Source organism: Bos indicus, chromosome X, assembly GCF_029378745.1.
Source record: "Bos indicus isolate NIAB-ARS_2022 breed Sahiwal x Tharparkar chromosome X, NIAB-ARS_B.indTharparkar_mat_pri_1.0, whole genome shotgun sequence".
NCBI classification, from domain to species: Eukaryota; Metazoa; Chordata; class Mammalia; order Artiodactyla; family Bovidae; genus Bos; species Bos indicus.
Window position 1 is genome coordinate 14022305 of NC_091789.1, and position 120373 is coordinate 14142677.

Here is a 120373-nt window from a genome sequence, read left to right on the forward strand (position 1 = left end):
GACTGGGCTGTTTTACCAGAGAGACAAGGCCTGTGATTGCAGAACAAAGCAGAGAATTGAAGCAATTATCCTATGAATTTAGCCAGAGGTTTGGTTTGGGGCCTAAATTACCCTGGGACACCACCTCCCAATGCCCTGTTTTGTCTGGTCAGTTCACAAAGACAGGGCTCAGGCCAGTGTCACCCCTAAATCTCTGTGCCACATCTAAGGGGGCTGGTGGTGCCAACGCTAATAATAAAAACTCTTGTATGAGCCTAGTAGTTGACAGTGTACAAAATTCTTTCCCATCCATTATTTCATTTGATGCTCAGGTGTGTGCCTGTGAGGGAGGTATGATAGGTGCATTGATTTCTATATTTTAGAGCATGGGGAAGACCCAAAACACATTACCTGGCACAAGGCTGGCACTGCTTAAATGCTAGGGCTTGCCTGAGGTCCCACTGCTAGCTATCGACAAGACAGAACTGGGATGGGATTCTTAGAACTCTCCAAACAATCCTCTTTCCATTACAACAAGCTGCCTCTCTGAGTCCAGCTGTTATTGATGGGAGAAACAACTAGAAAAACAAATCTGCCTGAAAGGGAATATTTTTGACATGAAATGGAGGCCCCATACCATATTAAAAGGAGCTCCGTATGTGGAAACAGGATTACTGAGGTTGAATCCTGGTTCAGGAACTCACTAGCCATGTGACCTTCAGCTAGCCGCTCATAGCCGCTCCTGGCCTCAGTTTCCTCAATTACAAAATTAAGAGCTGTAGTGAGAAACAAATGAAATAACACAACCGAAAGGGCTTTGTAAACACTCTGATGTTGTACAAAGGTAAGGTATTATGATGATGATATCGTGGTTCTAGCCTCAAATAAAACAATCATTTAAATCTACATTCTTTACAAGGTTTCCCACAGCTCTCCCTACCCTGCTCCTTGGTTTCCCATCATCTCCTGTAGGGCAGGAAGTGTGGCCCCCAACAGGAAAGGGCTCAGAAAAGCTAGAGCTTTAGCCAGGAAATAACCATCTTGCCCCAACCTTCATTTCGCCAGATAAATGATGCAGCCAAATGGTGAGACACAAACGAGAGGGAATGGAGATGTCCAAAATCCATCTCAGCCTCAAACCAAGGAGCAAAGTAGCCCTAAGGCCTTAAGACACGTGGAGATGCAGTAATTACCAGGTTAATTAAAATCACTGAAGACGGCCAATGTGAATCAAAGCAGAATTGGTGGGGTCTGCGTTATCAGGCCTGATAGAGGCAATTTCCCCCCTTTAAGAATGCATTCTGAGTTCATATATTGATTAGCTTAAACAAATCATTTCCAAATCTTCACTTTCCCTTGGTGCAACTAAGGCCAAGCACTTTTTAATGTATGTGCATGGGGTGCATGGCAGGATGGGAGTGGTCAAGTAAAACAGCTAGTGAAGAGGGTCCCCAAGCAAAGTAAAATGGCAAGCAGTCTGTCCTCACTGCTGGCAATAGATTTTGAGGTTGGTGAGGACAAGCAAGAGGGGTCGCAGAAGGCCAGGCCTCAAAAGCAAAACCACTGCAGCCTTCATGGCTTGCCCTCCTTCACAGTACTCACGGGCATCCTTCAAACCAGGTGAGGCAGACATACCAGGCAAGTCTCAACTGCCATCTCTAAAGTCCTTCCAAAGGAGAGAAGACACCCCATAGCTTAGGGATGGAACCTCTGGGCCTAGGACAAAGGCAGGGGTTGGGGGGGGGCGGGGAGAAGGAGGAGGAAGACATTAATCCTGCTGGGCTTCCTTTTAGTCCAAATCACCCTCTGGCTTCCTTAGTATAGATAAATATGTAATAAATAATATCAATATATCTGCACATAAAGATTTTTTTCAAATTCCTGCTATTCATTTCACATTCCATTGACAATAATGCCCTGAACCCTCCAGGAACTGCTGGGCACCTCCCCTAATACCCTCTAGGTTGAGGCCATGCCTTTGAAGTCCCCACCAGGGACTCAGGGCTGGAACTGCTAAGAAACACCCAAAGACTGAAAGCAAGAAGGCCAGCAGCTTGAGATCCATCGCAAGCTGCTCTCCTCCTCAGAGTTAATCTAAAGTCATCAGAGTTCCAGTGCGGACCGCAGGCTTCTCAGCCCTTCAGTCCCACGGATAGCCTGGGATGTAAACACGTCGGAGGATTTATTCCTTTAGCTAGGAAAGGAGTCGTTAGGGTAAAGGGTAAGGGTCAAGGGGTTCAGTTTGGTGTCTGAGGAGCCCAGAGAAAGCGGGCAGAAGCTGAATCCTCTTCGAGCCAGGTTTTTGGCCCGAGTCGTGCAGGCTTCCCCCTTTACAGACCTTTCGCCCCCTCCTCCTTCCTCCCTCGGGCCTCTCACTCCCGCCCCCCACCCCAATGTCTCCACGCCCAGGCCGGGGGCTGCCCTTTGAGGTCTGCCTAGGGAGGTTTGCAGCCGGGGCGGTTGCCACGATGGGTGGGACGCCCCGGAGACGCGAAGCGAGGCAGCGAGCCCCGGCATTTTCCCTTCCCCAGCACCTGTCCCACTTCGGCGCCGGGGCTGGGGCTGCACCCGCGGGCGGCCTCGGTGCCCAAGCGTCGGAGCCACGCACCGAGGTCGCCCGGGTTAGGGAAGTGGGGGACCGGGGGAGGGGCGGGGCGTCCGGCGAGGGCGCCCCCCACCCCGCGCACGCAAGACCCTAACCACCACCCGCTTACACAGAGGCTAAACCGAGAGAGAGAGTCACACAGAAAGCTCGAGCGAAAACGCTTGCTCTCCGACCCCGAGCGGCGTTGCTCGCCCCCCCTCCTTCCTGGAGCCAAGGGCTGGCCGGGGAAGGTGGCTCCGTTCTTCCCCCGTGGCCAGTGCGGGGTCTGCGGCTGCCTGGCGAGGTTCCGGCTTCCCCGGGGCTGGCAGGGGGAGCCCCGAGAACTGCAGGCCCGCCCCCCCTTCCTCCTCCTCCTTCCCCTCCTCCCCCACGTGTCCTCCCGGAGCCCAGCGGCCTGATCCAGCACCCCCCGCCACCTCCCTCCTCCTCGCGCTTCGCCCGCTTCCCCGGCAGCGTGGAGAAGAGCAAAGTTGCGACAGCCGGCGAGGGGCTCTGCCCAGGTGAAGGGGGCGCCGTGGGAGGGGGGGGACGGCGCGGCCCTGCGGCGGGGGCGGAGGGGAGATAAAGAAACTTGCTTTCCGCCGCCCCCACCCCGCGCGGGTTCGGATCTTGCGTGGACCCAGCCCTCGTGGCGAGACGCGGCAACGCCGCCGGGACCGAGGCCGGCACCGGGACCAGGACCCGGACCGCGCGCCTGAGTCGGCTCGGCGGGCGCAGGCAGCGGGCCAGGCCAGCACCCAGGCAAGGGCGGGGTGGGTGGCCGTACACCGGACCGAACCGGGGACTCCAGTGGCCTGGGCGCGGGCCGAACCCGGACCGGGCCGAGTTGGGTGGCGAAGTAGGACGTGGATTCGGGGGCGGGGCGCGGCGGGAGGGGGAAACCAGGCCCGGCCGGACTGGCCTGGGCGTGGGGGCGGGGGGCGAGTTCGGGGCACTTGCTGGGCTCGGGACCGAGCGGTAGGGCGGGGCGGTGCTAGGGGCTGGGCCCGACTCGCGGGGAGAGGGCGAGGGGAGGGGGGGCTGGGGGTGGAGTAGGGGCGTGGAGTTGGAAGCGGGGTCTGGCCTCGGCCGGGGGCGAAGGTAGATCGGCGGGGCCGCCAGCAAAGGGAGGGAGGCCCGTGGTAGCGCGGCGGCGGCGAAGGCCAGCTTCCGCGGAGTTTGTGCCCGGGCTTCCCGGGCTCCGGCCGCCTCACGCGCACAAATGGGGCTAGGGGATTGACTGGTAAGCAACTACGAGTGTTAGACGGTGTTCGGCGGCGATTCCGGGAAAAGCTCGGAGAGACAGTGTCTGCAATTATGCCGCACACCCACCCCCCCAACCTCTTTAGCATCTGGATTCTGCTCTCAGGGGGCCGCGGACCCTCCCCGCCACAACCTTTTTACTCTCCAGCACTCCCACCGCCTCCCCCGCCTTACTCGGCCATCTGACTCTTCTAGGGGTGTGTGTTTGGGGGTGGACGACGGCGGGGGGTGGGTATACTTTTCCTCTCGCGGCGGCAGCCTAGTTCCTATCTTTATTCCTACATGTAGCGTCGCTTCGAGTCGCATGGACATTGGGGTTTAGCTAATTTACCCCAACTAACGCCCCCCCTCCCCAAGCGATTTGATGGTTTTTAAGGAAGAGGACGAATCTCTGGATTTCCACGCGTGGGATGAGGTTTGAGGATTGGGATTCACCCCCAGCTCACTTCCACTACCAACCCCTCTTTCCTTGTGAGCCATTTCCACGGGCATCCGAACTCGAGGGGAGGAACGGCAGTATTAATGTGCTTCTCTGTCTTTACACAGGGTCGGCGTGGCCAAGGACGGCTGGTCTCGGAGGAAAAGTAGCCACCAGTCCAACTCAGGTCGCCCCCACTATTACTTAGGTGAGGGGGGGCAACACTAAAGAAGGGGATACTGGTGGGTAAGGGCCCAGTATAAGGGAGGGGGCTGGGTAGTCGCCCCCGAGGGACTCCCTTTCTTGGCGGGGAGGGAGACGCGAGCCCCGGCTTCAAGGGAGGGGTTCCGGGGAGGGAGATGAGGGGTGGCGACGAGGGGGGGCGGGAAGAAGGGGGGAGTCACGCCCTGCCAGCAAGGGGAGCCTCCCTCAGGCCCCTGGGAGAAGGGGACTGAATGCGTCTGTTCCGTGCTGCTGGGCAAGGGAGATCGGGGGTCTCCGGATTTGCACATTGGATCCAGCACCGGTGGCCTGAGAAAGTCAGGTCGGGGCATAAGGTGGAGAGCGTTGGAAGAAAGAGAGAAACCCCTGACCGTGGTGCACTGATCTTTTCCCTTCCTCAACCTCCCCCTTGGTGGAGCGTACGGTGGGGGGGCGTGGGGCTCCTGCAGCCCCTCGAATTGAGCACCTTCGCCTCTCCTGGGAGTCTAGCTTTTTGGCCGGCTTGCTGCAGCCACCGCTGCCTCCCTCTCCGGAATCCGCTCGGTCCTCGCAGCGATCCCCTCCTCCTCCCCTCCCCTCCCAGTGTCACCGGGGCTGCTTGGCTCTGCCCCCTTCGCCGCCGCTTGCTCCCTGCTTTCGTCCCTCCCTCTCTTGCTTGCTCCCTCCCTTCGCCTCCTCCTCCCTATTCCTCCCCCCGAGCAGGCAGCATTCTGGGAGTTGTAGTCCCGCAGAGCGGGGGCCGGCGCCACCCGCGAACCCGACCGGACTCCACTTCCCGTCGAGCCCTGCGACCGGCACCCACTCCACCAGGCTTCGCTCGCACACACAGACACACACACACACCGCTCTCCCCCTCACTCTTTCGCTCGCCGCGGCTGCTGCCAGTGTGTGGCTCTGTCTCTCCTCCGCTTTGCTGAGCCCTCCCTTCTTCCTCTCAGTTCCTAGAGTCCGACCGCCGCCGCCGCCGCCGAGAGAGAGGAGAAGGAGGTCGGTGGCAATAAGGGGCGGAGGGGGCATCAGATCGGGGCAGTATTAGGCGGGTGGTGGCTCTGAAGGGGTTAGAGGGAGTCCGGGTGGCGGCCTGAGCCTCCCCGCGGAGCCGAGTCGGGAACAGGTGCGTCTTTTTTTTCTCTCCCCCAACCCTTCCACCCCTTTTGACTCCCCAGCTTTCTCATATCCCCCACCCGCTCCTTTCTACCTAAAGCCTTTCCCCAACCCTGTCCCTTCTTCGCCCCGCGGCCGCTCTGCATGTCCCCCGGGGGCGCCGTCCTCTTCGTGTCCCCGGACGTAGCGCTCCCTGGAGCTCAATCTGCCCTCGCCCCTCCCTTTGGGACAGCTCCCCTCCACTTCCCACCTTCGTACCCCATCCGTGCCCTACCCTACCCCCTCCTCACCCCTTCTTCCCTTAGCCAGGTGAGACTTGTTCACCACGATCCGAGAGTCTTCTTCCTGGCTGGGCGGGGGTCTCCATGGAAACGGGGGTCGGGTTGATCCTGGGGGGGAAACCATTGGAATTACCCCACTCCTCGGAAAGGGAGGTGGAGGAATCGGTCTTGTTAACTACCTGGCCCCAACCCCCTGCTCCGAGGATCCGACGATCCGAAGGGAGGCTGGCCAGCAGGGCAGGGCGAGAAAGGGCTTGTTTTTTTTTTTTTTTTTTTTGGGGGGGGGGGCTGTCCGTGATGAAGTCCTGAAGAGAGCAGGAGAAAATACCCTCCAACCTCAGAGGGGAGGTGCGACGGGTGCTCTGAAGGGCTGCTTTCTCCCTGGTGTCGGGGTGCAGGAACCGTAGGGTAAGGGGTACCCCTAGGTGGCGGCGGGGCCTGGGTTCGGGAGTGGGAGTGCTGTGATGGGGGCAGGGGCAATTATCCGAGTCCCTGGAAAAAAGGCGGGGGATGACTTCGGAGCGCCCTGGCTCCGCTGCCCTCGCTCTAGGGGCGGGGGCCGCCGGGCCGGGCGCGGCGTGGAAGGGGCTTAAATTGAAGGAGGATGAGATGGGGGTAATTCATACTAGCCCTGGCAAGCCAGGGGGGAGATCCCGGCGTGCAAGCTCTCCACCCGCTTCGCGCCAGGCCTGAAGGCGAGGGGTCTGAGAGCAAAGCCGAGGGCTGCAAGGAGGGAGGCTCCGGTTACTGGGCCGGGTTTCGGGATCAGGGGCAATCCCTCAGCCCTTGGGGAAGGAGGGAGAGGTATGGCCACGAACCCCAGGGCTCCCCCACCCCGGGTCCTGAGGGGCGTGAGGAACGGACAGCAGGCCCGGCTGAGCTGGATTCGAACAGATCGCGGCTGGGGAGTGCGGGGGGGCTTAGTGGTGGGCTTCGGGGGGAGCAGTCCCGCGGCGGGGCGGGCGGGCGGGGCGTGGGGCTCCGGCGGGCGGCGGGGCGGGGCCGGGGCGGCGCTGCTGCCGCCGCCGCCGCTGCCGCCGCCGCTGCTGCTCCTGCTGGGGCCGCCGCCGCCGTAGCCGCCGCCGCCGCCGCTTCTGGGCGGGGAACGGAGGCCAAAGGGAGTCCCGTGCCGGGGCAGAGGGCGCCGGCGGCGCGCGGTGGGGAGGGGGCCGGCCTGGGGGCGGGGGCAGGCGGGGGGTGGAGCCCCCGACGGGGGGCGGTACGAGCCCGGACGAGGACGACGGAGAGCCCCGGGGGCCGGGTGCATGGAGGACGAGGTGCTGGGAGAAGGAAGCGGGGGGTGGGTCCCGCGACGGGCCTCGTGGGCTTGGCTCGTCGAGGTTCTGCTTCGGGACAGAGCCCTGCGGGGGTGCCCAGGGGCCCGGGAAGGGACCGGGAGGTGAACTGGACGATGGAGGGGGCCCTGCTCGCCGGGGTCCCGCCGAGAGGAAGGCTGGGCCAGAGGGACGTACGGGGCAAGGCTGGGAGGAGCCGGCCGCACCTCAGCTGGGGATTTCGAGTTATGGAGGTGGGGGAGATCGTTGTAGGGAAAGACGTGGTCAAGGGGAAGGAACAAGGCAAGCAGACTGCAAACCCCGGAGGCCGGTGTGGGGGGTGGGGGCTTCTGTTCCACCCTCCCACCCCACCCGCGGTGGAAGCACTGTTTTTGTTTTATTGTTTTGAAAATTTTAGACGTTGCTTGAATGAAGCTGTTGATGCGGTGATACTTACTCATTCTTGGTGTCTCCTGGAGTAGACAGTAAGGACAAGCGTATCTTGGTGAGGACGAGGCTAGCCCAGGAGTCTAGCCCAGTTTAGGGGCTCTTTATGCTAGCGTGGGAAGGGAGCCTGGTAACTTCTGTGACAGCCGAATGAATACTCTCCAGGCGATTGGGCACATAGGTGGAGTACAATTGCAAAAATGTTTGGTGACACTTCTTGGGTGCATTGGTAGGTTTGTGCTACCCTGGTTAGCCCGTGGGTCTTTCAGCTTAGAAGGCTATTTCTCAAAGTCACTCCGCTGAAATGTATTTCAGGGGAAATGAATGCAGGATGCGTTTGGGGTTGGGAGTGGATTAGGTTGATGATAAAATTACAGCATTGGAAGGGACTTTAAAGGCCACTTAATTTTCTGTTTACCTGTCCTGTCCTTGAATGTTGGGAGAGGGGAAGCTTTATTTTGGGAGAGACGGTAGGTAGCACAATGGAGCAGAGTTTAGGGGTACTTAAATTGGATGGTGATGTCACCATGTAGTACTGAAGAGGACAGTTATGTAGGAAAGAAATTTGGAGGATTCCACTGGGGATTAAATGGGGGTAACCTAATCCTATAAATCATCCAGGGACTCCAAATAGAAGCAAAATGTAGAGTGAGGAACCTGTTAAATATTGATGGAGTAGCAAAGTTAGTAGGAGAGACTGGGGGAGCTAGGAGAAGCAGGAGGCTTGGTTATGGAAGTTAAGACAATCTGAAGGCTGATGGAGTTGAGGAGGGACATGGCCATCTTGACTAAGCTGTGTGGACATTGCTAGGCAGACTTATCTTTTGACACGGCAAGTGAGGCAGCTGCCCTGGGGGTGGATGTAAGGGACAAGAGGCACAGGCCATGGGGCACAGAGCCTTACTCACATTGGCGTCATTAATAAGAGGGCTGACCCTATCGCTAGGTTTGCAGCAAAGGTAGGTCGGTTTCTTTATGTTCTGGCCCTGAGAAGTCGCTGATGGAGGAAGTGGGGTGGACTTTGATGTCTGGGTTAAGGAGGGCTCGTTCTTTAGGTCACAAGGAGGAGATGGCAGATTGTTGGGCTAGGGCAGAGGAAAGCTGAGTCCCTGTCAAGCCCCGCAGTTGGAGTCTGGATTGGGCAGAGTGGAAGGCAGTTCCACAGGAAATGGTGGCTGTACCAAGGGCACTTGTAGATCTGGCTGTGTTGATTTACCAGGAGAGGATAGGGAGGGAAGGAGGATCCCTTTCTTTCTCAGGAGTGTAAACTTTCTTGGGAAGCAAAAGGGGTTCCTCCAGACATCTCTTTGCCTTATTCGTGCTATAGTTCACTACATGGGAGTGGGGAGGGAAGGTTCTCAACATGATGAGTCTGGATTATGGGTTTTAGAGAGCATATTCTTTTAGAGGAACAGAATTATAGGAGGAAAGGATTTGAATATTAGAAAGAAGGAAGGCAGAAAGAGAAGTCAGAAGTGGGTTGGATAGGCAGTGAAGAGGGAAGAGAGGTGGTTATCACTGGTCCCATTTTAGGGCCAACTAGGAAAAAGTGGAACCTTAAAATCTCCAGGATAATGTTTCCAAAGTAAAGTTTGAAGACCCTTTAAGACTCTTAACTTTCATGCTAGAATAAGTAAGGTTTGGGCAAGAGAGAAGGATATTGTTGTCATTCAGTTGCTAAGTCATGTCTGAGTCTTTGTGACCCCATAAGAGAAGGATGATCTTGGGTAAAAGTAGGGCTAGGGAGAAAAACTGATATATGGGAAGAAACAAATATATTTACACATAAGGAAATAGGAAGTTTAGAGATACTATACAGACTGAAAAATGCAGAATAGAGAAAGAGAGTGGGATAATGAGCCAGAGTTTATTCAAATGTCATCTGGAGTTGGTGTGAGAAACATAAAAACTTGCTTTGATGGCCACTGCCCTGGGAGGGCCCAGGAAGCAGAGGTTAGCTGGGATCCAGGGCTTACAAGTCTGAGCGTTGATTATAAAATCTCAACTAAGGTAAGTATACAGAATGGGGGTAGGAATTCACCATTGTTAGTAGAATGGCCTTGAAAGAAGGAGAAAGAGGGAATACACCAGTTTTTCCAGTCTGCAAGTGGGAGGAATACTAGATATAGGGAGGTGAATGATGGAAATTCCAGAATGAAACAGGATAAAGCACAGTGGCCTGAGAGCCTTGGGCCAGAATGGGAGGGTGGGGTGGGAGCAGGGAGAAGAGGCGTTAATCTGGGGTTGGACAGCTGGAGCGGTTCATTGCTTCTAGGCTGAGCTAAGTTTGAGATGGACTAGAACGGCCTCAGACGATAGAGAGCTGTTTTCCAGCATCAACCAGCATTCCAGGATAGAGAGAGAAGTTCATGGTTGAGTTTGGTGGGAAAGTGAACACTAGAGTGGAATGGAAAGAGTGCTGAGGAAAGTGGAAATTGTCAGGGTAAAATAGACAGTGAAAGGGAGAAGCCACTGATGACTACATTAAGGGCGGAAGGAAGACCCTACACCTTTCAGTTTTCAAAAGGAAAAGAAATTTCTTTTTAAAATATTTATTTATTTATTTGGCTGTGCCAGATTTTAGCTGGGGTTTTAACTGTGGCATGTGGGATTTTTAGTTGCAGAATATGAACTCTTAGTTGCAACATCTAGTTACCTTACCAGGCATTGAACCTGGGCCCTCTGCATTGGCAGGGCAGAGTCTTAGCCACTGGACCACCAGGGAAGTCCCAGAGAGGACATTTCTTAATGCTGACATTCCAGTTGGATGTGAGTCTCTGCTTGCCAGAAGGTTTAGCGTCTGACTGGCCAAAGAGGGAGGTAATAAGAAGTAATCTACCTTTTGGCCAGTAGGATGCTGCTGCTGCTGCTAAGTTGCTTCAGTCATGTCCGACTCTGTGCGACCCCAGAGACGGCAGCCCACCAGGCTCCCCCGTCCCTGGGATTCTCCAGGCAAGAACACTGGAGTGGGTTGCCATTTCCTTCTCCAATGCATGAAAGTGAAAAGTGAAAGGGAAGTCGCTCAGTGTGTCTGACTCTTGTCGAGCCCATGGACTGCAGCCCACCAGGCTCCTCCGTCCATGGGATTTTCCAGGCAAGAGTACTGGAGTGGGATGCCCTTGCAGTAGGATGCTGTACAGTATTTTATGTAATCTCACATACAAACTAGGCTTTATTAACGCCAGTTTTTGAATGATCATCCTTAAAATAACGTAGAACCTGTTCTCTTTCTAAATCATACGCTTTCCTACTGTTCATAACTTAAAAGCACTCTTTTATGATGAAAACTTTCTTTGGTGAACTGAAGTTGAATTCTGGTCAAGAGTAAAATTTAACTTTGTTTCTATCCCCATAATTCAAATATGCTGTTCTGGTTCCCTCTTTTTTTTTTTTTTAAAGCAGAAGCCACCCTTTCCCCATAAAATGTTAAAAAGTGGATCATTGTTTAAAAAGTGGCTGCAAGCTCCATGTCAAGGTCATATTCTCCCTGGTCAATGAATTGTGATGAATTTGAAGAGAGATGATTTATTGTTTGTAAAATAGGGTGATTTTCAGCTTATTCGTGAGAGTATGTGTCACAGGATACATCTTCATTTGGATTTTAAGAAGACCTTAGGCTAAGTATCCGTGAAGAATCGAGAGTACTGAGGGGCAGGCAAAGCTTTGTGTTTCAGGCTTCTTTGACTGTCTGCTAAGAAACAAAAATTGGTTACCTCATTGCTAAGGTATGCCTAGAAATCTTAGTGTTAGTGCCATTTAAGGGTACAGTTAAGTTTTGTTATAATGCTGGTGTCCAGGGACAAGGAGAACAAGCAGGTTTTCATTTTTCCAAGTTCTCTAGAGAAGTGCTCTACATGCAACCCTGAACCCCGCATGAGCAGATGCACCCTGTACCTGACCTGAGAGGTGATTAGGTATCTTACCGTGACGAAGCTTTACTCAGCAGGACTTGGTGGTACGACACAGAGGTTAGTGTGGTTCGGTGGTTCTCAGACGTTAGCCTTCATCAGAATTACCTGGAGGCCTTGGGAGACATACAGCCTTATGTTAGAGTCCTCATGCTTCTCTTTCCTAGTTGTGTGGAACTTTCTTGAGCCTCAGTTTTCTCATCTATAAAATGGAGATGATGGTCCCAATCTCACAGGGCTGTGAGGATTACACAAGATGATGTGTCTCTAGTGCCTGGTCCATAGCAAGTGTCCAATAATGGCATTTAGTATTATGGTATAATCTAGTAGTATAATCTCATATTATAGTATAACTAGTTTTTCTTATTCAATTGTGTCCTATCACATTATCTTTTTTATTATGCCATGGTAAATGTGGTGGCAGAAAGAAAACTGTCAATAGCTCCTGAGTGCTCCTCTTATATCTTGATGCTCTGTGTTCTTTCTCCATATTCCTGTTGTATTAGTACATATTTAGCATTTACAATGTGGTAGGAAGAAATAGCTTGGCTCATTACTGCATTGTTGCATCCACCTTTGAGGTGGAAGTGGCAGCTTCTTTAACAGCTGTGCTGTAACATGGCTCAGTGTTTCAGGGCAGGAACTGAAGGGTGTATATCCAGTCGAAACTTCAGGGCACATTTTGGGCCATGGTTTAAAAATGACCCAAAAGTAGTTTACCAGGGTGACATTTTAAAAATCCATTGCTTTCTGAAAAGGGCTTCCGTGTTTAATTATGACTCGTTGGGCTTTCCAGCTGTCTCTGACATCTGGAATTTCTACAAGAGCTGATGGATAGAGCCCGGGTTTGGGATGGCTCTATGACAAGGATGTTCATCAGCATTGAATGGGAGAGATTAGCGTCTCAAATAGCTCAGGTATCCCCAAACCAAAGTTCTGGGTAGGGAAAATGATGGGCTGTAAACTATAGTCCCTCTCTGCAGCCAAAGTGGATTTTGATGCCAACAATCAACTATGCCTATATAGGGAGAGTGTGATATCAGGCCAATTTAAAACAGTAGATCAGTGAACAAATTAATGATTTCTGTTTGACTTTGGAAATGCATTATTATTCTCTGCCTATCCCCCTCCCCAGCAGATTTACGTTCCTGTTTATATTCTGCTTAGGCAAATATTAAAATGAGTTGTTCCCTGAGCACACACATACTATAAGTGGCAGAAGGCAGTCCATAAGTTGGCTGGCTTTAAAAATTAGCTGTGGCTAAGCCACCCTCAGATAATTGGAAGTTGACTTTATTATTTTGCTCCAGTCCAATTTTATTTTATTTCTGTGATTTCTTTATCATGGAAGTAAGGAGAAGAAAGAAGAGAAAGTTTATGAGAGAAGCACAGGAAGTAAAAGAATTCATAGGCCCAATGCTTTTTACATGGGGTTGTTCTTGGTTTCTGTATGGGGTAGTGGGTAGTGGGGATTTCCATTTTTACCCATAGTTTAGCAAGTATTTAATTATCAAGTGCATGTTGCATGCCTTGTATCATGCTAGGCACTATTGGGAGGAGCTATTGAAAGAGGTAGAAAATCTTCCTAGCCTTGAAAACTCTATAGATGGATAGCAGATTGAGCCAATATTGAGAGTTTGAAATTCTGTGAGCTAAATGTATGTATGTATGTGTATACCTTTGGATGAGTAATGTCTATAAAATGAGTTAAGCCCATAGTCTGGTGTGAGAGAATAGGGAAAAAAAAGTAGGCTGACATGGCCTTTCCAAATATTTGTGTAAGAGGTCCAGGAGACTTTTTTTTTAAGAAAGGCTAAAGCTTGGTGAGGAGGAATCCTTGAAGTGAAAATTCCGTATCTTGAATGCTGTATACTGAAATGAGGAGCCTGAGAGCCGCTGTCACAGTTTATTGCAGGGAGGACCCAAAAGCATCACAAAAGGGATCCAAGTCTCAGGTTACATTGACTCAGCTTTGGAGTGTGAAAAACACCTGCAATATTCACATGGTCCTGCTGAAGACCAAATTGAGGAAAGCCAGCTCTTATTTTTTTTGATCTAGTAGAAACGAGAGGTGCTTAAAGGATGACCCTAGTTACTTAGGGTGACATTTAAGGTGGTTTGCATTTGGAAAAGGATTGATTAATTTCCTGATATTTAGGTTTTTTGGATATCTGTGACATCTAGAAGTTGTATAAAATCTTGTTCCTAGAGCCTAGGTCCAGTTTAAAGCTATGATGAGGTGAGGAATTTTCTTTAAATGGAGTAAAATAATGTCCTTACAGTAAGAAATAAAAGTGAGTACTATTTGAATAATAGGGAAAAAAATGTCTTGGCAGTGGGTGGAAAACTAAAATGATCTGGTGATATGAAAATGTACGTGATTGATTAAAATATTTTACTTTTGTCTACTTCACCGCTGGAATTGATTACCTTTGGTCCATTCAAGTGCTTTTGTGTTATTCTCAACTTTTGCAGATGACATTGTAACTGGACAAGAGTAAGATGTCTCAGATGGTTGAGAAGTAGGCGCTGAAAATGCCCTCCAAGTTTGTTCCCCCACAGTTGAGGCTTTGGGTAGTGGAGTATAGTCATCCCTTGGTATCTGCAGGTGAGTGGTTCCAGGAACCTCCTCGGATGTCAAAATGGCTATCAGATCCTGCAATTCTCAAGTCGCTGATGCAAAATGGCAGAGTAGGAAGAAATTTCCACAGCCACACAAGTTTCGCATCCCTGGATTCAACTGGCTGTGAATGTCAAAGGACATCAAGATCCAGACCTCAAGCCCTGGTCACTCCTTTGGGATCAATGTCTAGCTTCCCAAGGTGATTACTTTGGAAGTAATGACATTCATTTGAGTGAGTAAGCTCTTATGCATTTAGCAGATAGTTAACATTCCTTTGTATCCAAGTCTCATAAATGTTTATAAGGTGAAGTTTTCAAACATAGAGGTACCTAAAGGAGTCTATGAAGGTGTCTCTGCTAGAGCTGTCTGCAGGCAACGCCTCAGCTTTCTCAGTAAACACAGGAATGAATGTATCTGAGAACAGGATGCCATGTCCCTTATAGGACTGATGCCTTGGAGTAGAACTGGTGGAACTTTTTGGATAGAAAAAACCAAAAACCTCAGGGTAACTAGGAAATGCGAGAATACAAGATGGGGATGAATAGGGCAAAGGACCCCTTTCTCATTCCAGTTGCCCAGCAGATTATTTTCGGTTGATTTCATCTGTGTGTATGTTTGTGTGTGGTGGTATATGGTGGTAGAGGAACCTGTTTTGCATGAAGGGAAGCAAAGTGATTGGGGCGTGTTTATGGAACCCTTTGAGTTCCAAGGAGTGTATTTGGTTAATGGTAGGGAAAGATGAGGGGATATAGATTTTGAGGGAAAAGCTGGAGGAGAATATTAGAATATCCTTATATGGAGAATCATTAAATTAGAAGAATGTAAGTTGGAAGAACTTCCTCATTGGGGGTGAGGTTTCAGATATTAAGTGAGGGAAATAGGAATGTTAGTCCTACACATGAAAGAAGGCAGAGGGCCAAGGAGGGTAAGACCCATGGTAGGGGTTCCATATCTAAAGCCAGGTGAAGTTATCCTTGTTGGGTGTGTGTTAACTTTCCTATTGAAAGCAATGATTTTGAGATATTTTGACATCTCTCTAAAGGCACCCCAGTGACTGGGTGGAAGTCATGGCCTTTTCATGTTCCCTGGGATCTCAATGCCAGTGAGCTCTTGGATCTCCTTGGGGTGGGGGTGGGGGCGGGTATCTTAGATGTCGCTTTTCCCAAAGTGCAGAGTGGGGTGGCCATGCCTTTGCTTCAGTGAAATCAGAATGTGAATACCTCTCTCTCTGTCTATGGGCACTTTCCCCAGAGTTCTGAATTTCTATTGGAGCAGTAGGTCCCAAAGTTGATTTTCTTTACTTATTAGTCATCACTGACCCAACCCTCCTTCTTTAACTGTCTGCTGACCACGCCTATCCTCTTGAGGACAGATTCAGGGCCAGGCTTAAAGATGAATATTTTCTGGCGCTTTCATTTTTTTTAAGGTTGTAATTGCTTCCAGGTCACAAGGCAGTGTGAACCAAGAGTCCTGGGGGAGTACTACCAGATTTAGTTTAACTGAGGCCTTCTTAATCTTGAGTTTCTAATTTACTGTCTTGATGGTAGAGTCCAAGCAGGAGTAAGTGGGCAAGTTTCATGCTATGTGTAAGGGCCCTGGATGTGTCACATGCGTTGCCAGCAGCAGTTGTTCTTCATGTAAGGGGTCTTTGACCACAGAAGGAGCCACATGATTCTGGGGAACTTGTCCACTAGCCTCACAAACACCCTGTCTGGTCATTTTCAAGGGTGGAAACTAAAAGTTTTTAACAATGTCTACTTTCATTTAAAACAATGTCAGACAGATGCTCTGTTACCTCCTGTCATGTTCTCCTCTTCCTCCTATGCAGGGTGACCATGCTTTGGCTTGTAGTTGTGAAATCTCCTTGTTTTGGCATCTTCCTTTCAAAACCGAACCAAAAAAGTCTACCCAATCTGTAGGCTCTTGGAGATTTTAGTGCTGACTGTCCCCTATTACCAACTCCCCCAGCCCTAATTTGGGCTACAATTTGATGTTCTTCCCCTTTTGAGAAGACATGCTCTCTAAACTTTTCTAATGTGTCTGTCTTCAGTGCTTCCCCACAGTGTTACAGTTTGGCCCACGATGGTGAAATATTTCAGGTTCCCCTATTTCATTTTTTTCCTTTTTGGTTGTTATTTTCTATGGGCTTCTCTTTTATGCCATTTATACCTGCACTTGTCTTCGAGGGTTTTGTTTTTCTTTCTTCCTTTTGGATTTTTTTGGGGGAAAGTGTTCTGCTTCATTACGGTTTTTCTTCTACTCCCTGCTCGCCCTAAGCTTAGCTGCTATTCTCACCATGTTAAGGTCATTGCTCTCCCATTATCCATTTTCTCTTTGATTTCCCCTGTTTCATAGTGTGGTGATCCTGACTGGCTACCTGCTTTCTGCTGCCCGCTTGTTGGATTCAGTCCCTTGGATTTTGGTCAGTCCTTCTACTGATACGTACATGTGCCTGCTAAATCTAGACGTTTTTCTTTATTTTTTCAGCACCGCTTAGCACTTCAGGTTGGTGGAACATGTGTTCTTTGTTCTCACCACAAGTTGGATGTGCCTTTTGAGTCCCCCCCCCAAAGTGGGGACGGCTTGCCGTGGTCCTGCTGCATTTGATTCTGCGGCCCTGCAGCTGTTCATTTCTTAACAATTACATGGTTGTGACATCTGGGAAAATCCTTTGAGGTATTTCGTATCCTTGTGCCTGTGCTTCCTGGGTCACTTGAGATTACCAGGTTTCTTCCAAGTTCCTTTCAGGAACTTCGCCTTTCACCTTTGATGTGATGGTTGCCATCAGAGAGGGAGTGAGAGACGATGGAGAATTGTACACACACATGAGTGCAGGCACTATGAGTGAAAGAAAGCTGGGCCCCAAGTGTGTACACCAGTGGGGCCTGCCAAGGGTGACATGTCTGTAAGATTTTCCCTTTGTGCTCACCTCTTCTGGGAAGTTGTGTACCGTTGAGTGGTTATTAACTTGATTGGACTTAGAACAGAACCCTCGGCCTCCCGGATCAGAATCTCCAGGGCTGGGACCTATGAATCTGTCTTTTGAGCCAGCACCTTGGTGATTCTGACTTGAAAAATATTGGTGTGCGTGGTCCATCTTGACTCCTCCTGTCCTGTGTGGGCATTGACGCCATGGGTACCTCTTTAGAAGTTACCTTTGCTTACTCTCTTAACTTCTTGTGTAGACCATTTAGTTTGATGTTCTCTTGACTGCGCTTTCCACCCTTCTCCTTCCCTCTCCACCCCTGCAAAGGCTACTATTAATTAGCAGCACAGGACTTCACACAGGAAGGGGCGCTGCTCTGACAAAATCATAATAGAGGAGTGGGAGGCCGAAATTTAAGCTGATGCTCTATCTTCAGGATCTTGTGCAAGTGGAGGTCTTTAGGATCAGATTTGCCCTCTAGGTAGTCATAAAATATATATTTTATGCTAATTATTTTGGTTTTTACTTGGTTTTCTTGTTGTTATTTGGGGACTTGGGGCCATCTAAAAACTCCCTTATCTAGGTAATGATATTCTATACCTTGTTCTGTTTCCAAATGCTAGGATTCTCTCCTTTGATTTCTGTCCCAAATCCTACAAACTACTAATCCCCTCTAAACAGAAGGAAAATTAACCTAAGGGTGAAAAAGCCATGGTGACTGACATATCCGCTGCCTACAATATTCAGGTAGCCACTAAAACGTGCGTTAAAATTCGTGTTAAAAATTTGTCCTATGACAAAATGGCCCGTTACATTGCCTGAGTCTTCTAATGCCTCACAGAAAGAAAAGATGAAAAAAGATGATCAGCCAACAGACTGAGCTGTTATTCCTTAAAGTAGGATATTCCAAGATACTGCAAGAAACAGTCAAAACTTGATTAACCAGGTTGTTTAGGAAGTGGGATCCTAGTGAACTGAGGTATCTTACCCCTTGCTGAAATCTCTCTGAAGTTATGTGTGAATCCATGTAACTGTTTTAGAAATGTTAAAGATAATTCTCACAGAAAGGTAAAATCATGAGTCTCTTACAGATTTAAGAATGAGCACACGTTAAAGATTTTATTTTACTCATTAGTTAACAAGGGAACCAGACAGATGTTTATAGTCGGTTCAAAGAAAAAGTCCCAAAAGCACAAATTTATATGGAGTAAAGGAATTGAATTGCAAATGGAGGCAAAACTGGTTTTTCCACAGTGGGGAGAGAAGTCAATCCAAACTGCATGGGACAAGACAGAGTTTGCATATCCATCAGTTACCTGCAATTTACAGAGGTGCAAAAGCGCTCAGAGGCAATGAACCGGGCTAGAATCAGGCAGCTTGGAAGGGTGTGCTGTCGATAAGGCAGAGCTCTTTTGTTAAAGTACAGTTTCTAAAAAATAGTAAGCATGGTGAGTACTTTTTTTTGGGGGGGGGGTTCTTTTGCCTTTTATAATTTCTCAGGGTCACCACCTCAATTCTCACCCAAGATTCACTTCTGCATAACATGAATTTACTAAGTACTTACTATGTATAAGACATTGCAGAAGAACCAGAGACAGAAAAGAAGGTATTTCTTACCTTAAGTAGCTGATTGTTTGGGAGTGGGGGAAAGACATCTGTGCCATATGCCCAGTTAATCACACAGCAGAGGGACTAAGAATCTGTGCTGTAGTAGGTATGGGAATGAAATGTTTAGGGAGGACCAGACGGGGAGGAGTTAACTGACCAAGGACGGGGGCTGGGGAGATGACATGGTGACATTCAAGCTAGGCTTTGATGGGGGACACAGGGGAAGAGGGGACACAGGAGAGGCCATTTCAGGGTGAGGAACCAGCCTGGAACTGGATGGTCTGTTCAGGGAAGGGTCAGGAATTGAGTGGTGAAGGCGCAGGATGTGGCCAGACAGGAGGCTAAAGGCCAGGTCATGGAAGGCCCTGAAGGCTGTGCTAAGAAATGTAGTCTTGACTCTGAAGACAGAGGAAAGCTGTTGAAAGCTCTGGCAGACAGAGGGGGCGATGTGATAGAACTGGTGCTTTAGAAGATGAATTGATTGTAGAATCAAGATATTAGAGGCAGAGGGACCAGTTAAGAGGCTATTTGTAATATTCTGGGTGAGGGATGATGAGGGACCACATCAGGGCAGGGGCGAGAGGGCTAGAAGGAGAGGACAGAGATGGTGTTATTAAGGCTTGACTCCTGATTGGATGTGGGTAGTGTGGGAGAGGAGTTGAACGCTGAAATTTCCAGGCTGGGGGATAGTGGTGCTCTTAACTAAGATAGGAAACATGCTGGGCATGGGGGGTGGGGAGCAGGTTTTTGGTAACAGATAACGAGTTCAGTTTGAGACACACTGAGTTTGAGGGGCTTGGTGGACATCTAAGTAACAGCAAGTGGCTGGCAGCTGGAAATTCTGGTCTGGGTCTAAGGAGAGAGGTCAGGGCTAGAGATACAGATTTGGGAGTCATCAGTGCCCAAGGGGTGAACGGAAACTGGGAGGTCTTGAGCTAAGAGAGAAGGATTGGTGGGGTGCATGTGCACGCGCGTGCACACACGCACGCGTGCACACACACACATACACACAAGGAGGCAGGGTGGGGGGGTTGGGGAGAGCCAGTGAGAGCCAGACTTGAGCTGGAGAGGCAGGGAAGACAGGAGGACAGAGAGGGAGACTAAAGGCTGAGGCTGGAGGTCTAAGAATAGAGGGGAGGAGAGGCAATGGGGAGGGAGAAAGGGGAAATAAAGAAGGGGAGATAAAGGAGGGAAAGGACTGGGGCAGGAGATGCGGGGGAAGGGAAGAACACTGAAGGAGAGAGAAGGAGAAGAGAAGCGGAGGAGAGGGGAAGAGAGAGAGACAGTGGGGAGAATAGTGGGGAAAGGGGAATGATGAGGAGGAATAGAGAGAAATGGGAGAGTGGGATTGAGAGAGGAGGGGGAAGGGAGAGAGAGGAGGCGGGTAGGAAGAGAGGGAGGGAAGGGGAAGGGATGGAAGAACATGGCAGAGGTGAGGAGAGACTTAGTAAGATGAGGGCCAGGTTTCTGGGGTGGCAGGAGAGAAGCCCACAGGTGCAGGGTCTGTAAAGCCAGGTAAGGGGCAAGTATAAAGGAAGAGGCGAAGCAGGAGTGTCCTATGCTATCCTATGCAACAGGGGTAGGAGGAGGGGGAAGTCCAAGGAGAGGATGTGGCCCTGCTCTCCTCTCACTGACTCTTTCCCTTGTCTGCTCCCTCTGCGTCAGCTCTGCAGCCTCTGGGCTCTTTTCTGATCTTAGCAGGCACCCCCTGCCTTAAGGACCTGTGCAAGGTGGTTTCCTCTGTAGAATGCACTTCCCCAAATGTTCACATGGCTCGCATCTTTGCTTCCTTCAGGATGTTTAAATGTCTCCTCAGCAAGGCCTACTCTGATCACCCACTTATAAATTGTAGCCCATTCTGCTCCTTGCCCCCCACTATTGCCTTGCCCCTTAGCCTGTTATATCACCTTCTAACATCCTGTAACACAGTCATTTAACATGTTTATTGGCTATCTCGTCCCACTAGAATATAAACTCCATGAACACGGGGATTTCTTGTCTTTTTTCTTAATTGTTGCATCCTTGGTACCTTGGACAGTGGCGGCACATAGTAGGTGCTTGAAAAATAATTTTTGAATAAATAAGTGATATTGTGTTGAATATGGACAATCTCCAAAAGTTGTATAAAGGATGTGTTATTTCTGTGTTAGTTGCTCACTCATGTCTGACTCTGCGATCCCATGGACTGTAGCCTACCAGGCTCCTCTGTCCATGGAATTGTCCAGGCAAGAATACTGGAGTGGGTAGCCATTCCTTTCTGTGGGCTATCTTCCTGACCCAGGGTTCAAAACTGGATCTCCTGCATTGCAGGCAGGTTCTTTACCATTTGAGCCACTAGGGAAGCCCATATAAAGGATAAATGAAACAAATCCCCAAGGTAGCTGTATTTTACTATGATTTACTTCTTTGCACAGTGGAGAACAGCATAAAATTCTGATCACCATAGGGTTTTGTTCAGTTGAGCTTTGATGAATAAGGCTTTTAGCTAATAAGTTAACTCGAATTTGAGGATCTCAAGACAAGCTCATTGGATAAACATCTTTCTCTTGATGCCTCGATTTCTCTGGAAGGTGAATTGGCTTTGCATTGGTCGTCAGTAGTGAGAGCCCAACACCGGCTGGTGAAGGGGGTGGTAGCTCATAGGGATGACAGACTGATAGGAGAGACAAGGACAGACATGTGCAAGTCTTAATGGAGCATTGTCTTCCGTCTGCTTGTTTGTGGTCAGAGCACAAGGAGTATGTTATCTGATTTGAAGGGCGCTTTAAACCAGCTTAGGTATATGCATTATATCTATATGACTCCTAACTTGAAATTAGAATAGTTTGGAAGGGCTTATAAAGCAAGCATGTGCTTCCTCTGGAGAGCTTAAATTGGCAATGTCACTCAAATACTTCAGTACTCATGGATTAGAGAGCTGACGAGAAAAAGATTCCCCAGTAGTCTTTCAATGCACTATTCATATATGGGAATGACCCTCTAATTGTAGTTGGTTAGGCTAAATGTGTGTAGAAAAATATACTGTCATCTCACTTGTCTGAAATAGATTGAATTTCCTCAAATACTCATGCATATCTGTCTTTCAGATCATTTAAAAATCACTCTAGGTGATTAACAGCATCCTCATCTCCATCCTGAAACCTATGGATTCCTGGAAAGCTTGGTGCTCCCTCGTCCCCATTTGGACCTTAATTTCCCACAGCAGTCAGGCTTGCGAGAGAGATGGCTTTAATGTTTTGGCACTCTAATTACCTTTATTTGTTTCAGTGTTTCCGCCTAAAAGGTGGTTAAAGCACCGTCTGTGTTACAAGTTTTGATTTTTGGGAGTTCTTTTTCCCCAGGGGGAGTGGCCACAGCAGGTCCTAGCTGGTGGTGAGTGGCTGTCATGATCTCTACAGCACCGCTCTACAGCGGCGTGCACAACTGGACCAGTTCTGACCGGATTCGCATGTGTGGCATCAACGAGGAGAGGTGAGGAGGCTGGGAAGGTGGCTGTGGCCAGCTTCCAGTGAGCTGTCCCTGCTCCCCAGCAGGGTAGCTGTGAGAGGGCCAGAGGAAGAACCCTGGGAAGGAGACTGTTGGTTGTTTCTGATTTTCCTGAGGTGGGCTGGGGCTGGGCGGTGAGAGTGGCCTGTTCTGCCATGCCGTCCCTATTCAGGTGGAAGTGAGGAAGCCAAGAGATGACCTTGTGCCAACTAGTATTTGTCTACTCATTAAGAACTGTCAGACTGTGGAATACAGGGACGCTCAGGCAATTGCAGTTTTTGTTTGCTGCATCTATGTTCTGTGCTCAAGGATACATGTAAGATATTTTTGGTCCTTGATCTAAGCCTGGAAGAAAGACAGTTTTATTATTCAGCTTTATACTGGAAATGGTTAGTGGGTATTCTGGCGATCAGCACTTTCTGGCTAGTGATGATTTGCAGTGAGATACTTATAAAATATCAAAGGACGATCAGACTGCTTGACGTAGTTTTCGTAGGAAACTGAAAGTTGGTGATGCCTGCTGGATCTGTGTGCATTTTCAGTTTTCTGTTCACCAAATACTGGGTTGACCAAGCTGTGCCATTTCTGATCATACCCCATATGAAGAACACTCAAAATGGGCTTCAGATTCTACATTTGACTTTTCCTAACTCTTGGCAAAAGAGCTGTGTGTGTTGGTTGCAATGTCTCTCCCATTTTTAGAGAAGGTATGGCTCCCCCATGCTAGTCAATATATTGACTGCTGAAATCCAAATATGTCAAATCAATCACCTAGAACACAGAACAATATGACTTTTCATTGGATTCAAGATCTGGCATTTCCTTGGGGAAATCTTGGAGGTGTGTGCATGGAGGGGGTATGGGTAATTTTGAAAGGAAAAGGGATGGCTATCTTCCTTCTTCTGCTCTTAACTGGAGAAGTGTGTACTTGTCTGAGGTTCAGGTTAGAATAGACCTTTTTATTTTTTTTGAAGCCATTAGTGTTTGATGGTTTAATGCTCTCTACACAGAAGAATGAGTTAGAGATGGACTTAAAAGGAATTTAATTTTAGAATATAAAAGTCAAGTTCAAGGAAAATAAGACAAAATTCTTCTAGGATCTGTGCAAGAAAGATATTTTCCTTTGCATATGAGGTGTGTCCTTAGATAATAACTAAGAGATGATGTGGGGAAGGCAGAGTGGTGGTATTGATTTGTGTGAGTGTTCATTGGCAACTAGTTATAAGCAGATGAGACTTTGATGTAGAGATCTAGACTAGAGCCTTCAAAAAAATCAATGGACAAGTTACTTGGGTTTACTGTCTATTCTAAATCCCCACTGAAAAAGGACCATGAGTTGGAACCAAACTTGATTTTCACTTCTTATGGACCTTTCTTGGGATGTTCAAGTACCAAATATTCCACGTGGTTAAGATGACCTTTTAAGTGTTGTAACTTTTGACCTTGTCTACCCATTATTGTTGCCTTCCTGCTCCAGCCTAGGCCATGCTACAGCTAATTTCCAAAAGGTGATCTCACCTTATTTAAAACCATCTTCCTCATCAGCCCTTTACCACCTGTAGAATTTAGCTATTTGGAATATAAAGCTACATCTGGGGGTTAATTCTTAAAGTTAGGTTTGAGAAGCCCACCCAGCTCCTCAGATATAGTTGGGGACTGTAGAAACAGGGGACAGGGCTTTTTGCTGGCCAACTCTAGACCAGCCTCCAGCTAAATCCCTCTGTTTGCTTGCTTGCTTGCTTCCTTTCTTGTACCCATTCATGACTTCATTCACCAAACATTTTTTAAACTCAGTCAGAGCAAACCATTTGTCATGGGACATTGGTGCTAAGTGCTGTCGAGTGGCGTGTACAGTGGGAGTCTAGAGGCAAGAATCAAAAACTTCCTGGGGAAAGAAGGGAAGGCTTCCCAGAGGCAGTGACATTTGAGCCAGGGCTTGAAGGATGAGTAGGAGTTTCAGGTGAGGGCTGTTTGTCACACCGTGTGTTTGTGGGGAACTTTGGAATAAAGGCAGTCTTGGGGTGTGATGGGATTTGAGGCGGGGAAAGTCTGCAGGAGCTGGGATCCAAGGAGCAAGATATGTGCCATGTAGTTAAGGCCCAACAGGAACTGAAAAAGGTCTGGTTTGACACTGGTGCTAGCCCTTAATAATTAGGCAGACAGCCCTGAAAGGTTATGACAGGTTCTGGTTTAAGTTCAACAAAGCCTTGAGCATAACAGCCTAGGGTCATCTCTGTTGGGAAGAAACAGTGGGATCAATTTTCAGTCCTGATTGAAGCCTGCTTTGACTCCTGTTCTCTTCTCCCCGCTACCTGCACCCTCCTAATCTTGCTCGGTTGACCTGGCTCTTCCCCTGCACCCCCTCCCATGTCTCACATTCTTCTGTCAATGGAGCAGTTTAACATTTGCTTGGCTTTACACACTCCTCTCCTCAGAAGGCTTGAAACGTGGCCTCAGGACATTTTCCCAGAGCCTTGTTGGTCGGCAGGATCGCTGTTGCTGCGGCCACCTCGAGAGTCTCTGGGCCAGTGGCTCCACACTTCTCTGGTGGCTATCTTTGAAGGCAGAGTTTCTACTTTCAGGGTGACTTTATATAGGGTGAAAGCCGAGCAAGCAGGACCGAGTATGCAGCTTAGCTCCCCTCTGTATCATCAGCAGGGGGGATATGGAAACAGTGTGTCCTCTCTGCGATACCTTATGAGGGGTTGTCCAAGCGTGGGTCCCTGCCGCTCCTTTTCCCTTACCACCATTGTCCCCGCAGAACCAGCCCTGGAACCCTGCTTCACCCCTGGCCTGAAGCTGGGGATTGGGCTTGCTTTCCTGGGCTCTCAGGGGTTGATGTCCAAGCATGTTTTCCCTTTCCCTCAGGCTCCCCCTTCCTCGCCTTCCTCGGGACCCCCAACTGTGTCTCCAGCCCTGTCTCTCCTTTTGATCCCTGCTATTTGTCACCAGCAGTCCATTGCCAGCAGTGAAACCCTCCCACTTCTGCCAGCCTGGCTGCCTTTTAAAGGGAACAAGCCTTTCCCCTCAGTTAGTCCCTTCTGCAGCCCTGAAAAGATGAGGAGAGGCCTGTGGCGACCCCCTTGCCTTTTTTGCTCCTCTTGCCCCAGGTACAGTTTGGGGGTGTGTCAGTGGTTCCCTGTTCCAGTGCAAGGGAAGGAGTTAGTTCTTATGGGGCTTGGGTTGGGGACACCCTGACTGCCCTTTGGTCAGGGTGGCTGGTGAGGCAGGCGCTGGCTTCTTCCCTGGCTGTGGCAGAGCTCAGGAAGAGGCTCTGAAATAGGAGGATGGCAAACCCCAAGGCAGTCTGGCTCCCCGGAGATGCACAGAGCATTCCTGTGTTTGCGCCCTGGGAACCGTATCGTAGTGCTTGTGCTAGAGCTCTGTTGTTGCACCTCAGCCTTCCACTCACCCACTCCACCCACCCCTGCCCCACCAGTGTCTTCCCTAGGGCAACAGAGGCACATTCTGTACTTCAGACACCAAGTTTCCTGTGGGCTTTATCCTCTCTCCAACGTCACCCTCCCAGGCTGACCTTTTTTCAGGGAGGGGGTCAGGATACACGATTTTCTATGAAATGGTTGGATGGCATCACTGACTCAATGGGCATGACTTTGAGCAAACTCCAGGAGATGGTGAAGGACAGGGAAGCCTGGCATGCTGCAGTCCATGGGGTTGCAGAGTCAGACATGTCTGAGCAACCGAATAATAACAAATCCCATTTTCTAAGATTCTTAACCCAAATTTTACAGAAGACTTTTTAGAAGGTGAAAGTACAGTGGAGTTTATCTCCTTTGGGAACCTGGCCTTTGGGAACCTCCTTTGCTTTGGCCTTGAGCATTTCCCCCTGCAATATACCAGCTTGAATTTAGGGTCTGTTGTCTTGAAGGCTTCCTTCCCTTTGGGATGCTGGGAGGCCAAGGGGAGAGGGGGAAGCTGGTGGGGAATGGGATGCAAGGAAGAGCAGAAAGGTAGGAAGGAGGGTGCTGGCCTGAGCTCACCGGTATCCTAGAGGGAAAGAAGTCATGCCCTTGAGATGCCCCTTGACACCCAGTGACCTGCCTCAAATCAGTGTCATTATGTGTGCTAATAAACGTGCATCTGCTGTAGGCAAGCCTGTCAGGTGGACAGGTGAGAGTTGGATTTAGAACCTGAAACACAATGGAGGTGGTTATTTGTTTTAGGAAAGGGTTACCCTTATGAAGCCTGCAGCCAGCTTTCCTTACAGACTTAAATAAGACTACATTTATGAGAAAAGCGGTTTGCGTGCCTTTTGAGATTTCCTGTGAGTTACATCTCTCCCCTCTTGGCACTGCTCAGTACTTTCTGCATGGTCACCTTGATGGATAAGCTCTAGGAACAAGGCGGAGGTGCTGGGGTCCTCCAAACCGCTGGTGAGAGCCCTAGAAAACTGGACACAGCCCAGAGAGGGGAGTCTGGTCAGATCGGGACTTTTCCTTTGTAGGAACTTGAAAAGTTGGGCATGGAGGCTCTGGTTTGCAGCCTGGACCCCCTCCCCCAAGTTTATTGTGGTCTCCCTCAAGCCAATAAGGGAAGTGAGACAAGAAGGATTTCTGTGAACCCAGGCAGGCAGGGGGTGTTCTGGGGCAGATGGTGGTGGCCTGAAGGCTTGGCCTCATGTCGTTTTTCTGCTTGTGTCTCCCATGCTAGAAGAGCACCTCTTTCTGATGAGGAGTCCACGACAGGTGACTGCCAGCGCTTTGGATCTCAGGAGTTTTGTGTCAGCAGTTTTTCCAAGGTAAGGGGCCATGCAGAGCCACATGCCACCTGCTGAAGGGTGGAGCTGAACCACCCAGGCATGGTGGCCAGCCTGCCTTCCCTGAACGGGGCCAGGCAGAACCGGGGTGCTTCCCAGGAGTTGGTGCATGTGAGACAAAAATCAGCCTGCTGCACTTTGCTTCTGCCAAGTTGCAAAGAGGACCAGCAGTCGCCCCTTCCAGGCCTCAGGAGCCTTTCACGACCTACAGAGAGCTAGTTAAGACAGGTTTTCTACTCTGTCATTGCAGGTGGAGCTCACGACAGTTGGAAGTGGCAGTAATGCCCGGGGGGCAGACCCAGATGGCAGTGCAACAGAAAAACTCGGGCCCAAGTCAGAAGACAGGCCTGATGACGCCCAGCCCCAGATGGACTATACTGGGAGTGTGGCTGAGACAGGGGGCCCCTTGGTGTCCCTGAGCAGCCCAGGAGACGGGCTCAAGCTTTCTGCTCCTGACGGCCCCGAGGCTGGCAACGACACTGCTGACTGCTCCTGGACTCCCCTTAGCAGCCAAATGAGCAAACAGGTGGACTGCTCGCCAGCTGGGGCCAAGGCTCTGGACTCGCGGCATGGCGTCGGGGAGAAGAATACTTTCATTCTGGCAACTCTGGGAACTGGCGTCCCCGTGGAGGGCACCCTGCCTCTGGTGACCACTAACTTCAGTCCATTGCCAGCCCCCATCTGCCCGCCGGCGCCCAGCTCGGCCTCCGTCCCCCCGTCTGTTCCAGACCCATTCCAGGTGCCCCTCTCGGTCCCCGCCCCGGTCCCCCACTCCGGGCTCGTTCCCGTCCAGGTTGCCGCTTCGGTCCCAGCTCCTTCCCCTCCCTTAGCGCCAGTCCCGGCTCTGGCCCCAGCACCACCCTCAGTGCCCACGCTTATTTCTGACTCGAACCCCCTTTCGGTCTCAGCCTCGGTCCTGGTGCCTGTGCCCGCTTCTGCCCCCCCGTCGGGCCCCGTCCCCATGTCGGCTCCAGCCCCAACCCCCCTCTCAGTCCCAGTTTCGGCTCCTCCCTTGGCTCTGATCCAAGCTCCTGTGCCCCCTTCGGCTCCAACCCTGGTCCTTGCACCTGTCCCCACTCCAGTTCTGGCCCCCATGCCAGCGTCCACCCCTCCGGCAGCTCCTGCCCCTCCAGCGGTGCCGATGCCCACACCTACCCCGTCCTCCGGCCCACCTTCTACCCCCACCCTCATCCCTGCCTTTGCTCCCACGCCAGTGCCCGCACCCACCCCTGCCCCGATCTTCACTCCAGCCCCCACGCCCATGCCGCCTGCCACACCTACTGCCATTCCCACCTCGGCCCCCATCCCAGCCTCCTTCAGTTTGAGTCGAGTATGTTTCCCTGCAGCTCAGGCACCAGCTATGCAAAAAGTCCCCCTGTCCTTTCAGCCGGGGACAGTGCTGACCCCAAGCCAGCCGCTGGTATACATCCCGCCTCCAAGCTGTGGGCAGCCACTCAGCGTGGCTACACTGCCAACCACCCTGGGAGTCTCCTCCACGCTCACGCTCCCCGTCCTGCCATCCTACCTGCAGGACAGGTGTCTTCCTGGGGTGCTGGCCTCCCCAGAGCTGCGGTCTTACCCGTATGCATTCTCTGTGGCCCGGCCCCTGACATCAGAGTCCAAGCTGGTGTCTCTGGAGGTGAACAGGCTCCCCTGCGCTTCCCCATCAGGCAGCACCAGCACCCAGCCTGCGCCCGATGGGGTCCCCGGGCCTTTGGCAGACACATCCCTGTCTACTGCTTCTGCCAAGGTGCTTCCACCACCGCAGCCTCTGCTGCCAGCCCCCAGCGGGAGCTCAGCCCCACCGCATCCCACCAAGATGCCAGGCAGCGTGGAGCAGCAAACAGAAGGGACTTCCGTCACCTTCTCTCCCCTCAAGTCACCTCCACAGCTGGAGCGAGAGATGGCCTCTCCACCTGAGTGCAGCGAGATGCCCCTCGACCTCTCCTCCAAGTCCAACCGACAGAAGCTCCCATTGCCGAACCAGCGCAAGACGCCGCCCATGCCCGTGTTGACCCCTGTGCACACCAGCAGCAAGGCCCTGCTCTCCACCGTCCTGTCTAGGTCCCAGCGCACGACCCAAGCTGCTGGCAGCAGTGTCACCTCATGCCTGGGCTCCACTTCCTCACCCTTTGTCATCTTCCCTGAGATTGTGAGGAACGGGGACCCCAGTACCTGGGTGAAGAACTCCACTGCACTCATCAGCACCATTCCGGGCACCTATGTGGGTGTGGCCAACCCGGTGCCCGCCTCCCTCCTGCTGAACAAAGACCCCAACCTGGGCCTCACCCGAGATCCCCGCCATCTCCCCAAGCAGGAACCCATCTCCATCATTGATCAGGGTGAGCCCAAGGGCACTGGTGCCCCCTGTGGCAAGAAGAGCAGCCAGGCTGGGACTGAGGGACCGCCAAGCACAGTCAAACGTTACACCCCTGCCCGCATCGCCCCTGGGCTGCCAGGGTGCCAAAGCAAGGAGCTCTCACTCTGGAAGCCCACAGGGCCGGCAAACATTTACCCACGGTGTTCAGTCAACGGGAAACCCACCAGCACCCAGGTCCTGCCTGTTGGCTGGTCACCGTACCACCAGGCGTCTCTGCTTTCCATTGGCATCTCCAGTGCTGGGCAGCTGACCCCCAGCCAGGGGGTGCCCATCAGGCCCACCAGCGTCGTTTCTGAGTTTTCTGGTGTGCCATCCCTTGGCCCCAGTGAGGCCATGCATGGGCTTCCTGAGGGGCAGCCGCCACGGCCCGGGGGCCCCTTTGCTCCCGAGCAGGATACGGGCACAAAGAACAAAACCTGCCGCATTGCTGCCAAGCCTTACGAGGAACAAGTGAACCCTGTCCTCCTGACTCTCAGCCCTCAGACAGGGACCCTGGCGCTGTCTGTGCAGCCTAGTAGTGGGGACCTGCGAGTGACTCAGGGGCCTGGGGAACCAGAGAGCCACCTCTGCCCCGACAGCACTCCTAAGCTGGAAGGCCCCCAGGGGGCTTGTGGCCTGAAGCTGGCCGGAGAGACAAAGCCTAAGAACCAAGTGCTGGCCACCTACATGTCCCACGAGCTGGTCCTGGCCACCCCCCAGAACCTGCACAAGATGCCCGAGCTGCCTTTGCTACCTCATGACAGCCGCCCCAAGGAGCTCATCCTGGACGTGGTTCCCAGCAGTGCCAGGGCCGCTAGCACAGAGCTTCCACAGCTCGGAAGCCAGGTGGACCTGGGCCGGGTGAAGATGGAGAAGGTGGATGGTGACGTGGTCTTCAACTTAGCCACCTGCTTCCGGGCCGATGGCCTCCCAGCAGCTACCCCGAGGGGCCAAGTGGAAGTGCGGAGTAAGGCAGGGCAGGCTCGAGTGAAACAGGAGAGTATAGGTGTCTTTGCTTGTAAGAACAAGTGGCAACCAGACTCTGTGGTGAGTGATGGTGCGTCCGAATCTCCGCCACCCAAGAAAATGAAATGTGGCAAAGAGAAGGATGGTGAGGAACAGCAGCCACAAGCCAAGGTCCTGGTCCGAAGTTCCCACGGACCCAAGGTGAGTGCTGGGCTGAGTTTGAGGGCAGGGCCGAGATACCAGTGGTCTGCTTTGTCCTGCAGATGTCAACCTCATGCAGTGTTCTTGAGTAGATCTGTGAAGCAAAGTGATTGCAAGGCTTGTGCAAAGTGAATCATGACACTTAACCAAGGTACATTCTCCATATAGAATGTTTTAGTGTGGTGGGGGTGGAGTTTGCATTTTATAGGCTGTGGGAAATGATCCCTGCAGCTGAGGAAACCATTGTCCCAGATGAGGATGGAAAGCGGAAGAGTATGATACGATACAGGGAGGGAAATTAATAACAGGCCCTTTGCTGCATAGCCATTCTTCCTTTTCCTTTTCTAAGATAACTGATGGCCTTGAGAATTTGGGACCCAGGGAGGGAAGGAGCCCTTGACAGGGTTGCTCCCTGCACCACTGGGTAAACCTGCTTAGGATTAGCTTGGAGTTTTGAGGGGCCAGAGCCAGTTCAGCTTCTGGGCTCATCCACCAGTTTCCTATCCCCCTAATGCTTGGGGTGGTAGCTTTGGGTTTCAGCCCGTTAGAGATTTGATGTCCAGAGCATCTGGATCTGGGTTCTTAATAGGTTAAGGAGGATGGCAGGGTTCTAGGCAGAAAGCGGGGCTAAGAGGACTTGACCTGAATCTGGTGTTCCTCCAAAAAGTATCTGAAGGCCACTAGTGATCAAGGAGATTCTAGAAGCAGTTGAGGATAGGGCTTATTCAAGATACAGAGCAATTTGAGGTTATGTTAACAAGCCTTCAAATTGAATGTTGAATAGATTTCTAGCTAGAGCACTGTGAATTTGTCTGTGCAGAAGTTCTTAGTTGGTTGTTGTTGTTGTTGGACCATAGAACACTTTGAGAAGCTAATGAGAGCTGCAGACCCTGTCCTCAGAAACATGACCTCATAATTTTGCTGATAATTTCAAGGGGCTCAAAGACCCAACCCATGCCCCAAAGCCCACCCATGGACTCCAGGTTAAGAACACTGGGGATAGAGTTTGGGTGGGTTTTTCTCACCCAGTGATGATGTATACTGGCCGGAATGGGCTAACTGATAGAGACAGGACATAGATGAGTGGTTGCCTAAGGCTGGAGAGAACAAGGAACTGGAGATGGCTTAATGAGTCCAGGGTTTCCATTTGGGGTGAGGAAAGAACTTTTGGAACTAGATAGTGATGATCCTTACACATGTTTGTGACTGTACTAAAAACAGTTGAATTACAAACATTACTAATATATGATATATCTCAATAAATTATGTCAACAAAGCTGTTGTTAAAAAATTATTAAATGAAGTGATATGTGTAGATGCTTAGAACAGTACCTGGCAGATAGTTAAGTGCTCAGGAAGTGTTGGTGGCTGCTATTGATATTGTTAATATTACAAATAGGATAGATGTGGTCCCCGCCCTCCTGGAGCTTATGTCTCACAGGTGACTCACTGGCAGACAGGCACCACCCCTTCCTATATAAAATGAAGAGTTCACAGGGTGCACTGACAGATGCAGAGAGCAGAGAATAAAGTTACAGGGTCAGGAGCCTCGAAGCAGCCCTTGGCAACTGCCTGTAATGATTTAGTAAATGTCCATTTTTCTGGAAAGCAAATATCTTGGCTCTTTCTTTTCTTACTTTCCATCTTCCTGAGGAAGAAACCATTGATTAGCAAAACTAAAATCAGGGGTCAGTTCAAAACAGCCCCTTTCAGGGTATGGCCAAGAATCAGAATAGTCTCTGGAGTATATACAGAAGTAGGAATATAATGTTAAGTGTGTGAAACTTATACAATGTTATAAACCAATGTGACCTAAAAAAAAGAAAGTTATTTTTTAAAAAGAAACAACACAGTCTCCTGTTTCCTACACCACCTCCCCCAAGGCCTGGAGACTCCTGAAGGACCTCTGAATCATCAGCAAAGAAAATTCTCCTTCAGTCTGGTGCTGGTGGTCTCCTTATCATTTGGAAAATTCTTTAGAAAACCTTTCAACACTCTGTTGACCAGAACATTCATTTTACATGGTCTCCTCACCATCCCAACTTATTGCCTAAGTTGAAGTGTGCCCTTGCAGAACATGCAGACAGGAATCCCGTCTAGATGTTCTGTTCTGCTTGTTTTTGTCTTATCTTAGGAAGTAAAGGTTAATGATCTGTACTTGAAAGAGCCAGCTAAAAATGATATACAGAAATAAATAGGACATGTTCAAATTGATGTGCATTGAACTTTATCCCCCATGACCTGAAGGAGTTGTTTTCTGACTATACCTGAAGGGCACACTTGAAGCAGCTGGTGCCCATCTTCTTTCCTCCCTATGTCTTTCTTTCTCCTAACACGTTGGTTTGTAGGAACTTGCAGCAAGTGAAGGGAGAAACTGAACTTGAATTTCCAGCTCAGCCCTCCACTAGGTAAGAAGCAGGAGGAGTTGATGGGATAGCAGGATTCCCTGGACTTTGACGGGGATTGGTGACTTTGTGGAGTCCCCCTGCCAACCACTGCTAGAAGATGCTCCATCAGTAAGATATCTGCCATCCCCTTAGCTGGAGCTGGATCGTGATAATCTTCTAGAAGGTGGTGTGCAGGTCTGCTTAAGGGGAAAACCACTCTGCCTTTCTTCCTTGTGTCATTGTTAAAATGGTTTGCTTATTCCACACTCCCTGGACACTGCAATTCTGCCCTATTTCTTGCTGGATGGCGTGGAGAGATCTCAGAGCTTGTGAGAATATGTGACTGCTAGGCTCAGAGTATCCTAACAGTGCATAAGCATGACCATGGTGACTGTCTCAGGCACCAGGCAGTAGGTATGCGTGGAGCCAAGCATAGTCAGTGGAGACACAAGCACAGAAGGAAGAAGAGAGGAATGAGAATGGAGGTGAAGGGGCCTGCCCTGGGTGCTAGGAGCCCTGGGTCTTGGTCCCAGCTTGGCCATTTTCTCACCACAGGCACACACCAGTTAACTTGCAGGCTGGCCTGGTTCCTGGTGGCCCCTGAGGCAAGTGGACACCTTGGGCTGTGTTGCCCTGGACAAATGATTTAACCTCTTACCCTGGAGGCTCAGTTTCCTCATCTCTTCACTAAGGGTGATTATTAGCTTTTCCTTGCAGAGTTGTTAAGAATAACAGATCGAATGGTAGAGAGAGTGTTTGGAAAAGGTGAAAGGGCCACAAAGTGTAAGGGGGCATTGTTGAAAATGCCTGAGGCTTTTCATTGTCTTTCCTAAGTACGGGGAGATTAGAATGGCTCCCGTGGCAGACTTTTCTTCTTGCCTTAGTGGAATCTTTTTTCTAGTATTAATTTATACATGAAAATAGATAATTTTTCTTGAATTGGCCCACGCAAGAATTATTTTCAGTTGTTGGTGTCGATACTATTCACAGTGAAGTTATTTGAACAATGTAGTCACCCAACTTGCAGAAGAGGCATTTTTGTTTTCTGTCGGTCTCTCTGTTGCTGTTCGGACAGAGTATGGGGCCTGACTTTGCACCTTTTCAAATTACTTTGGGCGTTTACTCGGCTTGTGAATGCGGACTCTGTGGACCTGTTTAAAATGGTGGGATATGGATGTCTATGGGGATTAGCTAGGGCACTGGATTGGGTCCAAAAAGCCTCTGTAGCCCACTGTAGAAGGCAGAGGGCTGCCCCTTCCCCCAGCCCATTCCTGGGCAGCTCATGTCTGTGTTTCAGAATCAGGGCACAGGGCTCAACATTAAGAGAACATTCTTAAGATGGGAAGCTGACCTTGGACCTGACACTATCTACCTCTCCGCAGTGCCGGAAGCCACCTAGTGACCCCCAGGAACCCACCAAGAAAAGCCCCAGGGGGGCTCCAGATTCAGGAAAAGAGCACAATGGAGTCAGGGTAAAGCACAAGCACCGGAAGCCAACAAAGCCAGAGTCCCAGTCTCCAGGAAAACGAGCTGACGGCCATGAGGAAGGTAGGCCTGGCGCGTGTCCTGGCCCTCTCTCTGGGCTGCAGGGGGATCCCTATGGCAGACTGGGGTGGGGAGGAGGGCCTCTGACACTGACCAGGAAAGTGGGGCTTGCTCACTCGAGGAGAGGGAGATCATTAACACCTCTGAAAGTGGAAGGAGAAGAGAGACAGGAGCAGGGCTGCTCACCCTGGTTGCTGGAGTAAGGCACACTCTGAAGTGGTGCTTTTCAGACACACAAGAGTCAGTCCAACCCCAGAGTAGCCAGCCTATTAGCCTGTGGTGGGTCTAGGCTCAGAGAAGAAACGGCTTTAATGAGGATTGAGGCCGAAGGGGGATTATTTACACTGTTTCTCTACCTTTGGTATATTTGGAAACTCCCATTATAAAGGTTAAAAAATTAACTAGCTAGCATGGCTAGAGAAATCGTAAACCCTTATTGTTTAGGGACATACAGGATGTTTGGGGCAGGGAGGTGTGTACGTAATGCATGTGCTATGCCAGTGATAGTTCCTTGGCATCCTCTGCAGAGAGAAGCCCGCGTAGTCCCGCCCATAGTAGCCTGTGTTCACAGCCTTCCTGTCTGAGATGGCCTGCCCCTTTATAGTCTCTTCTTATATAGCAGCTTTCTGCCATCTGCCACGTCCTGCTCCCATCTTCCTGCCTTGCTCAGTCCCCCAAGATCCCTTCTCTGGGACCTATTCCAGCTCAGTTAGAATTTTGGGGTGGTGCAGCAGCCTCACAGTCGTCCAGGCAGCCAGGCCTTCCACTCTGTGGTGTGCCAGGTCATTGATGCCATGCATTTCCTTTTTTGGTGTCAGCCAAAATGACCCAACTCCCAGTTTTCAAAAACTGCCAGGAAAAGCTCCTTTTCTAAAAGAGATACTTAAATGGTGGCAGCATGTAGGTGTGCTCAGTCATGTCCAACTCTGCAACCCCATGGACTATAGCCTACCAGGCTTCTCTGTCCATGGGATTCTTCAGGCAAGAATACTGAGTGGGTTGCCATTTCCTTCTCCAGGGGATCTTCCCGACCCAGGGATCAAACCCACATCTCCTCTATTGGCAGATGGATTCTTTACCACTGAGCCACCAGGGAAGCCCTGATAGCAGCATAGGGGGAGCTAATAAATGTAATGCAGGCAGAACACAAACCCTCCCTTGAGCTTTCCATCTGAGCCTTTCAGGGCAAGGGTGGGGGGCTTTCCTGTGCTGAGACTCTGATTGTGATATTTCTGCCTTCTGCCCTGAAACTGCACACCACTCCAGGTTCCTTAGAGAAGAAAGCAAAGAGCAGTTTCCGTGACTTCATCCCTGTGGTCCTCAGCACCCGGACGCGCAGTCAGTCTGGTGAGTGAGTCTGAGGCTGAGGCCCATCTTGGTACTTCTCCGCAGAGAGGTAGAAATCTGGTGGAGCCATTTTGCCATCGGCCTAAGTGGAGAGGTGGGAATTTCATTCATTGTGCCAAGATGCCCAGCTCTCTGCAGAGACAAGAGAGGCTAGGGTAGGAGCTGGGTCATTGCCCACAATTTTAGGACGATTTGCTTAGCTTTTGAGAACAGGGATTTGACACCTCTTATTGGCAGCCAGTGGTGGAAAGACGAAAAGCCTGTGCCACTCAGGAAAACTGGTTCTACTCCAGGCCTTGGCATCTCTTGATTATTGGGGCCAGTTACCAGCACAGACATTTTAATCTTTGGGCCTCTCTCCTCTTGCCCCATGTGACAAGCATCATCAAAATTGGAAACAGTCATTGAGTCGTCAGGGCTAGGAGAATCACACTTGGTCCCCTGAATTTGTACTAGTCAGCCCCCAGTGTCTAAGAAAGGATGGCTCTTGTCAGGCGCTCTTCTTGTCTGCTAGCCTCTAAGTTGGTACTTAGCGCTAGAAATGGTTGCCTGGGTTCACCCAGATATCCAGGCAAAGTGAATGGAATGGAGAAGCAGGCACAGTGTAAACTCAGTTATCTGACATTCTGTTAACGAGCACCTCCACACACAGAGAGCACGCTGGTAATTGGGGTCTGTAATGACAGCCTGGAGGCCTTGACAAATCCTGAAGTGTCCTCTGAATCATCAAAGAGCAATTACGTTACAGCCATTGCCATTTTAGTGTTAAACACAGCATAGTGTATTTGGTTCTTTAGAAATTGGTGATCCCTGGGTGATCTCTATGGTGATTTGTATTAACCAGAATATTAGATTAACTAGAACACTGCGTTCCCTGCCTGGTCTGTATAATGGAAAGTTTGCTGGACATTTGCTGTCTTTAAGTGGTCTGACTGAGGGACTTGAAGCTTTGGTCCAGTGCCACTCTGTTTGCCTCGAACCATTTCTTCTCTTTTTTTCTGGCTGCTCCGTGTGGTTCCGCAACCAGAGGTTGAACCAAGGCCCTCAGCAGTGAGAGCTTGGAGTCCTAACCACTGGACCACCCGGGAATTCCCTTGAACCATTTCTTTTCTGCTGACCTCACTTGGGTTTGGGGATTGCTGAGTTAATAGCTGGGTCTTAAGAGAAAACTGGTGGTGTCTCAGAGCCACGTCCAAGGACGATGTCAGATCTCCTGGACCGTTGAGCCGGGCCAGCTTAGGACTGCGCTTGTCAGCAGAGTTGAGGGTAGGAGTTGGGAGGAAAATGGCCTCTCGGCCAGTGGCAGAAGAGGGCAGGAAAGGTCCCATCGTCCTGGGGTGGTGGTGAGAGGAGAGGAAGTGCCTGCCCAGCGGTGAGGCACAGCTGCAGCGGGGTGGGGGTGGAGCTGAGCTGGGGAGAAAGCTCCACCCCTGGACTCGTGGCTGCTCAATAGAAGGTGGGGTCAATGTAAGGGAAGAGGGCCTGGCTCTGGAGCATTTGGGCGGGCCTAAGCCAGACTGTCACAGGAAAGGGGCTCCTTGCTTCACTTTTCCTGAGAGCCTTCAGAGATAACTCGACTTGCGCAGGGTGGATCTGTCAGCAAGTTTGGGGGTCACATAGTGAGCCGGGGTGGGGTGCCATGTCAGTCTGCCCTCCCTTACCCTCTACTAAACCCTGTGGCCCTCTCCTGCCCCTCACACAACTCTTGGCACCTCGTAAGCACTAAGTAAGAGTTGGTGGAATGAATGAAAGTGGCAGCACGGATGAGGAAGGGTGTGTGGTGTGGATACTCGACAGTTGTGTAACCATTGGACTGTGTAAAGCGCTTTGGAGTGAATTATCTCATTTGAGCCTCTGAACAGTCCTGTGAGGTCAGTAAGGCTCAGAACAGTATTCTCAATTTATAGACAAGGAGACAGAAGTGAAGGAACTTTCCCAGAGCATACAGCCAATAACTGGCAGAGCCTGAACTCGAACCCAGACCTGCTGGCTCCTAATCCAGGGCACTTGCTTCGACACCAAACTCTTAGTCCTTTGAAGAGATGCATGACCGTCCTCTGTACATCCCACCCGCAGGAAGCATCTGTAGCTCCTTTGCTGGTATGGCAGACAGTGACATGGGATGCCAGGAAGTCTTCCCCACAGAGGAGGAAGAGGAAGTGACTCCCACACCGGCCAAGCGTCGAAAGGTGAGAAAGACCCAGCGGGACACCCAGTATCGCAGCCACCATGCCCAAGATAAGACCCTGCTAAGCCAGGGCCGCAGGCACCTATGGCGAGCCCGGGAGATGCCCTGGAGAACAGAGGCTGCCCGGCAAATGTGGGACACCAATGAGGAGGAGGAGGAGGACGAGGAGGAGGGCCTGGTGAAGAGGAAGAAACGGAGACGGCAGAAGAGCCGAAAATACCAGACTGGGGAGTACCTGACGGAGCAGGAGGAAGAGCAGCGGCGGAAAGGGAGAGCAGGTAAGTCTGGCCAGGGGCTGCTGCCCCAGGCAGCTGCTGTCACCTGTCCCCAAGCCACAGTGACTCTGGCTTCTGGGGACCCTCAGGCATCATGGGTACTCCCACCCCTGCCTCCTCTCCACCTGCCAAAGGCCTCTGCACCCAGAGAAACCTGGTGCTATGAGTGCCAATTGCCAGAGGGGGTCACTCAACTGCAATCCCAAGGTCTTGGCTTGGGGTTGAGATTGAATAAGTTCCCACTGACCTGCAGGTGAGCTGAGGACGTGTATGCCCAAGCCCTCCAGTTTTATGTATATATATAGATATATAAATCTGAACATGTGGGCATGGCCACAGTGATGTCCTTGGTTACCAGGCAGTTCTCTGGTTGGCTTGAGGGAGTCGGGTCTCGTGGGAGGTTGGGTTTTCTCTCCTAGAATCCTAGGTCCGAGAAGAAAGAGGGCATTGGCTGCCTTTCCTGGGATGCCTCCAGCCCCTAAAGTTAAAAAGAAGTACAATGGTTTCCTCAGCCCAGCGTAAGAAGTTCAAGTAGAAGCAGGCACAACTTGGCTTTCTTGGTTAAAGCCACAAAGGTTAGTGAGGCAGAGTGAAGCTTTGACATGACCCGAGGTGGCATCATTTTTGTCGGACCTGAGCTGGAAAGGTGGGGAGCCCGAGGAGAACACCAGGCTCTCTTTGGCCACGTCAGATGCTATAATACGCAATCACGGAGGCACAGACTGTCACCAAGGCCGATACCAGTTTGTTCTGTTAAGTGCTCTTCAGGCCCATTCCTGTAGTGGATTTCTAGATGAGCGAAAAGCACATCTCTGGGTTCAGTGAAAACACTTCTGTCTTTCACTCTCTTTCTCTGACCTCTGCCCTTGAAGCAACAATTGATTGTCTCCTATAATGTATTCATCCTGAGCTGCTAGTAAATATCTGCAGTCTCATTATTAGTGAAAACTGAACAACCATGTTGGAGTGGGTAGTATATTCTGGGTTTGCTATAATGCCAAGAAGGCTAACCCTCATCTCTGGCCCTGTTTAAGTAGAGATGTATATTATATCTATCCTCATACTTAAGAGAGTAATTGAGCCAGTTTTTGTCAACCGTGTGAGAGTAGGGATGACTTTCCCATTTTTCTGCCAGAGCCATGATGGATTGATTGGTCAGGAGTGAGTTGTCAAGCAGTTGGCCTCAGCCACTTCTGTTAGGATAAAGAGGAGCTTTTGTATCACCACTTCCTTGGGGCTCAGACAGTAAAAGCATCTGCCTACAATGTGGGAGACCCAGGTTCAGTCCCTTGGTCGGCAAGATCCCCTGGAGAAGGAAATAGCAACCTACTCCAGTACTCTTGCCTGGAAAATGCCATGGACAGAGAAGCCTGGTAGGCTACAAAACATGGGGTCGCAAAGAGTTGGACATGACTGAGCAACTTCACTTCACTTTTGTATAACCACAGCACTCTTGACAGCTTCAACATAACCACCCCCAGAAGCATAGGAGCACTACTCACTCGGCAAGGCATCCTACTGGTTGTGGGGTCACCTCCAGTGTTTGGAAACCAGATCATTCTCCCTCCATGTGTGTATCTATGGGTTTTGAGTTGAGTCTGTTGGGTTTGGCCTATGATCTTCTCTATATGTGATGCTAACTCTTCTTGAAGGAATTGCCTGGCAAACATCTGTCTTCTCCAGAAGCTCCACTTCCTCCTATTACTCCCCTCTTTCAGGTTGACATCACAGAGTCAGGCAGAGACCAAACTAGACCAGACAACTCCCATGTGAGCCTCATGATCTTTCTTTTCATCCTGGGCTTGGGTCTCTCCTTGATTTGCAGAGGGGATAAGAAGAACCATTGCCACTCACATACCTGCTACCTTCACTCCCAGTTCCCTTCGGTGCTACCATGAGGGTGCTCCACCAGTGTCGAATAAACTCCAGAGCCTACCCTGCCCTGAGGACATGGGAAGGGGCTGCTGCTTTTCCTGCGGCATTGAATGCTGTAATATGGCTTCCCCATGTTTCCTGAGGTCCTCACAAGACTCGCTTCTGTTCCTTCCTCTTTTGCGTCAGCCCAAACTGGTTACATTAAAAGGCCTGGTTAATAGTGTGCTGGCTTGAAGTGCCATTAGAAGCCATCCAGTACAGCAGTTCTTTTTTTAAAAATTTATTTTGATTGGAGGCTCAGTATTTTACAATATTGTGGTGGTTTTTGCCATACATTCACATGAATTAGCCATGGGTGTACATATGTCCCCCATCCTGAACCCCCTTCCCACCTCCCTTCCCATCCCATCCTTCAGGGTCATCGCAGTGCACCAGCCCTGAGCACCCTGTCTCATGTATCAAACCTGGACTGGTGATCTGTTTCACATATGATAATATACATGTTTCAATGCTATTCTCTCAAATCATACCACCCTTGCCTTCTACCACAGAGTCCAAAAGACTGTTCTTTACATCTGTGTCTCTTTGGCTGTCTTGCATATAGGGTCATCATTACCATCTTTCTAAATTCCACATATATGCATTAATATACTGTATTGGTGTTTTTCTTTCTGACTTACTTCATTCTGTATAATAGGCTCCAGTTTCATCCACCTCATTAGAACTGATTCAAATGCATTCTTTTTAATAGCTAAGGAATATTCCATTATGTATATGTACCACAGCTTTCTTATCCATTTGTCTGCTGATGGACATCTAGGTTGCTTCCATGTCCTGGCTATTGTAAACAGCAGCACAGCAGTTCTTAGGCAGAGGTGGGGACCCACTGGTGGACTAGGGAAAGTTGGGAGAATGGGGGGCTGTGACAGCTGGCCTTTTGAGAGCTCTGTGTGACCTGTGGAGAATTCCTCATGCTGTGATGATGGCTCCTCCATCTAGGTCTGCCCTTGGCAATGTGACACATAAGAGAAGCCAAGGTCAAGGGAGGTGGGTTGAGAACTCTTGGATCTTGCACAACCCCCTCATTTCACAACTTGGAGAAACTGAGGCTGCAGTTCCTTCAGAGACATATTCATCTTTCACTGTTCACTAGGCATGGTGGCCAGTCCTGGCGGGGAGATAAAGACTACATGGGCATGGTCCTGCCTAAATGCTTACACTTAACTAACACAGTAATGATGCCTTACACTTTATAAAAGGGTGGTGTGGATTCTATCCTCCTCATTTTACAGACGTGGAAACTAGGCTCCTGGAGATTATGACCTGCCCTCAGCAACCACACAGCTAATGGCCATGCCATGTAACAGTCATGTTAAGAGATAAGGATCAACTCAATCTGTCCAGCCCCACCCCATGGGGCTTAGGACTGACCCTGCTTTATGAAGCTCTTCGTATGGAGTTCCCAGCAGGCCTTCTGGAAATTGGAATGTGCTCTCTTCAGCGAGCTATGACTAGAACTAGAGATGTTGCTCAGTATGCCCCAGTGACTTGATTTCCAGCTACAGAGGGCAGCAGGTTTCTGTGACTGCCCCTCAGTTAAGTTGGCCTGTGGCAGCTTCTGGTTTCAGGGAGTTTCTGTGCCACTTTCATCTTTGTGTGCCTGGAGAGAGACCAACAGGGCAGACAGGCGGGTAGAGCTAAGGCTGTGAGGGACGCCTTCTCCCATTTACTCGCCCCTAGTGTACTACATGCTTCACTTCAGGAGAGCTGCTAGCTTTGTTTCATATTGGAGTGGAGAAAGAGACAAAGGGGGGAAATGCTGGGAAAGTTCTGATTTCCTTTTAAATAGACCCTCATCTTTGGGACAGCCAGATGGGCCGCCCCCTGCTAGCAAGGCTGGGAGTTGTCTTCTGCTTGGAGGGGAGGGACATTGATGTGGAAGCACAGTGTCTGTTCGAGAAGCATCTAGTGGAATAGGCAGCCCCGCACCAGATACTGGTAGGGAATAGTTACACAACTTTGTCCTGAGATTCTAATCCCCAAAGTCCTCTGATTCAACTTAGAGGAAGGCGTTGCTTTTCTGTGTGCCATTTCCCTGACATCCATTCTTTCCTGCAGATTTAAAGGCCCGTAAGCAGAAGACTTCCTCCCAGAGCCCAGAGCACCGCCTCCGGAACAGGAACCTTCTCTTGCCCAACAAAGCCCAGGGGATCTCAGATTCACCAAATGGTTTCCTCCCAAACAACCTTGAGGAGCCAGCCTGCCTTGAAAATTCAGAAAAGCCATCAGGAAAACGAAAGTGCAAGACCAAGCACATGGTGACGGTCTCAGAAGATGCAAAGGTATGTTATCAGCCAGAGAAGTTGGGGGTGGAGACTGGGCTAGGGTGGCGTGTTTCCCATTTGAGGAACAGTCTTCTGAGCGAGTGAGTAAGTGCATGAACAGAAAAAGTGAAAGTGTAAGTCACTCAGTCATGTCCAACTCTTTGCGACCCCATGGACTATAGCCCACCAGGCTCCTCTGTCCATGGGATTCTCCAGACAAGAATACTGGAGTGGGTTGCCATGCCCTCCTTCAGGGGATCTTCCTGACCCAGAGATCGAACCCAGGTCTCCCACATTGCAGGCGGATTCTTTAATGTCTGAGCCACCAGGGAAGCCCGAGTGAGTGCATGGGGGGATTGAATTAACTCATATTTATTACAGTGTTTTAAACTAATTCTAGAAGGGTTGGGCTGTAGATTTGAAGAACGGGTACTGAAGTCAGAGCTAATAATAAGCATCTACAAACTGTAGGGTTTGGCCCAGGATGAATTTGCCTCAACAATCCTTGGATCTGCTTAGAGTAAGGGAACAGTTAAAGAATATGGCAGAATGTTAGCCTGAATAGCTTGTTAACGTCCAATCAAAAAGCTTTTGTCTGGGCTTAACTCACTGGAAACCAATTAGGAAGTTTTCTGAGTCAATCAAGGTAGAAAACAATTTGTAGAAGCAGGGATGTTGATATCCAGACAAAGGTTGCCTGAGGGTGGGGCTGAAGGAATTCCACTTGGACTGGTCATATCTGTACTTTCCCAACTCCACTCCTCAGTTTCTGTGCTTCTCATGAGTGCCTACCAATCCATAGCCAAGCAAGGGCACTAGAACCCCGTTCAAAACTGATGTCTCTTTGGGTTCTGATGTTCATGGCATTGGTGTTCAGTTCCACACCATGCAATTGAAAAAAAGAAACTCCCACGATCCTCTCATCCTGGAGGTGCGAGGATGTTTGAGAGATGCGAGGCTCAGGTTCAGATGTTTGCCTGTAATATGTGTTTGTCTTGATAACCAAAAATCAAAAGGTCGTATGAGCTGGTTTAGGTGGTTGTGACTCTAATGGCTCTTTCCAGCTCCAGAGCAGGGTCCCTGAGTGGCACTGGCAAAAGGTAGGAGACCCAGGTGCTCAAGTCCCCCATCCTTGTTTTGGAATCTGATTTCAGCGCAAACAAAGTGCTCAAGCCTATTTCTTCATCTTTAAAAAAAGGAGATGATACTTCCAGTCCTTTCCATCCCACAAGGGTGCTTAGGGGAGCAAAGGAGGCAATGGATGTGAAAGGCTTTGATAATGGTCAAGTGCTGTCTCTGAGGTTGGTGTAAACCCTTGAGCTTAGACCAAGGCAAAAATGAGGGGACAGAGACACAGGAAGGCCAGGTAGCAGGGCCAGCTCCTGGAGACTCCAGAGGGGCCAAGGCAGGAACCGGGGCGTCTGCTCTGGGCCAGGTGCTCTGCTCACACAAACACTCAGGTCCCACAGCAGCTGTCAGAGGTGGGCCCTCTTGTCGTCATTTTATAGTGAGGAAACCAAGGTTTGGGGAGGTTCAGGGACTTGCTCGAGGTTACTTGGTGGTCCGAGTGACAGACCTGGGGCATGAGGCAGGCCTGGCTGCCCCTGGGGCACCCCCAGCACCTACCCTTTCCATATGCCTCCACCCTGTGAATGGGTGGCTTCTGTCTGCATTCAGGTGATGCTGGGGTAGGGCGAGGCTAGGCAGGAAGACGGTGCCACCCGGAGCAGCTCTGGTGGAAGGTGGACGTCCTCATCCCCTGCTCTTCCCCACTCACATGACTCCATCCCACACAAAGGTGACGAGCCACCTGACACTCAGCAGCACATGCTGATGCTTCTGTCTGGTAATTCTGCCTGGCAGTGTGTCCACTGGAATGTTCTCCCAGAGAGATTTTGTGCCTTCCCAGGGTCTCCCTTTCTCCCTCCCGCCTTTCTTTCTTTCCCAGTCACCACCACCTGCTCCAGTTGCCCCATGGCACAGTGCTTTGTAGTGAGAAGCAAGGCAGGGGGGGCGGAGACGCGCCTGCAACAGTGAAGCTGGCACATCAGCCAAAGGCTTCTTCCCACAGGGGCTCCAAGCCAGGGGCAGGGCAGGGGGGTCTTGCTCCTCCCTCTCTCTGGGAGGCTCCCTTTTCTCTGCCAGCTCTGGCCCCTTGACAGGGAATCACCCTTTGGCTCCTCACTTGGCTTAGCAACAACCTGGGCATTTTACCCAGCATCCTCCAGTATTACCATTGTACACCTCTGTTCTCCTGGCAAAAAAGCCACACTCTACCCTCATAGCCAGGGCCTTCCTGCTAGCTGGTATACCTCTCTGCCCTTTTGGGACGTGGACAGAGAGCAGCTCTTTTCTTGCAGTTTACCAGAGGAAACAAATGCCCTGGGTCAATGTCTTTTCCCTGGTGCAATTTCTTTTCTGGCTTCGTGTCTTTCTAGGCAACTCTTTTGGCTGCCCAGGGCTCTATGTGTAGCTGGATCAAGTCAACAAATGTTTGCTGCAGTGACATGCCCAACCCCAAGTTAATTGCTGTAAGGAACAAAAGAGATGACTACAATATGAACCCTAACCCCAGGGAGCTTAAAATGTAGCAGGGGAGGCCAGACTTGCCCATGAAACAACAGAAGGAAGTTGACAGTTAGGCATAAGGCATGGGATTATGTGATTCAGACTAGGTGTTCTGGGTGTGTAGAGAAAGGGCAGTGGGGACCACAGTGTTGTAGACGACAGGATTTAAGGGAGCCCTTGATGTTCTCAGGGATTTAGGTAAGTAGGATGTATTCATTATCTGTTGTGCTCAGTTGCTCAGTCGTGTCCAACTCTTTGCCACCCTATGGACTGTAGTCCACCAGGCTCCTCTATACATGAGATTTTTCCAAGCAAGAATACTGGAGTGGGTAGCTAGGGGAGAACTCCAGGGGATCTTCCCGACCCAGGGATCAAATGTGGGTCTCATGCATTGGCAGGTAGATTCTTTACCAGTGACCCACCTGGGAAGCCCTCCTAGTTATCTATTGCACTGCACAACAAACTACCCTAAGCTTTGGCAGTTTAACCCAACAATAAGCATGTATTATTTCATAGTTTCTGGGGTCAGGAATTCAGGAGCAGCTTTGCTGTGTTTGACTTGGGGTCTCCCATGCATGAGATTGCAGTCATGGTGTCAGCCAGGGCTCCATTCATGCAAAGGCTCGACTGGGGCTGGAGGATCTGCTTCTTGAGTGGCTCCCTCACATAGGTGGCAAGTCAAGGCTTGCTGTTGGTGGGGGACCTCCTTTGCTTGCCCCTTGGCCCTCTTAAGGGATGCTTGACTATCCTCATGACCTGGCAGCTGGCTTCCTCCTGAATGAGTGATTCAAAAGAGGGCGAAGCAGAAGCCACATTATCTTTTAGGCCGTGGCCTTGGAGGTCACACACCATCATCTCTGCCTTCTCCTGTGCAGAAGGGGCTACACAAGAGCATGAATATCAGGAGGTGGGGATCATCACAGTCATCTTAGAGTCTGATGGGGGCATTCTTGTCCTCTGGCCCCCCGGTGATTCATGTTCCTTCCACGTGCAAGTCATACCCTCCTCTCCCATGGCTCCCCCAAAGTCTTGTCCACTTACGGCATTAACTACAAGTTTAGAATCTCATCATCAAACTTAGATCCAGGTGAACATGAAGCACCTTGGGTCTGGTTCCTTGAGTACAGCTCCTCAAACGCAGTTACTCTCTGTTTGAAGTCCCCTCCTCTCATCTGAAAGAGACAAGTAACCTGCCCCTATGGACTCAATAAACCATGGTGTGCCAGACATGAGAACCTGTTCTGGATATTCTAGTTCAAAATGGGAGAAGAAAGGAGACAAGCACGGGTCATTCATGAGGAAAGGACTGTAATGTTTCGTGAGCACCCACCGTGTGCATTGTTCTGTGCTGCTCTAGCTCATTATCTCAAAGACCCTGCTGGGGAGAAAGTGAGGCTCTGAGAAGTTGGGTCTTGCCCCAGGTCTTGCAGCTAGTGGCTGGCAGAGGCAGGATTCAAAAGCTGGTCTGTCTGATTTGAGAGCCTGAGCACTTTCCACCAGCCCAGGTGGGCACGAGTGTGAGCCAGGGGGACAGTGTGCTAGGAGGTGGGGAAAGCCTGGTGAGGGTTGGATGTTGGGGGAAGGTTTTTGCAACAGAGTGAAGGCTTCCACAGCTGTGCCTCTTTCATCACAGTGAGCTGTCTCCACCTCTCTTCACTCTGAGAATTTGCTTCTGCTTATTTATCGAGGTGACTAGTTAAAAACTTCAACAAATGGGGATCAAGGCAGGTAAAGAAGGCGTGCAGAGTGTGTGAGAGAAGCTGGCATATCCCCTCGAGCTGTGTGTGCAACCCCTTCGTTATTGCTTGGTTTTTGGGGTTGAGGACTTGAGCCATTCTGCATCTGCTCGCTGGGTAGAAATGCGGTGGTGAGTTGTGCTGATCTGTGTCTCCGCTTTCCAGAGCAAAGGGCGTTGGAGCCAGCAGAAGACACGCCCTCCCAAATCTCCCACCCCAGCGAAGCCCACAGAACCATGCACACCCTCTAAGTCCCGAAGTGCTGGCCCAGAGGAGGCCTCCGAGTCACCCACAGCCCGGCAGATTCCCCCAGAGGCTCGTCGTCTCATAGTGAACAAAAATGCTGGCGAGACCCTTCTACAGCGGGCGGCCCGCCTTGGGTATAAGGTAAGGAACACCTCCTCATATCCACAGGATATTGTTACCCCAGCATCTGTGGATAATCTTCTCCCCATTGGCTCTTCTGTGGCCTGGCCAGGCCTTTGTTTGGGGCTTAAGTCCAGGATGGCCCCCTCCTACTGTGTATATGGTCTATGGGGCTGCCTCATCGCGACGTGCTGTGTGGGCTTGCAAACCCGATTGGATGTCAATTTAGGATGAATAGCATTGAAATGGTAAGACAATATCATCCAGTACCTTCATAGGCCAGAAATGGGATTTGGGGGGTTTTATGTCATCTTGAATTTCCCTGTGCCATGGCTCCCCACTCAGAGAGGAATGGGGTGATCATCGCTCACTCTTTATATCTCCCTCCAGCTTCCCCTCCTTTTGGCCTCCAGTAGTGGAGGGGTCGAGTACATTGGAGGGGCAGAGTTGAGCTCACCCCCACCTTATGCTGCTTCCGTATGGACTGGAAAGGAAGCTGGTGTTTGTTGAGCACCTCTTTGGTCATGTTAAGAGCTCTCGTTACTTCATATCCTTTCATCTTCACTGTGAGCCTATGGAGGTGGGTTTTATTAAGCCTGTTTTACAGGTGAGAAAATCAGGGGTTAGCTGTGTTAAGTGATGTGGCCACAGTCGCTCAAGCACTATGTGTATATGAGTCTGAATTCACACCAGCGTCTTCTTGATCCCCAAAAGGTAGGGGCAGAAGCCAGATTCATTCAATGACATTGTTGGACATTTTTGTTGATATGAGCGTATTTTGTGGATATGAGCTCCTTGACCATGTGCCTTTGCCAGCCACACCAGTTATTTCCCCAGGATTTGCTCTGAAGTATGGAAATGCTGGGCTATAGAGTAGGTCCTCTTTTTTTTTTTTTCTTTTAAGGTTTCCAATACCCATAACTGACTCATTTAAAGACAGCTGGACTCCCAGCCAGGCGGGTTGGCATAAGAGAGCCACCTTGACACTGTCTCACTGGCAAGCCACCTATCTGTCTTGAGCACCTAGTGTGGGGGCCTGGATAGCTGGTAAGGGAGATCTAAAGAAAAAATGATGACCAACCCTTGCCCTTTAAGTGAGTTTCTTTTACCTGGGGCCAAAGCAGGCAGCAGGAGACCATAGGTGAACCGATCAGGACAGGGCAAGGGCAGGTTGGACAGCCTGTGACAGGAGGAAGGGAAGGAGGAGGTGTCTGAGGCTAGGACAAAGAGGCGATATCTGTAGTGGTGGGAAGGGTGGGGGCTTCGTGACCCCTTGCTTAGAGACAATGTGACAGTTCCGTGTCCAGAAGGCAGCATCCCGACGCAGGCACACAGGCTCTAGCCATCCAGCCGGTGTGCTAGCTGTCCAGTCAGGACGGCTGAGTCCCATCTCACAGGGGCCTGGGGGAGCTGACAAGAGGCCGCTGGTAGCTGCTGTCAGCCTCTTTCCCTCAGAAGAGGGACTGCCTCTCCCTTCTGCCTCAGCTTATCCACCATAGCTAGCTAGACTGCTTCTCAGCCTGGAGTCCCACTTATCGTCCTGTCATCTCAGCCCAGGAACACTGATTTATTACTATGGATGACTGCCCACCCTGGATGATACTCAGAACAGTCTTCATTTGAGGGGAGGGCTGGAACTGACTGCCCTGGGATACACATCCAGGGATGGTACTTACACCAGTTCGTTCTTCCTTGTTCTCAAATAACTGCCAGAGGCAGTGTTTGCCAGCACAAGTCTCATTTCTCTGGTCTGGGGCTGTCTCGCAAAGCCCCGGACGAGGGAACGGGCAGTCAGACCATGGAGGCCTGAGGGTGTGAGCTCTGGGTGGGCAGGTGAGCCTCTCTGAGGGGCTTACACCCACAGCCCACACCCTGATCAGTGTTGTCAGCCATTAGAAATGTCTCTGCTCTGCTGAGGACACTGCCCAAAGCTGGCACCTCAGGACTGATTTAGTTGACAATAGATTCTGAGATCTGCCCATCAGTCCCTGGACTAAAGAGCACGTTCTGAGACTCTTCGGACACGTGGAGAGCTTCAAGCCTAACCCAGGTGACTGCAAGAGTTTGGCCTCTCTTTGCTCACAGCACCCTCCCTGTCCCCACAGGACGTTGTCCTCTACTGCCTTCAAAAAGACAGTGAAGATGTGAACCACCGCGACAATGCCGGCTACACGGCCCTGCATGAGGCTTGCTCCCGGGGCTGGACTGACATCCTGAACATCCTGCTGGAGCACGGGGCCAACGTGAACTGTAGCGCACAGGATGGCACCAGGCAAGAAGGCTGCCCTCCCGTCTCCCCCACCCCTCTCCCCTGCTCAGCCCCTCCCTCAAGAGAATCCACCCCGCTTCAGGCCAGGCTGCGTGAATCCCTGGCTGGCCAGTCCATGTTGCCCACTGGTGGGAGGCCGGGGTTCTCTGGGGATCATCCCTGGCACCTGTCTTCAGGTAGAATCTCAGGCTTTAGGAATCAGAAGGCTGATCTTGACATACATCCCAGATTTGATTCTTGATTTGATCTCTATATACTTAAAAAAGGGACACCTGCCGTGTCTTAAAGAAACTGCACCCATTCTCCTGTGCTGTATCCGAGGGCCTGCTCCCTGGGCGAAACTGACCCCTGAACTGCATACCAAGTGGTGGGGGGGTGCTTGGGTCAGAGGCTGTGGGCTCTGCTGGGCCACCTGCTGGGTGTGCGGAGCAGCTCTGGGGCAGTCATCTGGGTTTTCCAGTCATATCCCCCAGAATTTTCTCTTAAGTTTAACTTCAGTTAGGGGCCTATTCTCCCCTGAGCTCCAGAACAACCAGCAGAGTGCCATTGGGGAACATAAGAGAGAGAACTGGAAGGGAGGAGAAAGAGGCAGGGAAATATGGAGGGCAGTGCAGGCCAGGCAGGCTCCGTGCCCTCTTCCCCATGTTACGCTGGGCTCGTCTTACTTTGCTTTCCCTGCCAAGGTGGCCTGAGGCCTAGACACCCAGGTTCCCACTTGGATCCTGCTGTTCTCACCCTGTGTCACCTTGCAGGCCAGTTCACGATGCAGTGGTCAACGACAACCTGGAGACCATCTGGCTTCTGCTGTCCTATGGGGCTGACCCCACGCTGGCCACCTACTCAGGACAGACAGCCATGAAGCTGGCCAGCAGTGACACCATGAAGCGCTTTCTCAGTGGTGAGTATGACCCAGACTCAAAACCTCATTACCGGGGCTCTGACCCTGAGCTCCCGAGATATCATCTCACTCATTTCAAGCAACTCCTATGAGGGGCATCGGCTCTCCTCACATGTTTCTTTCTGGCAACTCAGAGATCTCTCTGAACTTTAAAAAGTCAGCAGGCAGCTTCGTCTCGTCCCTGTGCTGTGAGTGTTCTCACTGCATGCATCCTCTTCAGGGCCCCGGTCGCCCTTGGGGCCCCCTCTTCCCGCTCCGTGTGTGAGGTAGGCCTCTCTGTGGGACAGTGGCCCCACTAGTAGTTTGAGTTTGGGGCAAAATGTGTGGACTTGTGCTTTGAATGGTCTGCCAGTTGCAGAGAGGTGGCACTTAACAGTTTGCTTTTGTTTTTGCACCTGCACTTTATCTCTGTTGGTGATCAAAGTTCAGCCCTTAGGACCATTCCACTTGCTTTATTCCTCACACCCTGTGGTAACTGTGATGTTCCCTGTGCATCCTCCTGTTCTTTGCTCTTCCTCCCTCACTTGCCCCCTCTGGAAAAGTAGTGTTAAGGCCCGTGGCAAGCACCACAAGCCAACTTGCATTTGTTTTCTCATTAGTGGATGACAGCTGTTTGTCTGCAGTTAGATAGCTCTACGGAGTTGGGCAGTGGGAGGAGGGAAGTCTGGCTTGGGCATGCTCAGTGGAAATCTCCTCAGACTTGACCTCTGAATAAAGGAACCCTACCTCCTGTGTGATATTACAGCTTGGCCCTTGCTCCAGCAGTGACTTCTTCAGCCTGCCTAAGCACAGTTGGGTGGATGGAGCAGCTGGAGGTTGTGTCACTGATCCTCTTCGGAGGCTTCGATGGTGGTAGAGCTCCTCTTACCCTGGAGGCTGGCAGGACCAAGGGTTTGCCCAAGGCTGTTTCCTGTCTCCCAGGCTGTGGCCTCAGTTAGTACGCCCACCCCCACCCCACCATCAGGTACAGTCCTAGGCTCCCAAGCAGGAGCTCATTTGTTTATGGAATACAGGTTAACCAGGCAGCTGATGATGGAGGAGGAAACGAAGTAGTAGCCTGAGCCAAAGGTCCCCGTGGAAGGAGGACTAGGTACTGAAGGAAGGGCCTTCTAGGTACTGAAGGAAGGGGAATGATGGGTCAGGGAGGCCCTGACCCCTGCATGGGTGCCCCCATCCAGTCCACAGCCAGGCTTCTGCCCCACAGCCAGACCCAGCCTCTCCGGCTGGGGCAGGAGGACTGCCTCCTTCCTCCACCAGCTCTGGGGCCCAGGCCTGTCTGTGAGGGCAGAGCCATGTGGGGACACTCCTTCAGGCATTTGCTCTGGGCTAGTGAGGACTCTTGTTCAGTTTAACTGGGCTGCGTGCGGCTCGGGGCAGGCCACCCTCTGTGGCTTCTTCCCACATACCACTCTGCACTCTCCTCCACACAAATGTGTGTTGTTGTCTGCACTCCACTCAATTCCCAGGGGAAGCTGGCACACAGGAACACCCAGAGCATCTCAACATGATAAAAGCGCCTCATGAAGCACTCCTCTGACCGGAAGGTCTCATCCAGAGGCCTCTTTGGGCTGGAGACCACCCTCCTGAGGGCTTGGGGCCCTCTGGATGCAAATAAAGCTGTCTCGAACCTCCGTGGTCACAAAGTCTTTTCTTCGTGGACCCCTTCTCCAAAATCCCCAAGGAGTTTGAATGTTGAAACCATTTGAAGTAGTTACTTCTCATTTGAAAAATGAGAAGTAAACAGTTTTCTCTTTTCTCATGTCTGTTACCTAATCCCAACTACTGGAAAGCCTTCGATGCCTCCTTAAACTAACTCGAGTTTAGTCTGTGCTGTGGACACAAGAGAAGACTTTCCTGAATTCTGGCACTTCCTAGCCTCTCCAGGCTGAACACCTTCATTCAATTCTTGACATTGTTTCTCAACTTTATGGGCATGGAGCTATAACTTCATAATGGGGGCCAGGAGCTGAAAGGAGTGTTAAAACTGGGCCACCTCTTTTCCATGCAAATACTGAGTGCCAATTAAAGGCAGAGCTCTGACTGGCCATTAGGGAAAGTGCTCAAGCTGGTTAGGACCTTGGCAGCCGGGGAAGTAGGCACTGGCAGCAGTGAGTAGGCTCCGGGAGGGGGGACTTGAGCTCAAAGGCTGTTGGAGGTGATAAGAGGTTAACACTAAAGGTTTTTAAGGTTGAGGAAAACTCACCTAACAGAACGATTTTGAAGTGAACAATTCAGTGGCATCTCCTACATTCACAATGTTGAGTAACCATCACCAGGAGCTTTTTCGATTCCTCCAATGGAGTGTCTCTCTTGTTTCGTATCAGCTCCCTACGTCTCCTCTGCCCCGAATCTCAAGAAATGACTGGGTAGAGTGGCTGCTGGAAGCGCCATGAGGTTGAAGATTGGGGAGGCAGTTCCCTCCTCTGCCCCACCTCCCCAACCACTACACCTCAACACACCAGTGTGGACTTCTGGATTTCTTTTTACCTTGCCTGTCTGGCTGAGGTAGTTAAAAAGCTCTTTACTGTTCATCCCCAAGCATTTGCCTGACCAAATTCCCCACAGATTCATTGTCTTCTTCCTCCCCTAGTGGGGATCCCACTGGGCAGCAGATGAAGGTGAGTCCCTGTAGGGTGTCAAGGGCGGAAATGGTGAGCCAGTATCAGGGTTGTGCCTCGTGTAGAGCATCCCTCATTTTGTGCAAGTCTCCTCTCCTGGAAAACGCGAGGAATCAAATCCTCATTTAAATACACAGCAGAGTGGTATCCTGTAGTGAATTATTTTGTAAAGCAGAAGATGCTGGTGATTCATGTGGGTTGACAATGTGGATATTCCTCCATTGCCTTTGCTTAGCACGAGGCCCACGTCTCCTGAGACCCTGGAGAGTATAGTGCTGCTTCTTCATGTGTTCATTCACCCATGTGTTTATAGAGCACCTGTTAAGTTTCAGGTACAGTTCTGGGTACTGGAGGTCAGACAGTGAACCCTTTGTCTCTCATCCATGTCCTTGGAGAACCAAGCCATCCAAACCTTCCAAGAGGCCTTTGGAAGAGCTCCTTCTTGGGCCAGATTACAGGCAGGCATGTGACTGATTTCCCTTTGACCCTTTGAGGAAAAGAATAATATGCAGCCTAGCCAAGCGAAAACAGACTGGTTTTTCGTCCTCTGTCGCAAAGAATGTGGGAGCTGGGGGTAGTTGTTGCAGTTTGGGTTGGGGCATTGGAGGAACTCTCAGGACTGCTTTTCCTTCCCCCAATGAAAGGGTTAGTAGTTTACCACTTGAGGTCACTGAATCACAGGTTTTTGTTTTTCCTGCCAGAGACCTCGGCCATATGACCCCCTGTCGATGAGTGTTTGTTTTTTGTTTTCTCCCCTTTCATGTCCCTCAGCTGGTGACTTGGTTGTAGGAGATGGGCAGGGGTACAATGGGACCCTAGGAAATAGAGAAACTTCTATTTCCAGGGCCACCACTCACATTGAATACTTAAAAATATTTTTTTTTAATCAAGGCAAGATTCATGTAAGATAAAATTAAAAGTGAACAGTTCAGTGGCATTTAGTGTGTTCACAATGTTGGACAACTACTACCTCTATCTAGCTTCAAAACATTTTCATCCCCCCCAGATGAAACCCCATACCCAGTGAGCGGTTGTTCTCCACCCCTAACCCCAGCCCCTGGCAACCGCCTGTCTGCTTTGTCTCTATGGATTTGCTGATTCTGGACATTTCGTATAAAAGGGAATCATACAATATGAGGCCTTTTGAGGCTCACTTCCTCCATGTAGCATCATATTTTCAAGGTCTGTCCACTTAGTGGCATCTTTTTAATGGTGAATACTATCCCCTCATCTGGATAGATCACATTTTCTTTTATCCATTCATCAGTCAAGTGACATTTGGGTTGTGTCCACCTTTTGGCAACTGTACCTAGTGCTGCAGTGAACACACATGAACAAATATTTGAATACAAGTTTTCAATTCTTTGGGGTATATACCTAGAAGCAGGATTGCTGGGCTGAGGGTACTTTTTGAAGGCAAGGGTAAGAGAAAAGAACTCAAAGTTACAGGGAGGACAAGGGAAAATTAAGGAAAAGGACTCACTCTTCCTCCTGACTGTACATGAAGACACGTGTGGAAATGCGCCTCGAAGCTGCCCTGTCAAGCAGACTTCGACAGTTCCTTTTGTGCACCACTCGTGGGCCAGTTCTGACTTTGGCATCTTTGTCTGTGCCAGTTGACTTCGGACTATCTCAGAAGGCACATTCACCTGCAAGTGAGAGAGATCTGTTGTCAGTGAGGAGAATTAGATGAGTGCCTGGCAGCCTCTGAAGGCAGGTCCGAGAGAGGAGCCCCAGGAGTATGGTGAGCGAGGGCTGCTCTGCTGGAGGCCTCTGGTGACCACAGTCACTTGAATGCTTATGTGCCAGCACACGGGCTAAACAAGCCCTTGACTTTATAGTCTCGCCTTGTAGTAGTTTCCCCACGCTCTTACTTCCCCCATGGTGTTTATTATGCTCTTACTGTGCCAGGCACCTGGGCTTTGGAACTGGGGAGACAGTGATGAACAGGACAGATGTAGTCCCTGACTTTGGGGAACTTACAATCTCATTCCTTTATCTCCCAGGACACCTAGCGCAGGGCGAGGCACCAAATATACTCACCTACCTGACAGATGCCTTTGGAAGAAATTACTTCCAACTCCCAAATGGCATAGGGTACAGAAGAGGAGATAAGCTGGCATCTGGGACCTCATGAGTTTTTCATGGAATACTCAAAAGATCTAATATATGTGATGAAGGATTTTCCACTCTGGCTCCTCCACCATTACTTTGAAAGCTTCTCTCTGACTGTCTTTTCCTCTCAGAAGAAACTCCTCATCTCCTAGGGGGTTGCCAAAAAACAAACTACTTTCAGTAGCTCACAACAGCTGATGGGCACTTTTGCTGATAGAATGTGTGACCCAAAGGGAAGGTATCCTGGAATGTGGTGGTGCCTTCCATCCAGGGACTTAGCTCTGCTCCTTTAAGAGTAGCTACCAGCTTCCTCCTGGGATTTGCTTTTCAGGGGGCACCCTCACCCAACCTGTGCCCTTTGGACTCTCTCCTGTCCTGTTACCCAGGTGTCACTTGAGGGCAGGTGGCAGCCATACACAGCTAAATCAGCTTGCCACCTGTACTACGTGGCACATTGGCAACCACTGGGCCATGTGCCCACAGATGATACAGTTGAATTTGTCATGGAATCCTGCTTTTTGTCCACATGGAGCCAAGAGGTGAAACAATTCATCTAGATGATGCTTAACTAGGAAACAGGGAGGCTAAGAGGTGGCCTGATGTCAGTTCTCAGATTGTGTAAGCAAAAGGTTGTTTGAAATGGTTTTTTAGGGAGAGGGAATTCGGCAGTCCAGTGGTTAGAACTTGGAGCTTAACCCAACTTAAGCCAGGGCCTGGGTTCAATTCCTGGTTGGGGAACTAAGATCCTGTAAGCCACGAACCCAAAAAAAGAAAAAGCGCTAAATCCTAACCCCTTAGCCTCCTTGTTTCTTAGTTTCATCCGTGTTGTAGGTAACATGTCTCAGCATTCAGTTCTCCTAATGGCCGATTACTATCCCATTGTGTTAACCTTCATTTTGTTTCTCACTTCATCAGTTGAATGACATTTGAGTTGTTTCCACTTTTTGGAGATTGTGAATAGATCTGCTCTGGAACATTCATGTACAAGTTTTTGTTTCAATACCTGTTCTTAATTCTTTTGGGTATTGCTGTGGAAGCAATAGGTTTTCATGAGGATAAACTTGGTCATCCCCCCCCCCCCCACCATTCCATGTTTTCAAAGACGAGACAGAAGGAATTATGCTTCCTTTATCTTCCTTTGAATTGGCAAGATCACGATTGGATATATGAACATTGTGACCAGCAGGGGACTGAAATCTTGGGATGGATCTAGGATTCTGCTTGCAGAGTAATGCCCTACATCATTTGAAGAAGGGGTCCCAGGCCTAAATGCTTTCAGGCTGATCATGTTAGAGAGCAGGCAGGCTGGGCGGGGCCTGCTGAGCTGGAGAACGCACATGTCGCCTCTCCCTCCAGCCAGCTGACGACACGCAGTAATGTGGGTACAGTGTTGCCAGATCTCTTGATTTTTTTTTTCAAGAAAACTTGGAAATCTGAATTTTTAAGTGAAATCTCCCAACTTTAAAATGTTAGAAGGTAATTAAATTGTGGAGGTTTAAAACACTGGGCCAAAACCCAGGTGGTCAGTGGGCTAGATTTGGCTCTTGGCACTGGTTTGTAGCCTCTGATGGATAGCAGATCTCTCTGGGGTCGCTCCTGGCCCTTCTTGTGGTCCTTCCTTCCCATCGCCCATTCTCCTAATGCCAGATGAATATACTTTGCTTCTAGATTCCTCTTTTCGTCTACCCCCTATTCTCACTGCCCTTTCTTCTTTCATCAGATCACCTCTCAGATCTCCAGGGCCGAGCAGAGGGTGATCCTGGCGTCTCCTGGGACTTCTACAGCAGTTCTGTGTTGGGTAAGCTTTAAGCGGATGCTTCCCGCCCTGGTCTATGTCTCAGATGTATGGGATCTGCTTTGGGGATCACTGATTCTTCTTAAAGACAGGAGTGACCCAATGGAGCCCTTCTTCACCTGCTAGTAGCTTACAGACCCTTTCACCCCCCACTCCAGCCCGTGCTTCTCCCAGACTCAGAACTTGGTGGCCGAAATCAAGAGATGCCATTGATTTGGACAAAGCCATCCGTCATTAGCCCTCTACCACTCCCCACCCTGGGTACTTTGTAAATTCTCTCTTTCCCAAGCTCCCTTTCTTCTCTGTTGCTTTGTCCTAACCCTGCTGGAGGCCCCCATGTGCACTGTTGCCTCTTCTGGTATTGCTCACACTCAAAAGGGACCCAGTCCCCCATCTGGTAGCTACCATCCCTCCCTACCCTCTCCCCAGGATGCACACAGAGTTTCTGAGAGAGCTGCCGGCTCCCGAGTCCTTAGCTCTGCCTGAGCCTTCCTCTGTCAAAAGAGTAGTGAGCCTTTCTCTGAGGCTGTCATCCAGCGCTCTCCCAGATTGAGGAAGGTGCCCACTCCTAAGTTTGGGGGAAGCTGGAGCAGGAGAACAGGCCACACATGAATGTGCAGCTAGAAAAGGTCAGAGGCCTAGTCCCTGCCACTGGGTTTCTGGGGACCCATGCAGGCAGGCAGGCAGCTTTCAAAGCTGCGGTTTGAAGGGCAAGTATTTTCCTTTGCCTCTGACTGCTGATGGTGTCTTCAGGCTTCTGTCTCAAGCAGTTGGGCAGCACATCCTTCACACCTCCTTGCTTTTTTCTCAGTTGAAAGGTGGAGGAGTATAATGAATCTGTGGCCACTAAGCACTACCTCCCGGGTCTAGAACGTTCACATGCCCTCCCAAGGATGAGAGACATTTGACCCCAACCAGTGATCTGTATCTTGTTGGAGCATTTCTTTTCTGTGGTATCATGTATGTAGCTAAGTACTAATTCCCTATATGATGTCTTTCCAGAGGAAAAAGATGGGTTTGCCTGTGACCTCCTCCATAATCCTCCTGGGAGCTCTGATCAAGAAGGAGATGATGTGGAAGAGGATAATTTTATGTTTGAGCTCTCAGATAAGCCTCTTCTCCCTTGCTACAACCTCCAAGTGTCAGTGTCCCGCGGGTAAGTGTTTGAGTGGTCTATGGGGACCGAGTGCTAGGATCCTGGGACGGATGGAGTTCTCCTGCAGGAAGCTGAGACCTGGAGAACAAATGTTAGAGCACAGGAAGGAGAAAATATGACCAGCCCAGCCTGACTCTCCAGCCCAGATTAGATATGTTCAGAGTAGCTCTAGATGCATTGACTATGTGTGTTTTCCAAAACCAAAATCTCGATTCACTCTGAAGAATTTTTGTGCTGTTTCTGGGTGTAACAGATAATCTGGGAGATATTTGGGCTGGTGAACTATTAGAATCTCTGAAATATTTTTGTGGTTTCTGGGGACAGCCAGACAGAATATTTGAAATTGAGATTCTTGGAAAAGCCAGGACATATGTTTGCCATAGCTGTGGGGCCACTGGAGTCCTTACGTAATCCACAGGCTGGTTGCTCATTGCCTTAATGTTGGTGAGGTGATGGCATTGCTGCTGTCCTCTCAGATTACCACACATATTATAATGAGAATCACCCATTTTCAAAGACTAGAATATATGTGGTACTTAGCATTAGCGTGGACCCAATGTCACCTTTTTTTGATGATTCAGAAGAAAGCTCAGCAGTCTGCAGGGCCATGGCCATGCTGGTTAGGAGGATACAGAATACACTGTCCTTTTGTTCCTGTGCTAGTGCTAAGTCGCTTCGGTTGTGTCTGACTCCGTGGAACCCTATGGACTGTAGCCCACCAGGCTCCTCTGTCCATGGAATTCTCCAGGCAAGAATACTGGAGTGGGTTGTCCATGCCCTCCTCCAAGGATCTTGGCCTCCATCATTAAGTGTCCTCTTCTTGGTGTCTTCACATATTTCAAAACCTTTGCAAACACTTTTAAGTATACTTTTTCTTTGAGATCTGTTTTTGAAATATCAGACCCTGTGTTTTTTTAAGTGAAAGCACATGAAGTGCACATAATGGGGGGCGGTGGACAATGAATTAGGAACCCTTTGAGGGAGCCCCTCACTTGGCGACTATAACCACTAGACCACAGTTTCTTTGCATCCCTTCCCCCCTGGCCTGATAAGAATAAAAATAGCCTCTATGATGACACTAGTAGGGATCAAGTTTCAGGGGCTTTTGGTCCTTATTCTTCTGGGCATAAGCTGATCCCCGAGGGCGGGGCTGGGCCTCTGGGATATAGTATTGCACAGTTAATTAATTCCTCCAACATATTCAGCACCTCCTTCTCTGAAATAGGATCTTGGGCCCCAGGCGGTAAAAGGACCAGGGTAGTGTGCTTTAGGTGCAGACAGAACAGGGGCAACCAGGGGCTGAGCGTCAGTAAGCAAACTGGGTGGCAGGTGGGTATTTGGTTGAGAGCTTGGTCCCGGCAGAGCTGGTTTTCTTGATGCTACATTCTCGAGCACTGCTTCTGAATCTGCCCTTCCACACAAATGTGACATCGTGTAAGAATTTGTGGTCTTAAAAGGTGGGTAGGGTGTTATATACTGATGACTCTGAGGCCCTGTGGGCTTCAGAAGTGCCTACTGACTCATCAAAGCAAGACTGAATTCTGATCAGCACTGTCAGTGTTCTGAGGGGGTTTTCCTCCATTCTTTGAAAGCGATGTCCAAGGATCTGGCATCTGAACCCCCTTTCTCTTAACCCAGAACACCCCATTCCCTGCTTGTGTGAGATGATAGAGGTCACTGTCATTCGGAAGAAATGCTGCCTTTTAAGATTAGGACTGTGGGTCTGGGGAGAATTTTTAGGTGTGTACAGAACATTCAATTCCAGAATCATGTCTTAAGCAGTTGCACCAGGTCAAACCCAGAGTGCTGGAATATAGCTCTGGCCTTCAAAGACTCTCCAGTCTGGTATAGGGCACAGACAAGTATACCATGAACTCTAATAAAAGATGACATTCCTAAGCAGATTTATTATTGTTAATCATACAATAGTTCAGAAAGGTGTCAAAGGAAAAATATAAGTTCCAGTCCACCCCCAAGTTCCCCTTCCTGGACAACAGTTTGCATTTCTTTTATATTCTTTCCAAAATGGGCTCTGTTACCGGGTTATAATAGGGGTACAAACCAAGTGCCAGGAGACTGTGGAAGATGGGACAAGTAACTGGTTACATCAGCGAAAGACTTCACGGGTGACAGGGTGTCTGCACTGGGCTGCCGAGGAGACAAGGAGGGAGGGTATGGCATGAGCAAAGGCACTGAGACTTTCAAGTTCAGAAAACAGGGCTGTCCTGCATTAAATGGCTGGTACTTGGTGGGGTGGGGGTATACAGCCTGTGTGTGTGTGTCTGTGTGTGAGTAAGAGAGAGAGATTGGGTGGAGATAAGGCCAAAGGGATTGAGTGAGGTTTGTTTGGAAGGTCTTGCATAATAATCATGCTAAAGAGTTTGAAGGGTTTTTTGCTGGAGATACTAGGGATCTATTAAAAGTGGTTTAGTGACCGAGTGAAAAGGTCTGATGTTCTTTTTAGAAAACGAAGAGTAACTGAGGATCCAGTGAGGGTGGGTGGGGGTGTGGAAGAGTGACTCTTGGCAGAGGGAAACCAGTTAGAAGGCTGATGCAATATAGTCCAGGCTAAAAGTGGCAAAGGCTGGAAGTGGGACAGTGGAATGGCGGATGGCGAGGAAAGACAGCCTTGGAAACAGGGGCCACTAACATGGGGACGCAGCATTTCTTCCTGGTTTAGTCAAAGCTAGCGTTTGGCCCTGGGCGGCCTCGCAGCCCCCCTCCCAGCTGTCCCCAGGCTGCCGCCCAGTCGGGTGTGCTCAGCAAAGTCAGACTAGCTGTAGCTGTAACGTGAGCTGCAGCCCTGCAGAAACGATGGTGCTGCCGCTGGAGAAAAAACTTGTCTAATGCATTCCAGAGCCAAAGAGAAATGCCTTTTGGATTACCCGCAGTTTAGGCCTTTCTCCACGGCTCCCCCTCTGCTGGGGAAGATCTTGGAGAAGAAGGAGGCAGGGGAAGCAGGGGTGAGACAAGCAAAGGGAAACCAGACAGGCTGGCAGGGCTTTCTGGGGGGCAGAACTGGTCCCCACAGAGGGTAAATTCCAGGTCACCTGGGCTGCAAAGGCTGGGACGCCTGCTCAGGGTTTATGGTTCTGGAAGGACCAGTTCCCCCCTATTCCCACTTTTTGGAAGGGGTCAGTCATGGGTTGAGGGCTTGCCATTGAGCTAAAAGCCCGGGGCCTGCCAGCGTAGGGGACAGGAGAAAATTGTCACCTCTGCGACACCCAAGCAGTCAGGGGCTTAGCGGAGGGGTAGCCAGGCCAGCGCCCAGTGCCCGCCCCCCACCCTGTCTCTTCTGCCCCCTCCCTTAACTCTCATTCTTGCCTTTTCCAGGCCCTGCAACTGGTTTCTCTTTACCGACGTCCTGAAGAGGCTGAAGCTTTCCTCAAGGATCTTTCAGGCTCGGTTCCCGCACTTTGAAATCGCCACCTTGCCCAAGGCTGAGTTCTACCGGCAAGTGGCCTCCAGTCAGCTGCTGACCCCCGCCGAGAGGCCTGGAGGCGTGGATGGCACCTCTGCCCCGGGCTCCTCTGAGACTGTGGAGCTGGTGCGGTACGAGGTGGAGCTGCTTCGGCTCCTAGGGTCCGAGGTAGAGTTCCAGCCTTGGAACAGTTGACCGGGAAAACAGCCCCTCCCTTTTCTTCTTTCTCCTCCCAAGTTCACCCCTCCCCCACCTCCCATGTTTTTCCCCCACCGAGCACCAGACTGCAGAAAGAGGCAATAATATGGACCAACAAGAAGCCGCCTTATCGATGCCAGCATTAGTGACTGGATTTTTTTTTTTTTGGTTACAGTTAGTTCTCATCTCCCTGTCATCGTCATTGTTGTTGTGGTTGGTGATGGGGGTGGAAAGTTGAACTCCACGTCTGAGGACAAGAGGTCCCAGGGGTGGTGGGAGGTGGCGCCAGGGTCCCTTGGACTGGCCTCCTTGTGTGTGACCAAGACCAAACCCGGGGCCCTGGGTGGCCACGGCCTGTCCGGAAGAGAAATGAGAAAAGCCCGAATCTCTGAGCGCCCCCTCCGTTCCCCTGTGTTCTTTTGTCTTCCATAGTATTTATTTTATTAGTATTTAATTTGTATTGTTTCATTGGTTTCTGATAAGTCTGTATCACTGTGACGATTTGAGACAACTTGTTGTATTGAGGGACTTTCTTCACCTCCTTTCTTTGTCTTTCTTGATCAAGCTCTGAAGCTGTTTCCTCCCTCTGAAAAAGTTACTCCCAGGATTTTTTCCACCACTGGGGAGGAGGCAGGGAAGGGTGGGGGCCATTGACTTGTAAAAGTAATGAAGGTGGTTGGTGCTGGCCCAGGCCTGGGGGGTTGGGGGTGAATCCTGAGGCTTCGGTGCTCACCCCTCCCCCAATCCCACCCCCGACCCCCGTTCACCCCCCTGCCCTTTGCAGCAGCCCTGCTGTTTGGAGATGCTTGTTTACTGAGGGAGGGGAGGATTGTGGGAGTAAGGGGTTATTAATAAGTTACTCTAATGGAGAGTTGAGAATGGGTCTTGAAGGATAAGGTCACCTCCTCCTCACCGTCCTCACTGCCCTCAGAGTGCACAATATAGGTTTGTTCCCACAGTTTCTTCCCCTGCACCCCTGGCCACCCTACCCCACCCGGGCCTTGCCCTCCCTGGATACTGAGCCTCTCAGCTCCCTCTTACCCTTGTCCCCATCTCTCCTCCTTGCCTTTGAAGCATCCCTTTCTCTTCTCTCTGTCCTCAGCTCCTTCTCCCTCTGCTCCCCCCCCCCCCCCCGCCCAGTTCTCCTTTGGAATTTCCAGAGGGCTCTGGGATTTGCTGCCAGATGTTGAACCCAGGCCTCAGCTGTTTCCTAGGTGAGGGCAGGAGACTGGTCTCCTGCGGCCCGGCCCTACCAGGTCTCCCTCTCAGCGCTGGGTTTGTTGGTGGAGAGAGAGAAGGAGGGGTTTGGGCTGCTTCCTTGCCCCAGCCCCCTCTGTGGCATTGTCTTTCCCACTCTTGTTCTTATTTTTCTACCAATTGCTATTTTTCCGAACAATCCTTGTAGAGAGTATGTACCATCCAAAAGCAGGAGGGCCTCCCTACGGCCGGCTCTGGTTGGAGATGGTACAGTTTTATTGTACAGGTGCTAAAACAACAACAACAAAAGAAGAAAATGGAAAAAAAAAAAAGACAAAAAAAAGGCAAAAAAAAAAAAAAAGCCAGTTTGAGGATGGGACAATCTGTTCTCCGGAGACTCCTGACCCTCGCAGGAGGATTGTTGGTTATTTTCTTTGTATTGTGTTTGTTCTTTGTTCCCAGGGGGAAGTTCTAGGCCCCCTTCTGTAGGACTGCTACCCACCTCCACCATACTGCCCAGTTGGTTTTGAACAGTTGTTCTCCCTTTTAAAAAAAAAAAAAAATATATATATATATATATATATATAAAGTTGAGGGGTTTTTTGGGTTTAATTTTCTGGTTTTGTTGGGGTTCATGGTATTGTGTGGTTTATTTTATGTTTGCCTTTACTTTTTTGCATTTGGGTGTGTATTTTGGCTGCCCTTTATGTTTCATTTTAAGCAACTGGCTGTGGAGTCAAAAACACTTGCATACTGAAAAACCTGTGTCAGGGCTTCTGTCTCCTGTCTCTTTTCTCTGCTCCCCGAATTGGCTTTTCTGTAGTTAAAAAAAGATGGGTATCCTTATGAAGTCAGTGAGGGAAGCCCTCACCCTGCTTTGCAGTTTGGGGTCCTTATCAGCACAGCAACTGAGAGCAGGTAGAGTGACCAGTGAGGATTTGGGTCACCTTGGCAAGATTTGGAAAGGAAAGGCAGGTACAAATCCTGGGGAGAAGTGAGTACCTGCGTCAGTTTGGTAGGCTGCGTAGGGGTGCCCCTGCACATGTGCACACATCGCTCAATCCCCAGAGGAGTGTGGTCAGAGGGAGGGGCCCTCTTTGAGGTGGCTGTGAGGGATGATCCTCTTTAACTCAAGGAAATCACCTGCCTGCCAGCACTGTTTCCTGCCCTGTGTGAGCAGCAGACTTCATGGTCTTGTTACTCACTGCCCTCACTGTCTTGCCGGTGTCCCCTCTGCCCCCCTACATAGTGCAGACCTTCCATGGTTCTGCTTTCCTAAGACCCACCAGCTTTGGAGGCAAGATGCCCATCCTAGACTTTACAACTTTTCTCCCTTCTTCTGAAAACCAGCAGTAGAAAGTATGATTGTGACTTGTGACTGCTGGCTCCAGAATGAGCCTGTTACTGTTTGAAGGGAAGGGGATGTCTGTAGGTCTGGGATGAGGCCCTTGTAAGCTATGCTCTTGGGATCTCTCACTGTGGCTGCCGTGTCTGGAGAGCCATGTCATGTACCAGCCAGGGGGTCTGTCTGTCTGGCCAACAGGAATCCAGCCATCCTGCCCCAGGAGTGACCCCTGAGTTGCTCAGATGGAGGAGCAGCATTAATCCTCCCAATTGGCTTTCATTCCCCACCTCCTGATCCTGAGGCCTCGAGGCTTCCCAAACAACACCTGAGGCCACGTGGTGAATGCGAGGATCCAGCTAAGCCCAGGATGCTTTGGGAGCTCAGCTGGATGGGCTAGGGCACAGAGGTGGTCAGAAGTAATGCCTAATTGACAAGTAGCAAAATGGGAATTGGGGTGGCAGGGAGGAACCCTTGAACTAAGGGGACATCTGAGCACAGGCTTGGAGACAAAGAAGAAGGGTAGTATGTGCAGGAAACTACAACTCCAGTCTCACTGCAGCTGGAAGGTACAGGTGGGGAAGGAGAGTGTAGGAGCCCTGCCAGCCATGCCAAGGAGTATGGCTTTGACTTTTGCCTGAGGTGATGGGGAACCATGAGAACTCTAAACCAGGTAGTGACAGAGGTTTTTCCTTTTTCTTTTAATACATTGGTAAAATATGTTGGAGGTAGGACAGGCAGAGGGAGGGGAAAAGGTGATTGCCTGATTCAGAACAAAGGATGAAGGGAGAGCTTTAGGGGTATAAGGATTTCCATTTAGAGCAGGATGGAGATGCAGTGGGCAAAGTCAGAGTGATTGCAAAGGAATAGGTGATGGTCCTTTGCGACTCCTGGACAGCCCTGGGCGTTTGAGTGTGTGGGCTTGCACACACCCCTTTATTTCTCTGGAGAAAGGAAGTGAGTTGAAAGCCACACCAAACAGCAGTTTCTTATTTCCTTGCTTTTGGGCTCCCTTCTCCACACCTTTCCTGGAGCCTTCTCACTGCTCTTCTGCCAGAGTGGGAAGACCAAAAATGGAGGAATGGGGGGTGAATCCCATAAAGCAGGAGATGAGTTTGCATTCCCGGGTTCGGACTGGGGAGAGGACGATCACCTCTTATTAAATGATCTAATCCTTTTCAGTGCGGTCTCAGGGAAAGAGCTAGCCCACCACTTCCCACCTAGGCTTATAGCGGGTGAGAGAGAACCTAGTATTTCGAGCCTTCATTATTCCATCTGCCAAATGGGGCCCAATTTACCGCCAATGGAAGAGAAACATACTGAGTAACCATGGCTGTTTAGCTGAAGTTAGTTCCTCCGACATGCTGAGGTCGCAAGCCTACAGTTGATGGTCTTACCAGAGTGCTTCTCTTTGAGGTGCTGGGTTCAGAGGGAGGCTCTCGGAGTCTCCATACTCCGAGAAAGGACGATCCGCTTTCACTGCAGCCCTATTTGGGTTGCGGGAGGGCGGCGAATTGGGCGGCAAACTCCTGCCCCTTGCATACTTTAACCCACGACGGGGAAGACTGCTGGGCATTTTATTGTGTCCCATTCCTGCTCTGGTGGCTCAGACGGTAAAGCGTCTGCCTACAATGCGGGAGACCCGGGTTCAATCCCTGCGTCGGGAAGATCTGGAGAAGGAAATGGCAACCCACTCCAGTATTCTTGCCTGGAAAATCCCATGGGCGGAGGAGCCTGGTAGGCTACAGTCCATGGGGTCACAAAGAGTCGGACACGACTGAGCGACTTCACGTTCACGTTCCCTGCTAAGACAAGTGCGTGTATGTGTTTAGGGAGGACGGAGTCCGCCCCAAGGGCAGTCTGCTTAGCAGCCAGCGGGAGGCGCCAAGTGCTCGGGCCTTCTGGACCCCGCCATGGGGCGGGGCGGGGCGGGTTCCACGTGTTCCCCTGGACCACGGGTTTCCCCGGTGAGGCGGACTGGCAAGCCGCAGCGTTGGGCAACCGGGCTCGGATGCCTCCCGGGCCGCGCGCTGGTCCCCCGTAGCTCAGGGTCTCGCCACGGGCGGTTGGGGCCCTCCGCGGGCAGAAGGCTGTCGCGGGCGCCTCAATTGCTCTCCGATTTCAAGGTTGAAAGCGGCGCTGCGTGTATCTGTAGCTAAAGGCAGGCTGCGGTGGGAGGTGGGCCAGGCCGGGAGCCCTGCGGCTGGTGGCTGCGGCCCGGGCTCACTCCCGCCACCCGGGAGAGAGTGCAGGCCGGCAACCGAGGCCAGGCCCGCCGCGTGCTCACCTGCTGGTCCTGGAGGCTACGGGTAGGGGGCGACGGGGGCGGGGCCAGGGCGCGACCGGCCAATGGGGAGAGGCTATTCGACTGTTAAATTCCCCCTGGAACGTGGAGGGGGAGGGGGCTGAGGGGAAAGTTCCAAGTTCCCGAGAAATGGAAGGCCTGCTTGGGAACCAGAGCCGCCCAGGGACAGTTTGGGGCACAGAGTCAGGATAGAGGGACAGGAAGATGCCGGCTGCGGCCGCATCAGCCGGGAGCGGCAGGCCCCGCCCTGACCGCCTCTCCCTTCCCGGGCTCCGCTGGGCCACACGCCCGCCTGCGCTGGCTCCATAGCGCCACCTGCTGGACTCCGGCCGCGCGCCTGGCGTGCCGAGGCCGAGGCTCTCAAAGGACCGACCGCGTTGGCCTCCCTGGCCTGGGATGGCTGGGGAATGAGTTCACTCACTTCGGATCCAGCGGCTTTGGAGCCGGAGGCAACCGCCTCTTTAAAAATACATGATGGGGTCAGAGGAACGACGATCGTGAGAATCACTTCTTGTTCTGTCCCTCCTACCGGGGCTGACATTTCCACCACTCAAGTGACATTTCCACCCAGGTATGAGGAAATAGCGATGAGTCTGTCCCAGGAAGAAGGCAGCAGCGAAGGGCAGTTCAGAGCCGCCCCGGGCACCTAGTGACAGCAAGGCACTGCTGGAAGCAGCCTTGGGCTCCTGTTGTCCTGGGGTGGCCGCAGACATGGGCAAGGGAGGCAGCTGCCTGCCATGCTCTATGAGGGGTCGAAAGCCGTGGGAGGCCCCGTGTGGGTGTCCTTTCCCGGCCTCTCTGGCCTGCCTTAGTATAGCGCTGGAATCTCATGATTAGAAACAGGACCCATTCATTCTTTTAATAAACATTTATTGAGCACCTACTGTGTGCCAGGCACTGTGCTAGGCGCTGGGGATACATCAGTGACTAACACACAGTCCCTGTCCTTGAGGAGCTCACAGTCTATTGGAGGGGAAACATACATAAACACATAGCTAAGGCGCTACCATGTGCTAAGTGCTACAATAAGAGGTATATACAAAGTGCTGTGGGAGCTCAGAGGAGGGAGTAATGCATCAGCTGTTGGGGGTGAGGAGCCAGTCTCTTGACTCCATCAGACTATTGCAAAGGCAGGGGTGCTGTTGCTACACGACCCTGGTTGAAATGAACCTTTCTCCTGAGGCTCTCCTCTAGCCCTCTCCCATAACTACATCAGCACAGGTTAGTTTATCAGCTTAGCTAATTTAACACTTTGAATAGGAAAGAAACTGGACAGGGAAGTTTCTTGAGAGGCAGGGGATGTTCAAAGTAGTAACAACTCTTGGGTGCTAAGGCCAGGGGTGGGGTGGGGGTACCATGAGGGCACTGAGCCAGGGAGGGCCGGCCCTGGGCAGTGGAGCACCCGGGGTGAGTGTCTGTGCAGAGGGGAGGTCGGAGGTCACCTACCTCACTTTGGTCCCCCTCTCTCCCCAGCTCAATCAGTAACCGTCCGTTGACGCTCACTAGATGCTTCGTAGTGTGCCCTGCTACGGGCGACAGTCCCACTCCCCTCAGAAGGTAACACACTAACTGGGGAGACTACATAAGTCCAGGCCATTGAAGATTTAAGTAACAGTTTGTCATTATTATAGAGGCGATGTCACAGGCTGCTCACAGTCAGTTACCAAAGAATGGCACTTGCAACATATTTCGAATGAACTCACTTAAGGGTAGGCTGGTCTGGGGAGGCAGTGTCTATGAACTGAGCCTTGAAGGATGGGTATAATTTGATGAGTACTAGCGGGGTGGGACGGAGAAGGCAATGGCACCCCACTCCAGTACTCTTGCCTGGAAAATCCCATGGATGGAGGAGCCTGGTAGGCTGCAGTCCATGGGGTCGCATAAGCTTAACTGGACATGACTGAAGTGACTTAGCAGCAGCAGCAGCAGCGGGGTAGGAAGAGCATTGTGGTTGAGCAGAAGCAAGAAAAGTAAAAGTACAGAGGGAGGCAACTCCAACAGAAGCAGGTGCAAAGGTTAGTGAATCCATCCGTTTGACTGGAGCAATACAAGGGGTCAGGGGAGCAGTGGGAGGTGAATGGGGAAGTAGGCTAGGACGTGATGGTAAAGTGCAAAATACTCCTGGAACAACTGCCCTGAGCCATCAAGTGCTCCCAAATCCCTCCTCCAGGACCCCTGGATTGCCTTGTGAGTCAGACAATAAAGGGTTAATGCCCAGCCACTAAGAACAGATTGGAAGTTAAGGATTTTGAGTATTACCCCCATTTGTAGGCAGTGAGAAGCCCCAGGAGACTTTTTGGCAGAGGAAGAATAGAGCTGGTGCCCTGGCAGGTTGGAGGGGGTGACTCAGATCACACTGGGGGACTGCTGATATGTCCAGGGAAAGGGATAAGCTCTGGGGGAGGCTGAACAAGGCTGGAGGCTCTCTTCAACTGTGGAAGAATGGCTGGATTGGAGAGACGTGGCAAACCACACCGGACTTGAGGCAACGAGTAAGGGTCAGGGTCAAGTGAATGTGGCCAGCAGATGGCTCTGAAATGTCAAGCTTAGAAGGTCAGGACAATAACAGAAATAGGCAAGTCATGACAGCCTTTTTGTCTGGAATGGTTTTGTGTGTTGGAAGACTTCCAAAAATCCATTTTTGATAGAGGGACAATCTTTGAGGGTCTGACAATCATCTAGGTAGAACTATCCAGGAGAAATGTGAGCCAGAAGCTGAGAAGAGTAGGGGCTGGGCCTCTAGATTCCATACCCAACCTGAAGAGCCTCACTGGAGCCAGGAGGATGGCTGAGGCTCGTGGGGTGCCCACAGTGAATGTAGATGTGGATCTAGAAAGGGCACAGAGAGGGTGACAGAGGAAGGGGAAGTAGTGTCATGTGCTGTGAGGACTTACAAGGGGCCAAGAACTATGAAGAAGAAATTTGACATCATCTCCAGGGTATCAGTGACTTCAGATGAAGAGTTCTATGGGGTTCAGGTGAGGAGGCAGGGCCACTCCTAACCCATGTGGCACCTTTGTGTAAAGTTGTTTTCAAAGGTGACCCTTTCTCAAGATGTTTTGCTCTCCACCACCAGGAAGCTGTCATCATAAGCTGATTTTATTAGAAAAAGGGACATTAATGCCAAGTGCTGGAGACATGTAAGAAATATACCCGCACAACCATACATGGTTCCCTCCCAGGGTGGAGAAGGGGGAGAACAAGAGGTGACAGAGCATGATAATGGGCTTGGCAGTGACCAGAAGGAGAGAGAGAGAAGGGCAACCAGGGGAGGTAGTGAGATCAAGTGGCTGGTTTTGTGTCAAGGACACAGCAAGGGTCCTGAGGCACCAATTCACAGTAACCACATTTACCAGATCCTATCGCTGTTTCTGAGGCTGACATAGTAGAGCTCTCAGCCTTGCTCCCAAACCTGGCAGGAGAGACAAAGGCAAATTCACAGAAGAGAGAGGGGAGGGGATCAAGGCCCCCTGCCGAGGGGTGGACTTTAAGAGATAACTGGCTGACCCCCTTCTCAGAAAGAGGAAAGGTGGAAGGAAGGCATGCGGAAGGACAGAAAGGACAGGAGCTCACAGGTTCAGGCCCCATCTTCGTGGAGGAGGAGTCAGGGTGAAGTGAGAAGGCTGGCCGTCAAGGACCTCGGCCCACTGGAGGAGGTCTACTGCAGCCATAGAGGGAGTGGGTACGTGGGCAGATCTGTGAGGGGAATAGAAAGCAGGCTGACCAGCAAGGAGGCACGAGCAGGGACGGAGGCAGACCCCGAGCATGTGGTTACCCGACGTCCCCTGCACCGCCTGCCAGCAATGGATGGCAGGGGCGAAATTAACCAAGACGGAAGCCAGGATTTGGGATGCAGAGCAGGGTGGCCGTGAAGGCTAGAATTACAGCCCAAGCCCTGGGTGCAAACATCCATTATTTAGCCCCCTTCCCCTGGGGACCTTGTGGCTGAGTCTAACCCTGGAGGGGCACAAAACACTCTGGGGAGATTAAGGATTTGGCCTGCTAGCAAATGACTGGTGGGCAATGAGGCTGAGCCCAAGAAGACCTCGGTCTAGCCTGTGGGGCTGCTCCACAGGGCTGAATTCCTTCCCTCTCTTCAGGGTTTTATCCCACATGGCTTTCTCCTTGTCCCCTACAATTCCGTCTTCCCCAACAAACACACCCATCAAAGCTCTCCTCCCCAGACCTACCCCAGCTCTGTGACATCTCTCCAGATTTGGGGGCTCAAACCTGTACCCCATAGTCTCAGAACAAATCTTGGCTTGTACAAAGGGAACTGGAGAATGCTTTCCCTCCAAACAAAAAACTCCCCATCTCTGTGGCTGACCTCCAGAGAGACACACACCCTTGAAGACCTCACAGCTACACCCCCATCCTCACCAAAGAAGACGCACAAGTACACACAAATACATACAGAGATATTCACATATGGCATAGTAAATACTCTGCGGAGGGAACGAAGATGGTGGAATACAGCCAGGTAAAAAGACTCTTCTCATGAAGCCCCTACCCCAGCCCTGGTTACAAACATCTCAGGTTTGCCTCCATCAGGAAGTCAGCCCATTACCCCGACAAGAGCATATCCCCTAGTACTCTTAAAAGCCATGGTCTGACACCAGGGATGCTCCAACTGGGCCTGTCTTGGCCATGGTGACACCAAGCAGGGGTGGCATGGGGGTCTGGTGTATTGACACCCTGCTGAAATGTAAGGGCTGGTGTACTACTTCAGTCAGTCTCTCTTAGAGGAAGTCCGTGTACAAATGCTGCTCAACTTTGCCTGGCAGTCACATTTCCCCCTGACCCCCTTCATTTACATGTCATGAGGCTCCATCTTAATGAGGGAAGTGGGGTTGAATGGGGAGATGGAGGCTGGGGTTGGGGATCTAGTCAGCAGGCTCCCAGGTGTGCTTACATTAGGCTCAGCCGTAAACAGGGACCCTGAGCTCGAGGAGAGCTCAAGTTCAGCCACTGGGGTCAGCCCAACAGTGGGGCGGCTGGGAGGAGACAAAGTCTGGTTTCCCAGAAGGCTCGGATTGTGGGAAGCCCTTGAAACTACCTGGCTTGGAAGTGGCTGAAGGTGAGCCTGCTCCCTCAGGAGTTCCCTGAGGGTCTCTTCAGAAACCAGCAGGCCCTCCATGGGGGCCCCAGTCATCATGCCCTGCACATAGGACGAGGGCCTCAGTGGCCCCTCCTTGACCCCAGGGGCTGTGGTGGCACCGGAAGTTCTGATGAAGGCCGCAATGACAGTCCCAGGGGCCTGAGAGCTGGGCCCCGCTGGGCCAGCTCCCATGACTGAGGGTGGTGCCGGATTGGTCGGACGGTTGGCCCCAGCCAGAAGCTGGGGGAGGCCGCTGAGAATCAGCGGAGCCCCTGGTGCTGCCACCTGGTTCTCTTGGAAACTGGTGTTCAGGGGGAAGGAGGTCTGCAGAGTGAAGGTGTCCTTGAAGGTGGAAGCAGGTGGAACACTCTGGAGAACAAGCTGGGTTGAAGCAGTAGTACTGGCAGGAGGCCCGTTGGTCAGCACTGTGGTCAGCGGGATGGTCTGCAGGGTCAGGGCCGAGCCCGACCTGACGGGGGCCACTCCTAGGTGGATGCTGCTGGGCACGGCAGAAGTACTGAGGAGAAGCAGAAAGCACATTTGGTTCAGGGAGGAGGTGTGGAAGGAGGGCACTGGGGGAATGGGGCAGAAGGTGTTTCAGCCACTGTTTGTTGGGCCCTTAGCTTGGGTCAGGGATCATTTAAATGGTTCGCATGTGGGATCTCACTCCATCTTCTGATCAGCCCATGAGTTGAATAAGATTAACAATCTGATTTTCCTGCATGAGGAAAGAGGCACAGAGAGGTTATGTAACTTGCCCTAGACCACACAGCCAGCAACAGGGACACACCTAGGCTTTCTGCCTCCAGAGACTGTGTTCATCACCACTGCAGTGCACTGACATCCCTCTTCAGAAGAGCATCCCCGTGGCCCACATCAGCATAGTAACAGGTACACACGTATAACCCAGACAAAGGCCAAACTTTTCAGGGAAAATTGGAGGGACCTTAGTGTGGACAATTAGTAACAAGAGCTTTCCTGGTGGGCTTGGTAGGGCCTGAGGAAGGCAGAATGGCACGTTCTCTGTTACCCCTTTTCTGGAGTAGAGGAGACTTGTGGGGATGTGCCCAGGAGAGGAGGTTCTTGAGGAGCACCCTGGGGTAACAGGAGTAGCCCCAGCTGGCAACAGAAGATGCCCCAGGTCAAGGACTGGCTTGGCCATTTGTTATTTTGGTGTGTGACCTCAGTCAAGTCACCTTTCCCTCTTTTAAGCCACGAGTGTCCCACTGGATTCCCAGGGATGCTGTGAGGGTCCCAGGAGTCAGAGACAGAGCACAACTTTGCAAGAAGCTGAAAATGTCCCCATCCCTAGGGGAAGACTTAGAACGACCTGGGCGCCCTTACCTCACAGCTTTGGTGACTTTGGCCTGGCTCTCTGGTGGAGAGACAAGCATGGCGGAGGTAGTGGGGATCTCTTCGTCTATAGACAGTCCCAATTCCAGACTCGCAGATGGCTGGAGACCAACGTGCTGCACCTTCGGCTTTTCCCAGGAAGTGTCACCCTTGCCCTGCGGGGCAGCTCTAGACGAGACCCGGGAACTGGCTCTCCGGGAGCTGCCACCAGAGGAGGTGGAGGGAGCAGAGGCCTGAGGGGATGTGGCTGTGACCTCGCTTCTCTCATCCTCGTCTTCGATCACCACCAGGTCCTTGGGCATCTCCTTAAACTGGTACACCAGCCTCTGCCCTTCCACTTTGGCCAGGATGCCTCGTTGGTAGTAATATCTGGGTGAAGAGCAGGGAGTGTCAGGGACATAGTGCCCTCCAGGACCGGTGGGGGGATGCAGATGGGCGCCCTGAGCAAGGGAAGGGACACTTTGGACTTAGAAGGCTTTTATGAAGTTTCTGAGATCTCCCTCTGACGACTCAAAGGGTCCATGAAAGGGGATTTCCAATGCTGACCCTCATGCTGCTTTGGGGCAGAGGATGGGGTGAGTGAAGGATGGGAGGGGGTGGAGGATGGGGGTTCAGCCATCCCCCAGCCTGAGAGACCGACTGTGGGTAAGTCAGACCCATCTTCCTTGGTCCCTGGCTTGCAGAATGTGAAGGAAGCCCTTCTTGGGGATGGGGAGGCCCTGAAATTCTCTTTCCACTCTAAAAAGAGAAAAGGCTAGGACAGAAACACAAGAAGAGGACTGTCCCTCCCAGATAGGACCTGGGAAACGGGCTGGGGGGTAAGCAAACGGGAGAGTCACAGGAGACTTGTGGGGATGGGCCCAGGAATTTGCGCCTCAGAAGAGTGTCTAGGTGACCCATGCAGGAGGAGCAAGGTACTTACTCATCACCCACAAAGAGCCTGATCTTTCCAGGGAAAGTTGGAGGCCCCTTAGCGAGGGGCTCCTGGGACAGAGGAAGAAGCTTGGGGACCCCTCCGGGCAGGGGCTCCTACCTGAGTGCCCGGCCCATCGTCTCATAGTTCATGTCAGGCTTGTTCTTCTGCTTCCCCCACAGCTTGGACACTGCCTTAGAATCCACCAGCTTGAAGATGCCTTTCTCTCGCTGGGTCCACTTGATGTACTTGGGGCAGGTGTTCCGGTCTTGCAGAAGTGCGAGGAGGAATTCCCACAGGTAGATGGTGCTGCCTGCAGAGCAGCAGGGTGGTGATGGGGTGCCCAGACCCCACCCACCCCTGCCGGCTCCCTTCCCACCTCACCCGCCTCCCTGCTGTACCTTTGCCATCCTTCGATTTCTTCCGAATAGGGATGCTGAGGTCAGTGACAGGTGAGGTACTGCGGTTGCCCTTGGTCTTCCGGACTGAGGGTGGGGGGAAGGTGGGAGTGAGCTGAGGCTACAGGGCAGGGCTCCCGAGACAGAGGGCCCAGGCGCTTACCAACTGAGGGGCACCCGGCGACAAGGAAGAGGCATCGCACTCAGGTAGCTCCACCCCCCAAGGGCCCTCCTGCATTTCAGGCCCCAAACAATGAGGGGCCACGGAGTGCTTGCCAATGAGTCACCTTTAGAAGCACAGAATCTGCCTTGCCTAATTTTTGAAACAAAATGGCATCTGAAGGTGTGCCTGTTGTGCAGATAAGTGTGGCACCAGGCTTTGGTTGCCACACTGACACGGCAGTATCGACCAGCCATCATCTGAGTAAATCAATAACATGGGGCTTGGGAAAGCCCAAAGTCCTCTACCATATACGGTCTCGGCTCCGTAAGCTCTAAGAAGGAAGCTAAGAGCAGAGGCAGAGGCCCCCAGAGGGCAGGAACTGGCCAGGGGGCCAAGGCTGGTGTCTGAACACTCAGTGCAGGATTTAATCCACTGAGGTCATGGGCTTGCTAATAAGCATTTACATATCTGCTGGGCAGACAGGAGTAGCCTGGAAAATGTCAGGCTTTAGGCAAGCTACCTGATGAGGCCCGGCTTTCCAGAAGGGAGGACTTTCCATCTGTCTCTGCCACACCAGAGAGCTATGCTCTGAACATGTCTGTAAAGCATGGGACTCACCTCTAGCCGTGGTCTCCCTGAGCCCTCTCCTACTGCCCAGCCCCTTGAGGAAACACACACACACTCTCTCCCCCCCTATCTTACTTCTCTTCTTGGATTTTCCAGTCTTCTTAGCGCTCTCTTCTCTGGGGACCTTCTCCTCCAGACAGTTCTCCTCCTGGTCACCAGTGTTACCAGCCCTGTTCAGGGCGTCGGGCTCAGAGACAGGAAACAGGTAGTTGGGCAGTGTCATGGCTGGAGCAGGGTCTGGCTCTGGAAGCATTTCGGAGGTGCTGACTGCAAGAAGAAAGGCCTGAGGTGGCATGGGTCCAGGGCACGGTAGGAGTGTGGTCTCCCCGTGCTCAAGAGAACAGTGGGTTCCTGGGGGGTGGGGGTGGGGGCGAAGCGTCATTCCCCACAGCCCCAGACACAGGACACACCTGAAAATGCCTCCTGTGTCTCACGGCACGAGGAGAGGAAACATCTGCAGAGCTGTGGGCACAAGCTGGCCCCAATCACAGCATGCACATGTGCAGCCCGCCGCTGGTGGTGGGAAGTTCCAGGTGACACCCGGGGAAAGGGCCACCTTCATTTAGTCGTCTACTCATTTTACAAGCAGAAGGGCCCTTAGACTTCGTTTAGCCCTGATGAGGAGACTGAGACCCAGAGATGGCAGGGCATGTGCCCAGGGTCACACAGCAACTTGGTCACACATGCCTGGTATGTGAGGGTCCTCAGTAAATATCTGTTGAATCCTGAGTGAAAATTAGTGCCAGAGGTGGGATGAGGAATTGGAACCTGCAGCTTCATGGCTTTTTTGCCACCCTGTATCCCAGCACCTCCTTCGAAGGTCAGTTGGAGCCAGGAATCTTCCTGTAGAGTCATGGCAGATGCCTGGATGGGGGTATTTGCTGGGGGAAGAGCCTGCCTCAGGGGCCATCGCAGGAGGTAGGGGCCAACCTCCTAGAACAGGGAAGGGATGAGGAGGCTCCAGCCCGGTACATTTCTAACTAAGCCGCATCTGGCACAGTCATCCTGGGAGCTCAGCGAGACAGCAGAGCGGCCTGACGTTACCCTGGCCAATAGCATTCTGCCTTAAACAAGGAAGTTCTGACACATGCTACACGTGGACGGACCAATAAGCCAGTCCCCGCAAAAAACAAATACTGTATACTTCAGCTCATCTGAGGCCCCAAGAGGAGTCAAATTCATTGAGATATAAAGTAGAGTGGTGGTGGCCAGGGGCTGAGGGGAAGGGGGAATAAGGAGTTAGTGTTTCATGGGAACAGACTTCAGGTTTTGCAAAATGCAGAGTTCTGGAGAGGATGATGGTGGCTGCACAACATAACAAATGTACTTAATACCACAGACCCGAACACTGAAAGATGGTTAAGGTGGTTCATTTTATGTTATGTGTAGTTTGTTGTTCAGTCGCTCAGCCATGTCTGACTCTTTGTGACCCTATGGACTATATAGCTCACCAGGCTCCTCTGTCCATGGGATTCTCCAAGCAAGAATACTGGAGTGGGTTGCCATTTCCTCCTCCAGGGGATCTTCCTGACCCAGGGGTCAAAACCTGTGTCTCCTGCATTAGGAGGCAGATTCTTTACCACCAAGCCACCAGGGAAGCCCTATGCGTATTTTACTGTAATTTAAAAATTGGAAAAAATAACCAGTCAACCTGGTTATTTTTATAAAGAGTTACAAAAAGTCACTCCATCTTCTTCCTCATCCGCAGGGGCCATTCTGCCCCATCCCACTCCACTCACAGCTCAAGAGCATGTTAACAGGTATAGGGTGGTGTGGGTGCATTAGCCGGCACACACAGGCCCCTGAGAGTCCAATACACAGATGTGATACTTTAAAATGGAATTTTGTGTTGCCGCGAGTTGAGGCGCCACAGTTCAAACTCACAGATCTGCTTGTCATCCAGGATGTTGTTAGGAGACTCGACGTTGAGCAAGACTTCAGGGGTTGACACGGTTTGTGAGGTGGTTTCATTGTCATCTGGTGCCAGGTTCCATGGTTGGGAGAGAAGAAAATTCCCTCAGGACATAGGGCAGTGGGTGCCGCCAGAACGAGGCTAAGGAGCCCAGGGGCAGCCGGGAAGGTAGCAGCGTGCCTCCCACCCTGATTCTCCACCTTTCTCTACACCCATCCCAGCAGAGGTGGTCTCCCCTCACTCTTCCACTGCATCTCAGGAGATCATGGATCCATTTAGGTGGCTTTCTCCTCTCTACAGTGGTACTACCTTCTGCTTATCCTAGTCACCCCGTCTAATTTCCAACTACTGGGGGCCTTGCTCCTGGCTGCATGGGGTCACGAGAAGCCTCTGTGGGCTACTGTTACCTGAAGACAGAACCCCTCCCTCCTCCACACCTTCCCTGCCCAGGAAGGAAACAGACCTGCCAGCAAAAAACTGCCCTCCAAGATCTGATCCTGTGTCATGCATAATGTCCCATCTGTTATGATGCCATTGTGAACGTCATCCAGCTCCAGGCCTGAGTACAGATGCAGTAATTCGGGGTAGGGAACTTGCTCCACAATCACAGCTGGAAACACGGAGGGATCTTCTAGCTACGGAGAAGACAGCGATCCGGTTCAAGGCCCACCCGCCTCTCCCAGGAAGCCCTCCATACCAGAATCTGGCCCTTCTTGCAATTCCTAACTCTTGGATCCCTCAGGGGCTGTCCTTTGTAGGGCATGACATTGCTCTGGGTCCAAACTCACTAGTGGGGTCTTTATTGGTAGAAATGGGTTAGCTCTGTACCACCTTCACTCAACCAAGGGCAGGCAGTTTTAACTGGTTACAGCTATGGGTTAAGCTGTGGCCAGGGTTAGTTAGGCTCATTCTGAAACCAGTGGGAAAGGATTTGTCAATGTCAAGGGCAAGGGGCTCAATCTACAGCCAGCTGAGGGACTCAACCTACGCTCAGGGTTGGGTACCAGGGTGAAGGGCTCAGATCATGAACATCTTAGGGCTCAGTTTGTGATGAGAGTAGGAATGAAGATGGAAGAACAGAGGAATTAGAGACATAGAAAGTTAAGGGCTGGGAATTCCCTGGTGCTCCAGTGATTAAGGATCCACCCTAGTCGGGCAACTAAGCCCTCGAGCTTTAGAGCCCATGCACCACAACTAAGGCCTGATGCAGCCAAATAAATAAAACAAAATTAATCTTTTTTTTTTTTTTTTTAAAGGTAAGGGCCTGGATGGGGGAGAGGGTTCCGATTTCTGGCTTGATTTGGTGGGCGCATGGGGGTACTGTTCTTGTTAAGGGGGAAGCCAGAAGGAAGAGGAGCAGGTTTTTGGAGAAAGATAAGGGAGCAAGTGTCTGAATATGGTCAGTTGGAGGTACCACTGAGATATTTAAAATGGAGATACCTATGAAGGAGTCAAAAATATGTATCCATGAGCTCATCACTGAGAGTGGGTAAAATCATCAGGATGAGAATTTGACCCCCAGAGGACATAGTTATTCTAAAATCAAACAAAGGTAAATTTTAAAAATAAGTGTGATTCCAACTGTTGTTTAAAAATTATAGAAGGAAATGTACTGGAATGTTCATAAGAATTATATTTTGGTTGTGGGACTGCAGGTGATTTTTTTTTCCCTTTCTACTTTTCTGAATTTTCTTTCATGGGGCTATTAATTCTTTCTTCATGAAAAAGGAATGAGAATGCTCAGTTTTACCTAATGTTCCTGAAGGATCCAGAAGAATAAAAAATGATGAAACTGCCTTTGTGTTTGGCTGCTGGCCAGTCACCTGGCTAGAGCAGTTTCAGGGGAGTGCTGGGGTCTCAGAGAGGACGGATGGACGGAGACAGGCAGGTGGGTATAGTGATTAAGGCCAGAGTTTAGAGCTGTCTGTGGGCTTCCCTGGTGGCTCAGAGGGTAAAGTGTCTGCCTGCAATGCAGGACACCTGGGTTCGATCCCTGGGTCAGGAAGATCCCCTGGAGAAGGAAATGGCAACCCACTCCAGTACTCTTGCCTGGAAAATCCCATGGACAGAGAAGCCTGGTAGACTATAGTCTATGGGATCCCAAAGAGTGGGACACAACTGAGCGACTCCACAACTTCACTTCACTTTAGAGCTGTCTGTCCAACACAGTAGCCGCTAGCCACTGGTGACTATTTAAATGTAAATATAAAGTTTTTCAAGATTAAAATTCAGTCCTTCAGTTGCATCAGCCATAGTTCAAGTGCTCCATAGCCACATGGCCCCATACTGGACAGGACAAATCTAGTGAAATTGCTCAGTCATGTCCAACTCTTTGTGATCCCATGGACTGTAGCCCACCAGACTCCTCCGTCCATGGAATTTTCCAGGCAAGAGTACTGAAGTGGGTTGCCATTTCCTTCTCCAGGGGATCTTCCCGACCAAGGGATTGAACCCAATTCTCTCATATTGCAGGCAGACGCTTTACCGTCTGAGCCACCAGGGAAACTAAGAGCACTTCTAGAATATCAGAAAACTCTACTGGACCATGCTGATCTAGAGCCAGACTGCCTGGGTCTGAGACCAAATTCTGCCATTTATGAGCAGTGTGATCTTGGGCAATATACCTTTCTGTGCATCTGTTTCCTCCTTTATAAAACTGGGGTGATCATATTATTGACCACATATGGTTGTTTAAATGGATCAATGTACATAAAGCACTTAGAACAGAGTCTGACATACAGTAGGTTCTGATTATGTGCTTTAGGCATCAGGGACTCCGAGGAGACTATTGTAGTGTTAGTCGTTCAGTCATGGCTGACTCTTTGTGACCCCATGGACTGTAGCCCACCAGGTTCCTCTGTCCATGGAATTCGCCAGGCAAGAATACTGGAGTGGGTTGTCATGCACTTCTCCAAGGGATCTTCCCAACCCAGGGATCAAACCCAGGTCCTGCTTTAAAGGTGGATTCTTTACCATCTGAACCACCAGGGAAGCCCCCTAGGAGACTGGTAACATTTAATTTCTTAACCTGGGTGGTGAGTTAATGAGTGTTAATTTTATAGTTATTCTTAAAAAATATATATTTTCAGATTCTTTTCAATTACAGGTTATCTGTTTTATATTCATACTGTATTTTGCAACAAAAAGTGTATCCTAAAAACAGTGAGAGAAGGGAGGTGAGAACGTAAACCCAGATGATGGAGGTCACACTGGGGAGAAGAACAGCGCTAAGGAGGCGGTATGTTAAAGAGGTGGGCAGAAGGGAGGGAGGGTTTCTCTTAGGGTTAGGGGGACATGAAGATGTTCTAGGTTGAGGAGAGGTCTGCGAGGTGTGAAAGACACAAGAGAGAGAGGAGGTGAAGGATGGTGTGAGGTCTGGAAGGCAGCAGGAGAGAAGAGATTAAGCCCCAGGGTAGGTGTTGTCCTTGGAAGGAAGAGGGCCACTTCTTTCTCCCAGGCCAGCAGAAAGGAAATAAGAACAGGTGATGTTGTTGCTAAGAGGGAGGGAGGAGGGAAAGTGAGGGCATCCTTGGCTTTGAGCTCCTCTGTGGATTGGAGAAGAGGCTGTCTCAGAGGGTGGAGGGGCAGCTGTGGGTTCAGGAGGTAAGAACAGCTTCTATGAAGAGCAGCTTCTAGGAAGAATAGAAAGAATTGCTGAGTGGTCTAGAAACAAGTAAAAGATGACTAGCCACACTGAGAACCCAGGTAAGGTTAGATTTTTCTTCCCTTGTTTCAGGAGGCTAGGCATGCCAGAGGTGTTGGATAAACTGAGCCACTTCAGGTTAACATCTAGCAGGACAGAAAGCACCGTGTGCTCCAAGACCACTAGGGGGCAGCCTTTGGCTGGTCACTAGAGATGGGACGAAGTTTCCTGTCCTCACAGGGATCTGAGAGAGACCGCATCAGAACTAGGCTGGGGTGCCCTTGGAGATGATCCAGCTGGGTCTCCTCTTGATGAAGATGGGGAGATGGCAGCCAGGTAGGGCAGGGGACAGGTCTTGCCCAGGGGACACTGTGGCCACACTGGGATGAGAACTCAGGGCTTCGGACCACTAATCCCCCCTTCCTTCTGCAGTACCTGGCTGCCTCCTCTTCTCCAGTGTGTGGAAGGAGGGTGCTGGGCAAGGTATGGAGCAGCAGAGGCCTGAGTGCCAGAACTCTGTCCTAGTTCCCAATTTCCTCCGACCAGAGGACCCAATTTCCAGTTTATTCTGAATCCTTAGATGGTGGTTGAAAAGATGGTTATGGAAGGGCCTGACAACCATGCCAGGACAGGAGTCTGAAGGTGCCAGGGGATGGACTGTACCCTGCAGTGCCAGCTGGCATTTCTCCGTCCTACTGTGTGGTTGTCTCAGCACCTTTCTCACTGTGACATGGGGTGAAGTGGCCAGAGAACGCACACGGAGGTCAGTGTACACGTGTGCACTCAGCCCCCCGTTGCTGATTGACAGATCAGCTAGTGTGCATAGCAGCTACTTGGCTGACTTGGAAACTACGCGTGCCCTATAATTGCATGTTGGCCAAACCAGCTCACTAAGTGACCGCCCAATGACTACTGCCTGGCCACATGGGACTAGCTGATGGCACAGTCTGCCTGGCCCACAGCCGCCATGCCTTGAACCTAGTAGGTGCTTGATCAGTGTTTGCTGACTGGTAGCTAGCCAGCCGGCCAGCTTACTGGCTATCTGCCTGCCTGTCTTTATCTATCTGATCATCTGTGCCGGCTGACCAGGCTCTGTTCTCTGGGGCCATACCTGGTGGATGTCATCCATTCCGTTGCTTGCAAACTCAAAGATCAGGTCACTGGGCTGCAGGGCAACAGCCATGCTGTCTCCTCAGAGAGCTGACTGTGGGGCCTGCAGGGCCCACTGGAGCCGCGGTGTTTCCTTGATGAAAAGATGCTATTCAGATACCTTGAGCCTAGCACCTACTCCTTGAGTCACAGTACAATAGGGGCCGTAGAGAACTGGAGTAGGCGGTGGCCTAACCCAGGTTCAAGGCTGCATGCTGGGCTGGGCCAAGCACAGGAGCGACCTATGGAGAAGGGAGAGATGGGGCAGTGAGCCAGTCACCTTCCTTGGGTCCTGTTCCCAGGACAGACTGCCAGAAGAGGGACAGCAGGAAAAGGGGAAGACAGTGGGAACAGAAGGGCTGAGCCTTGGTGCCAGTCTGGGTCACGGGGACCTACACCTGAGCGGACCCCAAAGATACGTAGTCTCCCTCACTTACTGCCCCATGTGGACAAGATGAGACACAGCGAGACTTGGTGCACTCTCCACCCTGAAGATTAATCCCCAGGGTGTGGCCATAGGGGAAGCCAGGGCAGCCCAAGTGGCCTTGTGGATGGAGCGTGAAGAACCCTACAATTCCCTTGGCTGGGGAAAGGACCCCTGTGAAGGATCTGGGGTGGGGATATCTGGGTACACAGGATGGTCTTCTAGACTCTGCCTGACTTGGTCCACCTCGGGAGTAGGGGCCGCTTAGTTCTGAAGGGCAGACTCCACAGAGGAAGTGATCTCTCACTATAAGGGTTGTGTTGTCAGGGCCAGTGACAGCGGATGGCACTCTCAGACTCGGCCACGCCTCCAGAGAGCCTGATGTCAGAGGGCCGGGGGGGGCCACATGCCCTGCTCTAGTCACCACCCAGCCACCACCACCTGCTGGGGATGCCGGGCACAATGGCCTCTGTGCTGTATGTGGCTTGGGCTCTTGGTTTAGCTTTGGTTTCAGTTTCAAGAGTGAACTGTCACCCTGGGAGAGCCCCAGCTGGGGGAGGGGCCCACAGGAACCTTCCCCATCCTCCAGGGCCAGCTCAGGGCCCCCTTTTCCAGGAAATCTGTCTGCTGCAGCCCACACGTCTCTCCTCTCCCAGAATGCCTCTGGCACTCATAGCCTGCACCTCCGGCGCTCACATGGCACTGGGCCTCTGATTGTTTCCTGTGCTCCCTGCCCTTCTCAAGTCGTCGGCGCCGCACCCCGGCCTGGCTCCCAAAGCCCCAGCTCCCCTCCCACGCCCCTCCCACCAAAGCATTCTCAGCGTCTCCACCCTAACACTCAGGCTTCTCCATCTCCAGGTACCATGGCTCTGGCCTCGAGGGTTTGGCTTTGTGTGGTGTCCACATGTGTGTTGGTGTGGCAGGCCTATGATCAGCTTGGTTCAATCACGAGCACCTGAAGAACCAGCTCCATGCACCAGAGGAGCCACACACTAGACCCCTGCCTCCTTGGCACTCCTTTGCCAGTGCCAGGGTGGCAAAACCTCCTCCTGGCCCAGGAAGAAATGAGGAACTTCAGAGAGGGGCAAAGGGGAGGAAAGGGAGGGGGACCACGGATGACCCTCCCAGATGACCACTCTCCCCCACAGAAGACACCCAGGCCTCTTCCACTTCCTTTCCGTTAGCCCACAGGGCTGGCTCCGCCCTCTCCCCACCCCCACACTCACCCCCACACCTTGCCACCCACCCCCAACCAAAAAACTTTAAGTCATTCGAATCAACCTGGCAGGTCTGAGTTTCCCTTCGGGTGAACGAGAGGCCCAGCACAGCGAGGCTAGGATGGCCTTCCACCACGGACGCCCACCCCCACCCCACCTGCACATGACCCACGTGACCGGGTGTCTGTGGCCTCCCAGAGAGGCCTTCCAGGGCCATTTATGCTTGGAAGGTCTGTCTCCCCCAGCCAAAGCGCCCCAAGGCCTGCATTCCGCAGCTCCCGCCCTCCCACAGGCCGGCTGTCTGCCCCCAGGAAGCGTTCTCATACTAATCAAATGAAAGGTGATCACTTTCACCTAATCCCACTTTGTCTAAACATGAAACTCCTGTGTCTGCCCCTCTCCCTCCAAGGTCATTCCACCATGGCCTTTCCCTGCAGGTTTGCTCATCGCTCTGGCTTCTCTTCGCAGATCAGTGTTTGTGAAGTTTGTGAGCTCTCTGCCTGGGGAACTTCTGGGCGCCTTCCTTACCTCCCCCATTAGAAAGCAGCTTCGCTGAGGGCAGGGACGCTGGTGCTGCTCACTGATGAAGCTTAGCATGTGGTAGATGCCCAATGTGTGTTGGTGGAACGATCACATGAATGAATGACACTGGTCAATTGGTACCAGTGAGGTGGGGTGTGTTCTCTGGCCTGTGAGTATACGCATGTGTATGCTGGGTGTGGGGTGGGTGTCCAGTGGTCTAGCTTACAGGAAAGAGAGAAACTTGTGCCCTGTGTGTGTGCTATGTCTGTGTATTTTTGCACGGTAATTTACAACCAGGAGCGGGAGTTGGGGAGGGAGTTCCCTGTGGGTGTGCGAGCACACTGCAGATATATATGTATGTGCCGGGTGTGGGGACAAGTGCGTGAGAGCCTCTGTGTGTCAAAGGGCTTTGGTCCTGGTCGGGCCAGCAGAGCCACAAGCACAGTCGTTGGTTCCTCCTCCTCCAGGCCTGCCTTCATGAGAATGGCAAGCTCGAGCTAATACTAGCTGCTGCCGGCTGGCAGAGGCTGGCTGTGGTGAAGTGGGCTGGGGCGGGGCCTAGCGGCCACCACCACCCAGCCCCCTGACATGGAAAACTCAAAATCCTCTTGCTTCCCAGGGAGAGCATGCCAGAGCAGAATGTGTATGTGGCCCATGCATCCTAGGGGTGAGCCCCCAGGGCCCACTCTGCTAGGGGGGGTGTGGTAGGAGAGGGAAGGCAGCTCTGCACTAGACTGGATGGAGCCCTTAGCCATCAATGCAAAGAGAGATTTGAAATAAAAGAAAGGCAAATCCAGTTGCCTTCTTTAAGTATCAGCATATCTCAGTATCCAAATTCAGGATTCTTCAAGTCTGAAGCTAAGGTGAACTGTGTGTGTGTGTGTGTGTGTGTGTGTGTGTGTGTGTGTGTAGGGCGGGATTGGCTGTCCTACTCTCTTGGTCAAGGCTAAGAAAACTCTCCCTTCACCCTTATGGAACCTTCCAGTCCAGAAGGTTTCACCCTTCCCCCTTCAGATGTTTGAGGATTTGAAAGTGAGAGGTGGGGAGCAGTCATTTGCATGTTCACTCACTCTCCCCCAAGTCCCTCAAAATAACCTCCCTCTCCCAGGAACCTGAAACCAAAGAAGCCACCAGCACAGAAGGCCCGCCCTGCTGGAGGCCAGAGAGGCCCACACAGGGGCTCCCCTCTCTGGCGTCCTCAGAGACGCTCTGGAACACAGATTCAGCTGCCCAGAGGCCTGGACACTGCCTTATCGGTGAGTGGGGGGCTAGGGAGGTCCACAAGGACCCTGGGCTCACCTGGTAACCCGTAGTAACTGGTGCTGAGATCCTCCCACCCCACCCCTTCATTGCAAAGCTCAAAGCTGGCTCCAGTCAAAGTCCACGCCCAGAGTGGCAAGAGTTCTGCTCCCTTTGAGGCCACTGCAGTATCCCTGGCTCCCAGGGCCTGTCTTGCTTGGGCTGAAAGCAAAGCCTCTGTGAGAGCATATGGCTGGCCCCAGCTACTGAACGTGTGTGTGTGAACGTGTGTGTGCAGGCACACCACAGGAGGGAGCAAGCAAGCGAGGGCGCCCACATCCCGGGCTTGCAAATGCACACCTCTGGCTCTCTGTGGTTGTGACTGCATTTCAAAACCAAAATAGCAAAATAGAAGTGGTTTGGGCTGTTTCTGCGTCATCACAGCTGGGCCCCCTTCAGACCCTCTCTGGGGCTGTCACTGGAACACGTCAAGCGGTGTCCAGCACTCACCCATTGGGGCCTCCTCCACAGGAAACAGCCCCAATGTGAAAGCCACGTCCGCAGTCTCCGTGGAGCAAGTTTAAATCTACAGCCGCTCAGCCGAGCCAATGGCTCTCACAGAATCGCTAATAACACCCGTGGCATTTTCACACACGCCAGCAAACATGGGGGCCAGATGGTCAGCCAGCCCCGCAGAGCAGCGTTCTCACGTTCCTCGTCCTCTCACAGCCAGCCCTCACTCCTGAAATACCCCGTCCTCCCTGAAACCTTTCTGGAATTCTCTGGAAAGGAAGTGACAATTTCCTTCATGCCATTTCCCACTCCCTCAACACCCCTCCCCCACAACCACAAACAAAGTGGAAACTACCCCAGGAATAGCTGTACCCTCCACTTAAAAACAGCCCCTCCTCCGGCTAATAGTCATCAAGCAGCATATTTGCACGCGGCACCACGTGATCAGTGGCGTGTGTTTAAGAGACAGAAGTTCAGACCCAGGGGTCCAGTCTGTAGCCATGGACCAAGCAGAAGTAGCCCAAGTGTGGGACTCCCCTACAATCTTGGTCCAACTAGGGCTGGACTCCAATCAGCCAGCCGAACCCCCCTCCTTGAGCAAAATGCCCAGTGAAGGGGGCCTTGCCACAGCGATTTTGTCAGCTTCTTCTCCTCTATTCCTGCCTTCTACCACCCCCTCCATCTGAGATGAAATCAGGAAGAGGGAGGGAAAAAAATAAATGTTTTGCAAGCTCTGTTGATTGGGGTTTCTCTGTGCTCATTTACAAGAAACCCAGTTTCCTTCCTTGGCCCTCGGTCACTGCCTGATTCCTTGTAGGGTTTGTCAGAGCTCTCACGGTGGGGCAGGCCTGGAGCTCTTCTCCCACTGTCCCTGCCCTTTCTCAGCTGCAAGCTTGCTCCTGCCTTCCCAGCCCCACAGCTGGCCCCATGGAGGGGCAGTTAAGGCTCCAGGCTGCAAGCACAGTGACGCATGCTCCTCTTTCTCCAGGAGACCCACCAGCCTTCTCCCGGCTGCATCCCAACAAGAGGTGGGCCCACAGAGAAGTCAGCCATCTTTCTGAGCTGTGCTTTCTGTCATCCTTAAAGTGGGTGAGGGCTGAGGGGAATCCAGGCCTAGTAGGGGCTCACCAGCCTGTCTTGGGTGAATGAAGATGGTGGTGGGAAAGTGCTTTGAAAATTAAAACACACTCATTCAGATGACAAGTTCCAGGTGACCTCCCAGAGACCAAAGGGGACTGGGGACCCCATTAAGCTCCCAGAAGTGCCCCCATGGCTCTAGAACATAGGGTGGGCTGCAGGCTGCCAGCTGTCGCCTTGGAGGGGGCTGGCTCCTTTGCTAAGGTTGGGGGCCTTGCAGGAGGGACAGGCAGCTGTGGTTGGAGGGGTGCTCCCAGTCCCCTGTCCTCACCACCTCCACCCGGCCCCAGCCCTCTGGGTTGTGGTTATGTGGCAAGAAGAGCACTACAGAAGCCCCAGTAGGGGAGGAGAGGTGGGGGAAGGGTTATGTCAAAGGGAACCTATTTTCTCAGCTGCCCTGACTCCCAGGGGCCTGGCCTGAGAAAGCTGAAAGAGCACCCCCTGGAGGTGCCTGCAGCCACCACACCCTCATCTCCAGAGCTCCAGGAACCAGGAGGAGGCGGAGTACTCTGGGAAGGGGAAGAGAACAAGTCAGTGATGGGGAGGACAGGCTGCAGGAACAAGGCCAAAGCCAAGTCTGAGGCAGCTCCTGAATCCCCAGGGGGGCGCACTGCCAGCAACAGCCTAGGTGAAGACCTCAGAAGTTTCTGCAAACCGTAAGGGCACAGGCGAGAAGCTTTGCCTTGGGGCTTAGGTAGGTCACCTTCTTCCTCTGTGAAATGGGGACACTCTCCCTAGCACAAAGGGTCGTCGTGGAAAGCCAGCAAGTTAACATAGGTGAAAGCTCTGTTACATTCCAAGTGTGTTTTTAGATTTCCGGGTCAGATTTGTGTCTTTCAGGCTGAGGTCATGCATTAAGCATTCATGATATCTCTACCTAGATGGACAGGAAGAAAGGGAAATGGAGGTAGTGGGATGAAATGGACACTGAGGGGGACATAACCAACAATTATCAAACATGGTAGAGAGCAGAAACAAGTTTGACTATGGGGAGGGTATGTATGAGATTGGCTGGTGGGGGGACCACAGGGAAATCAGGAGGATGAGTGCATAGGCCTCGATCCAGAAAGCAACTCAAAGTCACGGTTGATTCTTGAGCAAGGCAGGGGCACAAAACAAGCAGTTTTCTAGGAAGATCAGTTTGATCTGACTGAGTGGAGGAGATGGAAGGGGACCAGATGGGTGGCTGGAACCAAGGAGGGAACCAAGGAGGTGACTCCCAGGTCCACCCTGAAGGGATAAAATGACAGAGGGTGGGGTCATATAGACTTGTAGAGACCCCAAGGTTGCAGCCAGTTCTTCCCATGAGAATGGTAAAAAGACAGAGATTAAGGCAGGAAGTATGGTAAGAACATGAGTTCAGTTCGGACATTTTGAAGTTGGGGTGATCTTAAAAAAACCAGGATTAATGATGGAACAAAAGACAGCCCAGAGAGTCATTTTCTGCTAAACACACACATCTACACACATCCCCTGGCAGGAGGAGTTTCCATGAGCCTTCAGTGGCCAGAGGAACAGGCCTGGCCTGGTGAGGTTTGCATTCCGAACACTGTGGCAGGAAAGCCACATGTGCTGAACGGAAGATGCTCTGCCATCCGACCCCTGCCCCTAGGAAGTCTACCTGATCCATGGCGGCGGGGCGGGGCGCGGACAGACACACTGACAAGAGACTAATTAAAGTTACTAGTGGTTTTTTTTAGAAGCTGGGGCAATCTGTGAGTAGATACCAACAGGATATTAAGTCAGATATCTTTTATTGGAGGGACAGTGTTCTTTGTTGAGGTCCCTGCCAGCATGTGTCCTAGAAACAAATGCAGAGGCTCCCCGCTCAGATCGAGGGCTCCCCCAGTTGGGAGGGGCAGCTCCAGGTTGAGACCTGCTTTCTTCCAAATGCCTCCTTCCCCTGCGGGCCACTTTCCAGGTGAGCAGAAGCAAGGGGCAGTCCAGCATCCTGTGCACAAAGGATAAGGTGGAAAAGAGCCCACGGGTGGGGGTGGGCAGGCAGGGAGGGCAGCTTGAGCCCCGGTGTCACTGTGAGCTCCTAGGACTCCTCCCCACACGACTGAAAGCCTCTCCTTGATTCAGTCTCAGGATGTGAAAGTTAAAAAGGCCCTGAAAGATCAGCGCATCCATCCTTCCTGTCATCTGGCTGCAGGGTTCTTGAGGAAGAAGTGACTTGCTCAAGGTCACACAGCTAGTCGCTGTGACTCCTAGGTGACCTTTCTTCCTCTCCTCCTCATTGTCTCTAGGCAGCCTCAAAAGAGCCAACCCTTTCCTCCGGTGACAGACAGCAGCCCGAGACTCAGGGCTGGCAAACAACAACCAGGCCACACGTGTGCAGAACACAGTTAACTCTTGCAATTATTTCCCCACCTCCGCGCCTTTGTTCACACCATCCCCCAGGCCCAATATGCCCTTCCTCAATTTCTGCAGCTCCGATTCCCATCCGGCACTACAAATATCACATCCTGTTCAAAGCTTTACCTGCTCTCCCCTCACCTGACGAAGGCTCACCTCCCTCACCACCTCCTCTTCTTCATGCTTTATGTGCTAAATTCACGCCACCATCTGTTTTTGTGTGGTTGGTGAGCTAAGGATGGTTTTTACACTTTGTTTTAATGATTGGGGGGAAAAAGTCAAAAGAAGAATGATATTTCATGCCATAGGAGTATTATATGAAGTTCAAATTTCAGTGTCCACAAAGAAAGTTTTATTGACACGCAGCTACACGCATTCGTTTATGTGTTGTCTGGGTGGGTTTTGCATCATGAGTTGTTGTGACAGAGTTCCCATGGGCCATAAAGCCTACATGATTTACTGTGTGGTCCTTTGAAAGAAAAGTTTGCTGACTCCTGGACTAAAGGCTTCACTCCCCTTCAGAGGGAATACATTCATCAAGTTCCTTTCAGAAAAGAATGTCACAGACTCAGAGGTGCCTGGAGGGAGCCGTGGAACATCAAATACAAACTCTAGATTTTCATCAGAATGTTCTGGCCCATGATGTGACCTTGAGTAAGTCACTTTTGCTTTGTGGATCTCAGTTTCCTCAGCCACACAACAAGGGGGGGGGTGGGGGGGGTGTTGGCCGGCATGGCCTCAGGCCCTTTCTGGCCCTGTGATTTAGAGACTCAGCAGTGTCCTGCATGTCCAACTCACATACTTTTGAGCAGGCACCATTCTGATCATTTTCTCTCAGGACAAGACCTCACAGAAGGCGCCCCTCCTCAGCTGTGGTTTTCCCTACCATGTGGGTCCCCTCATTTATACCCACCTGCCCCACCCCCGACCCTTCCCTTCTGCTGCCCTTCTCTCTGAATTCTTCTCCCTGTAAAATGAAGACAGCCTCCTCTGAGGAAGCACCCCTACCTCAGTGGTCCAGGAGCTTCTACTGCGGGGGTAGGGGTGGGTAGAGGAAGGGAGAGAGGGACTCTCAGCTCTCCTTGGCTCCCAGAGCCCACAGCAGACAGGCAGGAGACAGGGCCAGCCCTCTCCGCACCCCTGCTCTACCAGAGGAAACAGCCCCTCTCTGCCACTTCCTGTCCCAGGGGTTTCAGCAGTTTCCCCTTCAGGGCCTGCTGGCCCTCCCAGCCCCGCCCCTGCCCCACACAGGTCAGAGAGTGCAGAGAAGGGAGGGGCCCTGCGAGTGAGTGGGGACGATCCCTCACAGGAAGGCTGAGGAGACAGTTGTCTACACAAGGGGACGCCCCAGCAGCTCTTCTGCTACCCTGCTTGGGCCAGGAGAGCCAGGACCTGGGTGGGAGGTGGAGCTGCCTCCATAAACCCTCTCCTGTTAGCAGATACATAGACGTGAGCTCATCACTTCACCTGGTGATCACCTCGGGGAGCAGAGTGCGCCTGCTGGGTAAAAGACTGGGCTGTAAATGCTGAGGTCAATGTCCACCTGGGCTGAGGGCTAGCCCTGGGCGGCTTCACATGGGGAGATGTGTTGAAGCAAGAATGCCTGGGGAAACCAGGCCAACCACAGGGGTTATTTCAGAGGAGCAGGTGACACTGAAATGAATGGCACATCGTAACTTTGCATGATTTTGTCCCTAGCACTGAGGGACAGAGGCAAAAATGGAGAGCAAAGTATTGAGTCAAGGGTGAGTCAAGGGTGGTGGCATTTTCTAGGTGATGGAACAGGAAGCTATCACAGTCCATAGCCACTGCTGATTTGGTGTGGTGACTTCTACTTGTAAATGCCTCCCAGTTGCCTTTGCAAGGTGCTGCTCCTAGCAGTGGGGCTGGATGCCCACAAGGGACCAGGGCAGGTGACCCAAGGCCATGGGTCAGAGGAGCAGTAGCTGCCTGAGGCTCTGCACGTCTGCCCAGTTGTTAGTTCTCCTGAAGACAGGTTAGTTCTCCTGAAGACAGGTTAGAAGTACATGACAATGGTTCTAGAAGCCTCAGTGCTTGGGATGAGGTCCTCATAGTGGGTAGATGCAACCACCTCAGCCCCCTGTGGTAATACTGTTCCATGAGGTTCAAGTAGCAGTGAGCAGAGCTAAGGGGACCCATAGAAATGGTGGCTCTGAGAAGACCAACAAAAATGGATTGGAAGATGGTCTTGCTACCTCTCTCGGCTCTGAGAGATCATCTTCTTGGGCTTTTGACCAAGAGTCCAGACCAAGCAGGCCTCCTGTCAAGACAGCAATCTGGCTTTGCCCTCTGCCCTCTCCCTCTATGCTTCCAGGGCCAGAAAGAGCCAGCACCCCTGCCATAGGACCCATTGCCTGTGAGGGGACTGCCTGCTCCGCCCCGAGAGTTGGAGTGAATACTGCTTCACAGCTGGTATGGAAGATGCCAAGGAAGCGTCAGAGACAACATCTGGATGTGCACCTGGGCCCCTGCCAGCCCCTCCCTACATCTGCAGTGCAAACCCAGGGCCAGGGCTTGGTTACGAGCCCAACTCAGAACTGGTGGCACGTGTTTGGAAAGCACATCTGACTGGGCGGAGGAGGTGGAAGCGCTTGAGATCGCTGCCAGCTGAGGGCCAGTGCTTGCGGGGTTGGCACCAATCTGAGCTAGGGCTGGGCCCAGGGTGGTGGGTGTGGCCGCCGTGGCCTCGGCCGTGGACCTGTGGCGGGAGGGGCAGGGGGGCATGGGTACTTGTTTAAAGCGGGCAAGGTTTTCCTTTTGTGCCCTCGGATATCACTCCAGGCTGCTTCCTCTGCTTCTGGGGCAGGGGACCAAAGAGTAACCATTACAGGGAGACAGGACAACACAGATTTACATCTACTGAGTATGAGCGTGGGCTTGATGTCACGCCAGGCACTTTCCATAGGCTATCTGTTTTCATTCTTACAACATCCCAAAGTAGCTAGTCACTGGCAGAGCCCAGGTTTGAAGCCAGGTTTATTTCCAACTACTGTGGTCTTTGAACTTTGTTTTCAGTTACATGTATTTTGGTAGTAATCCTGTTTTAATAGTTCCATTTTACAAACAGCACAAGTGAGACCTAGCAAAGATGAGGTAACATGACCAGTGTCACACTGCCTGTCAAGAATTGAGGCAGAACTCAAACCCAGGTCTGTGTGACCTCAATGTCTGTGCTCTTCCCATGCAGCCCCATGCTGGTGACCATCTGCTCAGAGTCCTAATTCTACACCCAGGGTTGAAGGCTCAGAGCCCCTGTAAGATCCTTCAACTAAGGCTTCCCATGTCCCAGTCCCTTTCAGGCTCCATGTGATAGGTGAAACCTAATTCCCTGGGCAAAGATGCACCCAAATGGAGATGAGTTGAGCCCTTGTGGAGGATAAGTACTGTGGAGTAGGAGTGATGAAGTTTCTGGTGATGAAGGAGTCTGCCGCTATTCCTGTACCTTAGGAGCCTGTTTCCAGAGGGCTCCTGGCTCCAGACCCGGAGTGGCCTAGGCATGGTCCCTGCCCCATAAATACACACTGGCTCTCAACTTACACATAATTTAAGTCTGGGTTCTTATCTCAGGGTGTTGGTTCACATGTTTACTCAAATATTTATGGAAAGTCAGAGCTGAACACCTCATAGGTGCCAGGTCTGTGGCCTGGGGCCTATCGTTGGGCCCACCCTATTCTCTGTGGTAAGGTCTATTCGCATGTAAGTCCCCCCAGTAAGCTGGGTTAGCGCATCTGCCTAAACGATATTGCTGGGGTTTTTTCCCCTCAAAACACTTCCATAGGAAGTGTCTCTTCAAAATTGAGGCTCAGAGGTTGGGGGAAAAGGGCGAGTGACTGCTACTGTGTATAGTTTCTTTATGGGGTGATGAAGACAGAACTGCTCAGACCACACTCCAGGTCTTCTTACTTCTGACTCCAAGGCTCCCTTCCTCCCATCAGCCTCCCCCATAACCCTGAGCAACCATAACTGCTGAAGTTTGGCAAGTGTGCAAGGCAGCATGAGGCATGGTGGCGGGGTCTTAAGCAACATGGTAGGAGTAGAAAATGCTCTAGAGCTGGGCCTTTAACCTAGGTCTCCATGAGCATGGCCAGGTCCCTGCCCTTCTCTGAACCCCAGCATCCCCATCTGTTAAGTGAAGTGGGTGAATTTGGTTTTCCTTCACAAAAGGCTCTACCAGCTCTGACCCTTTGTGGTTCTTATTATAAAGCACTGCAGGATGGAAGAGACTGGCATGTCGGATACCAGATTTTTCTTGGAGTGCTGCAGGGAGCTAGCTAGCTGCGACTAGGTGTTCCAGCTGATGCTCCTCACAGGCATGGTGACAAGCAGGACTTTCCCGAGAAAATCACAAGCTCTCTGAGGATTCCGCAGCTCGGTTTCTCTATGGGGGGATGGGGGTGGTTTGGACCTGATTTCACTCCTCCCCACCCGCTGCCCCTGCCCACCGGCGGTGCTAGGTGGTAGAATAGCCCTTCATGAGACTCACTGATCACATCCTTTGGAGATGTCGTGAACCATGTTCTTGGCCGAGTGCCCAGGCCACCCCCAGTTAGCGCGGAGCTTGCCTCCGCGGTGGAGGGAGCGATCGCTGCTGGCCACCAATCTAGTCCCCGCTGGACAGGATGTTTCCACATCAAGCCCCACTTCCTGCAGCTAGGCCTGGGCTCCGGTTTCCCCCTTCTCCTGCCATCTGGTCGCCTGCCCTCTGCCCCTTCCTCTTGCTCGGTGTTTACAGGCTGCCTTATCAGCCTGGGGAATCTGGGCCTCACCCAGTCGGCTGCCCCGCCCCGCCCGGCGCAGCCGCCCCGCCCAGGGCCCTACCTGCTGTGGTTTCGTCACTCCAGGCCGGCACCCCCGATTCCCTCCCCACCGCAGGCAGGCCGGGGGTGTGGATGAAGCCTTGCGGCCTCCCAGAGTGAAACCTGAATATTCATAGCGAGCCGTCCACTTGGTCCAGGCATTCTCTCTCTATTACCACGGTCTCTATCTGCAGGCTGTGGGGATAGAAATGGGGCCCTCGGGCTGCAGAGGAGGCCAAGTTTGGCCTGGAGAGACTCCGCCGACAGCTCTTCTGTTCTCAGCCACCCAGAAATAAGCGGTGCGGGGCGGGGAGCAGCACGAGGGTGGAAGGCTCTGAGGCTGTTTTGTTTTTAACTGAAGAGTACTCCATGTTCCAGGTGAGGCCGGGGAGGCGGGAAGGCTAGGGAAACTGTGGGCACAGACTTGAGGGCCTCCTGGGTTCTGCTGTTGTCTCCAGCCCACCCAAAGGCTAGGATGAGGCCTGAGCTAACCACTGAGCAGGTCCTATGACTTCCCCTCAGAGTACAACGGCTTAGATTTTTCCATTAAATGAGTTTGAATCAAGGAAGGAGACAGTGGGGGCCACTGGGTGAATGAGCATGCAGGAGGTGATGGATTTCTTTTCCAGCACTTTGGGCTAAAACCTTGAAACTTCAAGTTCTGACCTGTCCCTAGGCAGCTCCCACAGGGACAGAGCCTGCTTGCTAAAGCTGACCAATCCTGATAGCCAGAATCAAAGCCACAGTCCAAACCCGGATCCTCCCTCATCTTTCGGTTGCTTCACTGAGAAGTCAATTAAAATATGTTCAGGCGGTAGATTTCAGGCATTCACAGTATAGAAAAAAAATGCCATACTTCAAAGAACTTTTATGAAACTGTGTTTTTCTAGGTCTCTGAGATAGAATTTAATAGTTTGGGGCACTTGGGTGGGAAAGTTTGGAAAAACTCTGCTCAGGCAATTTTGCCATTAATGGGCTATGTAACCACAGGCATGCCATGTCACATGGCTCTCACAGCCCCGGGCTTCCCCCGCCCCCTCCACCATAGATTTCATGCTACTCAGAGCTCCTCACAAGCTTACTGACCCTAGTAGCAGTCAGGGCTCCACAGGTCATCCCACCTCCCCAGGAACAGCTTCCCACCACTCAAAAATAATAAACCATTTAGTGTTAATGTGTTAATGGGTGATACTGGGTTAATGTGTCACCTCTCTCCTCAACACATTTTCATTTTAAAAGGCCATCTGGAGCTACCCTGCTTTAACCTAAGGAATGGCTCTGCAGGTTAATAGGGGGGCAGGTGAGCGAAAGAGTGTTTCTTGCTGACTCTGCCTCCCATCATACCATTAACTCTGGAGCAGGCCTTCCCCATCTCCTCCCCATGCCTGTAGTTTCTGTTGGGAAGCTGTATAGAGGGGATGTGAAAGTCTTTGAAAAGCTAACCAGGCCTGGGGCAGCAGAAAGCCCATTTGACTGGGCATGAGGAAGAATAAGTTCCAGTCAGGGCTCTGCCTCTGCTGAGCTCCTCCCCCAGCCTCTGAGCTGGCACCAGCTCCTACTCCAGGGCACACATTTAGATCTATGGCTGTGGCCACACCAGCCAAGCTCAGCAGGGCCTTACAGTCCAAGCTCATCTGCTTGGTTTCCAAAGGTCTTTCACAGTCTGACCCCACCCTACCTACTCAGCCTCATTTCCCATGATTTCCCAACTCAAGCCTGGGCTTCAAGCCCAGTGGTCTCCTCATGGTCCCCTGAGGGAACATTCCAGGCTCATTCACGGAGTTTCTCAGGCCTGCCAGGCCCTTGCTGCTCTGTTTTAGTTAATCAAACAGTGCCCGTCCAGCAAGGTCCCAACCAAGTTCCCCAAATCCATGGAGCTGGTTTTGCCCTGATAACTAGCGCCCACACCCATGGGGCCCCCTTCTAAACTCCCAGAGCCCTTAAATTCCACCACAAGATCTCTTAATCCCAGGCAATCTCGAATTTCTCTTTAATTATTTCATGTGTATGTCTTATTTCCCCAACAGGCTGTAAAATTCATGGGATCAAGGTCTATTTTATCTTCTCCTGACTCTAACACAGGTCTGGGCATTCATGAACTAAGCCCATGTAAATTCTCAGCCCAAGTGAAATCTCTGGAATAGAGACCCCGAGTCCTGCTAGATCTGAGGGCTATAGTCTAGGGGTGGGGACAAGAATAGAATTAGGGAACAAAGGTCCCCAGGCTTAAATATTACTTGTCTTCTCTTGCTTCAGGTCTCTACTAAGGAAAACACATACCAGCTAGAGTCATTTATTCCAAACATCATCAAGAGGGCAGTTGATCAATCAGGTCATCATCAAAGCACTCTCTCTTTGTACAAACCACAGTGTTTCTACCCCGTGAATATTGGGTGCTGGTCTGATCACTGAACCCTCGGGAAAGACTTCAAAACACTGGATCAGTTCTAAGAGCTAAAATGATTCAAGAGAATGGGATTCAAGGATAACTTTTTTTAAAAGAGGCCTTTTGTTTGCTAGACAGACAAGGTTGAAAAGGGATATGACTGGCATCTAGAAAATGATAATCATGGAACACTGCACCAAAAATAGGTATAAACGAAGGGCAAATAATAAATGGTCCTATTTTGCAAATGCATGGTAAGGTTAAGGAACTCTTTACTGAAGGATATCAATGAAAAGATTAAGCATCTTCTGAAAATGACAGTAGCATCAGGCTCATCCATGATTATAAAATAAGATCACAATAGCACAGCTAAACATATCTGTTATAACAATTAATGTAAATAGAATAAATTCTCAAGTATTAAAAGAACATGATATTATAAATAATCCATAAGGATATATTGCACAGCACAGGGAATATAACCAGTATTTTATAATAACTCTAAATAGCGTATAACCTTTAAAAATTGTGAATCACTATGTTGTACATCTGAAACTTATATGCAACCCACTCCAGTATTCTTGCCTGGAAAATTCCATGGACACAGGGGCCTGGCAGGCTGCAGTCCATGTGGTGCAGAAGAGTCAGACACAACTTAGTGACTAAACAACAACAATATATCAATGAAAAATTATACTGACAATCTGATTCTAAAATTCATATGGAATTGCAAGTGACTTAAAATAGGCAAAACAACTTTGGTTTCTTCGTTCTTTTTTTTTTTGGCTGTGCCATGCAGAGTGTGGAATCCTAGTTCCTCAACCAGGGATTGAACTCACGACCCCTCCATTGAAAGCTCGGAGTCTTAACCACTGGACTGCCAGGGAAGTCCCAAAAACAACTTGGATAAAGAACAAAGTTGGGGGACTAATACTATCTGATTTTGAGAATGATTATAAAGGCTACAGTAATCAAAACAATTGGTACTGGCATAAAGATAAACAAATAGATCAACAGAACAGAATATAGAGTCCAGAAATAAGCTTATGTAAGCTGGATGAAAGGACAACTGTATTAGACTAATGATAGCTTTTTCAACAAGTGATGCTGGAATAACTGTATACCCATATTTTAAAAGAAATCAAATGGATTTCTACGGCTCACCATAGAGAAAAATTAACTTGAAATTGATCAAAGACCAAAATGTAAAACCTAAATCTATAAAACTTCTAAAAGAAACTGTAAGACAAAATATTTGTGACCTAGGGCTAAGTAAAGCATTCCAAGATACAACACCAAAAGCATGATCCATAAAAGTCAAAATTGACTGGACGTTATCAAAATTGAAAACTTCTGCTCTTCACTGTGAAGTGAATGAAAAGATAAGGCACATACTCAGACAAACTCTTTGCAAAGCATGTATCTGATAAAGGTCTCCTACCTAGACTATATAAAGAATTCTCAAAACTCAACTATAAGAAAACAAAAAAGTCAATTAAAAATGGGCAGAAAATTGAACAGATACATCACCAAAGTAGATATATAGATGACAAATAACAACATGAAAAGATGTTCTACATCATCAGTCATTAGGGAAATACAAATTGAAACCACAATGAGATACCACTGCACACCTATTAGAAGAACTAAAATTTTAAGACTGCCCACATCAAGTGTTAGCAAGGATGTGGAACAAATGGAATTTTAATAAATTGCTGATGAACTGTAAAATGGTACAATGACTTTGGAAAACAGATTGATAGTTTCTTAAAAAGTTGAACCTACAACTACTATATGATCCAGCCATTCCACTCCTAGGTATTTGACCAAGAGAAAAACACACATATAGCCATAGAAAGATTTGTACAAAGAAGTTCACTGAAGCTTTGCTTGTAATAGCCAAAAACTAGAAAAAAATCAAAACCACCACCAAATGTCCATCAACTGATGAACAGATCAACAGTATATGGTATTGTCCAGACAATGGAATTCTACTTAGCAATAAAAGAATGAAATATTGATGTAGAAAACAACATGGATGGATCTTAAAATAAATGTGCTGGATGAAAGAAACCAAAGAAGGAGAGAATACAATCGATATGATTCCACTTATATAAAACTCTAGAAAACGCAAACTATTACAATGAGTACTGAATAAGCCCGAGAACTCAAATGCACAGTGTAGTAAATGTAAACAACAATATTGTATTAACAGTCATCAAACTTGGTAAGAGACTAGAACTTAATCATTCCAATTACTAAATAGAGAGGATAATTACGCAATGATAGAACTGCTAATTATCACTATGATATATAATCATATCAAATTACAATGCTGTACACCTTAACTTTACACAATGTTATATGTCAAATACAGACGGTCCACAACTTAATGATGGTTCACTCGAGACTTTTCAACTTTACAATGGCATAAAAACGTTACACATTCAGTAGAAACCCTACTTCAAATTTTGAATTTTGATCTTCTGTGATCATAAGAGTAAACAACCAATATACTTACAACCATTCTGTACCCAGACAACCATTCTGTTTTTCACTTTCAGTACAGTATTCAATACATTACATGAGCTACTCAACACTAATACTCTGGCCACCTGATGCAAAGAGCCAGCTCATTGGAAGAGACCCTGATGCTGGGAAAGATTGTGAGCAGGAGGAGAAGGGGGTGACAGAGATGAGATGGTTGGATAGCATCACCAACTCAGTGGACATGGATTTGAGCAAACTCTGGGAGATAGTGATGGACAGAGGAGCCTGGCACGCTGCAGTCCATGGGGTCATGAAGAGTCAGACACAACCTAGCGACTCAACGACAACAACAGTATTCAATAAATTACATGAGATATTCAACACTTTATTATACAATAAGCTTTGTGTTAGATGATTTTGCCCAACTGTAATTTAATATAAGTGTTCTGAGCACATTTAATGTAAGCTAGGCTAAGCTAGTGGAGAAGGCAATGGCACCCCACTCCAGTACTCTTGCCTGGAAAATCCCATGGATGGAGGAGCCTGGTGGGCTGCAGCCCATGGGGTCGCTAAGAGTCACTTTTCACTTTCATGCATTGGAGAGGGAAATGGCAACCCACTCCAGTGTTCTTGCCTGGAGACTCCCAGGGACAGGGGAGCCTGGTGGGCTGCCGTCTCTGGGGTCACACAGAGTCGGACACGACTGAAGCGACTTAGCAGCAGCAGCAGCAGGCTAAGCTATGGCACTCAGCAGGTTAGGTGTATTAGATGTGTTTTCAACTTCCGATTGGTTTATCAGGATGTAACTTTATCATAAGTCAAAGAAGATCCGTACATTTCAATTAAAAAATGCATACTAATCGACAGTCACATAAAGTAGATAAGTAGATAAGTAGTTGCTCAGGATGAGAAAGAGGGATCGCAAAGGGGCGCAAGGAAACTCTTGGGGGTGATTAGTTTCATGAGTATATACATATGTCAAATATTATCAAAGCGCACACTTTAAATATGTGCAGTTTATTGTGTGTCAACATTGCCTCAATAAAACTGTAAAAGAGAAAGAAAAAGGTCCTCAGATTGGGTAAAATAACAACAGCAGCATTTACTATGTAATTTTAGCAAATAGTATTATTGCATAATTTAACTATGCAGTAATATCATATGACAGCAGTGAAGACAAAAGAAGCAAGAATACGCATCTTCCCTGGAAAACACATTCCTTGGTGCCACCCGTGGAGACGAATTCTGAACCTGGGAAGTTACCGAGTGTGCCGACTCGAATGTATTTTGTTGTTTTATCTTTGGCTCGCTCCCATGCCTGCTTCATTGTCCCACCGAGCCTTCCAGGCCCCTAGAGCTCAGCCCATGTGCTCTTTCCTCCTTTGAAATGCCCTCTCACCTCCAGGAAGCCTTCCCCAATTAAGCTGAGGAGGGAGAAGAAAGATCTTCCTCTAGATATGCCCTCCTTGAACCCATTATTACCTATTCTCCAAACCTTAAGTGCCACAGGCTTGCTGGCACTTCAGCTCTTGCCTGCTGTGAAGCTAAGTGCATGTGTATGACCAGAGCTCCAGAATCAGGTTTAGATTTGCCTGGGCCTACCGTGTTTTTTTTAGGATCAGGGTGGCGCCAAGAAAGTGGTCACTTAATGAGACAGGTGTTTTCTGTGCATGGATTCTCACAAAATCAGTAGAGCTAAACTAGCCTCTCCGGGGGCATTATGGAAAAAAGGCATTATCTGCTAAATCTATGTCTTAAGTACCTCCTTGTTGTCAGGTCATCAGGAATCTGGGGAGGTTAAGACTAATTGCCCACTCTCCCATCCCTCAAGGCCTAGGGGCGGGGACCAAGGGACAGAGTGAAGTAGCTCAGGGGTGGTTCAAGGGTGGTCTAGGGCCTCCTGCCCCTGTGGGTGGCCACAGGCACCTCAAGCAAACGCCAACCCATTTTCGAGCAGATGAAACCTCCAAGTTACTTTCTGGGAGGCCTTTGGAATGGGAATGGCCTCCCAGCCCCCCAGGAACTCTTCTGGGCAAAGGCAGGGTCCCAGCCCCAACCCAAGACCTCAGTTCTAGTGAAAGAAGGGAGAAAGTGAGCAGTGGTTGGCCAGTCGGCTCCCAGAATTCTACACTCAGTAGGGTAAGAACAACAAACTGCTGCTGCTGCTGCTAAGTCGCTTCAGTCGTGTCTGACTCTGTGCGACCTCAGAGATGGCAGCCCACCAGGCTCCGCCGTCCCTGGGATTCTCCAGGCAAGAACACTGGAGTGGGTTGCCATTTCCTTCTCCAATGAGTGAAAGTGAAGTTGCTCAGTTGTGTCCGATTCGTAGTGACCCCATGGACTGCAGCCCACCAGGCTCCTCCATCCATGGAATTTTCCAGGCAAGAGTACTGGAGTGGGGTGCCATTGCCTTCTCCGAAGAACAACAAACTGATGATTGCTAAATACTTGCCAGGGGTGGAACATGAGGCCTCCTCTCAAAGGAACAAATTCACTCTTATTCCTGCAGCAAATGAATATCAAGATGAACATGGTGACGAGATAAAGATGACAAAGTTAATAAAAATGTTCAAGACTTGATTTCTGCTCTTTACTACAGCACTGCTTGTAGTAAAGAGAAAGATTTTATTCTGATTTTTTTTAAATCAGAAATATTTTACTACAAACACACACACACACACACACACACACACACATCTTTTTCCACATCCCTCTTTATCTAGTATGATGGCAGAGTTAACAAAAAGTTAGCAGAAAGATGTAGAAAATCTCCCTCTTGCTTTTATGAATGAGCATCGCGTTCCCTGCCAGCACTGCCAGAGAAGCAGTTGATCCCTGGAGCCTGGTAAAGTCAAGGGTGTGGGAGGAGGAAACGATAAGAACAACAACAACAATAATAATAGCCACAGAATAATAGCAGCTCACACTTACTGGGTGGTTTCCGTGTGCCAGGCATCATGCAAAGTGCTTTACAGGCATTATTTCATTTAACCCTCAGCAACCCTGGGAGAGTGATTATGTGATCAGTCCACAGTCACACAGCCAGTAAGTGACAGGCCTGGGATATGAATTCAGAGAGCCTGAGCTCTTCCTCCTCAGGACAATACCACACAATAGCATTCTTGAGAAGAATACAGGGCTCGACTGGAAGAGGAAGGGAGCTTTGGGAAGGGCAGGTGGAGTGAGAAGTGGGAAATGGCAGCACTGGGACCTAGGGCAAAGCTTCCTCAGTCTGGGCAAGTTGTTTAACCTCTTTCTTCTTGTTGGTCTGGCTGAGAAATGTTCTGGCACTTTCCCTAGTCAACCCTAGTGCATCTGCCAGGGAAAGTGCCGCTCCCTGCCGCTTGACCCTCCTCATCACCCTGAGTGAGAAGGCTGGGTAAGGTCTCTGCCAAGAAACTCACCTTAGGACACAGTTTCCCCGGATGAGAAGTCAGGGTACTCTGGTGTGTCTCCGTGGTTTTGCAATGTGCTGGGGAGGGCACATGCCCAGAGAGCAGAGAGAGGAAGACTGATGCCTGGAGTGGTGGGGAGGGGGTGGTATACATGTGTCCAGCTGTTTTCATCCAGTTAAATCTAACAAGGATCAAGTCTCCTCGGCATGTCCAGCCAGGAGAGATGCAAAAGTCACAGAACAACTACACGGCTAGTCCTTGCCCTTGCCCAGGGGGTCCTGACAGAAACATGTGGGACTCTCTAGACCTTTTAGCTCTTGGCTGGCTGAGAAAATGAAAATCTCCATCCTCTACCTGAACCTCTGGGCTCCCAGAGAAATCCCAGGACGCTGGGGAAAGTGAGACTCAACCAGTTGGTGCTGGTTGTGCACACCTGTGGTAGGGCAGTCATCCTGTCCCTTTGCTGCCCTCCGCCTCTTTTCCTCCTCTCTCCCCTCCAGGGCCTGTGTGTGGTGAGGGGAAGTTCAAAATGAAATCCCCTCCGCCTGGAAAAGCCTGGCCACCCTTTGTGTCTCATCCATCCGCACTGGGCCCTCCACTTTGTGTATCGCCCAGAGTGGAGCTCGGGCTTTGCACTGAGCCACCCACATTGGCTGTCCTGATCTTTTATGTGACACGCATGTCCCAAATGATTACCGAGGCTTCAAAGGTCAGCAGGTAGCCAGGGAAGAGAAAGGCAGCTTTTCTCCCTTTTCTGCCTAGCTGGATCTCCCCCACAGTGCCCCACCCCTTCAAGGTCTAGCTCAGAGCCGAGGCCGCACAAAGCCTGTCCTCGCTCTTCCTCCAGCTGCTGCTGATCTCTGAGCCAGGCCGCCTCTGGCCCCTGCTCCAAGGAGCACAATTTAGCACCTGACCAGCCACAGTCCTGGCAGCTTGTCCTCACCTCGGATTATTTTCAATGTCTTAGTCATCTCCCGCCACCCTCTTCCCTTGTCTCCCCCACAGCGCCTAGCAAGGGTTGGGCACACAGTAGGTGTTAATAAATGTCTGTTGAATTGAAACTCAGCGGCTCCTATGAGGTCAGAACCGTCATAAGCACCCCGACCAGCAGTTCCTTGGCAACCAGCACTGGGGTCCGAGCTACAGGGCATGAGTGGAGAGGCCGCTATTACAGGCCACACAAGACTCAGCGGCTGGAGATTTGCAGGAAGGTTGGTGTTGATGAGAAAAGCCCCTGACCCTTAGGAAAGCGCCCATGGGATTCTGGGTACCTTGTGTGAGTTTCTTTTCTCCCCTGCAGAACTAGTTTTAAGTCTGAGAACCACAAAGGGAATACATTGGCAGTGAAGCCAGAAACCTCTTTGCAGCTTAGAAATCCTGGAGAGAGAACCAAGCCTGGGTTGCGGTCAGGCCCAAGACTGAAGGAAGAAGGCTGCCCAAGGCCCTTCTGAGCTTGGTGGGGGATCTCAGGGTGGGGGCTAGGGGCATAGCAAGTAGGGGGTTAGAGGGGCATCTGGGGGTGGCCCTAAGTAATGCCATCCTGTCCTGGAACCCAACAAATCACAGCACTAGATGCTTGCCACCTGTGGTCCACACAGGAATTGGGTCTCCTCGTCCCTCTTGTTCACCCAAATCTCAGGGCAGGCCTCTGTCCAGGGGTAGAATCCTGACCAGAATCCAGCCTGGATCCCCACACATGGAGAAGCCTCCAAGTCTGGGGTAACTGGCTCCCCACATGGGCTTTGAATTATGGTTATTTATGTAGATGACCTAGCCATCCTCTCTGGTCTTCTCCCACATCCCCCACCCTGACTCTGGCCCACACCGGAAGGTACACACAGTTCACAGTGGTGTCTTCTTCACCTCTACATTCCCCTCGCTCATAGCTCTGTGGGTAAAGAATCCACCTGCAATGCAGGAGACCTGGGTTCAATCCCTGGGTTGGGAAGATCCCCTGGAGAAGGGAAAGGCTACCACTCCTGTATTCTGGCCTGGAGAATTCCATGGACTGTATAGTCCATGGGGTTGCAAAGAGTCGCACACGACTGAGTGACTTTCACTTTCACTTTTTACTTTCAGTGCTGGGACTGGTTCTCAGCAAATGGTTGCTGAGTTAAATCTGAGTTTTAGGCCCCATATTAGACAATACCATAAGGTTAGCTTGCACTTATGGTTCTAAATAAACAGCTTATGTGTTTTGATGTATTTGATCCTTGACAAAACCTTATGAGGTAGGTCTGATTTGACAGATGAGGAAACTGAGGCACACAATTAAATGGGATCACACAGTTAGTAAATAACAGAACTGGGATTTAGACCCAGACAGTCTGGCTCTAGGGATAGGAGGCAAAATGAAAATGTTGAGGGGAGAGAAGGGGGTTGGCAAGGACCAAGGCCAAACTTCTGTGCAGGGATTTCCCTGGGAAAGCAATCCCCTCAGCCTGTGTCTGGCTGGGCCTCTCAGGGAGGCCCTGAATTTTGCAGGCTAGGAACATTTTGGACATCCCATTAATCAGGCCCATGAATGAGAGGTCACAGCACCCTCATTTTGAGATTCCAATACAGGACAGAGGAGACAGAAGCCCACCACTTAGCTCCAGGCACCGAGAGGGCTGCTTTCAGGCCTCCAGTCTGTCCAGGGGTGGGCGCCAGTTCCTGAGCAACGGCGGAGCAAACAGTGCAGCAGTGGGAGGAATGCCAGACATAGTTGCAAACAAGCCACTCCTCCCGCTCACAGCTAGAGGCTGTGTGAGGGTGGCAACGTGGACCCTGCTCAACGCCCCCCCCCCCACACACACACCTCCCCGGCTTGAACCCAGAGACAACCACTTGTAAGGCAGCCTCTTCCCCACACTGACCAGGAGAGGAAGTCCTCCAGGATAGTTAAGTCCTTCACTTAACTCAAGAGAGCTCCCCTTCAGGCTGTTACTGCCAAGGGTCTGCTGAATTAATGGTTGAGAAAGCACCTTCTAACCAGTAAAACCCTACTGTTCACTGTGAGGAGGAATTTGCATTCTAGTCGTACAAATGGAACCCTGGGTATTTTCAGTCCCAATGTATCCTGTCTCCCCAAAGCAGAGAGCCAGATCTGATCCCTTCACCGACCCCCCCAACCTAGCACTAGGGCCAGGGGTCAGCTCGCTGGGGGTGAATCCCTCATGGGCGTGCCCACCAGCTGTTGGGGCCGAGCAGTGGTGGCTCAGGCCCTGGGGTGGTGACTTCACTTCCGCTCCAACCTCCCCAGCACTCCTCCCCTATGAGGCCCCACCAGGCCAAAATCGAGAAGTCCAAGGTTAACTGTTCCTCCCCACTTTAAGAGCTAATTAAAATGATTAGCCACAATGAAGTGTCAAACATTAACCAGAAGAAGCTGCAGGACCAAACAGGCCTCTATCTCGGGCAGAGATGAGGGTCAGGACCATCAAATCCCACGGCTGGGATGTGGGGGGAAAGTGGGGGGGGGGGTCGGGATGGGGGGCGCGGGCGGCGAGGTAGAAGCTGGCTGAGGCGCGGAGGGGATTAGGGGGTTAGGAGGTCACCCTGGTCAGGAGGGCCGGGCAGGGAGGGCAGGGCGACAGAGTTAGGTAGGGTGCGATGGAGGGACAGGCAATCCGAAAAGCAGCCGCCTCAGCAGTCTCCCAAAGCAAGGCGCGGTCGGCAGGGGACCCGGCGCTGCGCGGCTGCCGAGTCCACGAGCCGGCGGCAGAGGAGGGAACACAGAGGCGGGAGAGCGGGAACGCGGGAGCGGGAAGGCTGGCGGCCGGCTCACACGGAAACTCCGGCCCCTGCCAAGAGGTCTCTATTTTGGCGATCCAATTATCCAAGTCATAGGTGTGTGTGTGTCTGTGTGTGTGTGTGTGTGTCTGTGTATGTGTCTGTGTGCGCGCGCACGGGCGCGCGTGTGTGTGTGTAGAGAGAGAGAAAAAGAGAGAGTGTGTGTGTTACCCTAAGGCGCCTGGTCCCAGAAGCCCTAGGGGCCGCCAGATCAATCTAGCAGCCCCGCCACAAGGAGGCCGACCGCCTGCCCTCGGGCACCGAGCTGCTGCGGCAGGCTGTCACAACCGGCCCTGTCACGGACCTCGGGCTGTCCGGGGAGCGGGCAAACCCGCCCCCACCCCGACAGGGGAAATCGACTGGGCTTCTAACCCGGGACCGGCAGCCCGGGTTCCCCAAAGCACACGCGGTGGGGCGAGGCAAGGGCGGGACGCAACACGCCTCAGCTCTCCCACCCTTCCCTGGGCCCCTCAGCCCCTAATGCCCCGGGGCCCCGGCGTCCCTGTTCCCGCTCTCTGGTAAACTTTCTGAGGGCCCCGAAGGCTCGGAGAACCGGCGCCATCGACGTACCTGAGACTGCGCGGGCTCCGTCGCGGGGCCGGGGTCGACCGCCGCGGTCTCCTCCCTACTCGGAAGGCCGAGACGCGGGGTCCCCAGCCCGGCCGACCCGCCTTCTCCCCCTCGGAAGCCGGGCCGGGCGAGTGGCGCCGGGACTTCGGCGCCGGCGAAAGGAGAAGTGGAAGTTGAGCGCAGCGCCGGGTCGGTCCCCGCGGCCGCCGGGGCCACCGTTCCCCTCCTTCCTCCCCTCCCTCCTCTCCTCCCTGCCTGCCGGCCCCCGCGGCCCCGCGCCTGTGACTCACCTCGGCGCCGGGGCAGGCTGGTCCGGGCGGGCGAGGCGCAGGGCTCTCCCACACGTCGCGCCGCCAATGGCAAGTTGGAGGGCGAGATGCAAATACCAGGTGAGACGACGGCGCCCCTTATAAAACGACTCCGGGGGGCGGGGTGGAGTGCCCGGGGAGCCCAGACGCCAGGCCGAAGGAGGGGGCGGCTGGGGCGCCCGCGGAGGGGGCGCGAGCCAACGGAGACCTGCGCCGAGACAACCGAGCGAAAGGGGAAATTGCGCTAGAGACACACACGTCCCCGCAGGCGGCGGCTGGGGCGGGCGCGAAGGAGGCAGGGCGGGAGGGAGGGAAGAGCCGGAGGGAGGGACCGACGGGAGGGACGGCGGGCGGGCGGGGTGGAGGAGGGCGAGAGGGAGGGACGAGGCGTCTTGGTGGAAACAGCGCCCCTCCACCCCCGGCCCGCCGCGGTCGCCAGCACGGCAGGGGGAGCCGTGCCAGGGGCCCGCGCGGCCTCTCCTTCCCCTCCCGGCTCGCTGGCCCCCGGGGGCCGGCGAGAACCTGGCTCCCGCGGAGCTCACGTCGCGCGCCCAGCGCCCCCCACGTGGCGCGTCCCGGGGCCCGCAGCTCCCGCCGGGATGCCCCACACCGTGTCTCATAGAAAAAAAAACAAAAACAAAAACAAAACCATTCCATTCCCGGGGGACTCCGGATGGCTATATCCGGCCCCCTCGGTTCCTCGCGCTTACCGGCTTTGGCCCCAGCCCCGCGCTCCCGATTGTTATTGAGCGCCTGCGGTGCGGCGGACCTGCTCGAGGGCGGGCCGAGCGGGTAGGTGAGGCCGGGAGATGCCCGGAGGATACAGTTTGGGGACTATATGCCAGACACCGTGGAATCCCGGGCCAAATGCCTCGTGCACTTGGCGCGACTAGAGAGTTTTGGGGATTTCTTAGGGAGGTCGAGCCTAGGGCTCCAGATGAGGGAGGCCAGGAGGATATGAATGCGGGGAAGGACTGGGGGGAGAGGGCTGGTGCAGCAGGTGCAAATGTATCGAGTTAGGGTGCTGCAGAAAAACTCGTGCCCCCTTCTGTCCAGAGCCAGGCTTCTCTGCTTGATGTATCTATTTGAATCCAGCCCATTCTACCTCCCCCTAACCCTGTCCTCTCACGTGCCTCAGCATCCATCCCAGCCCCCGCTCCACCCTACCCCCACCCACTCCACCCCACCCCCACCCCACCCCACCCCACCCAACCCCACCCCTCCCCCATCTAGGAGGCCCTAGGAGGGAGTTGACTGGGAATTGTCATTTCTGGCTCAACATGGTCTGGAGGAGGGGCCCTGCTAGGCCTCAGCCGGCATCTCCCTCCTCCGCAGAACGCAGCAAAGCAGAAAAGGCCCCAGGGGAGGGGGGCCCTCTGCGGGGGTGGGGGTGGACTAAGGACCTGAGGTCCAGGGGCCTGCTCAGCCACCAGCATGTCCGCTTCCCCAGCCTTGGGAAAGGAGAGTCCCTGGCACAGGACTGGGGAACAGGAGTGTTGGGTGACGCTGCCGAAGGTAGCTGTGGATTACCGGTTTCCAGGGAAAGACCTAGGGGCTGGACTGGGGCACCCGAACACCTTGAGACCTCTTGGCCACCTAAAGCTAAGTCCTTGAAAGAAGTGCCCAGAGAAAATTTCCACTCCTTTTCTCTTGTAAATGAACACACTTTCCCCAGGGGATTCTGGGTCTGAAGACGCAATTTTCCTGCCAGTGAGGCTCCCCTCTCAAAATTGTGGTAGATCTCAGCCATCCCTAAGGGGCCTTTACTTTGACCTTCACACACGCACATACACACAGGCGCGCGCTGGGGGAGGGGGCGGGCACAGGCTTTCCCATTTTGCTAAGAGTTCAGAGGTCTCTAACATCAGACAGACCTGGGTTCCTATTCCAGCTTCACCATTTACTGACTGTGTGTGTCTTTGGACAAGTCGCTTAAACTCTCGGAGCCTGACTTTCTTTATTTTTAAATTGAGGAAAATAAGAATCTATCTCCCAAGGCTGTGGGGAGGCTTGAATGAGATAGTCTGTCTATGGCAGTGCCTGGTGCTTAGTAAGCCCTCAATAAACGTTAGCTGCCTTTAGCATCATCTCCGTCTCATCTCGTTTTTCTCAACCCAGCTCTTGGGAGAAAGTGTGCAGGGCTGGAAGCTGCTGAGAATGGTGGCTGCCTCCTATGAGTGTTTGTGGTTTAAACCAAGCTCGAGGCCTCAAGGTTTGGAAGTGCTAGAGGAGAGGTCTTCTTGGGAAGGGCAGAGAGAGAGGATGACACGGGCACCATGAGGACCTGCTCACAGCCCTGATGCCTCCCAGTGACCCGCAGCCCATGGCTTGTGGGAATCCCAGAAGTTCCCACCATCCACAGCCACTAGGAACTAACCACAGCCCCGTGACCTGGGAGGTGCAGCCAAAGCAAACCCCACCCCCTTGAGGGAAACCTGGTGCTGACCTCGCCTGAGGGAGCCCTAGGCCACCTGAATGACCTTCCTGACTCCAGGTCAGCCAGGCTGCCGTTCCGATGACCTTGCTGCTCCCCAGCCCTCGTCGTCGGGTGAGCCCCAGCCAGGTGGGGCCAGCGGCTGAGATCACCACTCCTGACGACAGCCACCCTGTCTCTGCCAACTGCTCATTCCCCGACTTGGCAGGAATTCCCTGTGTATGCCCAGGCTGTGCCATCCAGCGTGCCCTCTCAGCCTCTCTCCTTCCAGCCCTGTTTCCCCTCACTTTCCAGCCCCAGTTTGATCCTCTCGAGGCTCAGCACCGGGGTCCCCTGGGGAGAGGTGGGACCACCTGGCTGCCCAGAGCCTGTGTAGGGCCACCTCCCCGCTTCTGCACTCCACTTGCCTTTCCACCTTGGCCACTTCCTCAGCCCCTCTATGTCGCCTCTTTTAAGCAGCGAGTGATGACCTATGTTATCCTGCAGATCACCCCAGGTGCTCTGGGGACAAGGTGGCCGGCTAGTTCCCCCCTCTCCACGCCCCCCCCCCGCCCCGCCTCCCTTAATCCCTTAGCCTCAACAACTTCTATTTAAACCTGTGGCCAGAACTAAATACCACAGTGCTGCAGCCTCTGTGGCCATAGCCCTTACTTTCCATCACAGACACATGCTAGGAAGGTCGCCTGTCCATCAGACTTTCAGAATGTAAACCATATTCGAAAGGCAGGAGAGAAGTTATGGTTTAAGAGGAACCCTCTACCCTGTAAAGCTGAGATGTCCCCTCTAATCCTTTCTATACAGCCAGCAGTCGTTCCTCTGTTCAGTAACTTCAGATTCACCTCTATTGGATTGACCTGATGAGGTCTTAGGTGCAAATGATGGGCAGATTGTGGTTGGGCCTCATAAGGAGTTTTTGTTCTCAAAAGATTGTTGAGTAGCTGTAAAAAAGAAGAATTCCTTGGGATAGGTTATACCAAATTGCTCCCTGTGTGGCTCATACTGGGGGCAGCCGGGCTGAGGGGCCTAGGTCAAAGCACAGGCATACAAGTGGGAGGATATAGTTGGGAGCAACTTCACAGATCATGTTCTGGCCAGCCACCTTCCTTGGCTGGGGCTCTGGGAAAGCCTGTCTCAGTCCTACCCTTCCCTGACCCCTGCTCTCATTAAAATGGAGAGCTTTACCTTTCCCCTCCAGATCTTTACTGGGACAGGCCCTGGCATCCTGAGAGCCCCTACAACATTTCAGAGGAGTGCTGGGTTTCACTTCTTAGGCCAGACAGCAGCTCAGGGGCCTGCCTGGAGGAAGATGACAGCCCCACATAGGAGGTGCCATGGGCCCTGAGCGAGTGCTCTGCGTGTCTGCTCTGGGCCCAGGGGCTGTTGGGAGGCGCTGTCCCCACTGCTCGCACAGCAAGGGGAGCCGGCCTAGTATTGGGGAAAACAGATTCTGTGCCTCTGGGTTGGCGGAGATCTGGAGGGTGGGTGGAGGGGGAGGAACCCAATCCTGTTGGTTCATTTGCAAAAAAAAAACAAGGAAGAACTGGCTTCAGGCAGAGTTCAGTAACTGAGGGCAAGGCCTCTGGAGTCTCTAATCCCACTGGTCCCTAGCCCCTATCTTGGGGCCTAGGCTCAGCCTGGAAAAGTCCCTTGGAGAAAAGCCGAGAACAGGCGCCTGCTCTGGGGCACCTATCAGAAGCAGCGCAGTATCCAGAATTTTTTGGCAATCGTCCAGTGGAACCAGAGTTAACCCCTCAACCCCCGGCATCTGCTGCCCCAGCCCCCATCTTGTGTGGCAGGCCACCTTGCTGTGCCCACAGCCCTTCGGGGATTCCAAGTTACACTCTGAAGTTGCCACCCCTCAGTGCTGCAGGAAACACCAGTGGGCCTAGGGAGGCCTTGGCCCAAGGAGCTGCTGCTAGGGACCAGGGAGTGAAACAGAGGTGCAGATGGACACCAGCCTGTGGAGGCCTTGCCAGAGAGAGCACCAAGTGATTTCTGTGGCCCTTGAGTGTGTGGGGTGTCGGGGGGAGACAGGGTCACAAGCAGCCACAGAACTGGGCATTCCCTCCTTAGATGGAAAGGAGGCTCAGGAGAGAGGAGGGAGCCCCAGTCACGTTACATGGGGTGCTGGTATTATATATGGCAAATGGCGCCCCCTGGAGTTGTGCAGGGAGAGGGCAGTAAGGACCGACACAGGCGAGCACAGGGCAGGGGTGCTGGAATGTGGGGGAGAGAAAAGGAAAGCCTTGTTTTGGAACACGAAGTGGGGACACTGGGCCTGACTCCAGGTCCTCAGAACTGGACATGCAGGAGAGTGATGGGGAGATGCTATGAGGGGGGTTTAGCTCCCAATGTCACCCACTGCACATCCTGCCAAGGGGCGGTTCTGGGCTGAGGCTTGTAACAGGATGTAGAGGATTCTGCCCTTTCAAGGTCGCCCCATCCCACAGGGAGGCAAGGACAAGCCTGAGCCACAGGCTGGACCCTAGACGGAGGCCCGTGAGGCCTGCAGGCACTCCTCAGTTCACCCACCCTGCCCCCAGGACAGGGGGCGAGGGTTGTTGTTGTTGTTGTTGTTGAATTCAGAAAAATACAACATTTAATGTCTATAAAGGTGCAGTATGAGTCATTTCACGGAATGTCTAGGCCCCTTCGCTGGCAGCAAACAAACTTTCCAGCCCTCTTTTGAGGAAGCCATCCAACTGGGCTGCTGCTGCTGGTTTCTGTGTGAGTGAGTGAGTGTGCGTGTGGGTCTGTATGTGGGATGGGTCTCTGGAGGGCCTTGCCTGCCTATGTGTGAGTCTGTGTGTCCCTCAGAGTGAGGGAGAAACTGGGGCTGGTGTGCGTGTGTGTGCGCACACACATGTACGTACACATGCACTCGACTCTTGGGTGTGTCAAGTCCCCTCGAGCACGCGTGTGTTTGTGGAGGGAATGTGCATGTGTGTGTCTGCAAGGCAGTGTGGTGTGTGAGCCTGTGCATCTGAGGGTGTCCACGTGTACATTTTTTCCTCATTGCTGCCAAATTATCTTCCCATCTCTCCCCTCACGAAGCGAAGGGCTGGCTGAGGGAAGCTAGCAGTTGAAGGGAAGGGAGGGAGGCGCAGAGGGGAGAGGGGTTGGAGGGAAACCAAAGCAATTCCTCTCGTCGGAGGAAAGTGTCAGCCAAGGATGAAACTGAAACCGAGGCGGCAGCTCGAAGCGGCAGCACCCTGGGATGGTCCCGGGTCCCACGCTCCCCCTTCTCCAGCCAGCCGTGGAGATTAGTCAGCCTGGAATTCCCATTCCTGCAGCCCCGGCTTGGGGTTGAGGCCGTGGTTAGCACGTGACCCCATTAGCACCCATTATCACATTAACACAAATTAGTATATCAGATCCTTTCCCAGTCACCTAGTGGGGCGCATGGCCAGGCTGGAGGGAGAGGCCCCACTAGCTCAGGGAGGAGAAGCCAGTATGTGGGCATCAAGGGAGGGGGCAGGCTGAGGACTGCGGCAGGTCAGACAGAGGGACAGGGACATCAAGCTTGGACAATATGATCATTTTCCTAGGTCGTGCTCTGGGAGGAGACACCTTGGGGAGGGGGTTGGTAGAAAGGAGGGGGTTTCCAGGAATAGCTGGGCACCGCCCTGTAGGAAGGAGGCCCGGGCTCTGAGGTCTGGGCGGGAGACAGACGGTATTTCTCCTGGCACACAGTGAAACCTGGGAACGTTTAGGATCCTTTGGGGTTTTTTCTTTTTTTTCTCCCTTTCCTTTTCTTCATGGAAAATCCTTAGATAACTTTCTCAGATGGTTTTGGACATCCTGAAAGCAGGGGAGCTGTACTGATAGAGGACAAGATGCACCCAGAACCCTAGCTCAGGGCACAGGGTGTACATCTTTGTACGGATAAGGGAGACATATTCTACCCAGGCATTTATATGTAAAGTTGTATCATGGGAAAAGTCAGCCACTGGAGCCTCTGGAAAGGGTGAGGCTTGCGCCCCCCAACAGCTTTTTTTTTTCAGCTTAAAGGTGTCTGGCCACAGGTTATTTTTGTGCCCTGATACTCTCAATACGTTAGCTAACCAGCCACCACATAACCATGAACCAACACGGGAAGGTCAGCGGCATCATGACTTCTAGAGCTCAGGGCCTGCACAGAGGTAGGGCACAAAGCTCGATCAACCGAGGCCGAGGCTGCAAGTCTGAGCTCCAGATGGGCCTCTTGGCCGTTTTTCTTACATAGCTGCTGAATTCCGGATTGACAAGCACGGAATCCCTAACCGTCGCTCTCCATCCAGCCCAAGGCCGAGCCCGTGTCCCTCCTCCAGCACGAGCCCTGGTCTCAGACTGCTCCCCAGCCCCGGCCACAGCCTGTCCTTCTGCAGAAGACGCATCCTTGGTCTCATGGGAGCCAGGCTGGAGGATGGCTGTTCAGGGAAACCCACTCCTAACGCCTGAGACGCGACTCAGAGTTTCCATTCTACTGCCCGCGGGTCAAGAGCGCCGTCCCTGGAGAGCAAACGCTGCCCCTAAACCGCGGTCTCTTGGCTGGAGGCGAGTCTCCCCAAGCTCTGCAGGGCCCAGGAGGTGGCCCGAGGGACCCTGAAGAAGCGCGCACCAGGCAGCCCCACGCCTGGACGCTAGCGCTGCTGGTCGGCTCTCCGGACTCTACTGCCGCTCGGGTGGGAGCGCCGGGCCCGAGGGACAGTGGGGTCGTGGCGGCCCCTGCAGCTTTCCCCTCGCCCCGCACCCCCGGGCTCCCGGCGGGGGCCCGAGCTCTCCACCCCGACCCCAGCAGTGCGCCCAGGGAGCCTCTGCAGCGCCACCTGCAGGCGGAACGCGCGCCACGTCTCGGGCCGAGGCGGGAACCGGAGGCCGAGCGGGCGGAGGAGGAGAGGGGAGAGGTCGGCTCCTTGGCCCCGAGCGCTCCTCGCTCGCCCGCTGCCTCCTGGCGCCGCCCAGCCTCGAGCGGCCCGGCCAGCGCCTAGCCCCGTCCCGCGCCCCTCCCGGCGCTCGGACCTTCCACTCCTGCGGTCTCCTGCCCCAGGCGCCTCTTCTCGCGAAGCAGTGAAGTCACACCGAGCTCGATCCGCTGACTCATGAGAATCCTCCCCCGTCCCCGGCACACCCCTTGAAACTTCCCCGCCATCCCTTCTTTCCCGCACCTCCCTCCCTTCCTTGCGCCCCGTCGGGCGAGCAGGGGCGGCTCCGGACTCCCAGGGAAGGGCCTGTTGGGGTAGCTGAGAGAGGAAGGGCGGGCGGGAGTCCGCGTGAAGACCTCCGCGCTCGGCCCCTGCCCGCCCCGCTCTTCTGGGGCGCATGGGGGCTGCCCCGGAGGGAAGTGCGCTTTTGCAACTGTGGGCAAAACTCCCATCCGGGTATCCTTTTGCAATTATTCACCTACGCAGGAGGCCTCGGGGCTTCAGGACAGGCTGGGGAGTTCGCTTGGAGGCTGAAATCTCTTTGGAACCTCCTGTTCCCGTGAACAGCCGCAGCACAAGGGCTGGCGCCACCAAGGGGACAAACGCGGAGCGCTCTGAGCCTTGAGCTGCCCTCGACCCGGGCATTAGTGAAGTTGCTCAGTCGTGTCCCACTCTTTATGACCCCATGGACTGTATAGCCTGCCTGGTTCCTTCGTCCATTAAGCTGATCAAATGCCTGAGAGGTCGCTGTGGCCTTCCTCCTATGACTTGGTACTGGCGCAGGCCAGGCTGAATTGGGGGTGACTTTGAGGCCAAGGATTCCCTGTTTTCACCACCAGTCTTTGCCCCTGTACTGTGCCGCTGGTTTGAGGACTCCCACTGGAGTGGGACACCAGAAATTAATTTCAACAAAGGTGGCAGAGGACTTAAGGCCTGGGCCAGGGAAGGCTTCAAGTTTGGCAGGACTCTGCAGCCTGCTCTGAAACACCTAAAGCTTCCCTTTCCCTCTGGAAAGACAGAGATCCTTTAAGCATTATTTGCATGTGTACGTAGGTACTTGCTAAGTTGCCTCAGTTGTACCCGACTCTTTGCGACCCTAGTGGACTATAGGCTGCCAGGCTCCTCTATCCATGGGATTCTCCAGGCAAGAATACTGGAGTGGGTAGCTGTGCCCTCCTCCAGGGGATCTTCCCAACCCAGGAATTGAATGTGCATCTCTTAAGTCTACAGCATTGGCAGGCAGGTTCTTTACTACCAGCACCAACTGGGAAGCCCTAAGCATCCTTTCCCACCCAGCAAATCACAGTGCTGATTTTCTTTCTTACCCTGTATGCAGTTTCCTTTTGTCTCTACAGTAAGGGTTGGGTGGTGAAGCTTGCAAGCTTCCTGGCCCACTTGTCGCTGTATTTGGGGGCAGGGCTCTGCCAAGACCATGGCCGATGTGGAAATGGCAATGTACTAACGAGCAAAGGGGGCCTGCAAACTAGTCTCAGACTTGAGGTTTAATGTTGCATGAAGGGGATTTTCTGTGCTCATTATCTCAGCCTCAAGTTGAAAGCTGCTTGGTTAAGGTGGCTCTTCACCAGCCAGCTCTGCAGGGTGTGTTTGTTGGGGACCGGGAGCCACTGAATGGTTGGGTAGGAACATAGTGCTAAGATCATGGCTGAGAACAATCTCACCATAAAGCCTTCCTGGGGCAATTTTGGGCTTGAAGCCAGCCTTTTTTAGGGGCTAAAGGATGCCACCTTTCATGAAGCAGTTTTAAGGCTGTCAGACTCTCCATGGAGAGCAAATCAGGCAAGGAGCAATGTCTAGGGGCCTAGGTCTAGGTGTAACTTGCTATGTCAATTACATGTAACTTGCTATGTCGATTACATGTAACTTGCTAAGTGATAAGCCTCAAACTACATCAACCACAAAAACAATCTGTTGAGTCAAAGGGATAGCAGAAGCAATGTGCAGAAACATTTGCCAAGGGTTTGGGGTCCCATTAGCATCTGCTGTAGACCCTAGAGATGAAAGGCAAGTGAGTCTGTGGAGGGCTGAAGGAAGTCCTGGGTGAGCATCTGAGAGACTTTTCCATACACAGGAGGTTAGAGCTGAGGGTGGAGGGATGATCTGTTTCCCTTCATTTTACAGATGAGGCTGCCGAGAGTTTAAGTAAACAGACTCATGTTCTGTTCCTAGAGATGAGAGAAAATACAAGAAGAGAATGGAGGAAGAACCATGATTCGGTCAGTAGAGGAAAAGCTTGGAGTAGATGGAAGCAGAACAGTAATGCGAGGAGTGATGAAGATCTGATGTGAACTCACACATCACACTCCCAGCACCTTGTTGCACTGATGGTTCCCGATGACCTGTCTGTCTGCCACTAGGTTATAAAGCCACTGAGGGCAGGGACTGTATATTAGTCATCGTCTTATCCCTGGGGCCTGTTGTCCCACAGCGTGCAGTAAGTTATGCTGTATGTTTGCTAGCTGACCAATAAATCCATTTACAAATGTATATATGTATTCATAAATTCAACACCCACATTGAGTGCTCCTTCAGAAGCATTTCTGTGTTGCACTGCAAATACCACAAGAGCACAGGTGGGAACCTGCCTGGGAGCCAGGCAGCTCTGTCCACACACCAGATGTGACTCCTGGGCTTCTCCAACTGACACAGACCTTGGAGACTCCACCGGGACCAGGAAAGATCTTCAAGAAAGTATGAGACTAGGCAAAACTCATGGTGGGCCTCCTGAAGGTATTTGGGCTACCACCAAATTGTCAACACCTACCAGCCAAAGGCTGCAGTGAGGGAGGGTGTGCGCCCTGGCGACCTGTGGGGTGTCTCAGGAAGAGGGTGCTGGGAAGGACTTGTAGAATTCAGGCCAGGCTGGGTGATTTGGGGGAGGGGTTAAGGAAGCCAGGCTTTACTCTGAATTAGATGCTGTCAGGAAGTGTCTTACTGAATAAATCATATCCAATAGGAGGGCAGACTGGAGTGTGGCTCAATCTGTAATTGGTAAGGAAGCAGTAGTCACTTAGATTAGCCAGGATGGAGGGTGGTGGTTGCTCATTTCTGTGGTTTGGGCAGTGTTTGGCTTTTTTTTTTTTTTTTTTGCCCCTGTTCACACATGATTCTGGAGTAGTCTTGTTTTTGGCTCCATCCACCATGGTCAGGGTGGCCTCATATGCTGCTAATGTCCCATGAACCTGTTTACATTCAACAGCACACCCAGGCCCAGTAGGGAGTTTTTAGCGACACCAAGGCCTTGCTGACAGTCCCAGGCCAGCTTCCAGGTGTCAGGGGCTGTGTTTCTCTTTCTCAAAATGTTCATTTTGAGATGGTCCGTTTTCCAACCAGGAATTGGCAGTCCAGTATTTAAATATTCAGACCCTCCCTGTACTCTGACCCAGTCACACCCATCTGTAGAACCAGCCAGGCAGGGGAACGTCATCACTGGCCTGGGCTCTGTCTCTGTGTGTGGTTTTGTTTACATGTGTCCGTGCCCGCCAGAAATTCCCTGATAAGATGGGAAAGAGGCCAGAGGCAGTCTTACTTCACCTCTGGGGCCGGCAGGACTTTCCCTCTGCCCAGAGCACAGGGCACTGGGATGGAGCCCCAGCAATCTCTTGGGCAGCAAGGGTGCCAGGCTTCAGGTGGCGTCAGGGAAGGGCAGAGGGGATATTGTGGCAGCCAAACTTGCGAGGAGTGAGGAGCGGGAACGGGAAGGGGCAGTAGTGGAAGGGAGGGGAGAGTTCCTTTGTATAAACGGGTCTCTAGAGGAGCTGCTGGTTTTCCTTCAAGGAAGCAGCCTGTGCTAGATCACTGTGGGTTCCCCACCCCCATCCCTTTCTGCCCTAAGCCTCTTGTCTCCAAAACAGGCCCTGTTGATTAGAACAAGAAGACAGTCCCACATGTTGACCTCATCCTCCACTAAGAGGCTTACTCTGACCCCTTTCCAATCAAACACACTCCCTCCCCTCAGGTCCATCTTGCCAGCTCAAGTACGAGGACATCTCTCACCATGTGTGTCCTACAGGTGGCCAGGCAAACGTCAGCACCATCCTGAAGTGGGGCCAAGGCACCACCAGGTATCATTTGTAAAATGGCAAAGAGAAGCGAGGCTGCGGTCAAGTGGGTGAGCCCCAAAAGCTTGATATTTTGGCAGAGCCCCAACTTCACAGGGTGTGACCAGCCCTGTTCTGCAGCCCAGCTAATCACAGGCCAGCTATCAAGGGCCAAACCTCAGCTGGCACTGCTTGTCTGTAGTCAGAAATTGGTCCTTGGATTTGTTCCTTGTGATCCTTGGAGACCCAGGATCCCACATCCTGGGTTTCATCCCAGGATGAAACACATCCTGGGCTAAGTAGCAGTGGGTGAAGTAACGGAGGTCTGATAACCTGGATTACAGAGAACTGAGGCCCCAAGGCAGAGGCTCACTTTTACAATAAGCCCCGTTATCTAGCATCATCCAGCAACCAAGGACTTGGTCAGCACTTTGCCAGGGTTTTCGAGGGGGATAGGGAACGTTGTCCCCATCCTGAGGAAAAAGTCTGCTCTGGGAGAGCTTACAGCCAATTTAGGGAGTGAACACTAATAATGAGGAGACTACTTAAAGGACAATCAAGTTCAAAGGCAGTAAGTGCAACTGAAGTTCAAAGATGAAATCATGTGTGGGCACTAGTCCAGCTGGTACTACGTCACCATGGTGGGATTTCATCCGGGACTTGAAAGATAAGCGGGATTTAGATATGTAGAAGGGAACAGGGGCGGTGTTTCAGATGTGAAGAGCACAAACAAAAGTTTAAAAGTGGAGATAAACCAGATGTTTATGTGTGTGCGCATATGCATGTTCAAAGGTGGTCCACAGGGCAGAGGGGGCCGAGGTTGGGACTTGATATGACTAATGACAGGAAGTCAGTGTATGTTCGTCCTATGCTGTAGGGTCGGGGGACGTGGACCAAGTGATGCTTTAGGAAGTGATCCAGCAGCAGTGATTGACAAAGGACGGGTGCTCTGGCTGATCTCCATTCTTCTCGTGCCTACAGGGCTTTTTGTATCTTCCTGTGGACACAACTGACTATATTATGCTTCTGGGTTCATGTGTCTGCTTTCCTCACTGCCACCAGCAGCTCCTTAGGAGAAGTAGCCATGTTTTCTCCATCTTCCTATTCTGCCATCTACATGGCTCCTAGTAGGTATTCAATGAACACTGAATAGAAGAACAGATCCTTTCATTTTAGTTAACTGAATTATCATGACATTCCATGCAAGGATGGCAACTGTCAAAGAATTAGACGAAACTGCACCTAACAGTGAAACAAGGCAAATCACAATTTGACCTTTTTAAAAAATGATTTAAATGCTTCAGGGTCTTACAGTGTCTTGGTACCATCTCTGTAAGCAGCAATCACTATATAATAAGTCCCGTTTCACAGAATACTAGATGAGTTTTATACCTATGGATTTAGGTATGTCATGCCTCAGATCATACTTCACTAAACGTGTATATATATGGTAAGAAGCTGTTCTAGTGCAGCTAACTCTTAAAGTGGACATATGTCCCGTTCTAGTGTCCAGAAGGGATTTCATTATAGCTGCTACTCCCTTTAAACAAACCCAATACCGATAACAAAATCCAGCCTGGTAATTATTTTCTCTTTAGAAAAAGATTCCCAATAGGACTCTTGAAAGTAGTAAAACTTTCCTCTTAATAGAAATTAAGATTTGATTTTTAAAAGTTAAGTAATTTGAAATGTAAAATATGAGTTGATTTATGAAACTTTGACTTCTCTTCCCAGGAAATCATCTATAAGGTGAGGCATGCCTATAAGCCTATTTGAGATAAAAGGGGATAGGGGAGGGAAATTTCTAGTTTGGGGGACAGTGAGTGGAGGAGTTGAAGAGACCAAGATCCCTCCACGAGTCAGACTCCAAGCTTAGCCCTGAAGCACCGGTCTCCGAACCTCTGTTTCCGTTTGCAGTAAATGTCTTTTCTGCTCTCCCCTCCCACGACCAATTCAGTTCTGGGCTGGGGGGTACACAGGGGAGGTGCCCCAGGTAGAGCAGAGTGGAGTCCACATGTTTATGTGTGTGCTCATTCAATGTTTCACTGAGCACCTACTATGAGCCCTGTGCCCAGCTCTGGAGAGAGAACCGTGAGAAGACAGGAAACCCAGAGTTTTGGCTTCCAGGGAGCTGCAGAGCAGCAGGGGGACATGTAAGCAAGGAACAGGCTTGGGAGGATCAGGAAAGTCTTCAGAGATGGCGATTTTCCCCAGAGGAGG

At 51.5% G+C, this 120373-nt stretch overlaps 2 protein-coding genes across 8 annotated transcripts; one reads left to right on the top strand and one right to left on the bottom strand.

Annotated features, from left to right (window-relative positions):
- Positions 1-2953: 2953 nt before the first annotated feature.
- Positions 2954-63477, top strand: BCORL1 (BCL6 corepressor like 1). 4 transcript variants are annotated; one of them, XM_019956124.2, is made up of 15 exons: positions 2954-3084; positions 4373-4452; positions 21979-22108; positions 26795-26882; positions 27151-30426; positions 34196-34361; positions 35625-35705; positions 37782-38171; positions 42162-42385; positions 46837-47058; positions 49143-49309; positions 50059-50204; positions 56658-56735; positions 57735-57888; positions 61222-63477. In XM_019956124.2, the coding sequence occupies exons 3-15, from the start codon at positions 22023-22025 to the stop codon at positions 61502-61504; spliced, it is 5361 nt and encodes a 1786-aa protein (XP_019811683.2). In that variant the 5' UTR covers positions 2954-3084; positions 4373-4452; positions 21979-22022; the 3' UTR covers positions 61505-63477. The 4 variants fall into 4 exon arrangements, with proteins under 4 accessions (XP_019811683.2, XP_070640141.1, XP_019811685.2 ...); XM_019956126.2 differs by lacking the exon at positions 2954-3084 and adding an exon at positions 3670-3806; XM_019956127.2 differs by lacking the exons at positions 2954-3084; positions 4373-4452 and adding an exon at positions 4688-5453.
- Positions 63478-67204: 3727 nt separating this feature from the next.
- On the bottom strand, positions 67205-107036 carry ELF4 (E74 like ETS transcription factor 4). Of its 4 annotated transcripts, none has more exons than XM_019956022.2 (9): positions 106740-107036; positions 81570-81849; positions 77279-77450; positions 76788-76880; positions 74979-75170; positions 74117-74200; positions 73836-74028; positions 72794-73171; positions 67205-71966 (listed from the first exon to the last, which is right to left on the bottom strand). In XM_019956022.2, the coding sequence occupies exons 2-9, from the start codon at positions 81639-81641 to the stop codon at positions 71162-71164; spliced, it is 1989 nt and encodes a 662-aa protein (XP_019811581.2). In that variant the 5' UTR covers positions 81642-81849; positions 106740-107036; the 3' UTR covers positions 67205-71161. The 4 variants fall into 4 exon arrangements, with proteins under 4 accessions (XP_019811581.2, XP_070640142.1, XP_070640143.1 ...); XM_070784041.1 differs by lacking the exon at positions 106740-107036 and adding an exon at positions 106450-106654; XM_070784042.1 differs by lacking the exons at positions 77279-77450; positions 81570-81849; positions 106740-107036 and adding an exon at positions 75314-75628 and having other exon boundaries at positions 76788-77272.
- Between the last annotated feature and the right edge of the window lie 13337 nt (positions 107037-120373).

Bases quoted from the DNA above. Each gene is read 5' to 3' on its own strand.
- BCORL1 (XM_019956124.2), top strand. From the start codon at position 22,023: ATGATCTCTACAGCACCGCTCTACAGCGGCGTGCACAACTGGACCAGT. The intron at 42,386-46,836 runs GTATGTTATCAG...TCCGCTTTCCAG, and splicing joins CGGTCTCAGAAGATGCAAAG to AGCAAAGGGCGTTGGAGCCA. The intron at 50,205-56,657 runs GTGAGTATGACC...TTCTTTCATCAG, and splicing joins CATGAAGCGCTTTCTCAGTG to ATCACCTCTCAGATCTCCAG.
- ELF4 (XM_019956022.2), bottom strand. From the start codon at position 81,641: ATGGCTGTTGCCCTGCAGCCCAGTGACCTGATCTTTGAGTTTGCAAGC. The intron at 75,171-76,787 runs GTGAGTTTGAAC...TTCTTCTTGCAG, and splicing joins CCTGGATGACAAGCAGATCT to TCAGCACCTCCGAAATGCTT. The intron at 74,201-74,978 runs GTAAGATAGGGG...CCCCACCCTCAG, and splicing joins TGGAAAATCCAAGAAGAGAA to TCCGGAAGACCAAGGGCAAC.